Source organism: Talpa europaea (assembly GCF_964194135.1).
Source record: "Talpa europaea genome assembly, chromosome: 4".
NCBI classification, from domain to species: domain Eukaryota; kingdom Metazoa; phylum Chordata; class Mammalia; order Eulipotyphla; family Talpidae; genus Talpa; species Talpa europaea.
In genome coordinates this window covers 42148906-42293084 of record NC_140070.1, presented here as the reverse complement: position 1 = coordinate 42293084, position 144179 = coordinate 42148906, and the positions used below count along the sequence as shown (strand labels likewise).

Genomic DNA, 144179 nt, shown 5'->3' with positions numbered 1-144179 from the left:
ACACCCACATGTTTAACTGCCCATCCCTGAGGTGCCAGATCCACGTCCTCTGCTTCCCTCCCTGTCTTCTGAGTTGATGGATGTTTCTTCTGAACACTATCCCATTCTCTTGGTGTTTTCTGACCTCCCAATAGAAATCTGTAATTGTTTTTGGTAATTGTACTTAAAGAAATAATTATCAGCTTCCAAGGCTACAACCTTATTCTGTTTATTCTTTTGTCCCAAGATTCAATATATATGTACAATGACATCCCTCAATTTCAGTTGGTGAAATGAATTGTTTTAAGGTTTGAATGCTTAATATTTGAACCAGGCAAATTGAGGGAATATCCCTTCTACTCTGATAGAAATCTGAGTCATAAACTCCCCCCATAAACAACTTTCTTATCTTCAAATTGCTCTTTATAACCTCCTTCAAGTTTAATGACAAACTTCACCAAAACTTTCTTCCTCACTTTGAAGACATGAGAATAACCTCCATAAACTCATTTTGCCAATATGGTTACTGGGTATAATCACTAAATAAAGAAAACTCATCCTCCACAGATTCAAAAATTCATTTGACCCAAGATTGTATTTTTAACTTTTCGATACCCACATATTTTTAAAAAATAAGCTAAGGGATAAATTTATGCTCTCCTTTGCCACGATCAAGTTCATATACATCCATTTTCACATGAACATAATTTAAATATGCTAAGTTCCTCCATAATTTCATATTTCAAACAAGTGCCATCTCTTTAAGATGTAATGTGCAAAACTTGCAATTTGATGCTTGATGTCTCTGCTAAACCAAAATGAACTTGCTATCCAGTCTGACCCCAGTTTATTTCATTATTCTGTGGGTTCATTTTTCCTTCAATATCTTGAATGACCAACTCCTTTGTCCCTTCTTTTTCACAGATTTTGTCATAAATCCCTATGCCTATATAACACTTGGAGTTTTATCATATCAAAAGCTACACACCCAAATATTTTCCTTTTGCTCTCTAGATTGTTTTGGGGCTTAAGTTTTAACTTTTCCATTCTAAATATTAATAAAATGTCAACTATGTAAGTATTGATGAATAAATATATTGTATTTTTTAATTTTAATTTTTAAATTCCATCAAGCCACCCATGCCCATACCCCACTTACCTCCTACTCCATCCCGCCACCTTTTCCCCTATTCCCTCTCGTAGTCATTATCTTCTTTTTTGCTGAGTTCAAGTTTTATTCTTTCTATTGTTTGTGTGTAATAGTTTTTTGGGTATTTATATTCCACAGATGAGTGAAATGACTGGAAATCTTTCACTTTATTATTTTTAAAATTTATATATTTTGCATCATTGTTCATTTTTGTACAATGTTTTCTTTCTCCTCTCAGGTGTAGTTCCCATAAAATTCCCACCATCAATACACCCTTGTACCGCTCCTCCCCGGTGGCGCAGAGGTTGAGCGCTGGGTTGGAAAGCTGCCCGCGGCCTCTGCGGCGCCGGTTCAATCTCTGGCTGCTCCCCGGCTGCTCCCCGGCCACCAGAGGAGGGTCCCACATGGTGTGCAGACCTCTCCTGCCGCCCGCTGCTCCCCTCAGCAGTGTACTTCGGTCCTTCTGCCTGCTCTGCTCCCTGCTCTGGCTCTGGTGAATTCTCTCACCCTCCCACACTTCTGACTGTACCCAGTGCATGTGTAAACAAAACAAACAAATAAAAAAAAAATACCCTTGTGCCATCACTGTAGTCCCTTGTGCTCTTCCCTCTCCTATAGAATGTCTCTAATTTATAGTTGCCTGTTAACTTTATTTATTTTTTCCTGATCCCTTATTTGGTTCCCCTATATTCCTCCTGTAAGTGAAACCATCCAATATTTTTCTTTTTCTTTCTGACTTATTTCACTGAGCATGATCCCTTCCAGCTCCATCCATGTTGTTGTGAATGGCATGCGCTTATCTTTTTTGATTGCTGGATAATATTCCATTATGTATATGTACCATATCTTCTTGATCCAGTCATCTATTTTTGAGCATTTAGGTTGTTTCCAGATCTTACCTATTGTAAATAGTGCTGCTATAAACATAGGGGAGCAGGTGCCCTTTTGAATTAATGTTTTTATTTTCTTTGGGTAGATTTCCTAGGAGTAGAATTCGTGGGATCATATGGTAGCTCCATTTTTAGTAGTTTGAGGAAACTCCATACAGTTATGCATTTCTATAAGTTGTGCAGGAGAGTTTCTTTTTCTTCACATCCTTGCCAACATTTGTGGTTGCTAGTTTTTTTTTAATATGTGCCATTCTCACTGGTGTAAGGTGATACTTCATTGTGGTTTTGATGAAAAGTTTCACTTTTTAACTTGATTTCACTCAACATAATCACCTCAGAGCTCCATTGTGGTCATTTTTTCTTCACAACTGTATAATATTCCATTGAATATATGCTCCAGTTTCTCTATTCATCTGTTTAAGGGCATTTAGGCTGTTCAATGATTTGATAGTTGTAAACAGTGCTGCTGTGTACACAAGTGTAGACAGATATCTTTGTATTTGATTTTTCATGTTATTTGGAAAAATACCTAATAGCAGTATTGCTGGGTCCAAAGGAATTTCCATTTTTATTTTATTGTGACATCTCCATACATTTTCCACAGGGTTTAGACCAGCTTGCATTCCTACTAACAGTGGGTGAGAGTTCCTTTTTCACCCAACCTCACCAGCATTTGTTAATTCCATTCTTTTTCATATGGGCCATTCTCACCGGGGTTGAAAGGTATCTTGTGTGGTTTTCATTTGCATTTCTCTTCTAATAAGTGATGTTGAACATTTTTTCACATGTCTGTAGGGCCAACTGAATGTCTTCTTTAGAAGTTGTCTATTGATTTTTTTTTAAAGATTGATTTATTTATTTATACAAGCACTGGGTACAGTCAGAAGCACGGGAGGGTGAGAGAATTCACCAGAGCCAGAGCAGGGAGCAGAACAGACAGACTGACAAAATTCACTGCTGAGGGGAGCAGTGGGCGTGGCAGGAGAGGTCTGCACTCCATGTGGGACCCTCACCTAGTGGCCGGGGATTGAACCGGCGCTGCAGAGGTTGCAGGCAGCTTCGCAACCCAGTGCTCAGCCCCTGTGCCACCAGGGAGGCCTTAGAAATTTATTGAATGTCTATTTGCCCATTTTTTAAATTGAGTAATTTGTGTCTTTGTTGCTGGATTAAATATTGTACTTTGTAAATTTTGTCAGATGTATGCTATGCACATAATTTTTCCCCATTCTATAGTTTGTCTTTTTCTTTCTAGGATGGTTTCTTTTGAGGTACAAAAGCTTTTAAGTTTGCTATAGACCCAGTTGTTTATTTTTGCTTTTGTTTCCCTTAGTGTTGGGGTTGTATTCCCAAATGCATCCTTATGGTAGATATATGGTAGTGTGCCCCAAATTTTCTTTGGTTTTGGTTCTTATATACAAATCTTAATCCATTTTTAGTTAATTTTCGTGTATGGTAGGTCTTACTTTTTTTGCATGTGGCTATCCATGTTTATTAAAAAGGCTATCTTTTCTCCACACTATCACCATGTTCCCTTACCAAATATAGCTGTCCATATTTATATGGATTTATCTCTGAGCCTTCAATAATGTTTCATTGGTCTGAGTTTTCTATTTTTGTCCCAGTACCATACTGTTTTGACTACTGTTACTGTGTAACATTGCTTGAAGTCAGGAAATGTGATGCCTCCATTTTTCTTCTTTCCTCTGGAGATTGTTTGGCTATTCAAGGCATTTTGTGGTTGCATATATATTTGATAATTGTCCTTTTTTCTTAAAAGAATGCATTTTTACTTTAATAGGCATTACTTTAAATCTGTAAATTGCTTTGGGTAATATGGCCATTTTAATGATGTTAATTCTTCCTACCCATGAGCATGGGTACGGGATAGCTTTCCGTTTCTTTGTGTCTTTTATTTCCTTTAATAGAGTTTTATAGTTTTCATTGTACAGGTCCTTTACCCTCTTTGTTAAATTTATTCCCAGGTGTTTCATTCTTTTTGATGTGATTGTAAATAGAATTGTATTCCTTATTTCCCTTTCTTCTGATATGTTGCTTGCATATAGAAAGGCCACTGATTTTTGTGCATTGATTTTGTATTCTGCCACCTTACTGTATTAATTTACTTCTAGAAGGTTTTCTGTAGAATATTTTGGTGTCTCTAAGTCTATTAGCATGTCATCTGGGAACAGTGAAGCTTTCACTTCTTTTCCAATTTGGATTCCTGTTATGTCCTCCCCCCCCACCCCCCCACCAATTGCTTCAGCTAGTACTTCTAGGACTATGTTGAGTAACAGTGGTGTCTTGTTCCTGATCATCATGAAAATGCTTTTAAGCTTTTAACCATTGAGTATGGTATTGGCTATGGGTTTTGTCATATATGGCTACTCCACCCCCATTTTTTGGAGGGTTTTATCATAAATGGATGTTGGACCTTGTTGAATTTTTTTTTGGCATCTATTGAGATGATTATGTGATTTTTGTCTTCTGTTTTGATCCACTGGATGACATTGACTTATGTATAATGAAACAGGCTTGCATCCTTGGGATGTAGTCTATTTGATTGTGGTGGATGATTCTCTTGCTATATTGCTGTATTAGGTTTGCTAGGGTTTTGTTGAGAATTTTTGCATGTACATTCATCAGAGACATTGGTCTATAATTTTCTTGCTTTGATTTTGGGATCAATGTAATGTTGGCCTCATCAAATGTATTGGAGAGATTTCCTCCCTCTTTGATTTCTTTTTTGAAGGGTATGAGATGCTATCCTACAAATAAACATACTGTGTTTCACTAGCAGTTGCTATTATTTACATTTTAATTGTTGGGCAAAGCTCAATGTTGGTTACTACTTGATCATATTGTGAATAATAACAGTGCTTAAGATTCTGAGAAAGATGAGTGAATATACAACTCAATATTGTGGAAAAAACATATAATTTACATGTTTCCAATTATGAGGGAAATTTGTATTCCTCATCCAGTCAAAGCCTGGATAGCATGACTCATGACAAGAAAGAGGCTGACAGTTGGGAAATGGTGCAGAGATGCTCAGCATCAACCAATTAGGCTTATTATTATTTTTTTAACCATTGTTACTTATATTCCCTTGTGCCATTTTCCTTCCCATCTTGCTTTTGACTTCAGAGCCCTCACTGCGTTCATTAATGTCCACTAGTTTCATATTTTACTTTGTCAAACAGTCGCTATAGAAATGTCCAATATTTCCCTTTGTCATTCTTATTTGCTTTATTACACACAATTCCTTTGAACTCCCACCATTGTGCTGTAAAAGGCTGCTTTTTATCTTTCCTATGACTGAAAGTATTTCATAGTGTGGATATATATACCACATCTTTTTAATCCAATAGTCTATCCATGGGCATTTAGAATGCTTCCATGTCCTAGGTAAGGTAATTGGTCCTGCAACAAACATTGTGGAGAATATATTCTTGGGGTTGATGGTTCACATTCTTTGGACAGATGCCCAAGAATGGGGTTGCTAAACCATCTGGCATTTCTATTTTTAGTTTTTTAATATGGACCAAGATTTTTCTATAGTACCACAATCTTTGTTCTCACCAATAGTGTACGAGGGTTCTTCTCTGCATCCTCTCTGGCAGTTATTGGTAGGGGTATGTGCCATTCTTATGGGTGTGAGTTGGTATCTCATTGTGGTTTAGCCTGCTCTTATTGAAAATGATAAGGAACATTTTTTTCATATATCTATTAGCCTTCTGAATATAATATATAATAATCTTTGGTAAATTATCTGTAGCTGCTGTCCATTTATTAATTGGGTTGTTTTTCTATTGTTGAATTGTATAAGTTCTTATGTATCATATTTGAGTATATTGTGAATAATAACAGTGCTTAGGACTCAGAAAGTTGAATGAATAGACAACTCAACGTTGTGGAAAAAACATAATGTACATGATTCTGATTATATGAGGGAAACTTTCTCCATTTGGGTAGGATATCTTTTTAATATATATATGTAAAAACTTTTAAATTTGAGGCACTACCTATTTATTCTTTGATTTCTAAATGTTTATCTCTAAAAAAAATCTTTATCATGAGTCTTGGAACATATCACCAGTGTTTTCTTCTACATATTTTATTGTTGCAGGTCATCTATCGAAATCTTTAATCCATTATGAATTTATTTTTTTGTATGGTGTCAGGGAATGATCCAATTTAATTCTTTTATGTATGGTTTTCCAGGTTTCCAAATACCATTTATTGCAGATTCTCCTTTGCTTTTGTATGATCATGGCTACCTTATTACAGATTAAGTACTGATTTGTACATGGATTTAGTTCTGAGTTTTCAATTCCATTCCTTTGACTCGTGTCCATTTTTATGCCAATACTATTGGTTTTTTTTTTTTTAAATGATGTTGCTATATTGTAAAGTTTTAAGTCAGGAAACATACCTCCATTTCTCCCTTTTTTTTTTCAGAATTGCTTTTGCTCTTTGAGGTACCATAAAAATTTCAGTATTTTTGTTCTATTTCTTTGAAAATTGTTGGTATTTAATGGGGATTTTGTTAAATTTATATATTGCTTTAGGCAGGATAGTCACTTTGACTATATTGATCTCTCCATCTGTGAACATGGGGTATTCTTCCATCTTATTATGCCACTATCTAAGTCCTTTAATATTGTCTTATAGTTCTCATTGTATAGGTCCTTCAACCTCTATATTAATTCTGAGATATTTTAATCTTTTGAAGCAATTGTAAATGGAGTTTTCTTTTCCTTATCTTCTCATCATTGATATAAAAATACTACAGATTTTTGTATGTTGATTTTGTAACCTACCACTTTGCTGTATTTTTGTTTATTCATTATTCACTTCTTTAGTGGTAGTTTCACTTCTTTTCCAACTTGAAGTCTCTTTTTTTCTGCTTTATGTCTGATAACTCTGGCCAAAAACACCAAGTAAAACAGATGTGGTGAAATGGGCATCCTTGCCTTATTCCTGATATTAAAGGGAAAACTTTCAGTTTTTCACCATTAAGTATTATATACGTGTTGGCTTACAATATATGGCCTTTATTATATTGTAGTAGGTTCCTTCCATCCCCATGTTTAATTTTTTTTGTCATAAGTGGGTGCTGACGGTCTCCCCGGTGGCACAGTGGGTTGAGCGCAGCGCTTTGGGGCTGTCCGCAGGCTTTGCAGTGCGGGTTCAATTCCTGGCCAGCCAGGGAGATTCCCACATGGTGCAGCAGACCTTTCCTGTCTCGCCCGCTGCTCCCCTCAGCAGTGCTTTCGGTCTGTCTGCCTGTTCTGCTCCCCGCTCTATCTCTGGTGAATCTTCTCACCCTCCTGCACCTCTGACCTGTACCCCCACTCTTGTATAAATAAATAAATCTTTAAAAAAATAAGTGGGTGCTGAATCTTATCAAATGATTTCTCTGTATCTATTGTTGTGCTCATGATTTTACTTTTGTTGCGATATATTACACTGATTTATGCATATTAAATCAACCTTGCATTTGTTCAGGATGTATAATGCCTGTGGTACACTGTTGAATTTGAATTGCTAGCATTTTTTTAAAGGAATTACTTTATAGGTTTTTTTATGTTTATTTATACCAGCACTGGGTATAGTCAGAAGCACAGGATGGTGAGAAAATTCACCAGAGCCAGAGCGGGGAACAGAACAGGAAAACTGATGAAATACACTGCTGAGGGAAGCAGTGGGAGTGACAGGAGAGGTCTTTCGCTCCATGTGGTACCCTCGCTGGCGGCCAGGGATCTAACCAGCACTGCAGATGCTGCAGGAAGCTTCGCAACCCGGCGCTCAATTGCTGCGCCACCAGGGGAGGCCCAGAATTGCTAGTATTTTGCTGAAGATTTTTTACATAGATGATCATTAGGGACATTGGTCTGTAGTTGTGCTATCTTTATCTGGTTATGATAATTAGGGTAAGTTTGGCATCATAATATGTATGAGAAAGAATTTTTAGAAATAAATTTTAGAAATAATTTGAGCAAGATGAGCATTATCTCTTCTTTGAAGACTTTATGTGTTTCATTTGTAAAGCTGTCTGGTTTTGGCCTTTGGTTTGGGGGGAGATTTTTTTTTATTGCTGTATTTCCTGCTTGAAATCAGTTTAACTCTTCTGTTTCATCCTGGTTTAGCTTTGGCCTTTGGTTTGGGGGGAGATTTTTTTATTGCTGTATTTCCTGCTTGAAATCAGTTTAACTCTTCTGTTTCATCCTGGTTTAGCTTTAGTAAACTACATCAGTCTAGAAATTGTCCCTTTCTTCAAGGTGATCGAATGTATTGGTGTATAGTAATCTCTTATGAGATTTTCTGTGCTGATGTCTCATCTTTCATTTCTGATTTTGTTTAGGTTTTCTTTTTTTTTTTGTTAGCCTTGCTTGAGGTTTATCTATTTTATTTATCTTCTTGAAGAACCAATTCAGTTTTACTGGTTTTTGTACAGTCTTTTTGATCTCTACATTATTTCTTTTATTGTTTCCCTATATTTACTAACTTCGGATCTTGTTTGTTCCTCCTCTTCAAGTTACTTTTGGTGTGCTAAATGTCTTATTTGGGATTTTTCTTTTTAATGTGGGCCTGTGTATCAATTATCTTACCTCTTAAAACTGCTTTTGTTGCATCCCATAAACTCTTATAGTTTATATTCTCATGTTCACTAGTCTCAAGGTATTTCTTTTCTTTAGTTCTGTTTTACTCAGTAGCTGTACAGCAGAATATTGTTTCATGCCCATGTACTTAATTCTTCCTGATTTTTTTATAGTTAAAACTAGTTTTATGACATTATGGATAGAGAAAGTACTTGGTGTAACTGTGATCTTGTATTTTTATTGACAATTGACTTGTGTCCCATCATATGGTCCAATTTTGAAAATGTTTCTTGTGCACTTGAGAATAAAATATATGCAGAGATTTTTGGATGAAGTGCTCTGCAGAAGATCGTTAGGCTCTCCTTGGCCTAGCTCTTCATTTAAGGTTATTGTTTCCTTCTTTAGTCTGTCCTGTTGATCTGTCCATAATTGTAAGTGGGGTGCTATAATTCTCCTGCTACGTACCGTGGTGGCCTGTTTATCTCTCAGGGGTTATTGATGTTCTGCTGGAATTTAGTCATGAGTGTATGGAGGAGCCGATTCTGAGTCTTCATTCTGATGCCATCTTGCCAGATTCCTTTTCAAGACACTTTAGGACTGTTATGATTAGGATTACTTGAAAGAGCAACACAGATATTAAAGATGTATGAGAGGGTATAAAGTGATGCCAGGGGGCTCAGCAGTACAAGGATGCCTAGGGAGTTCTTGGGAGGATATGGGGGTGACATGGGCTGTGAATATGTTGGACTTATTTGTGGTGCTGTACAGCAGGGCCACCGTTGGAGCCAAAGGCCCACATCATGACTCCCAAAGATAAAGCATCAAGAAGTAATAGCAAGGCTACAAGTAGCGAGACTGCAATGTCACCATAAAAAGTAGCAAACACAGTATCTAAAATCATTTCTTCTAGTCCTATCTGCTACTGACTGCTGGGTAAAGTTAGGATGTGATTTATGGGGGCAAAGAGAAAATGATTGCATCCTGTCAAAATAAGCATGATGCCAGAAGCTCTCACCGTAGGCTACAACACTTAGTCATAAGGAAAGAGATACAGCCAAGCTTTTGCCTTCCCAAATCACTGGGAATAAAAGGAAACACTCCAAATTATAAGTGGTTTTGAAAGCTTAGTTCCTAGCATTTGCAATCTAGGTTGAAAAGAACTGGTAAATATAAAGTAAAAAGGGACTTTTATAGAACAGTCTAAGATTCTGCTAGTCAAGATGACATAAACCCCAGGGCTTTACTGTCCGCAGTTAAGGAACATGTAGGCCTTGCTGGAGTTCTCTGCCCACATGAAGTTCCAGGAACAGTTCATGATCCTCCAAAGATACTTGGGAGGCAGGTGGTGCCAACTGAAATATCTCTGCCACTCTGTGAGTGTAGAATACAAATTTGTATCCAAAATTATCAAAGCCTGTAACTCCTATGGAAAGAATCACCAGGGAGATGTCTACCGTCAGGAGTTTGAGAATCAAATCTATGGGCTTTAATCTGCACCTGGTAAAAGAAAGGGAGATAAAATGGTAAAAAATACAGACATTCCCTCAGGAGTTCCACTGAGGTCTAAAATGAAATTATTATTCCTAATGCCAAATGCCTGGATGCCATTCTGCTAGTTTCCAGATGACTGATATTCTTCTTCATGGTCAGAAATGCCTGCGTGGAATGAAGCAAGTGTTACATGTATTATATGAACTCAAATCCAATATTTTGCATTCATTGCCTATTCCTATTTAAAAATACTTACTAAAATGAAGTTGCCCTTTTGTTAAGAGACTTGCAAACCTTGACTAGAGTCACCTTCAAATAACATTTAGTTTATATAAATCACTGGTATGAGCACAGTTCATTTTTAAATGTTCATAATTCTATGCTATAGCTACTCATGTGATTTTTATTTCATGGAGGAAAAACAATTGAGACAGAGGCTGATTAGTCAAATTCAAAATGTATTTATTGCTCAGGAGTAAAGTGGACTTGTAGCAAAGATTATGCTTTGAACCCCTTTGCTACGCTAATAAAACAATCGGATTTTCAAGTAATTCAGTTGTATATTTAGTTTTGTTTCTTATAACAAGTATTTTATTTTATAGTAATATTATTTATAATTTTGGTTGTGAAAGTCCACCCTATAGGTCAAGATCAATTATGAATAAAGATTTAGGGTTTCTAATAAAATTCGGTGAACTCATTGCAACATAATATGAAAGGAACCTGCCCCCAGCCAACCTGGATTTAATGAATACATGACTGATTTGACAATAGAAAAAACTCATTAACTTTTATGCCAGGGTTAGAAGTGTAATATCACATAGCACAGTGATTGAGTAGTACAGCCTGTGTGATAATTATGAGACACAAAACATTAATATTTGATAAAACAGGGCCTCCCTGGTGGTGCGGGGTTAAAGTCTCAGCGCTATCAAGTTATTGCCAGCAGTGGGCTGCAGCATGAATTGGATTCCTGGCCAGTGAGCTGACCCACATGGCGCAACAGGCCTCTCCTGTCTCTCCCACTGTTCCCCTCAGCAGTGTATTTCAGTCCATTTGCTTGTTCTGTTTCCCCACTCTGTCTCTGGTGAATCCTCTCACCCCTCACACCTCTGGTCTACAGTACCTAGTTCTTCCATGCATAAATACAAATAAACAAATCTTTAAAAAAAATGATAAAACATTGTAGAAATGAAGCTACTATTTTCACATCACATACTTAGCTATTCATATTTGAATTAAGTGAAATGATTAGCAATTTAGCAAGATTTGTGAAACCTTGTCCATGATATAAAATAGAGAAAATGTGTTGTGCTTGGAATTGATTTTAAATAATTTTTAATGAGGAAAATTATCACAGTAAGCATTTGAGCCTGACAACCATTGTCTGAAATACAGATAGGCAGTTACCTTTCCTTAAGAGCTCCCTTTGTAATTCAATTGGAAGAAGTTTCATCACAATCATCAGACAAGGAATGTTCCAAATAGTGACAGAATTAATGCCTGTTCATGTAGATGATATCTCATTGAAAATCATTTCTGTCCTTGAAACTGTCATCCAGTCACACTTTTGTGATTCCAGTTGATCCTCCCAACTCTTTACTATAAGCATGTGCATATTACACTCACTTCTCCAATAACCCTTAAAATGTAATCTGTAATGCCTGTAAAATATGTTAGAGATTAAGAACACAGTCATTAAGCATCTTAAATTTCAGATGTCATTATCATTTGGGTTAAACACCAGTCAACACCGTCAGCAAGAACATTAAATAACATCAGGTGCTATCAGAACAGTCTATTATCATGAGGCCCATTTCTCTCCACCATCTCAGCTCAGGACTCAGGAATCTTCTACATTCCTTGTAGTTTTAGAACTAGAACACTTTCCACCCCAGAATTCCTTTTACTGACATAATCACTTACCCAGCCTCCTATATTTTAGCCTTTTTCCCTTATAGACTATGTCTCAGAATGAAACACAAATTACATGTTGCAGCCAGGACCTTGGACTCAGTGTGAAGTGGCAATAATCACTGCATGTGTGAAATGGATACAGCCAGCCCCTAAGATGTGGATTTGTGGTGATTTCTATGATATCAGCTCTTCTAAATTGCAGTTATTTCACCAGGAATAGCAATGACAGCACAGGCTTGGCTACCTGGGAACATAATACAGGAAAAAAAAAATCCCACTTACTGCTAAAAACTACTACACCCTTCTGGTTTTGTTAGGGGGAAAAGGATGTCCTAAAGCTAATTCCATACAGGCTTTGTGGTTTTGTGTGGAGTTCTTCCAGAAAGTTGAAAAAGAGCTGAACCAAGAAGAGGAGAACCTGTTTGCTTTGTTTGTAGGGTTCCAGAGACCTCCAAAGAAGGTGAGGAAGCTTGCCTCCATTGGCAGGACTGGACAACCCAGCCAACGAAAAAGCCCTGGTACCCTCGAGAAGAGGAAGCCCAGGTGGAGTCTGATGAGACCAACTTTGTACCTGAAGCTTACATCGACCGGATGCCAACGGTTCGCTCTGATCCTATATGGAGTATTCCAACAAAGCCAGCTAAAAAATTGCCGTTTAGTTATTCTGCCCTGTGATTTTATGCAAAAATAGGAAAAATGGTTTAAAAGTAGATTTAGTATGCAAACTTTTGCTATGCTGTTGAAAGTTTGGGATCAAGGTTGAGAAAATTTGTGTTTTACATCAGTTGAACCATTTTAAGATTTTTTTTCCTATAGTTTTGACATATTTGCTGTCTTGTTTAGGCTAATGCCTCCAGATGGTTTTTTGGTTTTTTTTTTGGCTTGAACTGATAAACTGTTTTTCCAGGAATGGAGGACTTTTGCTTTCCACAATGGACAAATACCTGGAGGGACTGGTTTTCTTTCACACTGGAACCTGGAAAAATTTTTCATCTGAGACTGCATCCCAATATCCATATATTCGATTTTCATCACCATGGAAATGGAGGCAAAAAGTGAAAGGGGGGAATTGCTAGGGGGAAAAGGATGTCCTAAAGCTAATTCCATACAGGCTTTGTGGACTCTACCCCTACCCCAGGCCAAAGTCAAAAGACACTGGAAAGGTGGCTGGGACCTGAGGGTGGGGTTAAGCAGCCAGGTTTCGTATAAAGCCAGACACGTGGGCTTTGGAGGGGATCCCCCATTTTGGCTGTCTGCCAGCTCGCTGCAACCGGCCAGCTCTGAGAATGCCTTTGGGTTTCCAGGTCGGCGGATGGGGTAGGACGCATTAAAAACTTTATTTCCCTATTTTCTCCCTGAGTTGTACATTTCCTTAATTCCTTTTCCCTTGTAAATAAACCTTTTATTAACCTTTTGTGTGTGCCTGTAGTGGAGTATTAATAAGTCCCTTTTAAGCGCGCGGGTGAGGACCAGGCAACCGTTTTATATTGGGGTTGCCCTATAACAGTTTTAGCATCTCCAAGCAGACCATTGCCAGGTTTGGAAGAGGTTCTTTCTTCTTTAGGGTCACTGGAGGCAGACAGGGTCTCAATTAGAAGCAGCAGGAAGTACTGAGGTCTGACTTGTAATGGGCTGGCAGTGGCGCTCATTGTCTTAATGGATTCTCTGCTTTCCTGAGTTCTTTGCTTAAAATGGGATTCCTTACTAATTTGGAGACCACTCAGTTGCACCATCCCTGAGCAGAAATTTGTACTTGATAAAAAAGTTCTTGATAATATTATTGAATGTGATAAAAGTAAGACTATGAAGCCACTAATGTGAAATAGAAATCACTAGTCTCCTTTGCACAACTCAGTGTCAATGAATTTTTGTTACATGATATGAAATTGTGTTGGAAAATGAAGTTGAATAATATTTACCCCAATAATGATGTGAATTCTGAACAAAATGGTACCCAAAAAAGAGACATTTAAAAATAAACAGAAGCACTACCTTTAGGTGCTTAACAGTTTCAACCATTTTTAAATATCAGAACTCAGTTCTCTTTATTCAGTTGAAGAGCATTAAATAGTAATTGAATTTGTTTTCTTATTAAATTTTATTTAATGGCACTCATTGTTTTTATAATAAATAAATATGAGCACAAAGCAAACCCTGATATTTATAATTAACAATTTCAAAATCTGTTCCTGATTCACTAATTAGTTGTAATCATGTACAAACCATACTTACACCCATCACAGACAGAAGCACTCATGTGCATGCACACTAACAGAATCAGTCACATACACTCACAGGCTTACACACACACACACACACACATATATGCATGCCTATATACCCACCCACACACTAACAGAATCAGTCACATACACTCACAGGCTTACACACACACACACACATGCATGCCCATATACCCACCCAAATCCACACATTTACCCCGAACTCGGCTACCCTTCCTTCAGCCTGACAAGCCTAACCTGCTCATATACTCACTCATGTTCCCCTGATACACTCAACAACCACAGGACTGTGTGCATTGAAACATGCTCATATGTGGAAGAACAGTGCTGCCTCCAGGCCTCAGGGTAATGGAAAGCTGGACCCTCTGCACCTTGCAGAGCCCTCACAAACCTTTTACACTCTGCAAGGACAGTGCTTACAATATGCATCATTTAATTTTTTAAATCAATGAAGTACCATTTTTTTGCATCCTTGTCAATATTTGACAATATAGAATTTCCCCCATCAGTTGTGGTTACTGTAGCTCTTTTCCACCAAAGCATCCGTAGCTCTCCTCCATAGTTCATTGTGCTTCCTCCCCATTTTGTTGTTCCCTGCTCTCTCCCCCTGTGGTAGCCTCAATTCTATAGTCAGATTTCTAGGGTTTGTTTGTGATTTGGTGTTGTCTCTGTTTTTTTTCCTCTATATTCCATATATAATTTTATATTCCAGATATTATTTATCTTTCTCCTTCTGGCTTATTTCACTTTGCATAATCCATTTCAGCTCCATCCATGTTGCCACAAATGACTTAAGAGTATCATTTTTGATTGCTGAGTTGTATTCCCCCATGTATATATCCCACATCTTGATCCACTCACCTGGCTTTGGGCATGTAGTGCTGTGAGCATTATATCATTCAGACGAGGAAATCTGGAATGTTTTGGGGAGCAGCAATGTGGGTGCCAGGTAGAGTAGGGTAAGAAAGTCCTAAAGAAAGGGAAGCATAGGAATAAGATGGGGTGCAGAAAGTGTTACAAGGCAGCCCCGATATAAAACGGGTTGCCTGACTGTGGGTCCTCACCTGCCTGCTTAAAAGGACTTATTAATACTCTCCTGCAGGCACACACAAAAGGTTAATAAAAGGTTTATTTACAAGGGAAGGGGAAATGAGGAAATGTACAACTCAGGGAGAAAAAAGGGAAATAGTCTTAAATGCGTCCTACCCTTTCCGCTGTCCTGGAATCCCAATGGCATGCTGAGAGCTGGCGGTGAGCCATGAGCCCTGAAGCCAAGAGGAGAGAACCCCCCAAAGCCCACGTGTCTGGTTTTTATATCAAACCTGGCTGCTTAACTCCACCCTCAGGTCCCAGCCACCTTCCCTTAGGTGGTGATAGGATTTGTCTTTCCCAATGTCTTGATGGCTTTGGTCTAGAGTGGGGGTGGGGTCCACAAAGCCTGTATGGGATTAACTCAGGACATCCTTTCCCCCTAACAAAAGCAGAGGATGTGGGGAGATAGAGGATAGATTGGAGAGTACAGAAGTTTAAAGGCACAGGAGTTTAAAGGTCATAGAACAAGGGACACTTCCCAATTTCCAGGGTAATGCTATTCATGCTGAGAACAAAGCCTGGGGAGCAGTTACTGTCTTCTCCTGTAAGGATGAGGACCCATAGGGATGCAGTCAGTTTACACAGGCAAAGTGACTAATCTTGATTGGATTTTGGGAATGATTATCCAGATGTCTAAGTAGGATTATTTGTGAGATTTGCAGACATTCTTCTGTATTTTCAGCTTTAAAGTCTGAGGACTGACTATGGTCCACTGAAGTCAGAGAATGGTCTATTTAAAATGGTTTACTACTATTAGGTGGTACCCTAAGCTAACCCCTACACTTTCAAGGCTCATAGCATAGTGGTCCTCCTGTGTCATCACCCCTGGCTGAGTTAATCGTTGTAGAAATCTTTAACTGTATGGAAGGTGGTATTGAGACTTTACACCAAATCTACACAAGTTCTTCTAGTGGAAAATATTTCCAGTTTACTCTGAATCCAGCATTGCTTACATTACACCAGGCAAGCATGTTACAAGGAAAACAAAGAGATGACTTCTAGCAAACTTTCAAAGATGAAATAGCTATACTTCTATTTAAATTTAACAACACATAATGACTAATTATAATATTATGGCCCAGTACATTTTACTCAGGAATACAAAATAGGTTTATTTTTTATTGCAAAGTTAGTTTAAATCAACCAGAAAAGCATAAATCATATGATAATATCAATGGATGAGAGAAATATTTTACAAAAATCTAGTATTCATTCATTAAAAGTATCTCAGTAAAGATTCCATAGTAATAAAGGGAAAATTTCTCAACCTAATAAAGGGAATATAGGCAAAATTTAGTTCAAATTATACTTTATTGGAGAATTGAGAAATTCTTTTTCACTGAGATCAGGAACAAAATAAGTATGTTTCATTCAACATTGCACTAAAGTTTCTAGTAATTGCATTCAGAGAAAAAGATGACTCAAATAATAATGAGTTTGGGAAAGAAAGAAAACAGATAACATGATCATCTACGTAAAACCTTCCAAGAGTTCTGTAAATGAGTAACTGGGTTTGATTTGTTAGTCATAAGGTCAAAAGGTCAATATGCAATATACAAAAATCAAAATATTTCTAACACTAATACTATGACACAAATCAAAATAAGTAATGTTACATACTTTAGCATTAAAATATCAAACACTTGATTGCCTAAGTGATAAAATTATCCCTTATTTGTAAGGCTAGGAGACTGCTATCTGGTTCCTTGAGTTTGAATTATAAATCAAGGGCAGAGAAGGAAGAAATAAGTCATACTAATAAACATAGAAGAAAGGGTTTCACACTGGAAAAACATCTTTAAAAATCAAGAAAAAGGAAGCACATCTTATCCCTTTGAAACATTTTGTTCCCAGGTGTGTCAAGGTGGGTAACTAAGGGAGAGGACATCAAGATGGAGGAAAAAGTATGTGGTAAACAAGTCCAAATCCACACTTGGGTTAGGTATAGGCGGGAGCCTTTGACTATATTCTTGTGTGAGTTCTCCTTAGAAAATGTCTCCTATCTTAGAAATACCCAAGCTTTAAATCATGGATTCCTGGAACCAAACATAAACTACCTAATTAGTCTTTCTTGAAGGAACCTGAAACCTGATTCATAAAAGAATCCCTGGTGATTTTTTTGGCTCAGGAGATTGTTACTTATTTTTCTACAAAGTTACAAGCTGAGCGGGGACTCATGAGAACCTCTGAGAGGGATTAATCCTTGAAGCATTCATAGAAACTTGATAGGTATGTTTGCACTGTTAATGGTGTATCAAAAATTATAATAATCTGCTATAACCTGAGAATGCTCTGGGGCAGCATATCTTTAAATCACTGAACATTTTCAGCTTTTTGTGATGTAACTGACATCACAGTTGAAGGTGTAAAACATGTTTGATACATATAGTGTGAAAGCGTTATCATAACAGCATTTGTTACCAACTCCATCACATCACATAAATACCATTTAATTTTTTGTGGTGAGAACTTTTAAAATCGATGCTTCTTGGGCCTCCCTGTTGGTGCAGGGGTTATAGTCTCAACACTCTCAAGCTATGGGCAGCCACTGTGGCAAGAGTTCGATCTGCTGCTTATCAGAGAGCTAACCCACATGGTGCAGCAGACATCTCCTGTCTTGCCCGCTGCTCCCTTCAGCAGTGTATTTCATTAGATCCACCTTCTGTCTCTGCTTCCCATTCTGTCTCTGGCAAATCCTCTCAGCCCCCGCACCTGTGGCCTATACCCCAGTTCTTGTATGCATAAATAAATATTTTAATTAAAAAAATGCTTCTTGGCAACTTTCAACAGTATGCAATAATGTTACCTTTAATCATCATGTAATATATTAGATTCTAGCCCCTACTGGTCTTATAATGGGAAATTTGTACTCTTTGATCAACATATTCCCATTTATCCCCATCCCTCCCCGACCACGACCATCCGACCCTGTTTCTATGAGTTCAATTTGTTTAAGAATGCACATATAAGTGCTATCATAGGACATTAGTGTTTCTCTGAATAATTTTATTTAATATAATGCCTTAAGGGTTCATCCACGTGATCTGAAAAGCAAGTTTTCCTTCTTTCTCTGAATAGTATCCCATTATGTATATAGACATATGTATATATACAGTGTGTGTATGTATCTGTCTCCATTTCTTCTTTATCCATGTCTTAGTCATGTGTAGGTGTTTTCATGTCTGTGTATCTACATATCTCTCCATGTATCACATCTTTTAGCCATTCATCCATTGATGCGGCACTTAAGTTGATTTTATATCTTTACTATAAATGATGATATAATGAACATGAGCATTCATATATCTTAACTTTCTTTGTATAACAAGTAGAATTGCTGGATCATTTTATCTATTTTTAATTTATTTTAGCAATCTTCATTGTTTTCCTTAGCACCCACATAAACCACTGTGCAAATGTATCCTTTCTACACATACCAAAAATTTTTTTGGGCCTGCTTTATAATGACCATTATAACAGGTTTACAGGCTATGTACGTTTCGAAGCATAGCTCCATACCTTGATACATGTATGTACGTCATCATACTCATCACCACTGTTTTGGTACCATTTACATGATCAAATTGACACCCTTTTCTGTTCCTCCCATTCCCACCATTCCCTTTCTGGAAATCACTGCTTTGCTTCAGAGTATAAAAATTATTTTGCTCAGTTTTGTTAAGTTGGTTTGCTTTGTTTCTTAATATTTCACATATGAGAAAACCTATTCAGTAATTGTGTTCCTTTTTCTGACTTAGTTTGCTTAGTATATATATATTTTTTAAAGATTTATTTATGCATACAAGAGCTGGGGTGTAGATCAAAGGTGTGTGTGTGTGGGGGGGGGTGATGAGAGGATTCACCAGAGACAGAGTGGGGAGCAGAACAGGCAGATGTAATGAAATACACTGCTGAGGGGAGCAGTGGGTGAGACAGGAGAGGTCTGCTGTGCCATGTGGGTCACCTCCCTAATCGGGGATCAAATCCGTGCTGCAGTGGCTGCAAATAGCTTCATAGTGCTGAGACTTAACCCCTTGTACCAAGGGAGGCCCTGCTTAGCATAATTACCTCAAGTTCTATCCATGTTGTTGTAAAACACAAGATTCCATCTTTATAAATAGCTGGAAAGTATTCCTTTGGGTATATTTACCACATTTTTTATCCGGTCTGTTGATGGGCATTTAGGTTGTTTCCATGTGTTGGCTATTGTGAATAGTGCTGCAATGAATATGGAGGTGCATAATTTCTTTTCAAATTAGTGTTTCTGTGTTTTTTTGGATGTCTAGAAGTGGAATTGATGGATCACAAGATAGTTATATTTTAAATATTATGAGGAATTTCCATATTTTCCATAGAGGCTGCACCAACTTACATTCCCACTAGAGGTCTTCCCCCCGCCACCCTCCCATGTTTTCACTAAACCTTGCTGGTTTTAACCTTTTTGATACAGAGCATTCTCACAGATGTAAGGTGATAGCTCATCATTGGTTTGATTTACACCTCCCCAATAACAAGTGTTTTGAGAAATTTTAATGGTCTGTTGCCCATCTGGATCTCTTCTTTGAAGAAATGTTTATTCATCTCTTCTGCTCATTATTTGATTAAGTTGTTCCTCATTTTGTCATTGGATTGTATGGGTTCTTTTTATATTTTGTAGATTAGCCCCTTGTCAAACATAAAATGTATAAAAATATCCCAACTGTAGATTGCATTTTCATTTTTGAGGTTTTCTATTGCTCTACAGAACCTTTTTTTATTTTGATGAAGTCACATCTGTCGTTTTTACTTTTGCCCTGCCAATGAAGTAGAGTCTAAGACATCTGAGGCCTATGTTATGGACTGTGTTGCTTATGTTTCTTTCCATGTGCTTTTTTTCTTGGGTTTTATGTCAGTTTAATCCATTTTCAATTAATTTTGGTGTATGGTGTTAGATAGCAATTTTTATTTTTTTGCAACTGGCCATCCAGTTTTTCCAATAGTTTGTTGAGTATCCTTGATCCATACATATGGGAGTTTATTTCTGGACTCAATTCTATTTCAATGGTCCATGTTTATTTTTATTCCAGTACCACACTGTTTTGATTAGTATTTTTTCATAGTGTAGTTTGATGTTTGGAGGCTTAATACTTCCATTTTTCTGGGTCTTTATAGTTCCTAGAAATTTAAGTATAATTTCCTCTATTTCCTTGAAAAGTGTCATTTGAATCTATTTGATGACTAGTTTAGCAATTATTCTTATAATCCATAAGCAGATACTATATCTCCATTTCTCTGTCTTCTATTTTTGTTAACAATGACTTATAGTTTTCAATATACAGATCTTTTACTTCCTTTGCTAAGTTTATTCCTAGGTATTTAATTCTTTTTGATTGTAAAGGAATTGTTTTCTTACTCTCCCAGCTTAATGTTTATACATAGAAATTCAACAAATTTTTGTGTATTGATTTTATATCCTGTCTCTTTACCAAAACTACTGGAAACAAGGAGCCAGTCCAGTCTTTAAGATATTTCCTTTGTACATAGAATATGTACGTAGGATTTCTATGGTAAATAGCAGTCGTGACAGTGAATATGTTTACATTTTTTCTAATATTAGGGGGAAAGTTTTAGTTTTCCACTACTGATTTATATATGTCATCTGTGCATTTGTCTTACATGACTTTTATTTTGCTGCTATGTTCACTGTTTCCATTTTATTGAGTTTTTTAAATAATGTGTGTTAATATGAAGTACCTTTTCTGTCTGTCTATTGATATGATTGTGTAATTAATAAGTTGATTTGCATATGTTTAACCTTCTTTGCAACCATGCAGTAAATCTCACTTGGTCATGTAAGAGTCTTTTAATGTTGTATTTGATTTGTCAAGATTTTTTAGAGGTATTTTTGGTGCTATCTATGGCTGGTTTCATAGCCAGGGTAATAGAGGCATTATAAATGTGTTTGGAAGTGTTTCTTCCTCCTTTGACTTTTTGAGGAGTTTAAGAAGTATAGATATTTCAACTTTGAAAGTTTGCTAGAAGTCATCTTGTCATGGGATTTTGCTCTTAGGGTTACTTTTGATTTTTGTACTCATGATTGGTCTGTTCCATCTTTCCTTTTGTTCCCAATTCAGTTTTGGAAAGTTTGATTTGTAAGAATTTGTCCATTATGCTATATTGTCCAACCGGTTGGCATATAAATGTTCATAGTTTTCTCTTATGATCCTTCACATTTCTGTAGTAACGTTGTAACCTTGCCTCTTATTCCTGATTCTTATTAGGATTCACTTTTTCTTAGTGAGACTAGCTAACATTTTATCTTTTCAAAGAAACAGCTGTTTCATTTTTTTATTTCTATTTTTCATTTCCACTCCAATTTTATTATTTCCTTCCTTCAAACAACTGTTGTTTCCATTCCTCCCCATTCCCACTGTTCTTTCAGATATAAGTTTACATTGATTGAAAAAAAAAATTAAGCAGTCTATTTTTTCCCCGAAGATTTATTTACGCATGCAAGAACTGGGGTACAGGCCAGAGGTGCAGAGCGGTAAGAGGATCCACCAGAGAGAGAGAGCGGGGAACAGAACAGGCAGATTGACTGAAAAATACTGCTGAGGGAAGCAGCAGGCGAGTCAGAAGAGGTCTGCTGTGCCATGTGGGTAGCCCCCTGGCCAGCCAGCTGGGGTTGCAGATCGCTTCACAGTGCTGTGCTTAACCCCTTGTGCCACCAGGGAGGCCCGAGGCAGTCCTTTATTGCTATGAATTTCCCTCTTAATACAGCTTCTGGTACATTCCATAGATTCTCATATCCTTTTTCATTTTTTGTCTTTAGGTAACTTGGTATTTTACCTTTAATTTCCTCATCACCCAGAGTTGTTAACAGACATGGCATTTTTCTCCATGTTTGACATTTTTACTTTTTTGTGGGTAATTTTTAGCTTTAAACCACTGTGATTGGAATAGAAGCTTGATATAATTTGTATCTTTATATATTTGCTCAACATTTGATGTATCCCTGAGAATGTTCCATATGCACTTATAAGTGTGTAGGCAGTTCCTTTAGAGTGGCATATTCTGCATGTCTGTTAAAAACATCTGGTTGGGCCTCCCTGGTGGTGCAGCTGGTTGAGTTCAGCACTGTGAATCTGTCCGTAGCCTCTGCAGCGCAGGTTCGATTCTGGCCGGCCAGGGAGATTCCCACATGGCGTGGCAGACCTGTCGTGCCCGCTGCTCCCCTCAGCAATGGATATTGGTCCATCTGCCTGTTCTGCTCCCCGCTCTGTCTCTCACCCTCCTGCACCTCTGACCTGTATCCCAGCTCTTGTATAAAAATAAATCTTAAAAAAAAAAAAAATGATGTAATAGACCAGATTTATTTATTTATTTAAGGCCATTCTTTCCTTGTTAATTTTCTGTCTGGGTGATCTATCCATTAATGTGGGATGTCATGGCCTTGTTTTATTTAGATGATTGTTTGGGTGCATAACTACTTAATATCATCCTGAGAGATTGACCACTCCCCGCACCCCATCACTACATATTGTCCATGGTGTTTTTGCTGGAAGTCCAATATGTCTGAGTGTAACGGCTGAATTTTTCTGTGCTGTATACTTCGTATACCTTACTGTTTAGCCTTCAACTGTAAGTTTGTCTTCAGAATTGTTTGGGTGTCTTGGAAGGATTAATAGATGGCACTTGGTTTTTTTTTAATCAATCCAGTTACTCTGTATCTTTTGATTGCTGAGTTCTGTCAGTTTGCATTCAGGAAATTATTGATATAAAAGGCTTTTTAACTGCTATTTTATGTTTTCTCCTTGCCTTTTTTTTTTTTTTTTGGTGTATTTTTTTAGTTGAGTGGTTTTCCGTGGCAATTCTCTTTCCTTCCCCTCTGTGTGTGTTGTGTGATTGTCTTAAGTATGATTTTTGGTTAGTAGACACCATGAGGATTATATCCAATGTTTCATATATTGTTTTTTTTTTTTTTTTGGTTTGCTGTATAAACTCATTAGGCCAGACAGTTTATTCTTCTCCCTGTTAATGTTTTCTTGTCTGATATTATTCCTGTTTATATTTTTTTCAAATTATTATGTGAAGAACTCCCTTCAACATTTCTTGGAGTGCAGGTCTAGTGATAGTTAACTCCATTGGCTTTTGTCAGAGAAAGCTTTTACTCAAATATAACTAAGAAGTAATTTTTTTCAGGGGAAAATGTTCTTGTTTGGCAGTTTTGTTTTTTTTTTTAAAGATTTATTTATTTATACAAGCACTGGGTACAGTCAGAAGAGCAGGAGGGTGAGAGAATTCACCAGAGCCAGAGCGGGGAGCAGAGCAGGCAGAAGGACCTAAGTACACTGCTGAGGGGAGCAACAGGCAGCAGGAGAGGTCTGCGCGCCATGTGGGACCCTCGCCAGCAGCCAGGGATCGAACCAGAGCTGCAGAGGCTGCGGGCAGCTTCGCAACCCAGCGCTCAACCGCTGTGCCACTGGGGACGCCCTTGTCTGGCAGTTCTTACCTGTTAGTGTTTTGAATGTCATCTCCCTCTCTTGTGACCCATAGAGCTTCCACTAAGAAATCTGATAAATTAATGAGGGTACCTTGTGTGTTTTCCCCACAACAGTTAATATTTTTTTCCTTGTGAAATTATCAAATGCAATCATCTGTCTTTGTGTAGGTCTTTTGCATTTAGAAGTTTGCATGGGCTGTCAGCTTTCTGGAATTCTGTAGTTAGTTCCTGCATTTGGTGTGGGAAGTTCTCAGCTATTATTTCTTTACTAAGTCTCTGTCTTCCTCCCCCGCCTCCACATTATCCTTATATTTGTTTCTCCTGGAGTCTGATATTTCTTACATTTTTCTAAAATGTTTTTCTCTCTCCTTCCATTTGGGTAATTTGGACATTACTCTGTACTGATTCTTTCCTCTGAGAAATTGTCTGTTTACTATGTTTTCCATAGTAGTCTTCATTTCACTAATTGTATATTCACATGCAGTTTCTTTGATTTTATAACTTTAATATCTTTAGTGAGGAAGCCTCTTGTCCTTCATTGCTTTCCTAATTTTGTGGATTTGCCTTTGTGTGTTTGAATACTTAAAATTCATTGAACATATTCATGACAGTTACTTTGAATTTTTGCCTTTAAGTTTGATCTATCTTTCTCTTCATTTCTATCTTGTATTCCTAAATCTTAGAGGCTATGAATTTGGGGTCATCCTTTATCCCCAGCAGGTGGCACTCTAACCTTATTTTAGGAATTCTGTTTAAAGAGCCATGGCTAGGGAAGAGGATCAGGAAGGAAACTGATATTTTCTGTCATATTCCTGAGGGTGGCAAGGCCCCCTTGTGACATGTGGCCGCTTTTCCCTCTGTGTCCAAGCCAGGATCCCTTCCATGCTCTGAGCCAATGTCATAAAAACAGCAGGGGGCAGGGAAGTGGAGCCTAGAGTGCTTTATCTACTGTTCTCCTTGCTGAGGTTCTAGTCCACCTCAGCTTCACTTTGGCCTTCACCTAGGCCAAGGGTAGTGTGGGCTTCCAGACCCTCTCTGCTCCACCCTCCCCAAGACCTTGGCAGGGCTGGCAACCATGCCATCTCCATCCACCACTGACTGCCCCCTTGTCCACATACCTCCTGTCACAGACGCTTGGGTCTTTGCTGCATCCCTTCTAACGCAGTCTTTTGGGTCCTGAGTGAAGGAGGTGCTGTAGCCTTACCCATGCTGTAAAGATCCACTCAGTGGTGTTTTTTGCCTGAGTAGTTGTTAGTCCTCTTGTGTGAAAGAGAGAAGCAAGGAATGTGATATGTTACTATTTCAATTAAATCACTTGCACTATAGTTCTACTTTTGATGAGATCACTTGGTGTGTGGTTAGATATTTCTGTCTTGATAAATGCTCATTTCCCAACTGTTAGTATATTTATTATTATACTCTGTATTCATTAATGCTGTGCATACAGGCTTCTCTGGGTGGACACTGCAATAATTAAGCAAATTGACTCCAGAAAAATATAAATTTTCTGCTTTTAGTTGTGTTTATCATAGAATAGAATAAGGCACAGATTTGCCAGCTTTGTTGCAGAAAGGGTTGTAAATAAAATATTCTGCACCCGTAATAATAGCAGTAGTGGAGGAAATTATAACTACTTCTGTAGTTGTAGTTTATTAATTTTCCCAATGGGGAACTTCAGAGTGCAATCAATAATACAATTTGTCCTAAAATACTGGAAATTTCTTTGTTAATTTGATATTAATGTTTAAGATTTTATTGGACTTGGAAAGAAAAAGAGCAATTCAAAGAGATGATTGCAATAATGTGTACATCAAGGTATCTCAATCTAACTTCATTACAAAGTATTAATGGGCAGGTGAGGGGCACCCCAGGACCTACAAGCCAACCTGGTTCAAATAGGTTCGGCCATCCACCACATAAAAACAAAATTCTAGTACATAAGACCTTCAATAGAAAAGAACTTTAATATAATTGGTATGCAAATGAGAGAAAAGAGAAAGAATCTAGGTAAAATAGTTTCCAATTAAACACCCAAAGTTTCCCATCCCCTTGTGGATAAGTGCCCAGCCAAAATAGGCTTGACCCAAAGCAGGACAGCTGAGGCCCAAAAGCTTGCCATAAGTCTAAGGCACCTTCTGGTGGGGACTCATTGGAAAGGGGCAGAAGGGACCATGCAAGTCTGGAAGGAAAAAGCCAAATCAAAACCTAAGTCAAGATAGAAAGGCTGCCATTGTCAGCTTCCCCATTGTCTCTCACCCATGTCTCTGTCTCTTTCAAGTGTTTCCTTCCGTGTCCCCAAGTCCCTGGTACAAGTCCAAGGTCAAGAAGCAAGCGCTGGAAGGGATCATGCTCAGCGAAATAAGCCAAAAAGAAAAAGAAAAATACCGGATGGTCTCACTCATAGCAGGAATCTAGAAAACTTAAATAAGGGACCAGGAAAATGAATAACTATAAGATAGTGAAAATCAAAATCAACAAAAAACTATGAACCAGAGACACTTTTAGGGGGGCGGGAGGGGAGGGATTGGGGTCAGAATGGGGGGGCTGCAATTGTATGGGGAATATAACAATAAAATTTATTTAAAAAAAAAAAAAAAAAAAAAAAAAAAAAAAAAAAAGAAGCAAGCGCAGCTTCTTCACATGTCTCTCTGCTCCGCGTACCTCTTCCAGTCTTCTTGAGCTCCCTTCCTCCTTCTCAGCTCCACCCCCCCTTAGGAGGGGCAGGGAACCTAGAACCTCCCCTTCTGTGGTTATGGCACTCTTGCAAAAGGACTCAAAAGAAAAGTAAATAATAAAGATTAGAGCAGACGTGAAAGGAACAGACTATAAAAATGGAAAAGAACAAAATTGCCCGTTATTTATCTCAAACTATTAGCTAGAATCAGAGAAAATGAGAAGACTCATTTCTTAAATGAAGAAATATTACAGTGATGCCATTGTAGTGTGGAACAATAATAGGGTGAGGCCAGAGGCACAAGGTGAAAGAATTTGCTGGAGATAGTGTGGAGAATAGAAAAAAAAAAAAAAAAGGTGGATTTATATAAATACCCTGCAAGGTAGCAGGGGACAAGATAGGAGAAATCTGCTTGCCAAGAAGGCTTAAAACTTTTCCTTCATAACCTGTTATCTGCTGAGATGTGTCCAGGCCCTGCTTCTGCATTCCTGGTCAAGGTGATGGGTCTCATGGCTTAGCATAAGGTCCATAGCAACCTTATCCATTCCATTTTTTTCAAGCCTCACAAAACTTGTCTTTTGGGCAAGGTGTGCAGACTTAGTGTTTAACCTTATTAAATATTATCCTGACACTTCTCCCTCTCCCAAGAGGACAATGACAAACCTTGGGAAATGGAGCAAAGATCTACCTTCCTCTGTAGCTGTTTCAGGCTGTTTTGGGGTATAGCACTGGCCCTACCTAGCTTATTGTCCTGTCTGGACAGTGGGAGAGGGGTGTGAAAGGGAATGAGATGGCTGCAGTGTGGACTCAGGCTGGGGTCAATTTTAGCAGCTACATGTTGTTCTGGGGGCCGCCCACACTCCCAGGTCCATGGATTCTGTAGCCATTTGGGCCCCTAGGTCTTTCTACTCCATGACCAACACACTGTGACTTGGGAGCAGCAATCTGATGCTCTGTAATTGAGATGAAACTAAACAAAAGGTTAGGGATACAAGATCTTAAAAGACCCAAGTGGGGGAATTTTGTATAAGAAGTTAGTCTCCTTCCAGTCTTTGACTTGAGGGAATGGTATGACATCCTAGGGAAGATCTGAAGAACCTTTAATGGCCGCCAAATAAGGGGTGGCAAAAGTAGTTCTCCCTGAGGTTGTAGTGACCAGATGCCTGGAAGCACTGTAGCCAGAATCGGTGAGTTTTGGAGTTGTTGTACTATTTCTATCACCTGCATTAGCAACTAAGGTGGCCAACAGTGGCTGTGGAGACTACTAATTGGAAACTAGTTTGGTCATGATGTTGCATCCTAACAGGAATGGGACGGGAAAGCAAGACCAAAAATGAATGAGCAAATGTGGGCTTGGATGTTGCGATGCTGTGCAGTGTCCAGGCTCAGATTGACCATGAAAACCAGTGAGGAGGATAGTCAACCAGGAGGTAAGTCTGGAGAATTGGAACAAGGCACAGTAGGTGGCTTCTGTATCCATCAAGAAGGTGACGTTTTTATTTGCCACATTTAGGGTCACCTGAGGTTCACCCAGAGATTGTAAATAGGGAACCCGTCTCACCTTTGGGCCCTTCAGAAAAGGTTTTCTCCCACACCAGGTTCTTCATAGTCAGAGGCAGCTGAAGATCAGCTTGTCCGCCCCTCTGGCCTGTGGTTTGGGCTAGCCCCTCCCTCTTTGAAGAGTGGGACAGTCCTCCACTGTCGTGTGCCATGGCACAGGGGGCGTGGCCCTGAGGGCAGCCTCATGGTCTATTTGTGACTGAGGTGTCCTGGTTGCTGGCAGTGGAAGTACACTGGAGGCTCTAAGAGACTGAGGTCACAAGAGGCCTTCAGTGAAGCTGAGAGGACAGGACATTGGCAATAGCAGCACCATATACCGGCCCTTCTCGTTTATCTCCCTCTGTCGTTTCAGCCTGGCTGGTCTCCCTGTTACTGTAGATCTTAGAGGCTGTGTCCAAAAGTGTATACAGAGGGGTCTGAGGCCTGTAATCCAGTCTCAGAAGCCTGTGCCTGATGTCAGGGCACAACTGGCTAATGAAGTGAGCTGCTAGAATATCTTCTCCTTCTACAGTCTCTGGGACCAGATTAGTGTATTTACTCATGATCTCAGCAAACAGGATTTTCAATGGGCTCCTGAGTCTCCTCTCTCAGGTTGTCATAGTTGACCTTAATAAGTGCCTCCTGCATGCTGTGAAGGGGGCAGGTGATCACATGGTCTCGCACATGGTCCCTACTTCTACTACCAGGGTCTCGGAGTTGGGAACTCCACTGGGGAGAAGGGTCTTACTATATTAGGATATATATATATATATGTTTTTTAAGAATGTATTAGGTTTTAATAAGTCTTATACACAATTAGAATATTCCCATTAGTGTACTTTGTGCTGGAAATGTGTAACCATTTTCCATGACAATGCTTATCAGGTTTTAACATACCTTATACATCCAGCCTCAAATAATGCAGGATTTGGTCATGCTGTCCCATCCTAATAGGAATAGGGTAGGGAAGCAAGACCAAAAATGAATGAGTAAACATGTGGCCTTGGAGTGAGCAGCGCAGCGGTCAGTAAATTATCCAATTTGTTTTCCAAAGGGAAAACAATTTTACTAGGTATCTTAGGAGTCCTTCCAAGACAAAAACGTTACTATTTTAGAATATTTGATAGCAGGGAAGTTGTCATAGGATTAACAAACTTACAAATTTTTTATAAAATGCTTAACCACCCAGAGTGACAAAGATTTTTTTATTAAAGAGCAGATCTATTTCTTTGACAACGCTCAGCAATGCTGACAGGGTAAGATTTTTTTAGTTAACCAAGCCTGGGAGTTAAAGAGCACCAACACTTTCAGATTACCTTAGCAGTCTTTAATTGGTTGTGGAAAGCTAGTAAAAGCAGTTTAAGAGTACTTTAATCCGGGCCTCCCAGGTGGCGCAGCGGTTGAGCACTGGGCTGCGAAGCTGCCAGCAGCCTCGGCAGCACCAGTTCGATCCCCGGCCACTGGTGAGGGTCCCACAGCGCCGGGTTGATCCCCGGCCGCTGCAGCGCGCCAGGTTCGCATCCCTGGCCGCTGCAGCGCGCCAGGTTCGCATCCCTGGCCGCTGCAGCGCGCCAGGTTCGCATCCCTGGCCGCTGCAGCGCGCCAGGTTCGCATCCCTGGCCGCTGCAGCGCGCCAGGTTGCCGCCACTGCAGTGCGCCAGGTTGCCGCCACTGCAGTGCCCCGGGTTCGGATCCCGGCTGCTGGTCCCTCCTGGCGCGCAGACCTCTTATGGTGCGCCCACTGCTCCCCTCAGCAGTGTATTTCATCAGTCTGCCTGTTCACCTTCCCGTGCTTCTGACTGTACCCAGTGCTTGCATAAATAAAAGAAATTAAAGTTTTGTTATTTTACATAGGTACACTGCTGATATTAAAACTTAAATATTCTCAATAGCAAGTCATTCGAGCACATAAAATTTCTTTTCCTAAGATTCCTCTCTCAGACCTTTAACATTCTTTTGCTTTCCTATTTTTTAAATATTTTCCAAGACCTTCAAAATATTCATTCCTACTACATTCCTTCCTTTCTAAGCACCCTTTACTGCAGAGTTCTGACATCCTCGTTTTTAATTTCTAGTTTGTGTAAACACATGCTTTAATTTTCTCTTTTAGGTGAAATGATATCAAAATTTTAGTTTCTTTGCAATTAGGAACACAAATAAAACCAAAAGTGTAGTAATTTTAGATAAAATGACTAACAAATTCTCATTATTAAACTTAGTAAAACCTTGGTTTTTATGAGATTTGGGCCACCATTTAAATGATAAAAGAAACAGGTTCAGATGGAGATGCCAATTGTAGCTTAAGTTTCTCTTACTCCCAGAATTACCAATTAATTATGGGAATATAAGGAAATTTATCCCAACCCCTTAGAGTTCTTCTATCTGGTAAATAAACAAGCATTAAATTAATAAAAACAAGAAAAATCACAACCTTAATATCCTATATACCTCTTGCATACATAAGAGACCCAATATTGCCACATGGCTTTAGATGACATCTTGAATTCCTTAGCTTGAACAAGGGGCAGAAAGAAGTCAGCTAGGATATTTACTGGGGGAACAAAAGTATTTCTCCTCCAAGGGGAAGAGATAAGTGGTATAAACATCAAAAGCAAATTTACTTTTGTTGAATAGATCAGGTTTAACAACTCTTTCTTGGTGAATACCAATTTTTTTTTTTTTTTTTTTTTTTTTTGTGGGACCCTTGCCGGCAGCTGGGGAATCAACCAGCGCTGCAGAGGCTGTGGGCAGCCTCGCAGCCCAGCGCTCAACTGCTGCACCACCAGGGGAGGCCCAATACCAATATTCTTTTGAAGTAAATACATTTAACCTAGAATAAAAATATTAGCAACCAACATTGTAACTTTTAGGAATGCATGCTTCAAATTAAACCGTTAAATTTTGAACTAGTTCTTGTTTGCAAAAATTCTAAATTGTGATCTCAGAATTTTTTTTCTATTAAAATAGGCACTATTTATAATTAATTTTAATATAGTAACCCTCTGGAGGCAAAAGACAATGACAAATACAGATCTTTTGATTTTCATTAAAATTTTGATCATGTGTACTAATCTTATTTTGGCAATATTTGTGAAGACAGTGAGAACTTTTATTAATTTACTTTTTACTAACACCTTCAGATAAGAAAACATTTCTTTGCATTTCTAAGAAGTGATCCTTTGACTTTAAAGCAGGTGGGACAGATGATTTGCCTTAGTTTCCTGAGAGCACATTCTCATCAGTAATTTCCTCTAGCGATTTCAGGTGGGCAGTTTTATCAGGACTGTACACATTTATAAAACAAATATAGCCTAATTCCTTAAATGACTTGAGTTCTTAAGTTCAGTTTGGTATATCCATTTAGCTAAGTTCTCTTCCAATATGACTTTGTATCAAGGAGATTTTCAATATAACATAGAAGTTAAGATCCTTGCATGGTAAGTAAATGTCTCATTTAAACCGTTACTAAAAACCTCTAAAGTCCAAGGCTAAGACCATTTTAAAAGAAAGTGATAAAAAGTCGGACTGTTACCTAAAGTCTTCGTGTGGGAACTCACTGCAACCAAGCACATTCTTTAAGACAAAGGAACACTTTATTCATGGACCATGAGGAGGACAGAAGAGAGAAAGATCTTATTTTGTGGTTTGCTTGATCCTAGCCTTATCAGAAATGAGGTTAGAAATTTAGCTTACAGAAAGTCACATTCCTTTCCTATAGTTTTCTTACCAAATTGATTAATTTTAATAAACTAAACTTTTCAGATTCAATAAGCAATTTAGAAGTTTTTTCTTAGAGAGGGCACTTACAGACTCAATTTTAAGATTAGAAAAATGTGGGTGAAATAGAATTTTCTACCCATGGAACAGACAAGAACAGTATCTGAAGGTAGACATAAGCAGAGTTCAGTTACCCCCCTCCCCCCAATAGCTGGAAGGTGGCAGAGACACACCAAGATCAGCACTGGAGCAAGGGTCCTGACAGCTGCTTGCTGAGACCAGACGCAGGCTCCACCCTCCATCAGTCAGTTGCAGTGAGTCCCAAATTTTAGTCCCCAGCATTCCACTTTTTGCTTCAGCCATGGCAAAAGAGGTCCCTCTGGAGAAGGGTGTTATAGCTGAGGATACTGTTTAAAGGCCAGGTTTTTGTATTGGGGTCAGAGTACTCAAGGAAAGACTAGGAGTTTTTTTTTTTCAGCCTCTAGGGATTGAATTTGCTCAGTTTTTAGAAATGCAGCTCAGGGGTGAGTCATGTGAAGCTGAGATAGACTATCCCACGAACCCTACAGCAACAAAGGAAAGTATGTGCAAGAACATGTCACAAAGATGAAGCCCCCACTGCTAGGTCCGAGGCCTCCCAGTGGCAGCAGCACTAAATGGACAACCCTACAGGCCAGGGGCATCCCTCGCAGGAATTTGGGTTCTGAGTAAACTGAGCTGGGATAGCCCCCCGGCCCAGGACACCCACTTACAACTTCTCAATCTGTCAATTGTCATTCACAAGCCAAACAACCTGCAGGAGTTTTCAAGGGAAAAAAGGCTGTTCTCCAACCAGTTGGGCCATGGTAACCTTTGAGGGCGCCTAGAACCTTTTATTAGCATTGGCGTGTCCCCCAACCAGATACCTTCAGTGGTTCTGAGGTTACCTTGCAGTTCACCAGAGGATGAGAAATGGAGGTAAGGAATAAGGGGATCCCATACCCAATTTCCTCTTGAACGGGTCACTAAATGTGGTGGGGAGAAATGCTGGGGTGAGGGCCAGAGGTGAAGGACATCACCAGAGACAGAATGGAGAACAGAAAGGGTGGGTTTATTGAAATACACTGCGAAGAAAAGCAGAGGGCAAGATGTCTGTGCATGGAAGAGATTTGAGGCTCTGTTTTCATGGGTTTTCTATTTTGGGGTACCAGTTTTCACCAGTTATCTGTAGGGATATCTGGTGTCAGACACTGGTATTTAACACAGAAACATGTCCTGGCCTCTGCTTCCTCATTCCTGGAGCTGGGCAGGTTTTTCTAGTCCTGTTGGTCAGTCTTATAGCTCCTCCCCAAGGCAGCCTTATCAATTCCCTTATCTATCCAAGTCTCCCAAACCTTGGGGGCTTAGTTTTTAACCTTATTAAATTGTACCCTGACACAGATAACGAAATTAAAATTTGGTTTTACATAAGGATACTACTGCTATTGAAGTTTAACTTAAAGATTCTTATAGCAGGTCATTAGGCCACATAAAATTAATTTTGGTTATCCAATTTTGACACTAAGCCCTTCCTAAAATCTTTAAAATATACATTCCCAATATATTTTATATACATTTTACATTACTTGTATTTAGAGTTGTTACATTCTAGTTTTAATTTTTAAATAGATATTATAACTGTTGTACTATCATTCTTATAGTCTGGAAGCCTTAACCATCAATACATGTCATGTCACCTAAAAGAAAATTAAAACATGAAAATTTTAGTGTCCTTACAATAAGAAGCTAACCTGAAAGCTCAGCAATTTTAGATATTCACTAAAATCTCATTCTTAAACTTAGTAAAACCTTAGTTTTTAAAGGGAACAGATTCAAGATGGAGTTACCAATTGTAGCATTAATTTCTCTTAGTGATGGAAGCTAAGAGTAGAAAACTTAAGATGGAGGCATCACACGACCAGAAATTGGAGATGGGGGGTGGAAATGATTAACACAGTCATTAAACAAGCTATAGAAATAAAAATCCTTAAGCACCAACTGCTGTAGCAAGTATCAGAGTGCTATAGACAGTTCCCCAGAAAGTATCCACCCCCCTCAGCTCTGTGCCTAGAAATTGAGGGCCACTGTTGAGAATGCCCATCCTTATAAATCAACCTAGTCACACCCTAGAAGTAATTAATATTGATAACTATATTCAACAAAGGAACAAACCCCTCCCTAAGAGAGCACTGTATCAGAGCAATTTCTGCACCGGCAAGAGGCAGCTCTAGTCCCAAGACTTCCCACCTGTCACTATGAGGTTGTTTCTTTTCTCATGCCTGTCCTGTTCAGGGGTGGTTCTTCCTGACCACATGTGTCTGCAAAAGTGTCCTTCCTTTGTTTATGTAATAAAACTGCCCTTTTGGATATAACTAAACACCTCTGCCTCTTGGGGAAACTTGCCACTGAAAGGGAACTCCGGTTAAAGTTTTCTCAGAGGTAACCCAAGGCCCTGCTCACTGAATCCAACCCTTCTCCGAATCATCATATGGCACCCTCACAGCATCCGTGAGATTTCTCCCTGTCCCTTCCTTCTATGCAGGGACATACAGCGGCCTGTACTATCTCTCCCTCTAGGAAGGGGCTAGTGACCACCTGGCTGTCCTTAGTGAAATGAGGGCCCCTGGCCAAGACTACTCTCTGGTGGCCCCCAGAGTGCAGGGAAACAGCTGCCAGTTGCCCCAAGCCCCAGTGGGTGAACACCTGGCTCCCCTCTTTCCATCTCTATCTCATTGGAAATTTCTTTGATACAAAAGTGTATCATACACAAAGTGTATGGGAGGAGAATTTGACTAAATGTGTGTATCAAACTAAAAAACCTAAAACCTAAATTATGCCAGAAATTAGGTTGTTTGAGGTACGCCTTTACACCACTTCTAAAAATGGAAAAAAATTCTCTTCTATCACTAGGAAACTAATGTAGATTCTCTGTGCACAATCTTTTTTTTTTTTTAAATAATAAATTTTATTTTTATATTCCCCCATACAATTGCAAACGCCCCATTCTGACCCCAATCCTTCCCCTCCCGCCCCCCACCCCCCAAAAAGTGTCTCTGGTTCATAGTTTTTTGTTGATTTTCTTATATTCATTTTCCTGGTCCCTTATTTAAGTTTTCTAGATTCCTGCTATGAGTGAGACCATCCGGTATTTTTCTTTTTCTTTTTGGCTTATTTCGCTGAGCATGATCCCTTCCAGCGCCATCCATGTTGCTGCAAATTGCATGTGTTTATCTTTTTTGAATGCTGAGTAATATTCCATGGTATATATGTACCACATCTTCTTGATCCAGTCATCTATTTTTGGGCATTTGGGTTGTTTCCAAAGCTTAGCTATTGTAAACAGTGCTGCTATAAACATACGGGTGCAGGTGCTCTTTGGAATTGATGTTTCTGTGTCCTTTGGGTAAATACCTAGGAGTGGAATTGCTGGATCATATGGAAGCTCTATGTTTAGTAGGTCCAGAAATCTCCACATAGCTCTCCACAGTGGTTGGACCAGTTTTGTGCACAATCTCTTTAAAGCCTAAGACTCGTTCTTAAAAATGCAAATTTGTTTTACAGGAAGGAGTTAAGAACTATTTAGAAATTAAATCAAAAAAGGGTCTCAGTGCCTTCACAAATAGTAAAATATTGAATAACTATTTCTTAAAATTAGAACACATGGCAAAAATTAAAGAGATTTGTGTTTTGCCTCTGGAGGGTTAATTATATTAGAATTATAAATGGTGCCTATTTAAATTCTAATAAAAAACCCCAAATTTTGAGATCACAATGCAGACTTTTTTGGAAACAAGAACTAGTTCAAAATCTAATGGTATACTGTACAACATGCACGCCTTTAATGTTATAATGTTGGCTATTAATACTTTTAGTCTATGTTTAACTGCTTAACTGCTTAAATAAAAATGAACTCATGGCATCCAGCAAGAAAAAAGAAACTTGCCTACTTTGTATCAACTAAGACATAAATTTGCTTTTTTATTTTTCATACCTGAACTCCTATTACATCTTTTCCAGGAAAATTAATGCACGCATCTCCTTAAAGAACTGTTTTTTTCCCCCACTAGTAAATGCTTGACTTCTTTCTTTCATTAAAAAAACAACTTATTTATGCATCCAAAAGCTGGAGTGTAGGCCAGAGGTGCAGGGGGTAAGAAGACTCACCAGAGACAGAGTGGGGAGCAGAACAAGCAGATCCACTGAAATACACTACTGAGGAGAGCAGTGGGTGAGACAGGAGAGATCTGCTGCACCACCTGGGTTAGTTCTCTGGCCAGGGATCAAACTGCAGTGGCTGCCTATAGCTTGATAGTGCTGAGACTTAACCCCTTATGCCACCAGGGAGGCCCCTTCCTGACTTTTTTTTTCTAACACATCAGTCTTCATTTTTGTACAATGTATGCTTTCTCATCTCCATTATAGTCCCCATGAAATTTCCACCACTAATTCACCTGTGTACCATCACAATAGTCCCTTTTGTACTTCCCACCCCTGTTTTGATCCTACTCCCCACACCCTTCTTGTAGACTATCTCTGGTTTATACTTGCCTGTTGATTTTGATATAATTTTTACTATAATTACTTTTTTTTATTTCCCTAATCCCTTATTTAGATCTTCCTAAAAATGAAACCATTTGGTATTTTTCTTTTTTCTTTCTGGCTTATTTCACTGAGCATGATCCCTTCCAATTCCATCCATGTTTCTGCAAATGGCATGAGTTTATCTTTTTGATTGCTGAGTAATATTCCATTGTGCATATGTACCCTGCCTGACTTCTTTCTTCCCCTTTGTCCTAGCTCAAGAATTAATGACATTTAAAGTCACATGGACAAGTTACTCAGTCATAGTGAATTCCACATATCTAAACAAGAGATAGATGCAGTATTAGCCTCTGATTTTTTTTGTACTTATCAATTTGTATAATACTCATTTGGGTTTTTTTTTTTCAGGCTGGCAAATAATCAAAGGGTACAGGGTAATCTCCTTCACACACTCAAGGTTAAATTGGAAATTCCAGCTAAGAAAAAGCTAAAGCTGCAATTGGTAACTTCACATTAAATCCATTCCTTTCATTGAGAATTTGTTAAATATCTAAAATCATTTTATCTGCAATTACTGAGCTAAGTTCTAAATTTTGACCTGCAAAAAGAACTAAAAGCATTCTAAAGCTGCCTTTCACTAACTTTTTATAACAAAAACTGTTTAGATAATCTAAATATCTTGGTGCTCTTTTACTCTTCTTTGGTTAATTAAAAAAAAAAATCTAATCCAGTTAGTATTGCTGAGCCTTGTCAGAAATGGACCTGCTCTTAAAAAATCTTTGTCACTTTAGATTATTAGGCACTTTGCAAATTTTGTACAAATTTGTTAGGCCTGTAACAAAACTAACACCAAAATTTGTAAATAGTAAAATCTGACTTAGAAGGACACTTAAAAATTGTTTTCTTCATGGAAAACAAATTGGGCCACTTTGGATGGCAGTGTTGGAAATGGTTTAGGATGAGGAAAGATGCCTCAAAGTCCATGTGGGCAATGAGAAGGCATCTGAAGGCAGCCTTGTATTTATTGGAATCAGATTATTTATTGGAATCAGGTACAAAGGTGGGGAAAGTATTCAAGGAGTGTGTAGGGGAGAAGTAGTTATTAGGGATGTAAGGTAGGGTGGAGTGACAAGGGGGGCTCCATTATTCCTGCCAGTCAAAGCATCTTATCTCTATTCTAATGTCTGCCTGCCATTTTAAGCAGATACTGGTCTCCCAGCATTTTCCTCATACCAGGTCTTTTGCCCTTGAGGAGAGGCCCCTGCATGACCCTACACCTAGCTGACAAGCAGGAATTCTGGGCACCAAGACAATATTCCCGAGAATAAGGAGGGCCATGGATCCCACAGCATGGATAAAATGGCTGCATCTTTTCAGCATCTATGTAAACTGTAAGAGTGTCCCAAGGTATGAGCCTTCTTAAAGCCTAAGATGGTCTGGTACAATATTATTTGACAATTCTGACTATTCTAAAATATCTATGTCACAAAATTAAACAGTCTTGCCTATTAATTTATATTCAGATTTTAAATACTTTTGTCTTTTGCTACTTGCAGAGGTTACTACTACTAACAGTTTAGTAATCAGAAAAATTCACAAAGAGGAACTTACAGTACTCGAAAAATACAGGTTTGTCATGGAACTGAACAAAAGATATTAATGAAAAACTGCCCCTAAAAGTTGCTAACAGGAGACGGAGACTTACTACATGGGGCTAAATACCCGGAGAGGGGCTAATAGTGAGGTAGGAGTTTAGCACAACAGCTGCAGACTCCTACTGTTACAGGGCAGCCCCAATACAAAACCAGGTGCCTGACTGTGGGTCCTCACCCGGGTGCTTAAAAGGACTTATCAGTACTCTACTGCAGGCACACGCGAAAGATTAATAAAAGGTTTATTTACAAGGGAAGGGCAAATGAGGAAATGTACAACTCAGGGAGAAAAGTGGGAGACAAAGTTTTAAATGTGTCCTACCGGATCCGCCGATCTGCAATCCCAAATGGCACTCTGAGAGCTGGCCGTGAGCCAGGAGCCGTGAAGCCAGGAGGCGAGCGAGAGAGTGAGAGACCCCAAGGCCCATGTGTCTGGTTTTTATACCAACCCTGGCTGCTTAACTCCACCCTCAGGTCCCAGCAACCTTCCCTTTGGCAGGGAAGGGATTTGTCTTTCCCAGTGTCCTGATGACTTTGGTCTGGAGTGGGGGTGGAGTCCACAAAGCCTGCATGGAATTAGCTCAGGACATCCTTTCCCCCTAACACTACCTCCCCCCCACCAGTATTTCTGAAAAACAGCTACGCACATTTAAGAACAAAGAGACTCTAGCCCTAACAGTTTGATTCTAACACATGGGCACCACTAGTTGTAAAACCATCCTAGCTGTCAGGAGGTCAGGGTCTGGTGGTTTCTTGTTAAACAAATTACCCCTACCTGTAAACTCTTGCCCCTTTTGTTAAGCAAAATATATTCAGGATCCCATCTGTAAGCTCCTGCTCCCTCAAACTAAACATTTTTATCAGCAACCCCAAGACCCAAGGTGTAATTCTCCTCTGCATTTACTCCTCAGTGTGGGCTCCTGCATGAATTGTTTCCTGTATGAAAATCAAGAATTTCAAGGTCCATCAGCACTCCCGGGCCTAAACAATATGCCTTTTAAAAATGTTAGCTTTAATATTTTGCCTTTACTTCAGAAAGCTTCGCTTTGAACTGTGCATGCTCTGCAGCAATGACAAATCTCATCTTTTTTAAGAGTAAACTAAAACATCTGCTCTTCGCTCTCACTCCAATATACAGCTTATAATAGATATTGGTAATTCCTGGCAATGTGTAGGCATAAGTCCAAGACAACTCCGTATTCCTCTACAGTAAATGGCTGAGATCTTGATTGGGAACCAGAGTGCTTTCAGGAGGCCTCAGATTTCAGAACCTTAGAAGAAAGACAGCCTGGTGCCTTGCTCGCAGGGCCTAGGTCTACCAGGAAGAGTAATGAATGTCACTCCCCTGGGAGAGCCACTGACCCTATTACATTTTGGGACCTCAAGGAGAGGAACCTACCCAAAGACACAGCTGTTTACAGGCACGGCTAATGAGCCTGTGGCATGGAGACTCCCCTGAGAGGCAGATGATCAAAGGACCCACTGCGGCTTCTTGTGAAGGTTCTAGTAAAGCTGATTTTAAAAGCATGTATTTTGTTCTTCTGCTCATGCAAAAGAACTGGCCATGTTTACTACGACTAAACTTTCCATTGGATTTTTCTATAATCATTTGGTAAAACTGAAGTGAGAATGGAGAAAAAAGTTTTCAGTAATTTTTTATAACAATTTCTGGTCCTCTCAAGTCTGCAAATTGGACTAGCACTTTTAATATCTACTTTGTATAAGTTTGCTTCTAACAGACTACAGCATCCCACAGACTTCTCTTTGCATAATTATTGATACTTCCAATTTTTCAGAAGTGTCCTCATCCTGAAGTCTGGGAAGGCACCCACTCTGTCCAACACCTCCTCTGCCTCAAAACTGGAAGGAATAAGACCCTGAGTTCATCATACTTGGGCTCAACCTTAAGATCATAGACTGCAATCTCTACTTCTAACTTTAAAGCTCACCCAACTTCTCCCAACTAAAGATCTGGTCTATCCCAACAGTGATTTTGCTCATGATACTTTCTGGCCTAACAAAATTGGGAACTAGTACTTATTTCAGGGTCACTGCTATGCACAGACAGCAAACCATGCCTGCTGCTAGGTTTGTGGGTCTAGACCTCACTCCAGCCCTTCAGAGTTCACTCAGTGGGTGCTGTCCTTGCCAAGCACAGAATTTAAAACAGCTCTTGTTCGCTGGCAGCAAATATATCACATCTGCATTCCTTTTGGTTCAACAGTTTTCCAGCCCTCGCTGGTGAAATTTATTCCCATGTCACAACACTAAAACTTAATTTTGACTGGTTTGCTGCTTATTTTGTTAGTTAACCTGGCATTCAATGGTTGGGCCTAAATGATTGTACATGTTACCCGAGCCCAAGTAGAGACTTGTGCAATAATTAAAGCTAAGTGTTGTGTATATTCCAGACCATGCTGCAATGCTCCATCTGTTAAAAGACCTGCAACTTCAGTCCCAGTCCCTGTGTGGGATTCCACTCCCCTTTTAAACAACTGGCTAAGCTCTTAGGGGAAAGATTTAGGATTTGATATAAAGTTGTTCATTGTATTATGCTTCATCCTTAAAATAGGAGGTTCTCTGTTACGGAATTACTGATTCTGTAATCTCTACACAGGAATCCCCTAGGCACATAATTTCTAAAACTGCAGTTTATGTAACTCTCTGGTCTTGCTACAGGAAATACCTCGTCAAAAGACAGCCATCCACAAAACAAGTGACTGGCAATCCAGACCCTAAACTGGGTTGCCACACCAATTCTATCTTTAATCTTAACTCTTTCCCCCTCTTCCACCAGCAGATTTCCTCCTCACAGTTATCTGCTATTACCAACTAAGGAAAGGTCTCTCCCCTGGGAAGTGGGGACATCTTCAATGGGGATCCTCCCATAGACACTTCCTTTCCTAAGGCTTAGCCACTGCCATATTTCTCTCCTCTCTGGACATTGTATATTCAATCTCACTGTCAAATATTTTTCCTCTAGCATCAAGTTCCAACTCCTCCCCCAAAAGGAACAGCTGGCCAAGATGCTACACCCTTTGGACTTCTTCTACACCTCCTTCCAGAACCAGCAGCCCTAGTTAGATCAGGGGCTAGCATTAGGGACACCATATTCCAGGCCCAGGAGGTAGGGACAGCTATATGTCCTGTTTAAGCTTGAAGCTGCTACAAAAGATGGACCCTCCCCGTCCAACTCCCCAAAGGATTTTGGGCCAGATATGGTCAGGGAGACTGACTGAGGCCAAGAGCAGAAAATTTAGGAAGGCGACATCACAATACCAGAAATCAGAGGTGTGGGTAGAAATTATTAACATAGCCATTAAACCAGCTACAAAAATGAAAACTCTTTGGGTGCCAAATGCTATAGAAAGTACCCCAAAGTGCAGATTAAGAGGTGGGGCTATGGAGATTGATGGCCATTGTAGAGGGTCCTTACAAATCAACCTAGTCACACCCTAGAAATAATTGATTGAACACTGGATGACAATTCCACAAAGGAATGAATGCCTCCCAAAGAGAACAACACTGTAGCAGGACAATTTCTGCACTGGCAAGAGGCAGCTCTAGTCTCAAAACTGCCCACCTGTGTCTATGTAGATGTTTAACAAATTTGTCCCTTTCAGAGGGCGCTCTTCTTGTCCACTTTCATCTGGACAAACATCTTTCCTTTTTTGTATAATAAACCTGCCCTTTTGGAGATCACCAAAAGTCTCTGCCTCATTGTGTCCTGCTGAAATGGGAACTCTGGTTAAAGTTTTCTCAGAGGTAACCCAGGGGCTTAATCTTTTCTCCTGTCCTCCTCATGGTCTATGAATAAAATGTTTTGCTTTGTTGCCTTAGAAACTGTCCGGAGCCATCCGGAATATGTGCCATGTTGCATATGCTTGCCATGAGTTCGCTTGCCATGAGTTCGCTTTACCGTTTCGCCTATTGGAGAACCACAGGTTTTTCCTGTTAAAGCACATAAGACTGGGAGGTACAGGGGGAGGAGCTACGAGGGTATAAGAGAGGAACCGCAAGGGACTGTGAGAGAGGACTGCGAGGAAACTGTAAGGAGATACGGCAAGGGTTACTGCGAGAGGAGCAGAGAGAAGGCCAGGGAAGTAAGAAAGTCAGGATAAAGGAAAGACATGTAAATATAGTAAAAGGATAAAGGAAAAATAAAGAAGCAAACGCTAGCGTCAAGTCGTCAAGCCCCTCATTTCAATCCTCAGCCCTTCTCTTCCCGTGCCTCTGAACCCCGCGGGTCGGGACAAGAAACGTGCTTGCCTCAGTGAGGTTGGGCAGAAACAAGGACTTTGTCTAATAATCTGACTTTCCTCTGCTTGCCTTTAAAATGTCCCTAGCCTTGGACATTAGAGGTTTTGGTAAAGGCTGAAATGAAACACTGATATCCATCTTCTACTGAAGACCTCCTGATATAAAAACATATGAAAGCAAAATTTAGCTAAATAGGTGTATCAACTGTTACAGAGGTGTATCACTGAACCCCACACCTCTCCAAAACAACATCATCTGGACTGGAATTCCAAATTAATTATAGGATTATGAATGGCATAATCCTATACATCGTTTTTTTTCTAAGCTGGCGAGTAATTGAACAAACATTAGACAGATTGATAAAAGCAGGAAAAATCAGAGAAAATTAATACCATATACCTCTTCTGTATTCAAGTGAGACCAGTTATGACTGGGAACCTGCCACATGGCTTTACATGCCATCTTGGATACCTTAATTAGGACAAGGGGAAGAAAGAAGTCAGGGTGTTTACTGGGGAAAACAAAAGTACTTTTTCCAAGGAGAAGAAATAAGTGGATTCTATTCCTGGAAAAGAACTTTATCAAGAGAGGTTTAGGTATAAACATTGAAAAGCAAATTTATCTTTGTTGACACGGACAAAGTCAATTACTCTTTCTTGCTGAATACCATGAGCTCCCTTTTTAAATTAAACACATTTAAACATAAATAAAAGTATTAATACCCATTGTAACTAAGATATGCATACTGCAAATTAAACCACTAAATTCCGAACTAATTGTTGCTTACCAAAATTCTAGATCATGCTCTCATTTTTTCTATTAGAATTTATATGCGCACCATTTATAATTAACATACTAGAGGCAAAAGACAAACACAGATGTCTAGATATTCATTTAAAATTTTGGTCATATGTACTAATTTTAGGAAATAGTTGTCTTACCAATATTTGTGAATATACTCAGTGCTTTTATAATTTAATTTCTAACTCCTTTAGCTAAGGAAATATTTAAGTTTGCATTTCTAAGAAATGAACCATTGACTTTAAACAAGACAGGGCAAAAGATTTGCATTAATTTCCCAAGGCCACATCTCTATTAAATTTCTAAAGAGATTTTGGATGGATGGGCAGTTTCACCAAAATCATGTTCATTTTTAAAACAAAGACAGCCTAATTTTTGTTTGATACACCCATTTAGCTAAATTTTGCTTTCATATGCTTTTATATCAAGGAGGTCTTCAGTAGAAGATGGATATCAGTGTTTCATTTTAGCCTTTACCAAAACCTCTAATGTCCAAGGCTAGGGACATTTTAAAGGCAAGCAGAGAAAAGTCAGATTGTTAGACAAAGTCCTTGTTTCTGCCCAACCTCACTGAGGCAAGCACATTTCCAAGGCAACAAAACAAAAGATTTTATTCATGGACCATGAGGCAGACAGGAGAAAAGATTAAGACCTTATTTTGCAGTCTGCCTATCCCTAGGTGCTTATCAGAAATCTGAGGTTTGAAATTCAGCCCATAATAGCTGCACTCCCTCTCTCTATAGTTTCATTTACCAAATTCTAATAAGAAACTCAACTTTTCACAGGTCCAATTTAGAAGTTTATTCTTAAACAGTCCAGAAATGACCTTTTTAAGACTAGGAAAATAGAGGGACACAGAATTTTCTACCCATGGAACAGAACATCTCAAGATGGACTAAAGGAAGGTCCTAAATCCCCCCACAGCTGAAAGGCACAAGACATATCAATGATCTCAGCACTGGAGCAAAAGTCCAGGCAGCTGCTTGCTGAGAACAAAGAGATAGATTCAATGACCAGATGGTTTTACTGATGAATTATACCAAACATTTAAGGGGCAATTAAAGCCTATATTTTCTAGGCTCTTCCAAAACTTTAAAGAAGGAACACTTCAAGAGGAGGACACTATAAGAAAATTGTATGCCATGCCTGAAAAACATGGACACACATATTTTCAACAAAATATTGGCAAACCAAATTCAACGGCACATTAAAAGTATCATACCATGGTCGAGTGGGTTTATTGTAATGGCTCAACATATGCAAATCAATAAGTGCACTATGCCCCATTAGAGGCATGAGAGGAGGAAAGATTAATAGATACAAAAGAATCATTTGACAAAATACAATTTCCTTTCATGATAAAGATGTTCAACAAATTAGGTGTAGAAGGAACATACTTTAAAGATCAGTAACAACACCAGGTTACCTGTTCTTGCCTCTCCTATTTAACATAGTACTGAAATCCTAGCCAGGGCACAGTGGAAAATAAACCAAAAAGGAACTTATAATAGAAAAAAAAATTATGTTTGCAAATAAACATGCTCTTATATTTAGAAATCCTGAAAAGACCATCCAGAAGCTGTTAAAAGGATTCAGTAAGTCATAGGATACAAAATTAACATACAAAAATGGGTTGTGACAATTACATGCAGTGAAATTGAAATGGCAATCAAAAACCTCCCCAAAAACAAAAGCCCAGGACCTGATGGATTTACAAATGAATTCTACCAAACATTCAGAGACGAATTAGTGCCTATCCTTCACAAACTCTTCCAAAAAATTGAGAAGGAAGGGATAATACCAAACACGTTCATGAAGCCAACATTACACTAATAACCAAAACCGAACAAGGACAACACAAAAAAAGAAAACTACAGGCCAATCTCCCTAATGAACACCAATGTAAAAATTCTCAATAAAATTTTAGCTATCAGAATCCAACAATGTATCCATAAGATAATTCACCACGACCAAGTAGGATTCATTCCAGGGACACAAGGATGGTTCAACATCTGAAAATCAATCAATGTCTTCCAACATATCAACAAAAAAATATAAAAAACGTATGATAATATCAATAGATGCTGAGAGAGCTTTCAACAAAGTACAACACCCATTCATGATAAAAAGCCCTTGAAATTCTTGGAATACAATGAACATACCTCAATATCATAAAGGTCATATATGACAAGCCAACAGCCAGTATCATTCTTAATGGCAAAAAGCTGAAAGCATTTCCATTAAGATCTGGAACAAGACAAGGATGTCCACTCTCACCACTGCTTTTCAATATAATACTGGAGTCCTAGCCAGAGCAATAAGACAAGAGAAAGACATACAAGGAATCCAAACAGGAAAAGAAGAAGTTAAACTATCACTATTTGCAGATGATATGAGAATATGGATAGAGAACCCCAAAAACTCCACAGAAAAACTAATTCAACTCATCAATCAGTTCAGTAAAGTGGCAGGATACAAAATCAACATGCAAAAATCAGTAGCCTTCCTATACACAAACAATAAATCTGAAGAAATCAAAAAACCCATCCCTTTTATTATCGAAACAAAAAAAAAAACTCAAATACTTGGGAATAAATCTAATGAAGTAAAGGACCTATACAAAGAAAACTATAAAACACTTAAAAGAAATAGAAGACACAGAGTAATGGAAAGACAGCCCCTGCTCATGGATTGAAAGAATTAACATTATCAAAATGGCCATCCTACCAAAAGCAATATACAGATTCAATGCTATTCCAATCAAAATTTCAATGACATTCTTCAAAGAAATAGAACAATTATTGATGAAATTCATATGGAATCACCAAAAACCCTGAATAGCCAAAGCTCTCCTGAAAAAAAAAAAAGAAGGGAATGGAGGCATCACACTCCCAGACTTCAAACTATACTACAAAGCCATAATCATCAAAACTGCATGGTATTGGAACAAGAACAGACACACAGACCAATGGAATCGAAAAGAAAATCCAGAAATAAACCCACAGATTTATGGTCAACTAATATTTAACAAAGGAGCAAAGAATATGCACTGGAGCAAAAAAGTTTGTTCAATAAATGGTGCTGGGAAAACTGGGTCACTACATGCAAAAGAATGAAGCTTGACTCTACCTCACACCATGCACAAAAACCAACTCAAAATGGATCAAAGAACTAGACATAAGACCTGAAACTATAAAATACATAGAAGAAAATATAGGCAAAACACTACATGACATGCACATCAAAGACATCTTTACAGACACATCACCCAAAACAGTGATAGTGAAGGCAAAGATAAACAGCTGGGACTACATCAAATTAAAGAGCTTCTGCACAGCAAAAGAGACAATAAAGAGAAACCCCACCGACTGGGAGAACATTTTTTGCACACAACACTAACGATAAAGGACTGATCACAAAAATCTACAAAGAGCTGATGAGACTCAACAAAAACAAAGAAAATAATCCAGTGGAAAAATGGGCAGAAGAGCTAAAAAGAAACTTCTCTGAAGAAGAAATGCAAATGGCCAATAGGCATATGAAAAAATGGTCAACATCACTTGTAATCAGGGAAATGCAAATCGAAACTACCATGAGATACCATCTCACACCAGTGAGAATGGCACATATTAAAAAAACTAGCAACAACAAATGTTGGTGAGGTTGTGAAGAAAAAAGAACTCTCCTGCACTGCTGGTGGGAGTGCAAACTGGTCCAACCACTATGGAGAGCTGTGTGGAGATTTCTTGACCTACTAAACATAGAGCTTCCATATGATCCAGCAATTCCACTCCTAGGTATTTACCCAAATGACACAGAAACAGTAATTCCAAAGGGCATCTGCACCCCTATGTTTATAGCAGCACTATTTACAATAGCTAAGCTATGGAAGCAACCAAATGCCCAAAAATAGATGACTGGATCAAGAAGATGTGGTACATATACACAATGGAATATTACTCAGCAATCAAAAAAGATAAACACATGCAGTTTGTGGCAACACGGATGGCGCTGGAAGGGATCATGCTCAGCGAAATAAGTCAGAAAGAAAAAGAAAAATACCAGATGGTCTCACTCATATCAGGAATTTAGAAAACCTAAATAAGAGACCAGGAAAAAGACTAATCAATACAAAGTAAAAATCAAAATCAACAAGCCACTATAAACCAGAGACACACTAGGGGGCGCGGGGAGGGAGCAGGGGGGAAAGGAAGGACTAGAGTCAAAATAAGGGGGGAAGTGCAATTGTATGGGGAATATAACCAAAATGAAAATGCATACATTGTGCAAAGATGAAAAAAGATGTAAGAATTATATAAAATAAAATATTTTAAAAAAATAGGTTGTGATTCTCTGTAATAATGAGCTATCAGAAAATGAAGAAAGTCAATTCACTGGCTAGGAAATAAATTAACAAAGAATTAGAAAGACTTTTACACTGAAAACCCTAAAATGCTGATGAAAGATGACAGTGATTGACAGCAGTGCTAGGGATATATAATGGGGAAAGGAAAATCTCTTCAGTAAACGATTCAGAAACTGCATACACACACATGGAGGACACTGGACCCTTATCTCACTTCACATAAGAAGTACAATGGCTAGAGACTGGATGAGAGGCTGAATCTTAGTTTGTTTTTTTTTTTTAAGATTTATTTATTTATGCATACAAGAGCTGGGGTATAGGACAGAGATGCGGGGGGTGAGAGGATTCACCAGAGACAGAGTGGGGAACAGAACAGGCAGACTGACTGAAATACACTGCTGAGGGGAGCAGCAGGCGAGACAGGAGAGGTCTGCCTCGCCATGTGGGTTGCTCCCTGGTTGACGGGGGATCAAACTTGCGCTGCAGAGGCTGAGGATTGCTTCATAGTGCAGTGCTTAACCCCTTGTGCCACCAGGGAGGCCCTAGAGACTGACTCTTAAGATGTGAATTTGTAAAATTTTGACATTCATACAAGCAATATATTTTTCGATATGACCCCAAAGTATAGGGCTCTTATTTTTTTAAAAAAAGTAAAAACAGAAAAATACCTTGCATCTAAGTAAAAAGCCACTGAACAGCAAATGAAACAGTCAACAGAGGGAAGAGAATACTTACAAAATAGGAAGAAATAACTGCCAAACAGATCTCTAAAATAGGACTAATCTCCAACATATTTAAAGAACCCAAACAAAGCAATAGCAAAACCACCTAATTAAATGGGCAAGAGATAAAATAGACATTTCTGAAAAGAATACAAATGGTCACCTAGTATATGAAAATTTGCTCAAAATCTTACGGAAATGCAAATTAGAATCACAGTGATAGCCCCTACCACTTGTTAAAATTGCTATTACAAAAAAGACAAAAGATAAAGTGTCCACGAGGGCCTCCCTGGTGGCACAAGGGGTTAAGAGCAGCACTATGAAGCTATCCTCAGCCTCTGCAGCACGAGTTTGATCATCTGCCCAGCCAGGGAGCAACCCACATGGCGCAGCAGACCTCTCCTGTCTCGCCCGCTGCTCCCCTCAGCAGTGTATTTCAGTCAATCCATCTGTTCTGTTCCTCTCTGTCTCTGGTGAATGCTCTCACCCCACACACCTCTGCACTGTATACCCCAGTTCTTGTATGCAAAAATAAATAGTTCTTTAAAAAGTCTCCAAGATGTGGAGAAAAGGCAGCAATGCTTGTGAACTTTTGATAGGAATGTAAATTGGTTCGGTTACTATGGAACACAGTATAGAGGGTCCTCAAAACATTAGAAAAAACTACAACATCATTTCCACTTCTGTGGTAGACATACATATATATATATATACACACACACACATATATAGACATATACACACATACACAAATATATATACACTTATTTTCATATATACACATATACATTTACATATATATAGTGGACATGGAGTCAGAATCCCCAAGAAATATCTCTTCCTTTGTATCTATTACAGCATTATTTATAATAGTTTGATGTAAAGTAAAAACAGAAAACTACCTTGCTTCTTATTATAATAGCAAAAATAAGGAAATAAGGATGGCTGTGTTCACCATAGATTATGGAAGGACTGATGTCATAAACATGATGGACAAGGGCAGCAAACAAACCTCCCTCAAGGAACAACTAGAATCAGCTATATTTCACACCCCATTCAATGGTTTACCACTTAAGAATGCCTGATTTACCCACACCGCTGTATTGATGAACCCTTAGAAACGAGTTCCAAAATTAAACGCACAGTGCCACCTACTGGAGAAAGAGGGCATGCAGAGACTCAGGAAATCTGGAAATGATGAAATTACAACAGGAAAGAGGCAGCTATCCTGCACACCTGTGACTATGCAGGTGTTTCTTTTTACAAACATGTCCTTTTGCCAACCTGTGATTATCCAGGTGCCTCTCTTTTTCTCAATTTCCTAATAAACCTATCCTTTAAAAAAAGTAACCAAAAAATTACAAAATGAAAGAATGAACAAATTCAGAAATCAATCATGGAGACACAGAGTTGGGGGGTCTGATGGACAGTAAATTTAAAATAACTGTCATGCTGAAAAATATGAAATGGTTTCTTACACAATAAAATTATTTGTGACAACATGGTTGAAACTGGAGATTATGCTCAAGTGAAGTAAATAGTAAGAGAAATACAAATACTGATGGTTTCACTTGTATGAGGAATATAGAGAAATAAAACAAGGGGTCAGCTACAACCATATAATAGCAAAGCTTAGATCTGAATATTCAAGAATTGAGGCTACCAGAGGGGAGAGGGGAAAGCAAATTAGGTTAGGGACACAATGTGTGATATAGAGGACTGTGGGTGCCTTGGTGGTGGGTGTGGTCTGGTAATCCACACGGCAGGGGTTCAGAACTGTACCTGTATATGATACAGTGTTGTAAACCAACATTACTGAATAAAAAAAAATAAAATTCTAAAAAATATCCAGGATTACACTTGCCCAGAAGGAAGAACCTGATTAGCTGCCATGATGAGCCCCCACAGTAGGTGAAATTGGAGGCAGAGGAAGGACAACTGCCATGAAACCTCAAGGAGAGGAAATAAGGGCAACAGCAGCACTTCCCAGGAAGACTCATTTGAAGGGAAGGAAGCAGAAGACAGGCTCCAAATGAGAGTCTCCTTGGAGCTCTGTCTTCCTCTTTCATTTCTAATAAAGCCATTTTTAATAAAAACTCCTGGTTTTCAAAAAAATTCTATCTATATTATGCTTACAAGAAACCCATGCAGTACTGAGGCAGTGAAGATTTCAGTATAGCAAATACGACAGTGAGGAAAGCTAGAGCAGCTATACTCATATCATAAACAGGACTTTCAGCAGAAAACGTAGTAAAAGCCAAAGATGGACACTATATAATAATCAAGTGGTCAATCCAACAGGAAGATATAACTATCATTAATATTTAGCACCCAACACAGGATCATCTAAATATATAAAATATATATAATGACAGAAGGAGATATTTATGGCCACACAATAATTGTAGTCCATCAACAACCCACTTACATGAACCAATAGACTATCAGACAGAAAATTAACAGGAAAATAATGGCCTTAACTGACATAATAGACCAGATATTTAAAAGAGATACATAGAATTTTCCATCCTAAAAGAACTACTGAATACACACTCATAAGTGTATATGGAATATTCTCAAGGATTGATCATATTTTGGGACACAAAACAAATAGCATATGATATGTGAATATCTCACACAAATTTCTGGTCACAGTGCTATGGAGCTAGAAATCATCCATAAAAAGAAAATTGAAAAAAATGTCAAACGTGCAGAAACTAGACATCATGCTTCTCAATGACTCTTGGGTCCATGTGAAAGTCATAGGAAAAATAAATTACTAGAAACAAAGAAATGAAGAGGTAAGCTATCTGAACCTATGAGATGCATCAAGAGCTGTATTAAGTGGGAAGTTCATAGAAATAAAGACCTAAAAAAAAACAATTTCTTGAAGAAACTAATCATACATCTGAAGGACCTAGAAAAGGAATGAAACCAAAAATCAGTATAAGATGAAAACAGAGTGGGAATAATAGAAATAAAATACAAGAGATCAATAAAATTAAGAGCTGTTTCTTTGAAAATATAAACAAAATTGACTTTTAGCTAGACTCATTAATCAGAGAGAAAACACTAATAAAAAAATCAGGAATGACAGAAGCAAAAGTTACCACAGAAATGCAGAGAATTGTAAGAGAAAACTATGAATACATATTTGCCAAAAATTGGACAACACAAAATGTTGGGTATCATTTAATATTAAAGGTTAAAATCTCTGTCCCTAGCTATTGCCCAGCAGGAAGGTTTGGGAGGCTTGAGTAAAGGAACTTGATAAAGTTGCCATGGGGACCAGGGGTAAGAATCATCACTTAGACTGTGACTGCAGAAGCAGGGCCAGGCCACATTCTGTGTCAAAGGTCACCACTCAAGACCAGACGTCCCAGCATTAATACTCCCCAGTTATGAAAAGCCCACAAAAACAGGTTATAAAAAATCCTTCTTTGTGTGCAGACCTCTCCTGTCTTGCCTACTGCTTCTCTTCACAGTATATTTCAGTAAATCTGCCTTTTCTATCTTTACTCTGTTTCTGGTGAATTCTTTTACCCCCGTGCCTCCAGTCTACACCCCGATTCTTCCCCACAACATTAGAAACAATGGACAAGCTTTATAATTATAAAACCTTCTAAGACTAAATCAAGAATAGATAGCTTGAATAGAACAATCACAAGTCTAGAAATTGGTATTTTAATTGATTATCTCAAAAACCCAGGAGAAGATGACTTCACTAGTAAATTCTACAAAACTTTTCATAGATCTAAATGTGGTCTTCTCAAATTCTTCCTATAGTCAGAGGAGTGACTGCTCCCAAACAAATTTTTTTTTAAGATTTTATTTTTATTTATACAAGAGCTGGGGTACAGGTCAGAGGCATGGGAGGGTGAGAGGATTCACCAGAGACAGAGTGGGGAGCAGAACAGGTAGACGGGCCGAAGACATTGCTGAGGGGAGCAGCAGGTGAGGCAGGAGAGGTCTGCAGCACCATGTGGGCATCTCCCTGGCCGGCTGGGAATTGAACCTGTGCTGCAGAGGCTGCAGATAGCTCCATAGCGTTATGCTCAACCTGTTGCGCCACCGGAGAGGCCCCTCGCAAACAAATTTTTTAATGTCAATGTTACCCTGATTCCAAAACCAGACAAAGACAGCACAACAAAAAATAAATAAAATAAGAATACTGTGGGCCTCCCTGGTGGCGTAAGGGGTTAAGACACAACCTACAAAGCTATCCACAGCCACTGCACCACGAGATTCGATCCCTGGCCAGAGAGCAACCCTCAGCAGTGTATTTCCCTCAGCAGTGTATTTCAGTACATCTGCCTGTTCTGTTCCTCACTCTGTCTCGGGTGAATCCTCTCACCCCCACACTCTGGCCTGTACCCCAGTTCTTGTATGCATAAATCTTTAAAAAAAAAAAGAATACTGTGAACTATAAACTGATACCTGTAATGAACACAGACACAGAAATCAGCAAGAATGGCTTCCCTCATTTCCTGTAGAATAGGAAAAAGATCTATTTACTTGTTAGTGTGTGTGTTAGCAGGTGAGTGGAGGCTGTGTGAACTCACTGTTTACGGGTCCTGCTCTGAGAAGCAGCAGGTATTGGCTATGTGGCGCGGGCCATGCTACTCATGCTGTCTGACAAGGTCCAGGCTTGGGGGAAATTCCTGAAAAGTTGGGAAGCTCCGCAGCTGGCTCCTGCTACTTCCTTTCATTTGTTTATGGCAGTTATTGAAACCATGGAAATTTTCTATAAGCTTCAGAATAACACAATGAGTGTTGACTTTAATGCCAGTTTCGGTAATGTACGCTTCAGTAGTTTGAGAAAAGTACTTTCTAACATGATTAATGATGAAATGATTCCCGAAAATTCTCCACGTCCACAAATTTGTAATTCAGTAACCATGAGTAACACTGAGTTCTTTAACAAGCCACGCTCCATAGAACTGATGGAACTGAGCCTGGTCAAACTAAGCCTGGTCAAAGCCCCCACGGAAGGAGACTCTGAGGCGCCCCAGAGATGAGGCGGCCCAAGAAAAACACACCCCATTCTGTTCCCATGGTACCGGGACCCTTTGGTTCTATATAGAAAATAGGAAGCTGCCCTCGATCTTACAATGCCTGCTTAATCTTTTAGCTTGACCACACAAATCATATCGTGTATAGCACCTGTTTCTATTTTCAGAAGCACATACATCACCTAGGGAAATAATGTAACCAACTTAATGTAACCAAGTGACCAAGTTAATCATGGACTGGGAAAATAAGAAAGGGCTGTGCACTGATTGATGATCAAAAATATATTCTGAAACAATGTAAAAGTAAAATCACATGATTGCATGATGTAATGATCCAATAACAATTTCTAATGTATAAAGAAGTCCCGCTGAGGCTATCAGCAGGAGATGTTTGCACCCTGATGAAGAGTCAATGTCTCCTCATTCCCTCACTATCTCATCCCCCACCCCTCCATTCCGCCGACGCTGTCTCGTACTTTGGGGACCTGTCCTGGTTGAAGCCGGACTCCGGCAGTGTGGCTGACACTGGAGCTGAATGTGCTTTAATGTATGGAAATGCAGATAAATTAAATCCTATTCAGGAATATTGGTACATATAGAAGAAAAGCAATTGGGGTTGAACAAATATTTACAAATTAATACAATACCACCCAATTACATTTAGTCTTTGTCTCACTGATACCTAAATGTTTTTGGAGTGGATATTTGAAAATTTGGATATTATAACAACTACTGGTGAATTCTGACTTTGCATATGCATATACATAGTCATACATATGCCAAATGGGCTTCAGGAACATTGCTCTCTCCTTGCAGAATGGTAAATATGAAGCAGTAGTGCTTTCTGGAAGGGCAGAAGGAAATTACCACCACCACCATTATAGAATCAGAAAAGGCAAGGATAATATGCCCCGCACTCAGCCCACACAACAGCCCCGCATGGCTGGCAAGGAAGCCTGATGAAACATGGAGGACGACTATGTGCCGGAGTCCAGCTCCGACCGGGGCATGGTCCCTGAAGGACAAGACAGCGTCGGCGGAATGGAAGGGTGAGGGGATGAGGTAGTGAGGGAATGAGGAGACACTGACTCTTCATCAGGGTGCAAACATCTCCTGCTGATAGCCTCAGCGGGACTTCTTTATATATCAGAAATTGTTACTGGATCATTACATCATGCAATCATGTGATTTTACTTTTACATTGTTTCAGAATATATTTTTGATCATCAATCAGTGCACAGCCCTTTCTTATTTTCCCAGTCCATGATTAACTTGGTCACTTGGTTATATTAAGTTGGTTACATTATTTCCCTAGGTGATGTATGTGCTTCTGAAAATAGAAACAGGTGCTATACACAATGTGATTTGTGTGGTCAAGCTGAAAGATTAAGCAGGCATTGTAAGATCGAGGGCAGCTTCCTATTTTCTATATAGAACCAAAGGGTCCCGGTACCATGGAAACAGAATGGGGTGTGTTTTTTTCTGAACCGCTTCGCCTCCCTGGGCGCCTCAGGGCCTTCTCATGTGAGGGCTTTTACCAGGCTCAGTTCCATCAGTTCTATGGAGCGTGGCTTGTTAAAGAACTCATTGTTACTCATGGTAACTGAATTACAAATTGGACATGGAGAAATATTGGGAACCGTTTCATGATCAATCATGTTGGAAGGGCCATTTCTCAAACTACTGAAGCATGCATTCCTGACACTGGCATTAATGCCAACACTCATGTGTTATTCTGAAGCTTATAGAAAATTTCCATGGTTTCAGTAACTGCCATAAACAAATGAAAGGAAGTAGCAGGAGCCAGTTGGGGAGCTTCCCGACTTTTCAGGAATTTCCCCCAAGCCCAGACCTTGTCAGACAGCATGAGTAGCATGGCCCATGCCAACTATATATCCCCAAGAGCTAAGATCACTCTGCTACTACTTGCTGCCAAGCCCAACACAGAAGCCTGCCTATATCGAACTCCAGTGCCTCCAGGGTTGTATCATGGTGTCTTTGATTTCTAATGTTTTCTCTTTAGCATCCCTTTGGATGTCTCAGCCCAGGATCAGTTTGCCTTTTCCTGGGATGGACATTCTTCCACAAGGGTATTCACAGTCCCATTATTTGCCATAATTTAGAGAACAGAATCTGAGAAGGTGGACTGGACCTCGCTCAGTGACAATCTCTCATTATGTACATAATAGATTAACCTGTGATGATGTGTGTCTATTGCTAGGAGCTACCACTAATATAAGAGTTCCCACCGCAACAAGCATGGACAGTCAGTACCAACAAGATGCAGGCACCAGGACAATCAGTAATGTACTTGGGAGTTGTCTGCGTAAAACTAAGGTCAAGCCACCTACTATGATATGAAAGAACCAGTCTTTCCCAGCATCCGCCACTGTCAAAAGACCAAAACTTTTTGTTGGTTTATTAGGATATTAGAAAGCTTTCCTTCTCCACATACTCCAGATTTTGTGTCCTCTATACCAAATGGTAAAAAGTGGGGGCAACTTGAGATAGCAAGACCAAAATAAGAAGACCTCATCCAGGTTGAACTTTAGTACAGCAGCTACAGCATTAGGCACACTAGAGGGTGACAGGGAATGTGAATTGAATGTAGGGGTCACCCTGATAGGTTTTGTCACAGCTATAAAAGGGCACTGAAATTAAATACAGTCCCATTGAGAGATAGTCAACAACTGTATATCTTGCCTTACAACAAACAAAATTTGATTGATACTTTACCCAAGAAGGTAAAGGCCTCTCTTCCTATATGAAGATGGACTAGAGACACATTTATAAGACCCAAGAGTGCCTGTGCCCAGAATAGCACACCGAAGAAATGGCAGACTTATTTGCAACAGACTTTTTAAAAAAGTCGTATTTCCAAAGAAACACATCACTTATTGGATTAACTAGATTCTGAGGGGTCTCCTTCAATCCCTGACATAATGGCTAATATACAGACTGTATTTGTGGGGGACAGGTCCCCAGTGAATGAAATCTGGTAGACAGGTAACAGCAACAGAGGACAATCACTGGCATAGAGAGCCACTGCAATGCACTTAGATTCAGACATCTGTGTAGAGAAGGGACAAGGACATAGAGCGTGGGCTAACTAAGCACAGTATGGATAGTCATGATGTATGAAAAGCTTTTGCCACAGAAAGCTGGACATTGTACCAAGGGCTTACAATGTGGATGCCACAGCAACACCACAAAATGTGGACAACACTCACTAAGGGTGTGTGGGGTCAAGAATTATGGAAGGATTTCTGAGAAAGGTCTTCCTTCTCTACTTGATGGTATGGCACTCCCAAACAAGTCAACAGCAACTGAGGCTCTTATTTTCTGGGCAGGAAATCCAGGAATAGGCTGAAGCAAACAATATTAAATGGCCTTCTAAACTGCAGCAAAACTCTACTGCTTTAGGGTAAGTGGAAAGGAAGAATGGACAATTATATGATATTTGAAGAAAACTGCACTAGACCATTCTCCTTGGAGATAGAAAATTGAATGAATTCATCAGATCTCTAAACACAGACCCAAGAGCAAGCCATATGTCAGCATTTGAAAGACTCCAGTGTCTTCTCAGGCCTACAAGACAGATCACTAAAATTCAAATTTCAATGAATGAATTGAGCCACTATTGTAGATGAGGAGCCAATGTTGAGATTGCCACAAAATTTTCCCCCAGCTGACAGCACATTATACTGGGACCTAGACTAGGTAGGGACAGAGGTGCTCATTTTTGTCAGTGAAGGTCTCCAACAAAGTATGCTAACCCTTGTCAAACATCTTCTTTCTGGAGCTCCTGTTGATTTACTAATATGAATGCATATCTACACTCCCTACTTCAACATGTCACTCATGGAAGGGAATAAGGTATGACATCCACTCTTAAGAAAGTACCAAAATTAGGAACAATGATTGCTGGGTGTGTGGGAGGGAGGGGGTAAATGAGGAGGGTGCATACAGATACAACTATCTTATTGTGGAGAAGACTTTGCTTTTCTAGTTCCCACTAGAACTTTTTGTATTCTTAGTTTGTTGAGTCTCCTTCCATTACTTTGTCACTGTCATGGGGATAGCTTCCTGGAACTGGTACAACTGAAGTATACAATAAATACAACTGATGAGTTTGTGGATTCTTCCTATATCCAGCAAGGACAGCATACCTTGGATGATGATAACATTCACTTTTTAAAAATTTTTAATTCTTACTATTTTCTTTCTGGTATTTACTGTTACTGTAACTTTGGCGGACAGTTTAGCTACTGCTATCAAGTCCTAGGGCAAGTGCAGAAGTTTGGTGTAAAGATTGTAAGGGCATAAAGACACATGGTTGTCCTGATTCCTTTCTCATAGTAGTTGACCTTATGTGTGTGGGGGGGAGTAATTCTATGCTTCTTTTTGTGCCACTGATCTATAATGTCTATTTTTATGCCCATACATGCTGTTTTGGAGAGCTTATTCAAGGACATATTAGCTGAGAACTTTCCAAACCAGGTGAAGAAGCAGAATATACAAACCCATGAGGCTAACAAAATGCCTGGTTAATTAGATAAAGAGAATTCACCAAGACTTATAACAACAAAATCATCAAGAATGCAAGGCAAAGAATGAATTGTAAAGGTCACAATATAGTGTAGAAAATTAAAAACAGGTAACTTAAAAGGTAATCCCATCAGGCTTTCCTCAGAAGAAAGTTCTGCACCACATCAAGAGGGGATGGAATGACATTCAAAACAAAAAGAAAAACTGCTATCCAGGGAAGAATACTCCTTCCCATAATACTCTTTCATATACATATGAGGGAAAAATAAAGGTCTTTTGTTTCTTGGCAAACAAAAACTGAAAGAGTTTGCCAACATCAGACCTCCTTTACAAGACATTTGAAAGGAAAGGAACTCTAGCAAAATAAGAAAAAAGAAAGTCTATGAAAAATTGAACCAGGAAAAATATCAGGAAAACCAGAAGACAGAATGGCAGCAGCAAGTCCTGAAATATCAAAAACCACCCTAAATGTAAATGGCCTGAACGTACTAATCAAAATGCATGGAGTGACTGAATGGTTAAAAAGCAAAACCCAGCTATAATGCTGCTTCAAAGAGACTCATTTATGCTACAAATACAGACTAAAATGAAAGGAATGGTTAATGGTTTCCACCCAATGGAAAATTTTAAAAAGCAGAAAGTTACAATTATATCAGATAAAATAGACTTTCAGGTAAAGAAAAAGGTAGTGATAGACAAAAATGGACATTAGATAATGATAAAAGGATCAATACAACAGGAGGACATAACGAGTATAAATGCACTCAACATAACAGGAATGAAATATATAAAGCAAATATTAGGAGACCTAACAGGAGCTATTGATGGTAACTTAATAGTTGTAAGAAACTATAAAACCCCATTTACAGCAATTGACAAATCATCTGGACAAAAACAATTAACAATGAAACAACAGCCTGACCTGAAAAATTAAATGAAGTGGACTTAATATGGTATTTACAGAGCATTCTACCCTCAAGCAACACAATACACATTCTTTTCAAGTGATCACAGAACATTCTTTTTTTTATAATTTTTTTATTTAAATATTTTATTTTATATAATTCTTACATCTTTTTTCATCTTTGCACAATGTATGCATTTTCATTTTGGTTATATTCACCATAAAATTGCACCTCCCCCCTTATTTTGACTCTAGTCCTTCCTTTTCCCGCCAGACCCTCCCCCCCTCTGTAGTGTGTCTCTGGTTTATAGTTGCTTGTTGATTTTGATTTTTACTTTGTATTGATTAGTCTTTTTCCTGGTCTCTTATTTAGGTTTTCTAAATTCCTGCTATAAGTGAGACCATCTGGTATTTTTCTTTTTCTTTGACTTATTTCGCTGAACATGATCCCTTCCAGCTCCATCCACGTTGCTGCAAACTGCATGAGTTTATCTTTTTGATTGCTGAGTAATATCATCTAATTTTTGGGCATTTAGAGTGCTTCCATAGCTTAGCTATTGTAAATAGTGCTGCTATAAACCTGGGGGTGCAGGTGCCTTTTGGAATTACTGTTTCTGATCACAGAACTTTCTTAAGAGACTATATCTGAGATACGAATTGTCTAAAGTTATCAAGAATGAAATCATATCAATCATTTGTTTGTATCATAAAGTACTCCCATCAGGCTTTCATCAGACTTCTCAGCAGAAAGTTTTACAGACCAAGAGAGAATGGAATGACATATTCGAAATATGCTATGAAACCAGAATTCAGCCACAAGAGGTAAACAGGGAAAAACCATAAATTTGTGGAAAATAAAGAAGATGGCACTGAACAACTATTGGGTCAATGAGGAAATCAAAGGTAAATTAAAAAGTACCTGACAATGAATGAAAATGAAGACACAACTTATGAGAACCTACATCAGTAGGATGAAGCAATAGCAATACTAAAAGTGATTTTTTTTTTTTTAGCAATACAGGTGTACAACTGGAAATAAGATGCATCACACAAAAATATCTAAACTTACATCTAGAGGAACTAAAAAAAGAAAAAGCAAAGGAAAAACTATTAAGAATGTGGAGAATAAAAATTAGAACGGGTTTTAACAAAATAGAGAATAAAAATATAATTAAAGATCAACAAAACCAAGAGCTGGTTCTTTGAAAAGATTGGCAAACAGACAAAATTTTATCCACACTCACAAAGAAAACAAAACAATAAAATCACAAAACAATAAAACACAAAACAATAAAATCAGAAATGAAAAAGAAGTTACAACAGATACAGCTAATTAAAAAGGATCATATGTGAGTATTGCAAACAAATGGCAACAAATTAACCAACCCAGAAGAGATGGGCAAATTCATAGACTCATATAACATTCTAAAACAGAACCAGGAAGAAACAGAAAACTATGAACACATCCATCATAACTGAGAAACCTGAAACAGTTAATTAAAATCCTTCCCCCATCCCCACCCCCACCCTGCAAAAGCCCAGCAACAGATGGCTTCACTTTCAAAGAATATCATCTATCCTTAAATTCTTTGAAAAAATTGGAAAGCACTTTCTAGGAACTTAACAGTATTCCAATTCTGAAACCAGACAAGAATATTACAAAAAAAAAATACAGATTAATAGATCTGATAAGCATACATTTAAAAGTCTCCAACAATATACTAACATACTGAATTCTATAATACAGTAAAATGAATCCTATGCTACGGTCAAGTGAGATTTATCCCAGCGATGCAAGCATGGTTCAACATATTCAAACCAAATATTACACATCACATCAAAAATCCTATGATCATCTCATTGGATACTGGAAAAAAAAAAAACACTCAACAAAATAGTTTTAGGAAGAATGTACCCAAACATAATAAAAACCATATATGACAGACCTTTAGGCAATATCATAATCACTGGTGAAAAAGCGAACACTAAGATCAGGCACAAGACAAGGATGTCCACATTCGCACTAATATTCAACACGGTGTTGGAGGTCCTAAGTAGAGCAATTAGAGAAGAAAAGCATATAAAAGGTATCCAAATCAGAAAGGAAGAAGTAAAACTATTACTATTCATAGATGACATAATATATATAGAAAGTTGCAGAGTTTCCAGTAAAAAAGCTATTAGGACTAATAACCAAATATAGTAAAGTGGCAGGCTACAAAATTAACATATGGAAATCTGTTGTGAAACAAAAAGAAACCAAAACAAACCATTGGAATCTTACTACAAAACAGAAAAAACCAGGAAGGGGAGGGGGGAGGGGGTGGTGTAGAACAACGGACTATGAGGAAGGATTTACTGGGGCTCTGGTGGTCAGTGTGGTGTGATAACATACATTTGTAAAGGTGTGCAGCTAGACCCCTAAAATAGCCAGTGTTGTTTTATGTTTTGTTAACCATTACCTCAATCAACATCATAAAAAAAAATCTTGTGTTTCTATAATAAATAATGAACAGAGACCCGAGGCGCAGGGAAGTGCCTGGCAGACGTGCCATATTTAAGACAGGGAATTCTGCGTGCGTCCAGACCTCACCAAAGCTGTTGTGTGGAACTGAGAAAGGGCTGTCCCCACAATAAGAGGTGAGCTGAAGGCGCCCACAAGCCAGGCCCTGCCTGGCAGTGACTTGGAGCCCAGAAGGGGATCCAGCAATTGGAGCGCAACAGGCAATCCAGCCACTGCCAGGGCAGTCTGTGGGACCTCAAGACCCACCTCTGGAATTAAACAAATACAGAAGGAGATTTTCAGGGACAGCGACCATTAACATATCCATAACAACACTGCCCTACTGGACTTCTGGCATAACTGTATTGGACTCTATTGGACCACTAGTTCCCGACATCCCAGAAAGAGCACTCCAAAGGGATGCTGGCCAGTACCAGCAACAGAGTGTCCCAATGCATAGGACAAATTAGAAAGCAAGCAGCAGGGAGAAGAAAAATTACAAGCAGCCAAGCAAGTCCCTAGGGAAAAGACACACCACAAAAAGACAATCAAACACCAGACTGCAACACCAGTGACTTAGAGGAACTTACGAGTCTTCCTGATAGAGAATTTAAAATTGCCATCATTAAAAAACTGAAAGAAGTTGAAAATGATATGGGAAAAATAATCAACAATCAGAAGAATGAAATTGAGTAACTAAAGAGGGACATGAAAGAAATGGAGGAGATCAAAGGATTAATGGAGGAGCTAAAGAAATCTGGGAAAAGGAATGAAAGCAGAACAGATGAAATGGAAGAACGAATAAGTACTCTCAAAGACACAGAAATAAAAAGAACCAAAATGGAAAGGGAAAGAGAAGTATAAAGGAAAAATGAAGAAAGACTACAGGAACTATCTGACTCCATGAGGAAAGGAAACATAAGAGTTACAGGAATCCCAGAAGGAGAGGAGAGAGACATAGGAACAGAGAAAATATTAAAGGAAATAATTGAAGAGAACTTCCCAAACATGAAGGAGCTGAAAATAGACATACAAGAAGAAAAACACCAAACTTCCATGATGAAAGGAAAAATACAGCAAGACACATAATAGTAAGGCTCCCAAGAATACAAGACAAGGAAAAAATAATGAAGCTGACAAGAGGGAAGAAACAGATAGCATACAAAGGAAAACCAATCAGGCTGACATCAGACTTCTCCGAAGAAAGACTATGCACAAGGAGAGAGTGGAGGGACATAGTCAACAAACTCCAAGACAACAAATGCCAACCAAGAATACTCTATCCCACAAAGTTTTCCTTCCTCTATGAAGAAAGAATAGGGACCTTCCCAGACAAACTCTGGAATTTCATTATGACTAAACCCCCAATCCAAAAAATACTACAAGGAGTCCTAAAACCAGAACCAACAGAGGGATGAATAAGAATGAAACAAGACACAAATTTTTTAAATAAATAAAACCAAAGAAAAGACAAACAAAATGGCAAATACAGATGCTAACATATCAATATTAACTCTAAATATAAATGGACTAAACTCTTCAATAAAAAGACATAGAGCTGTAGGCTGGATTAAGAAACCCAACCATTTGCTGTCTCCAGGAAACAAATTTAACTACAAAAGATAAAAGTAGAAAGTAAAAGAATGGAAAACAATCCTACAAGCAAATGGACCGAAAAAGAAGGCAGGAACTTATATCAGATAAAACAGATTTCAAACTCAAAAAGGTAAAGAGACCCAGATGGTCACTACATTAGGATCAAGGAGACAATATATCAAGAAGACATAACACTCATTAACATGTGGTCACCAAAAGAAGGAGCACCAAAATATATCAGACAACTATTATCATCTCTGAAAACAGACATCAGAGAGAATACATATGTAGTAGGAGACTTCAACACACCACTATCACCAATGGATAGATCAACAAGACTTAAAAAATAAGGACACTAAAGCTCTAAGGATCTAGACCTCATGGGCTTAACAGACATCTACAGAACAATAAACCCCCCAAAAAACAGAGTACACATTTTTCTCAAGCACACATGGATCATGCTCCAGGGTCGATCACATATTGGGACACAAGACAAACATCAACAGATACACCAAGATTGAAATCCTACCAACCATCTTCTCTGACCATGAAGGTATCAAACTAGAAATAAACCATAAAAAGAAGGCAAGGAACCCTTCTACCTCATGGAGATTGAAACCCACACTACTGAAAGACCACTGGACTAATGAGGAGATCAAAGAAGAAATTAAAAAATACTTTGAGTTCAATGACAAGGAGGACACCAATTTCCTAAATGTATGGGATACAGCAAAAGCAGCAATAAGAGAAAAATATATAGCAATACAGGCTCACATCAAGAAACAAGAGAGGACTCAAAGAAACAACCTAATCACACATCTCAAAGAACCAGAAAAAGAACAAAAAAACTTTAAAACCAGTAGAAGAAAGTAAATAATAAAACTCAAAGCAGAAATAAATGAAATCAACACTAAAAAAAAATACAAAAGACCAAGGAAACCAAAAGTTGGTTCTTTGAAAAAATAAATAAAATAGACAAACCCCTAGCCAGGCTCACAAAGGAAAAACAGGAGAAAGCACAAACAAATAGGATCACAAATGACAGAGGAGAAATCACAACAGACACAGCAGAAATCAAAAGAATAATCAGAAACTACTATGAACAGTTATATGTAAACAAGTGCAGCAATCTAGAAGAGATGGACAAATTCCTACAACTTTACAATCACCCAAAGCTAGATAAAGAAATAGAACACCTAAACAGACCAATTACAAGCAGTGAAATTGAAATGGTAATCAAAACCCTCCCCAGAAACAAAAGCGCAGGACCAGATGGATTTAAAAATGAATCTTACCAGACATTCAGAAATGAACTAGTGCCTATCTTTTATAAACTCTTTCAAAAAATTGAGAAGGGGTAATACCAAACACGTTCTATGAAACCAACATTACACTAATACCAAAACTGAGCAAGGACAACATAAAAAAAGAAAATTACAGGCCAATCTCTAATGAACACTGATGCAAAAATCCTCAATAAAATTTTAGCTATCAGAATCCAACAATGCATCCATAAGATAATTCACCATGACCAAGTAGGATTCATTCCAGGGACACAGGGATGGTTCAACATCTGAAATCAATCAATATAATACAGCACATCAACAACAACAAAAAAAATACATAAAAATCATATGATTATATCAATAGATACTGAGAAAGCTTTTGACAAAGTACAACACCCATTTATGATAAAGGCCCTTGAAATTCTCGAGATACGAGGAACATACCTCAACATTATAAAGGCCATATATGACAAGCCCATAGCTGATATCATTCTCAATAATGCAAATTTAAAAGCATTTCCATTAAGATCTGGAACAAGACAAGAATGTTCACTCTCACCACTGCTTTTCAATATAATACTGGAAGTCCTAGCCAGAGCAATAAGACAAGAGAAAGACATACAAGGAATCCAAACAGGAAAAGAAGAACTTAAACTATCACTGTTTGCAGATGATATGATAATATAGAGAACCCCAAAAACTCCACAGAAAAACTGATCAAACTAATCAGTTTAGTAAAGTAGGATACAAAATCAACACACAAAAATCAGCAGTCTTTCTATACAAATACGAAGAAGAAATCAAGAAAACCATCCTTTTTATTATTAAAACAAAAAAAAAGCAAATACTTGGGAATAAACCTAACAAAGAGGTAAAGGATCTATACAAACAAAACTACAAAACACCGTTAAAAGAAATAGAAAAAGACACAAAAAAATGGAAAGACATGCCCTGCTCATGGATTGGAAGAATTAACATTATCAAAATGGCCATCCTACCAAAAGCAATTTACAGATTCAATGCTATTCCAATAAAAAAATTTAATTCTTCAAAGAAATAGAACAAATATTGATGAAATTCATATGGAATCACCAAAAACCCCAAATAGCCAAAGCTCTCCCAAAAAAAAAAAAAAGAAAAAAAAGGGAATGGAGGTATCACACTCCCAGACTTCAAACTATACTACAAAGCCATAATTATCAAAACTGCATGGTACTGGAACAAGAACAGACACACAGACCAATGGAACCAAATCGAAACTCCAGAAATAAACCCACAGATTTATGGTTAACTAATCTTTGACAAAGGAGCAAAGAATAAGCAATGGAGCAAAGAAAGTTTGTTCAATAAATGGTGCTGGGAAAACTGGGTCACTACATGCAAAAGAATGAAGCTTGACTACTACCTCACACCATGCACAAAACCAACTCAAAATGGAATAAAGAACTAGACATAAGACCTGAAACTATAAAATATATAGAAGGAAATATAGGTGAAACACTACATGACATACACCTCAGTAACATCTTTAAAGTCACATCACCCAAAGCAGTGGTAGTGAAGACAAAGATAAACAGCTGGGACTACATCAAATTAAAGAGCTTCTGTACAGCAAAACAGACAGTAACCAAAACAAAGAGATACCCCACCGAATGGGATAAAATCTTTCCACACAACACTAATGATAAAGGACTGATCACAAAAATCTACAAAGAACTGATGAGACTCAACAAAAACAAACAATCCAGTCAAAAACTGGGCAGAAGAGCTAAAAATTCTCCAAAGAGGAAATGCAAATGGCCAACAGGAATATGAAAAAATTTTCATCATCACTTGTAATCAGGGAAATGCAAATCAAAACTACAATGAGGGCCTCCCCGGTGGCGCAGCTGTTGAGCACTGGGTTGCAAAGCTGCCCGCAGACTCTGCAGCGCCAGTTCGATCTCCGGCTGCTCCCCGGCCATCAGAGGAGGATCCCACATGGCGTGAAGACCTCTCCTGCCGCCCGCTGCCCCCCTCCCCCAGCAGTGTACTTAGGTCCTTCTGCCTGCTCTGCTCCCCGCTCTGGTGAATTCTTTCACCCTCCCGTGCTTCTGACTGTACCCAGTGCTTGTATAAATAATAAATAAATAAATAAATCTTTTTTAAAAATTAAAAAAAAAACTACAATGAGATACTATCTTATACCAGTGAGAATGGCACATATTAAAATAAAAATAGCAACAACAAATGTTGGCGAGGATGTGGAGAACAGGGAATTCTCCTGCACTGCTGGTGGGAGTGCAAGTTGGTCCAGCCACTGTGGAGAGCTGTGTAGAGATTCCTCAACCTATTAAAGATGGAGCTTCCATATGATCCAGCAATTTCACTCCTAGGTATTTACCCAAAGGACACAGAAACATTAATTCAAAAGGGCACCTGCACCCCTACCCCTATGTTTATAGCAGCACTATTTACAATAGCTAATCTATGGAAACAACCCAAATGCCCAAAGATAGATGACTGGCTCAAGAAGATGTGGTACATATACACAATGGAATATTACTCAGCAATCAAAAAGATAAAACTCATGCAGTTTGCAGCACCATGGATGGAGCTGGACGGGAACATGCTCAGCAAAATAAGCCAGAAAGAAAAAGAAAAACACCGGATGGTCTCACTCATAGCAGGAATTTAGAAAACCTAAATAAGGGGCCAGGAAAAACCCTAATTATAATAAAGTAAAAATCAAAATCAAGAAACAACTATAAACCAGAGACACACTACAGAGGGGCGAGGGTAGGAAGGAGTAGGATCAAAACAAGGGGGGTGGGAATTGTATGCGGACTATTACCAAGATGAAAATGCAAACATTGTGCAAAAATGAAAAATGATGTAAAATATGTATAAAAATACAAATAAATAATGAACAGAAAGAAAAAAATCAGGAAAAATCTCATTTATAATTGCATCAAAATTAAGTATCTTGGAATAAATTTAACCAAAATGTGAAAGACCTGTACACAGAAAGCTATAAAACATTGTTAAAAGAAACAGAAGACACCAAGAGATGAAACGATAGTCCATGCTCATGCCTGGAAGAATGAAACTTTTTTAAATGACTGCTTAAGCAACAGACCAACTCAATACAGTGAACACCCCAATGGCATTTTTCCCCCAAGGAAATAGAGCAAAACATCATAAAATTTATTTGGAACTATAGAAGACCCCAAATATTAATAGCAAAAATCTTTGAGTACAAAGAGCTCCCTTACTTCAAACAATACTACAAAGTGAAGTAATCAAAATAGCGATGTATTGGAATAAAGACACACAGATCAATAGAACAGAACTGAGATGCCAGAAAGAAAAAACATATATGGGCAACTAATTTTTTACAAAGGAGCCAAATGCATACAATGAAGTAAGTGGATTTGGGAAAACTGGATAGCCTATGAGAAAATATCATATGGTTTCACTTATAAGAGGAATATAGGGGAACCAAATAAGACATCAGGGGAAAAATAATAATACAAAACACAACAAAACAAAAACAGACAATTTATAAACCAGAGACATTTTGCAGGGGAGGGAGAGGGATCGGAGGGAGGGAGGAGCACAGGGGACTGTGGTGATGGTGCATGAGTGAAATGGTGGAGGAAATTCTATGGGGACTACACCTGGAGGAATATACACACACACATAGAAAAAAAAAAGACTGAAACTAGACCACTAACACCACACACAAAATTAAAAATGGATTAAAGACTTCGATGTAAGACCTGAAGTCATAAAATACATAGAAGGAAACAGGAGATACACTCCTTGACATTGGCCTTAAGAGATTTATTTGGTGACTCAACCCCAACAGCAAGGGAAACAAAAGCAAAAATAAACGAATGAGACTATATCCAAATAAAAAAGGTTTCTGCACATCGGGAAAAAACATGCATCAAGAAGAAAAGACAATCCACTGAATGGGAGAAGGTATTTGTACTTCCTATGTCCTGCAGGGGTTGCTACCCAAAACATATAATGGATTCATATAATGAATATATTCATACAATGAAACATATAACGAATTCATAAAACTCAACAAGAAACCACCTGATGCATTAAATCACTGAATTGTATTTCATTCATACCTTAATTGTGAATAGTTTCTAATTTGAAGCCATGATAAGCTATTCATGTATAATGCCCTGATGATCCCTTCAATTGCATAGTAAAGAATCAGAAGTAAAATTTTGAGTAATCAAATTATTTTCTTTCTGTGGGGTAGAAAAGGTGTCACCATGGAGGGGGTCATGTGGAAGCCTCAATAAGGAAATGAGTTGTGCCAACAAGCTAAATGGACTCAGAAGTGGATGCTCCCCCACAGGCTGCAGATAAGAGCCCAGGTCTACCTTGACTCTGACCTTACAGAATTCTGACATGTGAACTGCAGGTCTTTCAAGCTGGAAAACGTGTGAAATTGGTTATGTTATGGTGGTGACAGAAAACGATTGCACTAGACACAGGAACACATTGTATTTTAAAATAATAAATGTAAAGTTATAAAATATTTAAATTAAGCAAAATCCCAGTAAATGACTCCCAATCAATAGTCTGATCTCTAAGTTATATTTTTTTAACAGTTGTGTATCCTCCTTATGTGATTGCACAGTGTATATGAAATTGCATTTGAAATCATAGGACACAAACACTATTTTGTACTTTGTTCAATATTTACAAATATGCTGTCATTTTGAACTGAACATCAATCAAATTGTTTCCTTTAAGCAATGATATATGAAAGCGAAATTTTCATACTAGTAGAGACAATCTACTGATTCCCTGAAACACACCACCTTATCCACCATAATTATGAATAAACCACCTTTATTGATACACTTCCTGTTCACACATTGGCAATGGAATGTCTCCATCTCCTGCTATCACACACATCATAGAATGTGGAGCCATGATTTGCACATATGTTGAGTAGGTGACTAGTTCTGAGACCTGAGATTTTTGCACCATTATGATCGTATGTTCCTAAATAGGGTAGACAGTTGCTCAATTATCCTTGCAAACAGAAGAAAACCCTAACATACCAACTATTTTCACTGTTAAAGTAATTAAATAAGGAAGCTATTAGACTGAGGTGCAGTAATGCCTCTATAGCCTACCTAGGAAACCACAGCTTAATCCAGAGACAATGTACTTGAAACGGAGAAAAGAAAAATGAATACCAATCATGATAAATGGCAAACAGAGCTTTCCAAATATAAGACAACTGTTTAAGCTACAGTCAATCAAATACTTATCTACTCCGTGTCTTATGTGTAGAACCCTCTGCCCTGGTGCCTGCAGGTGAAGCCCCTGCCACCCTTGGTTCAGCACAGCACTATTTGAATAGATGTCTCCCCAAATTACTCCTGAAAATCAGGGTGTATCTTTTAATGCCACAGAGTTCCGCTTTGCATTGTGAACACTTTTCTCATCTAGCACCCAAATATCTCAGCAAGATGCAGTGTGACCTGAGACTGTGTGGAGACTGTCCCCAGCCCTCCCAAGTGTGCCCACTGGACACACCTCTCGCTCACTGATGAGACATCCCTCGGTAACTGCTCAGCACATCACCTGCAGACTTTCAGGGTCCCACCCAAAGCTGCCTTGCACACAGAGGACTTCTGACCCACAATGCCTCTGCCAGGACAAAACCAGCAGTCACTTGCTCCTGGCTTCACCAGCCACCAGCCTTGAACCGTACCACAACCAAGCCCACATGGCTGAGTTCAGAGTTCAGTCAAGCTGGAACCAGAACCCGAGGCACAGCCCAGTCCTCCCACCAACCAGCATTGTTATCCCCATGGGTTTTTGATACCCCCATTTAAGCCTTTTTCTTTTGCCCAAATTTTCACATACACGTGCACATGGTGAATGCAGGTGACCCTCAAGGACCTTAATCTGGCACTTTCAACAAGGCTGATGACCAGAGAGCACACTGGGGGTTGGGGACTGACCAATAATTACCCTGTCTCTAGAATGGGCCCTTTGATGCCCCTGCTGTTTTAGGCCTAACACTATGGGCACAAAACACAAATGTCCCCAAATATGAATCCAGAATATGACCCTCTGTCTAAAAGGGACTTATAATTCATGGCTGGTGGCTGGTGAACCCAGGAGTAAGTGACTGCTGGTTTTGTCCCTGGCAGAGGCATTGTGGGTCAGAATCCTCTGTGCGCATGTGCAGTTTTAGGTGGGACCCTGAAAGTCTGCAGGCTCTGTGGTGACTTGCAGTGAATTTTTAATTCAGTTTATGTCTAAATTACCTCTAATAAATTACCCCTTTTCTCCCATTCCCCAATTCCCCTATAGGGTAAGTGAATAGGTCAAGCTTTTTGTGCCATTAGCCTCTGTGGCTATCACCTGTGGCCTTGGTTGTGCTAATACAGGAGGCGCTTGGGAGCGTGGGCACAGGGCACGCGTGCCTGATTGTGGACACCTGGAGCATGCGTGTGGGCTTGTGTCTGTGTGCATACCAGAGCCCCATGTCCAGGGATATAATGACGGCTGCACAGGGAGGTCTAAGTGAGGTTGAGGGACTACAGAAGGGCCGAGCCCACAAGAGAATGCCAGAGAGCCCAAAGAAAGTGTTAAAAGTTTGCTGAGGGCTGAACCCAGGCCCCCCTGCCTTGGCAGCCTATAGGCTTGCCACAATACCCCCTTCTCCAAACACCACAGAAAAATAGAGTTCCTGACATTCTACCTCCTTTGTGCCTAGACCTGGCATACACAATTTCCTGATATTCTGACTCAGGTAAGGAGAGCAAAGTACTTAAAATTAGTGAATTTGTCTTTCTGGTTAATATCTTTCTAGTTAATATGGTGATTGCAAACTAATGTGTAGCAACACATCTTCCATTCCTTGGGGCCCACTGACAGTCCACAGATCAGAAATGAACAAAATACAAATAACTCATCAACATTCCCTTAGAATCATTAATCCACCTGTTTTCTGTCTCCCAGTCTCCCATCTATTTTTATGATCAGAAATGATGAAAGAGACAGGGAATCTCTACTCTCAATAAGGCAAGCTAAGTCCTCCTGGGGACGATGAACTGATGTGCATCCGCACACACCTGTGAGCACAAGTTGATGCTCAATAACATTGTGTTAGTGAATGAATGCATGTGTTCCCCCAAAACCTCGCTCAGACAACACTGCCTTCTCTGGTCCCTTCAGATTGTCAGTGCTGAGAACAGATTGTCATTCTTGGAGAGGCAGTAAGTCATCTTCACTGGGAATTGGAATTTATGTTGAGTTAGAATGATTGGGTTATTAGGCCTCAATTGTGCTGGGCTTGTTCTCCCTAGCTCAGTGCTGCTGGGAAAGAGGTGCCCATATTTGGGGTCACTGGGGATGACCACATTTACCTGAGAAGCTATTGCTTCCTCTTCCTCCTCCTTTTCTCTTTATTGTGCTCTGGAGCAATGTTATATATAGAAATCACAGTCTTTAGAGGCATCAGCACAAGCTCTTTCAACTATTACCACCAAATTCAGAGGCATAAGGACCATGAAATGCAGATGAGAAAGCCCACTCCTCTATCACAGGAGAAATTCACAAAATACAAGCTTTTATATGGAGACAAAAACATGATTTTCTTTCATAAATTCCCCTTCCACAGGTGTCTACAATGTCAGATAGATGTGGACTGTGGGCTGTATTGACCTGCTCCTACTGAACATGCACAAAGCCGACCCCATTACCTCCCCTGGACAGAAGCCTGCTCTCACACAAATAACCCCGAGCCCTTGTGCTTAACCCAAGTTTCACTGGAGAATCACCTGCAGCACTTATTTACAACACTGTGCTCCCACCCAGACCATCAGTGGTGGAAGACAAAAGTGAATGTAGTTCTTAAAACTATGTGAGCTGAGATCATTTAGGTAGACTGTATCTCGAGTTTGAATGTGTATATAAATCACTTAGTGTCCCAGGGCCCAATGAGTAAGTTATGATTCTATAGGCTTGGAGTGGGGGCCCTGTTTGTGCTGACATGCTCTCATAAACCCATGCTTAGCACTTCCTTCAGTTCCTGTAGTGGAGGAAACAGGCACAGTACTCCTGAGCCCCTTAGTACCAACATCTTATTTCTAATTTTTTTGTGTGTGTGTGAGACCCTCACCGGTGGCAGGGGAACGAACCAGCGCTGCAGAGGCTGTGGACAGCCTCGCAGCCCAGCGCTCAAGCACAGCGCCACCAGGGAAGGCCCCCAACATCTTATTTCAACACAACTGCTGCTGGAAACTCACAACTTGGGCTTGGATGCAGGTGGGATGGGCACAAGGCTCTCAGCTGCTGCTTTCTACAAGAGCAGCAACTCACCCTTTGGCTGAAAGTTGCCCAATTCAAGCTAGTCTTCAGTGAGTAGGACCAGCTGAGTCCTTTCTGGCTTGTCTCCCAGACTGTGGCAAAAGGCTTTGGGTCTGCACCCTATAAGGACTGGCCCTGACTCAGTGGGTCTCCCAAGATTGCTGAGCTCTGCCCTGAGCTCCCAGCACAATTCTCCCCCATAAGAAATTTATGCAGATGCCTGCCTTGTCTGAAAAGGCTCAGAATCCCCAGAAATTCTACATGCACCATATCTGGCCAAGCCCATCCAGAGCTGGATAGGCCTCAGTGTCATTTGAAATATGGGAAACTTTTGCAGATTTGTTGCAAAGGAAATCATAAAGAGACATGGCCCTGTGGGCCTCTCCTGGTGGCGCAGGTGGTTGAGCACTGAGCTGTGAAGCTGTCCGCAGCCTTTGCAGCACCGGTTTGATCCCTGCCGGCCGGCGAGGGTCCCACATGGCGCGGCAGACCTCTCCTGTCTCGCCCGCTGCTCCCCTCAGCAGTGTATTTCAGTCAGTCTGCCTGTTCAGTTCCCCGCTCTGTCTCTGGTGAATCCTCTCACCCTCCCACACATCTGGCCTGTACCCGGGTTCTTGTATATATAGATAAATCTTAAAAAAAAAAAAAAAAAAGAGACATGGCCCTGTAAACTTCATAACTGAATGCCTCATCCCGCCCCCGACCCCCACGTGAATGAACACATTCAAGTCCCTGCCGCGCCCATGCCATGCCATCAGCCTTCCATTTATGGACACCCGTTGTGCCCACAGGAACGCAACAAACGCTGGAGAACTGCAGGAAGGTAAGAGCCCCAGCCCATGGAAGCACGGATCTGCTCCTACAAGCCTGGCTCAGTCGCTTGCAGGCTGCGAGGTCTTGGGCAAACGTTCTCGCTGAGCCTCCATTTCGCTATCTGGGAAAGGGTATGCAGGTGAGCAAGGTGCGGAGAAGCAGGTAGACCACTCAGCACGTGCCTGCGCACGGTGCACCCCACGAGATAGCTTTTGCTCCGGTTACTTCGCTCCCAGGAGACGACCGCATACGGCTCGCTTCACACTTACCTCCGCTACAGCCCACCTGCTCACCGTCTCACTAGCTCATCTGCGTCTCCCGCGTCAAGCGGCAGCCGCGGCGCTGGCCCAACGGGCTGGTCGCTGGACTTGAGACACCGCAGCCACGAAGGGATGGGGTGCGGTGCGGGAGCAGGGGTTGACCCCAGCTCGCGCCTTTTGTGCAGAGCGGGGAACCCTGAGGCCACGCCCCCCAAGGATGGGCGGTGCTGATAGGCCCGCGCCTTCGAGGCCCAGCCCCGGCCCCGCCCGGTCCCGCCCGGTCCCGCCGGCCCTAGGTCCGCCCAGCCCCGCCCGCCGCGTGAGCCCCGAGACTCCCAGTCGCAATATGAGAGGTGAGGGCGGGAGCGCCGGTGTCTTAAGAAGTCGACTTAACACGAGCACCCGCTCAGATTCCTAGTAGTGGCCATGAAATAGGTTTGAATGAGTGCTTACTGTGCGCCCTGCGCGGTATCAAATCTTTCCACTAGGGGCTTGCACATTTACCGTGTTCGCATCTCTAACAACTGGAGAATGGGAATAGGGAGACGACCTCCTGGTCAGGTAGCAAATGAAGTGAAGAGCTTGCCTGAGCTCTGTTAACTGTGGCTTAGAATCCACTTGCAAATTGTATTCCCGTTATCTACACGTGGGCGGAATACGTCACTCGTGCAATACACACGCGTGCACTCACAAAATTTCCAAACTGCAGATGAAGAGACAAACAGACCCAGAGATACCAGAGGAGGGCAGTAAAACCTTCAGGTTCAGCCTGAGGACTGCGTTTATTATCCAGGAATCCAGCAATTGGAAATCATTCCACTTCACAGGCGACTGGAGGCTCCCAGAGTGCCCCAAGGCCCACAGCTAGTGAGCAGCTGCGCACATTTTGTACACAAGCATTTGACATCCTGTAAAGGCTGGACTGGGCACAGTGCAGGTTTTCTGATCCCATGCAGACCGGGTAAAGGAGTCAGAGTCCTCAGTGGTTTTTTGCAGGTCTTTTTATTGGGGTTCACCAGGCATATGGCAGGCAGGGGTGCTGGGGGGCTGGAAGGCCGGCAGTCCTCCCAGCCCCAGCAAATCCTCACTCTATCTGGGCTCTCTGGCATTCTCTGCTTCTCTCTCGGCTTCTGCTGCTTCTTTCTTGGCTTCTCTTTCAGCTTCTGCTTCGGCTTCTTCTGGCGTCCCTGTGACGCCGCCCTTAAAAAGCCCAGTTTTAGCCCAGGTGAATCCCAGCTACCTATGCCCACACCCTATTCCAGGTGTCCACCATGAGGCATGCATTCAGGACAAGGATCCATCATCTATCCTGATGGCGGAAGGGCAGAAAAGCCTGATATTTTCTTTACCCTACACATCCTTAACCTGTGCCTGAAAATACGTAGATTTAGAACCAGAAGAAAGATCTCTCAAACATATAAATCCAAGTTCCTTGTAGGCAAGTGAAGAAGCCAAGACCAGCAAGCTAAAGGACTTCCCTACTGAATCACACAGTGTGAACCTACTGTGTGCCAGTCAGGGCAGGAGTGTTGCTTATCCCTGATGAAGACACTAGCGTGCGCCAGCTGCTTATCCACTCAGTACACACATTCTTGCGAAGTAACTGAGCAGCTGCTATGCAGAGGTGAGCAGCACAGATAAGATCCCTCTGGGATCTGAGTCTGCAGTATCTAGACTAGAACCTGTTCCGGGGTTAATGAAATTGTCAGGATTTTCCGACCTCCCACCATTAGCATTAATGACAGATCCCTGGGGTCCTACATGCATGCCTGATGGCAGGCACCTGGACTAGGGTGTGGGGCATGCATAAGTGGGCACACCTGGGCTGAGAGATTGGGCTTAAAAGGGCAGTCTCATGGTGAGGCCAGTGGAAGCAGCAAAGAACAAGAGCAGAACCAGAGACCATGAGCGTATGCCAGAGAGCCCAGAAGGAGTGAAGATTTGCTGAGGCTGGGAGACATGCTAGTCTCCTGGGTCCCTGGCCCCCCTGTCTGCATGTACCTGGTTGCCACACTACAAATGATGTAAAAAGCACAATAGAAGCCTGAAAAAGCCACCGAGGGCTCCAGGACTTTCCTTTACCCGTCTGCCAGATCAGAGAGAAACTGCTTTGTGCCTTGCTTGCATTACAACCTGCCAAAGGACGTGGGGGAATTGAGGTGGAGTGCAAGTGGGGTGAGAAGAGGGCCCCTTGGTGACAGGTGGGCACATGTTGACATGGAATCAGAGAGGTAGAAACCCTTGCCCAAGATTTTGGTGTAGGTTAAATGCAAACAAAGAATAATGTAGACATCCTGTTATCTTTTTAAAAAATTTCTGTTTTTGAAACATAATTATTAGTTTAATAGTCATTTATTCAATACTTATTAAGTACCTACTAGGAGCTGGGCTCTGTTTATGCATTGGGGCATTCAGCAGTGAACAAATAAAACTTTCTGCCTCTCAGCCCCAGTTAAATCCACTTACCCCTATCAATGCACTGAGGCTAATGCTGTTACTGGCAGGAAACTGGGCAGAGTGCAATCAGCTTTCTTGAGGCCACGCAGCTCTGAGTGGAGGAACTGTTGCTTATCCCTGATGCCCTTGTCCACTCGGCTGTCACATCTTGTGTAACACTGATCCTTGGGCCTGGGGAAATGGAATAGACTGGTTCCTGTCCCAGCAGAGAAGGGAAGCTACACAGGAGCAGTTCCTCACAGGCCCAGCATTTCGAGCGGGGGTGGAAGCTAACACTGAAACTTCCACAGTTCTGCTAACTTGAACCTCCATCTTCTTGCCAACCATTTTTTTATAGAAATTCTGAAGCTTCTGGCTAGTGAAGCTCTGAAGCTTCATGCTAGCTTCTGGCATGTCCCCAAATGACTCCGGGGACACCTACCCCAGCCTGGCTTCTCCAGGAGCAGTTGCCAGAGCTGCAACTTGAGGGACCTCTCTGCAGTGTTGTCCCCAAGCCAAGTTCCCAACTCCCATCCAACCTGGTATTCACCATCTGGGCTCACTGCATACCACAGAAACTTCCAGATCCTTACCTTCTTCTTCCCTCAGTTTCTCCTTTCTCTCCTTCTGGGGTCTTCTCATCTGTTCCGTGATTCTCTTCTGTGCTGCTGAACCTCCCTGTTTGACATCTAATTGTTCCCACCACTGAGTGCTGATTTCCAGCAGGCACCTCCCTCTTGGTACTCCTTAGGCAATTCAACTCCATGCAGCTCCATGAAATCCTAGAGGAAGAGACAATTGATACAGCTCAGTCACACATCCATCTTGGCAGATGCCCAGCCATTGCTATAAGCCTGAGGCCAGGAGATGGATCCTGAGATTGGTGCCTAGGCCATGAACTCCAGTGGCTAGGGCACCAGGAGTCTTAAGTCAGAACAGGGGAGGAGCAGCTGCCCTAAGGAAGAGGGCTGGGCAGAGAGCTGGCCAAGACAGCTGTAGAAGAATGGAGAGGAGGCAGGGGTCAGGCGCTCTCTGGGAAGAGATTATTATATGCAAAACCTAGAGAGAGAAAAGCCCCTGCATCCAAGCAGGGATCACAACAGGGGGTAAGACCAGAGGGTGAGAGCCTTGAGGAAGCCTGATAAACAATGCAGACTTTTTCCCTGTGGGGGAGAGAATTGAGAACTACCACAGGCTCTGCATTTGGGCACATCATAGGGTGTCTGTGGGGAAGTGGGCTTGGGGAGAGAGCTGGAATTGATGATTTGAGGGTAGCTCCTGGCACCAAAGAGGATGTTCAGCCATAGTCCCCAGAACAGGTCCCTTCTGAGCACCAAGCTTGCAGGAATGTCAAGTTCATAATGTAGTGCCAGGAAGGGCACTGAGCTAGTTCTTCATGACCAGAGCAGACCAGAGGGGTAAAGGAGAGACCTGGAGCCCTGGGTGGCTTTCTCAGGCTTTTATTGAGCTTTTACATGTTGTGCAGCAACCACATACTCAGCAGACAGTGGGGAGGGGGGCACGCCAGGAGGCCTATAGGCCTCCAAGCCCCAGTTAAGTCTTCACTCTGGGCTTCTCTGATTCTTTCTCCTGCCTCTGCTTCTCTTGGTGAATATATCAATACTGCAGTCATGGCCCACAGAAGTAAACAATACAACTTATAACAATGTAACAACTTCAGGTGCCCCATCAGGCAGGACAATCCTAATGGCAGTAGGGCAGAAAAGCCTGAAAACCATTTACCCTACAATAGTCTACTGAGCACTTCACAGGAATCCTGCATTCCATCTTCATGCCAAAGCTGTGAGGGGGAATCTAATAGAATTCTTATTGAGAAGAAAACTGAGATTCACACATATAAACAAGTTGCTCAGGATCACACAGCAGAAGACACAGAGGTGAGAATCCAGTGGATTTCATAACCTGAACTTGTAATAATTCTCTGATGTATTAATCATTAAAAGTCTAATCCCCAGCCCCCTCCAATCTGTTCTGGTCCTGAGTTCCAGTTGTGAGCTTTTGGTTAGCAAAGGATACCCATGGAAGCAATGAGGTATTGGAAGGAGGGTATCATACTGAATTCTTTGTTATAAATTTACTAGAATATTCAGCAACTTTTTTTTTTTTTTGTCAGAACACTTGGATGAAAATGAATTTTTGGTTTTGAAGTATGAACACTTATCCTAAAACACTCATGAATACTTCCACCTCAGTCAAGGAAAGGTTTATAAAAAGTGAGGAGGATGTCAAATCCTCAACACCCAGCATGGTGTGGTTTGTGGCTGCCCTGGGATGAGAGTGCCAGCATCCTGGTTCTCATCTCAGTACTAGATTCCTCAGAGGTGTCAAGATCACTCAAGTTGCCTCCTGGTACCTTTTTCTTTTCTTTCTTAAAAGTGGAATAATCCCTGATTTCTAATTGAGCATACTGTCACTTAGCTAAAATATACTTTCCAGCCTACATTGCTGCTTCTCCTGATCACAGAAAGATGTTTTTGCCAGAGACGTGAGTGGAATCGTTGTGTGTGACTGCTATGAAGGTTCCTTAAAGGGAGAGGGAGGTGTGCCATTCTTTTTTTTTTTTTTTTCCCCTTCTTCCTGCCTGGAAAATGGGTATTGATGGCTGGAGTACAGCAGCTATCTTGGACCAGAAGATGGTCCTTTTTGGGGAACAGAAGGTATGAATAGTGGCACCTGGATCCATTACAGGGTTTTCTATCTGTCTCACTACATACATCCCACTTCTCTTACATAAAAGAGAAATAAAATTCTATTCCTAGTAGACAAGGAGGAGTAGTCTTTGTTACTCATCTTTGTTACTCATTATAGGTAGTCTGGTATATCTGTAGCTTAGAAGTAAAATAGATCCAAGGTTAGAGCAAATGAACTGTTTGTTGTTATTATTAGGTTTTTTGTTTTGTTTTTCTTTTTTTAAAAAAGATTTATTTATACATACAAGAACTGGGGTACAGGCCAGAGGCGTGGGGGGTGAGAGGATTCACCAGAAACAGAGACAGAGTGGGGAACAGAACAGGTAGACTGACTGAAGTACACTGCTGAGGGGAGTAGCGGGTGAGACAGGAGAGGTCTGCTGCGCCATGTGGTAGTGTTAGGGGGAAAAGGATGTCCTAAAGCTAATTCCACACAGGCTTTGTGGACTCCACCCCCACCCCAGGCCAAAGCCAAAGACACTGGGAACTCCAAATCCCATCACCACCAAAGGGAAGGTGGCTGGGACCTGAGGGTGGGGTTAAGCAGCCAGGTTGGTATAAAGCCAGACACGTGGGCTTTGGAGGGGTCCCCCATTTTGACTCTCCGCCAGCTCACAGCGTCCGGCCAGCTTGGAGAGTGCTTTTTGGGTTTCCAGGTCGGCGGATGGGGTAGGACGTATTAAAGACTTTATTTCCCTATTTTCTCTCCGAGTTGCACATTTTCCTTATTTCCTTTTCCCTTGTAAATAAACCTTTTATTAACCTTTTGTGTATGCCTGTAATGGAGTATTAATAAGCCCCTTGTAAGCGTGCAGGTGAGGACCCACAGCCAGGCAACCCGTTCAGTATCGGGGCTGCCCTATAACAGCAGCTCCCTGGCTGGCCGGGGATTGAACTTGTGCCGCAGAGGCTGCAGTGAGCTTCAGAGATTGCATCTTAACCCCTTATGCCACCAGGGAGGCCCAGGGTTTTTTTTTTTGTTTGTTTTGAATCATCCATTTCCTTGTAGAGGAAAAAAACAAAAGGAAGTATGATTACATCTCTGTGAAAGGGGGGAAGAGGCTTCATTTCACAATTTCATAAAAGACTTTGTGCTCACGCTGCTCTGCAGACATTGATTTAAGAATCACCCAAACCCTCCATCATGGGTTTTTGGCCACTCCTCTCTCTTCCATTGGGTATAGGTCCAGAGAGCATGATGATGCATGACTGGACATTGCTCAGGAAATTCATTTCTTATGACCTGCAGCTGGAAGCAAGTCCAGTGGAACCTGACGCAGATCTGGTGGTGCACCCCCCACTCTCCTAGCTGACCTGCAGGCAAAGGAACAAGGGAAAGTCATGGAGTTAAGGACAGGTTATTCACTTCACTGGGGCAATGGTTCCATCTTCTCTTCTTACTATAAGACACAGACATGTCTCACTCCCTCTATCTCCCCAGTCCAGCAAGGGAAGATGTTTGAGAAGCCCCTATGCCCATTTCAGGCAGGGGGAAGGAAAGACAGAAAAAAGAATTTAAGTATTGATGGCCCCTCCCTGGGATAACTTAGGGGTTAAGAGAATGGATTCAGATTATGGATTGGACAACCCAGGTTTGAATACTAGCAATTTCCTTTGGACTTGAACCTCAGTTTCCTAGACCATAAAGTGGGGCTAAGAATAGTGTAGACCCCACAGTGTTGCTGGAAGGAATAAATAAAAAAGCTCTGAGTATATAGTGTCTGGAACACTGTCAGTCGTCCCAAAAGTAATCTTGAGGTTGATATACTGGAGATATTGGAGAGGAACTCAAACTAAATCAAGAACTATGTTTAATAATGACAAGTAATGGAAATCATTAGTTAAATAAAAGTACCCCTTGGCTAGGGAAGGTTTGGAAAGAAAGTCTTCACAGTAGGAAAGGGGAGCAGAGAAGAGCACCTCAATCCTGATGGCTGAGCTTTTAATCCCTTACTTTATTTCTCTCAAATTTCTAGAGGCCTCCACTTTACTCCTTTGATGATTTAAATCATAGATAACACAACCAAGAGTTTAGGGAATACAATGCACTCAACTTCTGGACTAGGTTTGTTCTGTTTCCCAATGGTAACCAGATGTAAGTCCAAATATTTATTTTATTGATCTTTTCCTTAACCATTTATCTCATGATTGGTCTTATTTTAGGGTAAACCTCTACTTTCTACATACCTAATGAAATTTCAAGTTTTAACATATCTATAAGCAAATAGAGATAAATTGGAATTTAGACAAGTATGTAATTAATCTAAAAGAAGTAAGGAAGATGGAGGGGAAGAGTAACAAAGGATAAATAGGACTAATTGAAAACAAATAGAGGATGGTTTTAGCACAGCTATATTAACATTTATATTAAATAAAATGATCTAAACACTCCAATTAAAATGCAGAGGTTGTCAGATTGTAAAAAAAAAAAAAAAAAGTAAGGCCTAACTATGTGCTATTTGCAAGAAGAAAATTTTATTCATTTTTAAAAAAGATTTATTTTTATATATTTATTTATAAATACAAGAACTGGGGTAGAAGCCAGAGGTCCAGGAGGTGAGAGTATTCAGCAGAGACAGAGTGGGGAGCAGAACAGGTAGATCTATTGAAACACATTGCTCAGGGGAGCAGCAGGTGACACAGGAAAGGTCTGCTGTACCATGTGGGTCAGCTCACTGGCCAGGGATCAAATTCATGTTGCAGTGGCTGGCAACATCTTCACTGTGCTGAGACTTCAACCCCTGTGCCTCCTGGGAGGCCCAAGAAGCAAATTTTAGGTTCAACGGTATAGATAGGTTAAAAGTGAAGTGAGGATAAAGTACATAACGATAAACATGTTTACACAAATCAAAAGAAGCTTGAGTAGGGATATTAATATCAGACTATACTTCAGAATAAGGAATCTACCAGAAATAAAGAGAAACTTAGAATGATACAGAAATCCACTCATCAAGAATATGCAAAATTCTAAATGTGTATGTGCCTAAAAATAAGTTTTAAAATATATAAAACATTACAGAACTGAAAGGAGAAGAAGATAAATTCAAATCATAGTTGGAAATTTTAATATTCTCTCACTAATTGATAAAACAAGTAGACAGAAAATCCACAAAGTTACAGAAAGCTTAAACAAAGTTACCATCTAACCATCTTAATTAACATTTATAGAATACTCAACCGAGCCACAGTAGACTACATATTCTTTTTTAAGTACATAAAATATTCACAAGACTATAATCTGAATCAGAAAATATATCTCAACAGATGTGAAAAGAATGAAGTCTTACAAAATATGTTCACTGACCACAATGGAATTACTCTTAAAAAGAATCTCTATCTGAAAAGTATCTGAAAAATCTCTACATACTTGGAAATCAAACAATGCATTTCTAAATATCCATGGGTGAGTTAAGAAATCAAAGGGGAAAATTAAAGTATTTTAAATGAATGGAGATAAACATATCAAAAATGTGTGGGATGCACTAAAACAGCACTTAGAAATTAATACCATTAAATACTTACATTTGAAAAAAAGAGAGGTCTTAAATTGATTATCTATGTTTCTACCTTCAGAATTCAAAAAAGATGGGGATCAAATCTAGAGTAAGAAAAAGAGAAATCATAAAAAGCAGAAATTCATAAAACAGAAAAAAATTATAGAGAAAATCAATAAAAAGACTTTTTAATCTCAATAAAATTGATCCATTTTTATCCAGAATAATTAAGATGAAAAATGGTAAGACAGACCAATAGAAAGAAAGACAGAACATTATTCTATAGATCCTACAAACAGTAAAAGGTTAATAAGAACATAATGTGAAAAATTTTACACCAATAAATTTGATCACTAAGATGAGATGGATAATTCCCTTCAAAGACCAAATTGCCAAAAATCACTCAAGAAGAAATGGACAAGATTATAAGCTTCATATCTATTAAAGCAAGTTTGTAGTTAAACTCTTCCTATTTAAAAAAACTCATGACTCACTGGTAAACTCAACAAAACCTTTGTGGAAAAATCATACCAACTCTAATACTAACTCTTCTAGAAACAAGAGAAAGGAACACTTCCAAAGTTATTTATGAAGTCAGCACTACCCCAATACCAAAAAAAGATAAGGACTTTATAATAAAAAAATGCTACAGACCTATATATCCCTTATAAGGAACACAAGTGAAAATCCTTAACAAAATATTAAACCATATCCTGTTATTTAAAAAAAGAGGCCTCCCAGAACCCAGATTTTGATTCATACACCACACATTTCTTTTTAAAGATTTATTTATGCATTCAAGAATTGGGGTACAGGCCAGAGGTGTGTGTGGGGGGTGCGAGTATTAACCAGAGACAGAGTGGGAACAGAACAGGTGGATCTACTGAAATACACTGTTGAGGGGAACAGTGGGCAAGTCAGGAGAGGTCTGCTGCACCATATGGGTATCTTCCTGGCTGGGGATAGAACTCATGCTGCAGTGGCTACGGGTAGCTTCAGAGTTTGCATCTTAACACCTTGTGCTGCCATGTAGGCCCCATATACCAGCCTCCTTATTAAAGGAATCAGGGTTCCTTAGAGAAATGACTGATTCTATGGATGGGACATGAAAGCACAGAGAAACTTAGAGTGCACTATAATAGAAAGCAAGGAGTGCTAAGGGCAACAACAAGGACAGGGTTATGTCTAAAGGATAGGAGTAATCTAAAAGACTTCCAGTGACTAAAGCTGGAACAATAGGAACAAAATAATGTAGCACATAACCTAAGGAGGATATGGGAAACCTCTAATATCTGTGCACCTCTTCTGTGAAATCTAAAACATCCTAACTTAAAGAGTTTTTCGAAAAACCCATTGGGCCTCGCTGGTAGCACAGGGGTTAAAGATACAGCGCTATCAATCTATCACCAGAGTTCAATCCCTGGCCAGGGAGTAACCCACATGGCACAGCAGACCTGTCCTGTCTTGCCCACTGCTCCCCTCAGCAGTGTATTTCAGTAGATTTGCCACTCTCTCTGGTGAATCCTCTCACTCCCGCATCTCTGGTCTACACCCAGTTCTTATATGCATAAATAAATATTTTTTAAATTAAAAAACATAAGAAACCAATCAATGTAACTCATATCAACAGAGTAAAGAAGAAAAGCCATTTGATCATTTCAACAGATTCAGCATTTGACAAACCTCAATGTCCAATCATGATAAAAACCCTTAGAAGACTAGAAATAGAAGGAAATGCCTCAACATAAGGTGCTTCTAACATCATAATTAATGTTTTCTTCTGGTCCAAGTTCATGGGAAGGTCTCTTTTGGCATGGTTATCAAGTGACTTGCAAAAACAGATCTTCCCATGAGCTTGGACCAGAAGGAAACATGCCTGTTAAAATATCCATGTCTGTGAGCTTTGTCCTTATTAAGAATTGAGCTTTTATGGCTCTGGGGAGAAATAGGGAGTCCTGATTTCATTAACCACATAATTGAAAAAGGTGAATTATTAGAGGCAACATTTTGGGGACATAAAGCAAGAGAGAGTAAGAAGAGAAAATATTTCCTAGCCCAAACTAAAATTCTGAAATTTTAAGCATCCTTAAAAACAGATCATGAATTACAGAGAAGCTACTTTTTCACTCTCTCATTACTTCCTCCCATGAATTAAATTACTCCCTCTCATAAATTAAAATCACCATGGTCATATTCAGAAGACAACATTTTCAAGTACCTCATATACAGGCCTGGGACTACAGAATTGAACAAGACAGAAGTAGTCCCTGTTATTACTGTGGAGTTTAAATCTAGCCTCTAGGGCCTCCCTGGTGGCGCAGATGGTTGAGCACAGTGCTGTGAAGCTGTCTGCAGCCTCTGCAGTGCCTGTTCGATCCCCTCCGGCCTCGGAGCAACCCACATGGCAGAGCAGACCTCTCCTGTCATGCCCGCTGCTTCCCTCAGCAGTGTATTTCGTCAGTCTGCCTGTTCTGTTCCCTGCTCTGTCTCTGGTGAATCCTCTTGCCCTCCCACGCATCTGGCCTGTACCCTGGTTCTTGTATAAATAAAATAAATCTTTAAAAAAAATAAATCTAGCCTCTAGGAAGTCTCCATTGTCCAAATTTCTATAATAGTGACAAGATTTTGCATGCAAAATGCAAAATCTTTGCACTTTGAATCCACCATCTTTTCGACATAAAAGCAATGAAAGCATGAGCCTCTGTTGGAGGACTTGTGTTAGTGAACCCATGGTGAGTTGGGTAAGACAAAGTTGGGAGGATGAACTGAGGACAGAATGGGAGGTGGATGGTTTCAAGTTTAGAGATTATAAGAAGGGCAACAGCACATCACTAAAAGTGGGGGCAGGGGAATGACATAGAGGGAGGTATTTTGGTAAAATGACTTTCAGCAGAGAGAAGAATAGATTGGCACTGGGAGAGACCAGCCATGGGCCTCTGCAGGGTCATCTAGGCTGGAGTCTTCAGCTCTGTTCTTACTCATACCTAAGGCTGTTTTCTCTTTTTGTTCTACTTCTTGCCTTCTTTCTCCTACTCCTGCCAAACTTCCCTAGCCTACACTGCCCCCATTTTCCCTTCTTTCTGATTTATTCTTTTAGTTCTGTGGTAATTACTGTCTGATCCCTAAACTATACTTTTTATACAGTTTCCCAACACTAACAAAATGATACAGTATATAGGTGAACAAGGCTCCTTTCAAGTTAGACAACAGCAGGACACTTGATGGCCATGCGGCAATGGGTATACATCAAGAGGTATGACTTGGAAAGGTCAGGGGGCGGTGACTGATGTACTTTGCACCCTAAGGGCTGATCGGAGGAACGCCTTGTTAATAAGATTGGAGTCATGGGTAGGGGTCAGGAGTACATAATCAGACTCACCCTTCCTAAAGCCCAAAATCCATTATTCAGTTTGACCCACCCTTTTCTCTGTCACTGAAAAGGCCAAGATCTTGCTCTCGGCAGCATCCTACATCCTATAGCCTGCTGCAGGACTCGTTCTTTTCTTATCAGTGTGGTGTTGCTAACGCAACAATAATAGTTTATTTTAGAACAACCAAGACTTAGTTACCCAATTACCTGGAATATTTCCTGTTTTGAATTCAACATACAGATCTGTAATATAGTTAATATTTCTGTATTTTTATAAAAAGCTATTTAAGGATTCTAAAAATAATCAGTATCGCTTCAACACTTCTCTTTCACAAATTCAATAAAGATCACCAAATGCTCTTGTAATGAAAATTACAATAGCCCCAAGGTTTTGCTTTTTGTTTACAAAATGTCAGGGTTTTACAGTGCTTTATATTAAATAAATAGCATACATTCAAACATACAAGTTTCTCAAAAAATACAAACAATAATACAAGGTTCTCTGATGTTGAATCTACTCAGTGTCATGCCCTCAGGCCAGAAGATGGATAATATGGTCAAAATTCCCTACAGTCAATTTAGGGATTTTTTTCTTATTCTATTAACCAGTTGTTGTGGCTTTGTGTAAACCAGGCTAAGGACCTTTTGGTAAGTCATACTTATTTCTAGCATTCTCAGGCAACTTGTATGCAGAAATAAAACATGTTTTTCATCCATTTTCCCAAAGGCATGTGCATGGTGGTTCAATATATCTGATTCCACTATTTGGTGACAACTAAAACAAAATCAGCAACAAACAAAATTAAACAAAAACAAAACACTCTATATTCAAAATATGGGGAATTTAAACCATAAAAGTGGTTACATAGATAATGGGATCATCATGAAGATCAGAAGACAATGCGATAACTCAGAGATTAGGAAATAGAAACCTAGTCTTAAGGGTGGAAGACAGGCAGGGTTAACAGAGCCCAGGGCCAGGGTCACCCCAGGGACACTGGAACTGCAACAAGCCTCTCTGGCGGGAGCAGGATCTGTGAAGGAGAAGCTTCTACTACTGCAGATGTGACCCAAGGGAGGATGAAAGAAATTCCTTGGCTCTCCACTCTTCCCACCCTCTTATCTCCTGTGACATCTCCCATTGGTCAAACCTAGCTGGAAGCCAACACAGCCAACATTACTGTAGAGTCTAGAGTCCTGCTACCTCAGGTGCAGAGCAGAGCAGAAGGATAAGTAATGGAGAAGTAGCTAAGGGGCCGGTTCAGCACTACTGATAGATAGGTCAGGGCGTGGAATTGGAGAGAAGCCTTGCTCTCCTAGGTTTGTCCTGACATGCCCTGGACCCCTGATTTTTGTGCCTTCATCAATATTCCCATGGGATTACACAGCCCCTCCCCCTACCCCATGTGAATCTCATTAAAATTCTAGGGTACTTGCTATTTCCTGTTACCAGGTCCGACCAATGCTGTGAACTAACATATTACGTGGAATGCCCAGACAGTAAAATTCTTTGCAGACTATGACAGGAGATTGACAGAACCTTAAAATGTAATATCAGACAAAGCAAATGGCTTTTGATTGTCGTTGTTAGTTACTAAGGGAAATATCTATATATGCAGTAGAAAAGATGCCAGGAGCTGTTTTGATTTACTTGAGGCCTACATCTCCTGGCATCTGGCTACCATTTAGATCCACATGTTACAAATTAGCTACAATTGTAGTCACCACCTGATAAAGTTTACAATAATTCACAGAGATTAATTCTCATTCTCCAACATGCAGCCAGTTTTTGCACTAAACAGATATATGGACTAGAGATGCATGAGCAGTTAGCTATATATTTCAAGTCTCTGATACTGGCACCAATCTTGGGGAGGCAATATTGCTTTGGTTTGTGATTTGGGTAAGGCAGTTCCTAGAGCTTCAGTTGGCCTTAATAACTCTCACTTATGGGTCAAGGATTCAATATGGAGAGTCTGCCAAATATGCCTCCAATAACTATTGATTGAGAAAATATGGTCCCAAACCCACTATTCATTCAACAACAATTTTAAATAAATTTCCATCTTACTAATCAGTGTCATCTAGATACTTACTTAAAAAAAAATAGCTCTCCCATTTGTGGAATCATAGTGGGAGTATCATATATATATATATATATATGAGATATATATAATGTAGAATCATATATATACACATATAATGTATATATATGTGTAGAATCATATATATACACATAATGTAGAATCCTATATATACACATATATCTCACAAATTTGGTGACTTAAAAGGAACACAAATGTATTGTCTTGCATTTCTGGAGGTTAGAAGTCTAAAATAGGTATTATGGGACAATTGCAAGCTTTTTGTAGGCATGTGTTCCTTCTGGAGGTTCTAGGGGAAATTTTGCATCTTTGTCTTTTCCATCTCCTAGAAGCCTCCCTCATTCTTTGGCATTCTTATCCTTCCAACCTCTGCTTCTGTCCTGACATGTCCTCCTCTGCCTTCCACTCTCTTCTAAGGACCCTTGTGATTGCATTGGGTCTACCTGAGTAATACGGAATCGTCTCCCCATTTTAAGAGCTTACTTTAATCACACCTGCAAAGTGCCTTTTGCCAAGCAAGGTAACGTATGCCTGGGCTTTGAAGATTAGAATATGAGACTTATTTTGGGGAGGGGATATTATTCTGTCCTCCACAAGCTGACAAAGTAGAATTAAAAGAGAAAGTGGCAAAAGTGGGAGAGACATAGGAAAGACAGCACATATCACGAAGGAAGAATGAGTCAAAGACTAGAAAAATTTAAAGACAAATATAAACTTTATTTAAATGACTTATCACTTATATCACCCACGTCTATGGCTTCCTCAGCTGCTATGGGTTACTAAGAACTGGTGCTGACAGTTTTATTACAATAAAGCTGCCATTTGTGTGCATTCATCATCCCACTTAACTGAGATTTGAACCCCGGTCTACCATCCACCAGTCCCAGGTACTTACTTCCAGCTTCAATGGCCTTCCTATGAGGAAAACTAGTCTCTCTTCATACAATTTCAAGTTGCTCTCCTGTGTCACTGAACACCAGTAAGCATCTAAAAGAATCTGTTTCCAAAGCAAACAACATTTCAGCAGAAATCAATAAGAGCACTTAGGAGATTCTTGTTAAAAACAGAAGGGTCCTTTTAATTGGCTTTATGCAATCAAACCACACGATGAATTTAAGGAAAACTTTAGAGCATATGGCATTCTGATGTCTTCAAAGTATGCTTTGATGGGACTGCAGTGAACATGAAGAGGAGGTATGATTTAAAAGAAAGCTGTTGGAGTATTGTGTTGCAAATAAAATCTAAGAAGGCACTTAGCAATTCACTTTTCTGTTTCTATTTTTTTCATCGTGTTTTATTGCTGTGTTCATTTCCAAACACTACAACTGTTCCTGCCAGTTTTACATTCTAAATTCTAACTCCATCCTGTTCTCTCCAAGAATCTGACACTTGCCTCTCCTGGTGTACAAGAAAGAAGGAATGTCACAGCTGAGCTGCGGAGGGGGTGGGAGGGAGGCTGGCACTAAAGGGAAGGTATCACAGACTCTCATCTTTATCCATCATCTCTTGTGTAAATGTCCGCTTTTGGATAAAATGACCTCTAATTTCTTGCAGTCAGTCCTCTAAGTTTATGGCCCTGGCAGGATTGCGTTTAACTCTGGTTTGGAACCAACAAACTCTATCCCTGTCTGTGTCCAGTTGTTTGTTACAGTGACAGTGATATAAACTGAAAGAGAAATGGAGTGTATGTGTGGTGGTGGTAGTGGTGGAGGCTTTTAAGTTACTTATATTTAGGTTGTTGATCACTAACCAGCTAGAGCTGTCCTCGCACACCCAGGGGCAGGAATGCCTTGGTACAAGGGAGAGAGGCAGAGGGGAGAGAGGGGGCAGAAGGGACAGAGAGAGCCCCCAAGGGGAAGACAACTCCGGAGTGTTGCAGTCCTCCCTGGGGACCTCGGTTTGGAGCTACAGAGACGTTGCTTTCCAAAGTGAGGTCTGAGGACCAGCAACAAAACATCACCTAGGAGTCAGAGAATCTCACCCCTCCTAGACCTTCAAGTTCAGCTTCTGCCTATTAAAGAGACTGCCAAATAATTCACATGCACATAAAAGTTAGGCGCCTTTACTTAAGAGTGGTCACCAAGCCTACCCTGTCCCTAAGGGTCAGGCCCTGAATTAGCCAAGTGTCCGCTGTCCCATTACAGGAGGGGGTGGAAGCCCCTGGCCACTCCTTCCCACTAAATAGCCAGAGATCCGACCCGACGAGTGCACAGCCGCTTCCCCTGCAGTCCGCACCCCTTCCGTGCAGCTTTTCCCCAAGAGTTGGCGACTTCAACTCTTCCCGCCCCCAGCCCCTCACCCCCGCGCAGCAGTTTCGCTGAGCCTTAGGCTCGGGAGATAAAGCCAGACGGAACCGCCAAGCGCTCCCAGCGCTTCTCTCGCCTGGCTGCTGCGCCCCAGCGAACGCACTCCCGGCCCCGCGGCGTTGGCGCGGAGATCGGGGTCCGCACACCGGTCCCCTCCAGAGGCCATGGGGCGTCTGGCGCTCATTCTGCTCCTGCCGCAGGTGCTGGCCATGCTGGGTGGCCTCGGGGGCTCCCGGGTCGGTGAGTGGGGTACCAAGGGAAGGGATCACACAGGGTGGAGGGGCCTCAGGCCTGCTGGGGCTGCTGAGAGCTGGTGAGCTTGGGGCACTCTCGCTTCCCAGGTGACTTACCTAGAAGGGCGAGGCTGGGCCTTCTGGAGTGGCACCAGGTGCCTTTACAAAACTGCCTGTGGATGGGAGGGTAGGGGGCTCAGTGAGGAATTTGGTGCTTTCTCCCCATCTGATCCCCAAACAGGCTAGAAAGGGAGCTCTCCTCATACCTGGTGCACTCTCTCTCCTGGCCTCTATAGTACCCTACCTAGTCAGGCACCAGTAGGATTTGCTTTCTAGTCCTGGTCTCAGATGGTCTGTCCAACAGTGTTCACCAGGAAGTGAGCTGGCCTCTTGGAGGCCCAGGTGCCTCGTTCCAGACTCTCATAATAATCAAGAAGTGGAAGAGGCCTCCACTGAGGTGCAGGTTGGGAGCAACTTCTTGTTGCCCTTGTTGCTACCCTCAGGGTTAAGGAGACCCCAAGGAGGCAGGTGTGGGAGGTACCCAATGTTTGTGGAACCACCTGGTCTGCACACTTGAGGGTCTCTTCTGACAGGTGCCGCTCTCTAAGGAAGGCAGGTTTTAAATCATTTTAGCTTAGGCAGACCCTTGCTTGTTAAGTGGTTGGGAGTAGGTGTCACTTACCAACTGAATTGTCTTCCAGGAGGGATTCTAACCCTCAGGACTTGGTCTGACCTGGTGCAGCATCTCAGCTGTGACAGGAAGCACTTGCTCTGGGTGGTCTTTTCACACCACGCCAGCAACAGGAGTTAAAATTACTCTTTTTTTTTTTTTTTTTTTGGTTTGTGTTTTATTAAGTGGCGGTTTTTAGTGCCTTCTGGCACTCTTTGCAATGTCTGTTTTAGAACAGCATGTGATCCTTGTACTTTGTATATTGACAGACTGAGAGCTACCATAAATTTAATACATAAATAAATGTGCCCCATTTGCAGATACTGTGTAGGATTTGTGCTCATGTTTGACAGATTGAGATTCATCAGGGCAAAATAATTGTTGAAGGAATGTGACTTTGAGCCTTTGAGCGCTGACTGTGACCCTTATTGGGATTCTTCTAGAAGTATCTGTGGAAGAGACAGCAAGAGAGTTACCACTTTATATGCATTTATGTGGTGGGTACTGTGTCAACGGGATTTGTGCTCATTTAATCTTTGAATCCTCACTTATTTTCTAGTCTCATTTTATACAAGAAGACAGGCCCAGAGAGAGGAGGTGACTCCCAAGGTCATGTTGTTTGTTGTAAGCGGTCTAACGAAAACGCCAGCCTGTGTAGCCTGTCTGAGCCTGTGCACCATGTTAGTGGGTGCTAATATAAATGCTCTCAACTTCAAGTTAAGTGCATTTCTGGGATGGTATGTGAGTAGATTTCTGGCAAAGTTGTTATCTATTTATTCATAACCAATACTTCCTGAGTATTTTACTTATAGTGCTTATTATAAGCCAACCTTTTAAAATCAAACATCGAGTAACTATTCTAAAAATACCATCTTGGTGGGATACAAGACTAAGACGTGATCTTTACCAAAGAAGGTGTAGTCTGTGTAATGTCACCGTCAACTTCTATGACAAAGCCTTGTACATGGCTTTCCATTCCTTACACTCATGTTCTCTCTGGAAGTGGGACTTGCTGAGGCTTTACTGCATCTTGCAGAGACTCTTACTAGCACAGACCACATAGCTAATGTTTTCTAGGAGGTAAGGACTGGCCTTTTCTCTTTGAAAGTTAGGACTATGTGATAAGTTAAATGCACAATAGGCTTATTTTGGACCATTAAACATTTAAGGTTAAGGGACATATGTTCATGAGATAAGTAAAATAGATAATATAAGTTAATGTCCTGTAAGTAGCTGAAAACTTACAATTACTTGCAACCAGGCTATTAGAAGTATTTTTATAATCTATAGGATCCAAAACCCTAATCAGTTTTTAGGATGTATCTTTCTAAGTCTAAAAGTAAACTAGATTCAAGTTGTTTGAACCTAGACTTCTAACTTAAAACTCTTCATACTGAGTCTTTGAGACGGAGCCAGAACTGGAAAAGTATTCCTGCCTTTTTCACATAAGTGTGAGTCCACCCCATTTTACTAGGAAAACAGGGAAGCAAGAGCCAAGACCCCATCAACAGCTCCACAGGGCCAGAAAGAAGGGTTCCCTAGGGTCATCACTAGAGAATGCATTAGGGTGTTTAGGATACTGGATTCCCCCTTGTGTTCTCCTGGGGGTTAGGTGGGAAGGCAGGCTTTGCGAAATTACCTTTGGTTGCAGCTTATCCTGAAAAGATGTTCTCTTGAGTACCAGAGTGAGCCAAGAATTCTCATGGCTTGATTTCTTGGTCATTCCATGCAGATGAAGCAAAGTGTAACAGGACCAGGCAAGCTATGTGTGGTGAGAAATGCATCCCTGTGACCTGGCTCTGCAATGGAGAGCAAGAGTGTCCCGATGGGACTGATGAGCAGTGTGGTAAGTGAGCTCTTCTCACTACTGCATCATGCGCTATCTATACAGGATCCTTAGTGCGATGTGCGTGGCCAGCAGTGTCCGTTCTCGTGGTTGTCACCCCATTAAGGGGTATTCAGAAATATTAGGTGCTCTGGGTTTTTGCAGGATCTCAGTGGACAAGACCACGGATGCTTAAGTATAGGTAACTCTGTTAAGACAAGTGGGGCAGGCTAGTTAATATGGAAAATTCAGCAAAAGGTTGATTCCTCCCTTGAATAGGCTTAAACATCTATGTGATATCACTCAAACTTGAATAATACAGAGATTCTTTGTATGAAATCCTTGCAGACCCCAGTGCATACAACTTTCTGTATACAATAAACCAGTTCAACCTTCACAGGCTTAGAGATCTACAACTAAACTAACAGCTTTCAAGTTAAACACAGCTTTCAACTTAAGCACAAAAACCTACACAACCAGCCAACCAAAAAGTCCTATCATTCTCATAAAGACAGGTTTGCCATTTGGTACATGTCTTGTTAAACAAATCTCAAGAACTTCTGTGCTAAAAGGGCTCAGAGTCCCAGAAGAGGCCCCTGAGCACCCGCATATGTGAGCTTCTTAAACCAGATTCCGCAGGTCCTTGTGCTATGCATATGGAAAAGATATTTTCTCCTTAAAGGAGAAAAACCCCTCCTCGGTGAGTGCTGTTTGTTTACTCCACATGCACATTCTTGGGGTATCAATTACTATGACATAAATTTACACGATCCATTTGATATTAAACATGTAATATTGACAGTCACACATGTCATGTTACAGGTTAGAAAATAATTCCTTGTGCTCTGCCCCCGTGCACTTCACCAGCTTCCCATGATTGTGGCCTTCTGCTTGTAGGCATACTTAGCTGGAAATTTTAAGGTCTAATCAAAAACGAATTTCTCCCAGGTTCTTGAACATTCCCATCGTCTCAAATACCAAAAGAATTCAAGGAAGTAAACCTATGAATCTATACTGTTCTACACAGTGGCTGCTGGCCATATGTAAGGATTTAAATTTATTTAAATACCTAAAATAATAATATTCAATCCTTCTGTCATACTAGTCACATCTCAGTGTTCAAGAACCAGTGGCCACCATTTGGGATGAACAGAATTAAAATTCTTCCATTTTCACAGAAACTTTTATTGGACAACCGTGCCCTGTAAAATGGTGGACATCGTCGGAGGGTGGGAGGGGGGCCTGTGTGATGCTGTCAGGGGTCACATGACAAGAACAGGCACGTTTAGGGTGGACTCTAGAAGCAAAGCAGAATTAATTATTCCTTTGCTAATGAAAATGCTTAATATGAAACCCAAATTTAAAAGCTGTTAGATTCCTGACAAGCACCTTCCTTTTTGTATCTTCTTGAATGCCGCTGCCCCTGGCCCGCAGAGGAAGCATGCCGAGGGCACCCCCGGGCTTGGCAGTGTGACGACGGCAGGTGTATTCCTACTAGCTGGCTTTGTGACGGTGCTGGCGACTGCCTGGATGGTTCCGACGAGGTTCACTGTGGCACGTACAGCTTTTTTTTTTTTTTTTTTTTTTTTTATAGAGGCATGCTTTATTTATTTGTTTGCTGGTTTGTTTGTTTGTTTTTGTTTATACATGCACTGGGTACAGTCAGAAGCGCGTACAGCTTTTTATCTTTAGTCCTATTCTGTTAGTTAAAAGCGTTGACTCATAACCACAGTATTAAGGGAACAAGCAAGCCTTCTGCCACATAGGCTCAACCCAGGTGTTAAGTTTTCCCTGGTATTATAGATGACTTTTTTTTACCCACTAACTTATTTTTAGAAAATTACCTGAAATAGGCCTCCCCAGTGGCGCAGCCGGTTAAGCACAGTGCTGTGAAGCTGTCCCCAGCCTCTGCTGTGCAGGTTCAATTCCCAGCCGGCCACGGAGACGCCCACATGGCACAGCAGACCTCTCCTGTCTCGCCCGCTGCTCCCCTCAGCAGTGCCTTTGGTCCATCTGCCTGTCCTGCTCCAGGCTCTGTCTCTGGTGAATCCTCTCACCCTCCCATTCCTCTGGCCTGTATCCCAGTTCTTGTACAAATAAATATATCTTTTTAAAAAAAGAAAAGAAAATTACCTGAAAATAAAAAGATTATTAGCTTTATTGATTCTATTTAAAAACATTTTTAGGATGAAATTTCAATATACAAAATTGTATATTGCTCATCTCCATGGCTACTGTCTTTCTCAATTCTTGTTTTTTTATAGACAGAGCTCATGAGCAAGCCATTCATGCCAAAATAAGTCTGTAGCATAGCACTTCCACCTCACTGAGCCAATTCCTGCCTTTTAGAGGTACTGACAGCCTGTCCTGGCCAAAAAATCCAGTGTCCGGGAAGTTCTCTGTGCCGTGATGCTCGGGAGCTCTGTGATGCCCCTGAGGACTGTGAAGAGGGTTCTTACGAAGGCCGCTGTCCCCAGAGCCACTGCCTACCTGGGCAATGGCAGTGCAAGAACAGGGTGTGTGTGGCAGACGGCTGGAAGTGTGACGGCACCAACAACTGCGGGGACTCCTCCGATGAGGACGTCTGTGGTGAGTTTTGTTCCTTGTTTCCTTTTAAGGGAAAGGTGCACTGTGTGGGCTGCTTTTTGCAAGTTGCATTTTAATTCCTATGACTAAGACTGTCATCCTGTATCTAAAAACAGGATGTTTCCTCACAATAACCAAAATTTAGTCACTCATGGAAATATAGAGCAATGCTGCATAGTAGCTGCAAAGTACACACTATGCACTGCCTAGATTGTTACCACCAGTCAATTTGGCCGGTGCAGACAAAACCTGAGCATCCAGATGGGAGAAGGCCTCCTAACAGGTGCCCTTAGCCTTGTGTAGTGAATACAGAGGGGGAAGTTCCTCACTGAAGAAGGAAAACCCCCCAAAGAACTTGGTGGGTGCTCTATGCCTTTTTTTCTAGCCACATACACATGACATAATGGACCCACCAACAATCCGATTCAATATTTCTAGAGTTGAATCTACAGTATTTAATATATTCAGAGTCTAACATTTTTAAAATAAACTGGTTTCTTAAGCAAATATTTCTTTTAGGATTGTTTTGTTGACTTTAAAACCATTTCAATTAGAACTACTTAATATCAACTCACTTTAATTTGATTATTTCAATCTGATGTTCAGATGTCTTAAGGCTTGATAACAAAGATGTTAAGTTCCCAATTCTCTTAAAACTGCTTACAAAGGGCCCCCCTGGTGGCCTAGGGGCTAAGTCTCAGGGCTATCATGACTGATAAGGTCTGAGATTTATCCCCAGCCAGGGAGCTAACTCACATGTGGTGCAGCAGACCTCTCCTGTCTCCCCCGCTGCTCCCCTTAGCAGTGTATTTCAGTAAATCCGCCTGTTCTGCACCCCACTCTGACTCTGGTGAATCCTCTCACCCCCAGCACATCTGGCCTACAGTCCACTTCTTTTTTTTTTTTTTAAAGATTTATTTATTTGTTTGTTTGTTTGTTTATTTATTTATTTATACAAGCACTGGGTACAGTCAGAAGCATGGGAGAGTGAGAGAATTCACCAGAGTGGGGAATAAGACAGGCAGACTGGTGAAATACACTGCTGAGGGGAGCAGCGGGCACAGCAGGAGAGGTCTGTCGCACCATGTGGGACCCTCGCCGGTGGCCCTGGGATCAAACTGGTGCTGCAGAGGCCTCAGGAAGCTTCGTAGCCCAGTGCTCAACTGCTGCGCCACCAGGGGAGGCCCTACAGCGCAGTTCTTCTATGCAAAAATAAATAAATAAAATATTTTAAAAGATTGGGTTAAAAAAAAAAACCTGCTTACAAAGATAGAACTTGCTTCCCTACCTAGATTTACTTTGGTTTGTAGAAATATTACCAGCTCACCTGCCTGGTGTAAGAGATGTCTATTCCCACTCTCCCCACTCCCCAACACAAATATTGATGAAAAAGAATGCTTAACTTCCTCCACAGCTTTCTGTCCAGAAGGCATGGTTAGATGTGATGAAGGAAAATGCATCCTAGAATCCCTGATGTGTGATGGGAAAGCAGACTGTACAGATGGCACTGACGAACCCACTACATGTGGTAAGAAACCAGTCTCTTGGTTTAAAGCAGGAGGAGATAAAGTCTGAATAGCTCAATGAGCAAATGTCTCCATTAATCCATATGGCCAGTGCATAGGGGTCTACTCTGAGAGAATGCTAGGACCAACTCTTGTAGACAAGCAGTTATTTTTCAGTGATGGATCCCTTACATACGACAAATTGCAGTTCCTGGCATTGGTCTCCTGAGTGTGTATAAATGTTAAAGGAGCTATAAAACTTTAAGAGTTGCTCAAATGTTATAGCTTTAGAGAAATAGACTAGCTAAACAACTCAATCTATATTGTTCTAAGATTGTTGAATAAAGAACTCAAATTTTGCCACTGAGAATCGTTTGCAAAGACAAAATAGTGAAATCTCCCAGGATTTAGCAGAGAAAGGACTTGGGAAGACTTTCCTGGAGAGAAGGGAGTCTACTGAGCCAGCAGCCCCAATCCTGAATCCTGTAATTCGCACTGTAAAGATCACAGTTGGTTCCAGTTGAAACAGAGGGAGAGTAGGCATCTGTCCCCAAGTCATTTTTCATCTTGTCTTTTAACTTCCTCCCTAAATCTGATCTTTATATATGTGCTGTGAAACCCTCCAGTGCTGTTAAAGACCAAAAGAAGCTTTTCGTCAAAGGAATGCAAATAAGAAATGCTAAAAGCTAAGAAATGGTAGAAAGTATGGGTTTCTAAACTGTGTTCGTTGGATTAGTAAATTGTATCATTTTCTGAGGGGAGGGTCTAAACCATCCATAGATTCTAGAGAAAATAGTGAAGAGGTTGCTGGTTTTTCCATGACTGATAACACACCCACACCTGGAATTGTCCAGAATGTTAGCCTAAAAAGAAATGGCTTCCCCTACTCCATGATGCCAACCTTTCCTTCTAGTGCAGTCTTCCCCCAGTGCCTCATGGTCCTAGGGAAGAGGACAGTGTCAAAGGTTATGCATACCCAGACATCTGTTGCTCACTTGAATGTAGATAGTCCTGATACAATATGGTTTATAAAATGTTTGAACTTTCACCTCTTTCACCTGTACTCACCACTGCCCTGTCTCTCCCAGGTAAAAACTGCTCTAAAATTAATGGGGGCTGCACCGGGCAGTGCAGTGACACAACCTGGGGTGTCCGGTGTTCCTGTGGACCTGGTTGGCAATTACAGCTAGATGGTCAGAGCTGTGGAGGTCAGAACTTTTTGGCTTATCTTTTTAAGACATTTTTATTTTCATATAATATAATATCTTCATAATATAAAATTTGGCATTTTTAAGTGTGTAAATCAGTGGCATCAACTGCATTTGCAGTGTTGTGCAACCTTCACCACTATGCATTCCAGAGCTCTTTCATCATCTGCAACAGAAACTGTTCCCATGAAGTGATAACTTCCCATTCTCTCCTTCCTGCTAGCCTCTATTGACTTTTTGTATCTATGAATTTGTCTATTCCACTACTGCATATAAGTGGAATCCCATAGTTATTTTCCTTTTGTGTCTGGCTTTTTTCACTTAGCATGTCTTTAAGGTTCATGTTGTAACTTGTATCAGAATTTCCCTCCTTTTTAAAGGCCAAGTAATATTCCTTTGTGTATATGTATATATGCTACATCTTGTTTATCCATTTACCTGTTCAGGGACACTTAGGTTGTTTTGGCTCTCACAGGTAATGCCACTATGAACATTGGTATTTAAGTGTGTTCGATTGCCTACTTTCAGTTCTCTTGCATATATATACCACAAGTGAAATTGCTGGATCAAGGCCTGCATGGTGGCACAAGGTGTTAAGTCTCAGTACTACCAATTTATTGCCAGCCACTGCAGCATGAGTGCAATCCCCCAGCAGGGGAGCTGACCCACATGGTGCAGCAGACCTCTCCTTTCCCGCTCACTGCTCTCCTCAGCAGTGTATTTCAGTAAATCTGCCTGTTCTGCTCCCCACTCTGTCTCTGGTGAATCCTCTCAACCCCTACACCTCTGGTCTACACCCTAGCTCTTGTATGCACAAGTAAATAAATCTTTTTTTTTTTTTTAAAGAAACTGCTGGATCATATAGTAAGTTCCGTTTAAACATTTACCCAATGCTGCACCCTTTAACATTTCCACCAGCAATATGCAAGGTTCCAGTTGCTCCACATTCTTGCCAATGCTTGTCATCATCCTCTTTTATGAGCAGTGTAGGTCAATATCGACTAATGGGGAAATGAATTTAACATCTTTTATAGAATTTCAGGGTTGGAATAAATGGTCTTGGAATAAATAGTTACTTCGTGGCCACACCTAAGGTCTGTGGCATGATTGGTTGGATAGATTCTGAAATTAGAGTCCACTATACATTTGGCTAGCTGAACTTCTTTGTCATTGAATCCTCTAAGTCTTATTTCTCCCCTTTGTAAGATGGGATTATAATGCCAGAATAGCAAAAACAAATTTCATATGTCCTTCATATATATATTTTTTAAATGCAATGTCTTTTTTTTTTTTTAGATTTATTTATTTATTTATTTATACAAGCACTGGGTACAGTCAGAAGCACGGGAGGGTGAGAGAATTCACCAGAGCCAGAGCGAGGAGCAGAGCAGGCAGAAGGACCTAAGTACACTGCTGAGGGGAGCAGTGGGCCGCAGGAGAGGTCTGCGCGCCATGTGGGACCCTCCTCCGGTGGCCGGGGAGCAGCCTGGGATGGAACCGGCACTGCAGAGGCTGCAGGCAGCTTTGCAACCCAGCGCTCAACAGCTGCGCCACCGGGGAGACCCATTTCCTTCATATATTGTCTAATAATCTGAAAGTGTTATGGCTGTTACTTTGTAGTACTGACCCCCCAAATAGGGGGCATTTTAGGTTAAAATGTGGTTAGGAGAATAAAAGAATTATTGTAGATGTTTTGGCCTAAAGGGTAGATCAGCTTTGAGACAATGAGCCTGGTTAGTGACTCTTACTTAACAGTCCCTTCCTTCTCTCTTTTGTGGGTTCTGCCTGCAGCCCTACCCACTCAAATTGGAAGGATACAAGAAGAAAGGCCCTGGCTTACTAGATAGCATTATAGTTACATTCAACAATGTCTTTAATATGAGAAGTCATCAGGCCTCCCTGGTGGTGCAAGGAGTTAAGACGCAACCTATGAATCTGTCCGCAGCCACTGCAGCACAAGTTCAATCCCCAGTCAGGGAGAAACCCCCATGGTGCAGCAGATCTCTCCTGTCTCGTTCACTGCTCTCCTCAGCAGTGTATTTCAGTCAATCTGCCTGTTCTGTTTCCCACTCTGTCTCTGGTGAATCTTCACACTCCCCCACGCCTCTGGCCTGTACCCCAGTTCTTATATGAATAAATAAATAAATCTTTAAAAAAATATTAGAAGTCGTCAAGAATTGTAATGAGCTATTTTGGATAAGGCAATTAAGCTTATTATTTCATTAAAAAAATCTAAAATCAGTATCTGTTTATAACCTTTTAGGGGCCTGGCTTTAGTTTGTCCCTCCTCTTCTAGAGTCTGCTGCATCCTTCATGGTTTATGGCCCATTGTGGGGCATGTGGGCCACTAAATTTGACTTATAACCACATCCTGATATTCTCCTGGGCTGGAAAGGGAATATTCTACTTTAGAAGCCCATGGTTTAGGAGAAAGAATGGTTTTTCTGGCTGTGCCTCCAAGGAACCATATTTCTTCCTGCTTAAAAAACCAAACCAAACCAAGCCAAAATAAACTTCCTAGTCCCCATGATTCACACTTTATTTTTTACTTTTTGTTTTTCATTAAATAAATGTTTGTGTGCTACCTTGTGGCAGGTAGTATCCTGGGAAGATATTCACAACATATTAACAGAGGTTAACTCTGGGGTGCCACATTTTTTCCTTATATCATTGATATAATAACTCTCTTCCTTTAACTGTAAACACTAAAAGTGTTAGACAATTATGCTAGAGAATCTAACTTCTCCTCATATTTCTTTTTTTCTCAACTTTAACTAAATTCTTACACATAGTTTTGGCTCTTTTTTCCCAGTTCTTCTCTATTTTCATTTCTCCACCCTCTTCACTTATACCCTTTGACCTTTCCTCCTTCCCCCAGCCCAAATTAACCTCAGAAACCTCGTATCTTTTACTAGTGGCTGCTAGTTTTTATAAGTACATTGCTTTATCAAATCACCTACTATATGTGTCCAAAATTTGACTTTGTAATTGTGACTTGTTTACTAGACATAATTCTGTGAACTCCATTTTGCTGTCTGTAAATGGCAACATTTTTTCTTTCCTTATGGCTGCATGGTATTCCATGGTGTGGACATACTGCATCTTGATTCAGTCTTTTGTCACTGGGCACTTAGATTGTTTCCAAGTCCTAGCAATTGTAAATAATGCTGCTGTAAACATTGCAGAGCATATAAATTTTTGAACTAGTAGTTTCATGTTCTTTGGAAATACGCCCAAGAATGGGATTGCTAGGTTGTATGGTACTTCCATTTATAGTATTTTAAGGTAAATCTGAATCACTTCCCAAAATGGCCATACCAGTTTACATTGCCACCAGCAGTGCAGTTCCTCTTCCTCAACATCCTCTCTAGCACTTGTTATTGGGGGATGTTTTAATTTATATGTACCTTTCTCATGGGTGTGAGATGATTAATTCATTATGGTTTTTACTGGCATATTTGTTATTAAAAGTGATGATGAACTTCTTTACATGTGTCTATTGGTGAACTGTCCAATCAGCTCTGCTTTCCATTTATTAATTCTGGTGTATAGCTTTTCATTGTTAAATTTTATAAAGTTTTATGTATCTTGGATAATACCCACTCTTGGTTGTGAATATGTAAATATTTTCTCTCATTTAGTGGAATGTCTTTTAAATATAATTATATGTATTTTATGCTTTGTAAAAGCTTTTCAACTCAAATAATCCCACTTTTTTATTTTTGCTTTTATTTCCCTTAACATAGAGGTCAAAGCTACAAAAATATCTTTATCATTGGTACTGTGATACGTATGGATGTTTTCTTCTCTATATTTTATTATTGTAGGTCTTATATCTAAGTCTTTAATTCATTTTGAATTTAATTTGCGCATGGAGTTAGAGAGTAATTCAACTACATTCCTTCACTTGTGGCCATACAGGTTTCCCATTACAGTTTCTGTCATTTGTTAGAAACTCTAATTTCCCCACTGTATGGTCATAACTTCTTTATCTTTAGTTATTGATATAAATGTCAATGTTCATACTTTAAAGGATCCCTCCCAAACAACTTTGAGAAGTTACAGTGCCTTACCTAAATTCTGCAGTTATACCTGTGAGTTTTAAGCTTGTTTTATCATCTTAGATGAGAGATCATATGGCACATTCATGAACTTTAGGCCCTAATGTTTGTCATACTGAATTAGATTCTGACTGGCTTGACAAGTGACACATCCCCAGAAGGTTGCTAGGGTAATAGATCAGTATTCTGTGCCAAGCATGCATTTAGGGTCCCTCTGTTGACCTTTCTGCTAAAATAATTGATGTACATGGGAATTATGTGGAGATAGGGGTTGTATAGTTCAGGAGCTGACACAGAGATTTCCACATTACACATGTCCACTGAGTATCCAAAAAGTAGCTCAAAAGAACAAAAAGTCTCAAGAGAGTATTCCTGGGTTTTCTCTAATTTTTGATTCTCTATCTATCACCAGATGTAGATGAGTGCTCTATGGCATACAGTCCTTGTGGTCAACTATGTCATAACACACCAGGCTCATACTCCTGCGAGTGTGTTCAAGGTTACCAGCTCTACAATGGCACTGACTGTCAAGTTACAGGTAAGTTTCAGTATCTAAAGCAACGCCTAAATCCTCCTCTGTTCTTAGTAATTAAGATAAAAGTGTATAAATGATTCATTTTTAAGGTCTAATATTAGACATGATTTGCTTTATTCTTTCTTTAAACTAGGTAAAATCACATTCTTTGGCCAATCATGTCAGTTGCCATCAAGTATGATTAGTTATTCTGTAGGCCATAGAACTAGATGTTTGGGACATCTAATCAAAGCATCTTAACTTGGCCTGTGTTTCTTTAGCACTTGGACACTTAATTATTCTTGGCTACTATGTACCAGGCAAGCATCTTAACTTGGCCTGTGTTTATTTAGCACTTGGACACTTAATCATTCTTGGCTACTATGTACCAGGCTACTGTGATACTGACCCCAACTGAAGTCACAGTTTCTTGGATTCCTTGGTTATGTCTTGGTGTGAAGAAGGGCTGAATCAGAAATCAAATAAGATGGTAAAGTTCCAAAGACTAGTTTCAGTGCTCTGGAGTTCAGAGGGAAGAAATAAGCAAAATGTAAGGTAGTTACTTAGATTTCTCCTGTATGAACCTTGGTTCAGTTTTCAGGGATAAGTAGATTTTGTCATGGGAGAGGGGACAAAATCTTAAAGAGAAGGGTGTGAAAATATGTTTCAAATTAATATCACTTTTTCTACTTCTATTACAGATGATGCTGTTAAAATTCTTACAGCAGCAGATGGAGAACTTGGTGTCCTGAATCACAGAACAGGCATCTATGAGACTCTGTTACCTATAAAATCAAAGCCTACATCTATTGCATATGATCTTGAGAGAAGCATGTACTTCTGGGTGGATGAAGTTTTAAATATGTTTGTTCTTGGGAAGCTGAAATCTGTTCCCCTCTATCCAGGTATGTTTCTTGGCATTAAGAGACTTAGCATTCTAAAGCTATTTAAATGTGGGATCATAAGCATATGCATTCATTTGAGCATCATCTGTGATTCACTTGTCACGAATCCTAAGTGTTCGTAAAATCCAGATTTGAAATAAGACGATGTAGTTTTGGTCTACAGGAACTTTAGAGTATAATATGAGAATGCAACCAATATTAGGATATACTGAAAGCTTGACTATATGGGCTCAAAAACCAGGTCTCAGTCCGATCACTAAGTATGTGACTTTGAGTATATTAACTCCTCTGAGATACCTCTGGAAATCCTCTGATAGAAATTAAGAGGTAGAGTTCATAATAATTCACCTGAGGCTTCTATGATATTGACCCCAACTGAAGTCACAGTTTCTTGGATTCCTTGGTTATGCTCTGCTAATGTCTTTGTCTTTCCCTACTGTTCACTATATATTGTAAGCACATTAGCACATCTCTGATCCTTATTCCCTGTGTTCTATTTGTCTTATCATAACACTTGAAATCAGAAGATGTCCAGTTCCAAAGAAAGTTATATTGAGTCTTTTTTTTCAAGGTAAGAAATGTGTAGAAGAATATAGGGACATAATGCTGTCTCCTGTGTTCCAGAGCTTAGAGCAGTGAACAGTATCTCCTTGGACTGGTTCACAGGACAGCTGTACTGGGCTAGCAGCTTTGCAAGGGTCATCTGTGCTGGCTTAAGTGATGGCAGAGGTTATGTCAAAATCTTGGAAAAGGATCTTGTTCCACAACAGCTAATAGTGTTTCCTGCAAGGAAGTAAGTATTGTTTCTTTTGGAGTACATCCAAAAGCATTGGTTATCTTATTAAATGTTTTAGATGAGAACACATCAAACTTTTCTACCCAGGTCTCATTTACTCCAGAAAATTCTTAATTTTGAAGTCTAAATTCAGTATTATGGAGTCATGGAGACTTCCCCCCCCTCCAAAAAAAAGTCTAGGAGCATACATCTCCAGCATTCTTTGAAGTGCAATAATATAAGGTCTGCATGAGAGAGCTAAGGGAGCCTGCTGTTCAGAAAATTGTACATGTACCTGAGAGGGTTCTTTAACACCTTGTACTTTTGCTGTTCTTAGGTACTTGTACTGGGTGAATCAAGGTGAGAGGGACATGAGGACTATTGAAACTGCAGGGATGGATGGCTCTGATAGGAAGGTGCTTGCAGTTGTAACCATGGAGGAGCCGATAGGATTAAGTCTTGACCATGTGACTGACAGGCTTTACTGGATCAGCAAATATAAAAAGGTAACCTAGATACAGAGGATTATGTAGGTCCCAAGAAAAAAGGAAACCCATTGAGCAAGGGCTTGGTATGACTATAGGCAATAGTAAGTTCTTTTAAGTATTGCATTAACTCACTGAAGTATGTTCTGGCTATGAAAACAGAGAAGAGCAAGGTATAATTACACATTATCTTTAGGTTAAGCTAGATGGTATCAGCTTTCTTAAATATTCTATAGTCAAATTTAGCACTGGAATTTCCTGGTAGTATTATGTGCTATCTTGTATCCATGGTACAAAACCTTTCAAAATGGCAGACCACTTCGTTGAAAGCACAGGTACTTCCATGTCTTGTATTTACATTAGAGTTCATGTTATCTCATTTGAAATTGTTTCAAACTAAGAGACCAGTAGAAAACACTGGTTGAAAGCCTGGTTTTGGGAGTTATATTTTTATTTCTTTCTAGCTTTGATTTTGGTTTTGATACCTCTTTGAAAAGAAATAAAATACATATGTCAAAAGGCAATTTGAGAATGCAATGAAAGGATTTGGTAGAATGTTTAGATGGTGGCCAGTAATCTCTAGAAGTTACTTGGTATAACATATCACCAATTTGTCCAAGAAGTGGTCCAATTTACTAGCTTTGACATTCTTTTCTATGAATCCTAAGATGAGTTTCTCTATTCAGTTGCTATTACCTAAAAATGTTTATAATTAGCATCCCAGAAACTAAAAAGCACTAATATTGTTGCCACCTCTTCATGCTATCATGTTCTCATGAGACTTTCTACCCCTTCAGTCCATAGAGACAGTAAAGGTGGATGGCAGGGGGAGGCATACCTTCCCTGAGGTCTTCTTGGAGGATGAACATCCACTGGGACTAGTTGTATTTGAGAACTCTTTCTTCTGGGCAAATAAAATACAGCTGTTCCATACTTCACCCCGCACCCCACAAGAGAGAGTGGTGCTGCTTAATGCCTCCATATCTGCTTTCTCAGTCCTCCACAAATCCCAGCAGCCAAAGAGTAAGTAAACAGCTTGCTTTTCACATGCTTATTTATGAATCAGCCTGCATACTACATTGAAACTACCTAAATTACTACTGTAATCTCTTATTGAAACATCTCTTTTGAGATAAGGGAGGTGTTCTGGATAGCATTCCAGACCTATACGAGATTGCTAAGTAGAAAAACGGAATAAAAACATCGATTGGGACACTCATTCCAAACATGTACCTTGTGCTTGTCCAGTGTAGTGGTCACATTTTTTAACTTCTAAAATATAAAAAAATAGAAGTACTAGAATAGCTTAATTACTGACATGTCAATTGATAATAGAAGGTTGAAACAAGCCCAGAATCCTGCTTATAAAAGATAGTCAAATATTCACTGACAGGCGTTTAAACGCTTTTAGTCAGTCTGTTTGTATCTGTTAGCTCTCATAGTATTTCTTGAATGGGTTTAAGCAACTAAAAGAAACTAGACCATTATTTCTAAGGGAGTCCTTGTTTAACAAGTTAGATAGTCATTTTGCCTTGACTCTAATGGAGAAGATGTTTTTGTTCAAAGCTTTATTGGACCTACCCTACTAGAGATTTGTAATGGTCACTACCTGAGGGACAGGAGGCCACATGAGTTCAAAGACCAGGATGCCTAACCTGAAAACTAACAAGGAGTTCTCCTTCTCCTAAGACAAAAATGGCTTAATTCCCCTGGAGTAACAAGCTTTGAACTGGACTGGATAGATAAACTTGAAATTAAACTAATATATTTCTATTTTAAAATAGGCAGATACCCAGTGTGTGTTCCAGGGGCTTGTAGCCACTTGTGTCTTCTGTCTCCTGTCCGTCCCAAGGGCTACAAGTGTGTGTGTCCAGAAGGAATGTTTCTTCTGCCTTCTGGTACATGTAGTGGTAAGTACCTGAGTGAAATGGGCTTGGCTCATGGAGGCACCTTCATGGTTGGCCTGGAAATTATGTAGCTTCTATTTTTGTTCCATCACTTTTATACTGACAACCTACTTGATAACAAGTTTAATTATCAAAAGACCTTGATTAGTTTTTTTATTTTTAAAAAAACTAATATAAAAATTTATTTTTATATAATTTATAAAAATATATAAAATTTATCATATGAGCCATTTTTTATAATAAATTTTATTTTTATATTCCCCATACAATTTCAACCACCCCATTTTGACCCCAATCCCTCCCCTCCCTCCACCCACCCCCTCAAAAAAGTGTCTCTGGTTCATAGATTTTTGTTGATTTTGATTTTCACTTTCTTGTAGTTATTCATTTTCCTGGTCCCTTATTTAAGTTTTCTAGATTCCTGCTATGAGTGAGACCATCCGGTATTTTTCTTTTTCTTTCTGGCTTATTTCGCTGAGCATGATGCCTTCCAGCGCCATCCATGTTGCTGCAAATTGCATGTGTTTATCTTTTTTGAATGCTGAGTAATATTCCATGGTATATATGTACCACATCTTCTTGATCCAGTCATTTGTTTTTGGGCATTTGGGTTGTTTCCAAAGCTTAGCTATTGTAAATAGTGCTGCTATAAACATAGGGGTGCAGGTGCTCTTTGGAATGGATGTTTCTGTGTCCTTTGGGTAAATACCTAGGAGTGGAATTGCTGGATCATATGGAAGCTCTATGTTTAGTAGGTCCAGAAATCTCCACACAGCTCTCCACAGTGGTTGGACCAGTTTGCACTCCCACCAACAGTGCAGAAGAGTTCCTTTTTCTCCACACCCTCGCCAACATTTGTTGTTGCTAGTTTTTTTTAATATGTGCCATTCTCACTGGTGTGAGATGGTATCTCATGGTAGTTTTGATTTGCATTTCCCTGATTACAAGTGATGTTGAACATTTTTTCATATGCCTGTTGGCCATTTGCATTTCCTCTTCAGAGAAGTTTCTTTTTAGCTCTTCTGCCCATTTTTTGACTGGATTATTTTCTTTGTTGTTGTTGAGTCTCATCAGCTCTTTGCAGATTTTTGTGATCAATCCTTTATCATTAGTGTTGGGTGCAAAAATGTTCTCCCAGTTGGTGGGGTTTCTCTTTGTTTTTGTTATTGTCTCTTTTGCTGTGCAGAAGCTCTTTAATTTGATGTAGTCCCAGCTGTTTATCTTTGCCTTCACTATCACTGCTTTGGGTGATGTGTCTGTAAAGATGTCTTTGATGTGCAAATCACGCAGTGTTTCGCCTATATTTCCTTCTATGTATTTTATGGTTTCAGGTTTTATGTGTAGTTCTTTAATCCATTTTGAGTTGGTTTTTGTGTATGGTGTGAAGTAGTAGTCAAGCTTCATTCTTTTGCATGTAGCGGCCCAGTTTTCCCAGCACCATTTATTGAACAGACTTTCTTTGCTCCAATGCATATTCTTTGCTCCTTTGTCAAATATTAGTTGACCATAAATCTGTGGGTTTATTTCTGGATTTTCTTTTCGATTCCATTGGTCTGTGTGTCTGTTCTTGTTCCAATACCATGCAGTTTTGATGATTATGGCTTTGTAGTATAGCCTGAAATCTGGGAGTGTGATGCCTCCATTCCCTTCTTTTTTTTTCAGGAGAGCTTTGGCTATTCGGGGTTTTTGGTGATTCCATATGAATTTCATCAATAATTGTTCTATTTCTTTGAAGAATAACATTGAAATTTTTATTGGAATAGCATTGAATCGGTATATTGCTTTTGGTAGGATGGCCATTTTAATAATGTTTATTCTTCCAATCCATGAGCAGAGGATGTCTTTCCATTTCTTTGTATCTTCTTCTATTTCTTTTAACTGTGTTTTATAGTTTTCTTTGTAAAGGTCCTTTACCTCTTTTGTTAGATTTATTCCCAAGTATTTGATTTTTTTTGTTTCGATAATAAAGGGGATGGTTTTTTTCATTTCTTCTTCTTCAGATTTATTGTTAGTGTATAGGAAGGCTTCTGACTTTTGCATGTTGATTTTGTATCCTGCCACTTTGCTGAACTGATTGATGAGTTCAATTAGTTTTTCTATGGAGTTTTGGGGGTTCTCTATGTATATTATCATATCATCTGCAAATAGTGATAGTTTGACTTCTTCTTTTCCTATTTGGATTCCTTGTATGTCTTTCTCTTGTCTTATTGCTCTGGCTAGGACTTCCAGTATTATATTGAAAAGCAGTGGTGAGAGTGGACATCCTTGTCTTGTTCCAGATCTTAATGGAAATGCTTTCAGCTTTTCACCATTGAGAATGATACTGGCTGTTGGCTTGTCGTATATGGCCTTTATGATGTTGAGGTATGTTCCTTGTATCCCAAGAATTTCAAGGGCTTTTATCATGAATGGGTGTTGCACTTTGTCGAAAGCTTTCTCGGCATCTATTGATATTATCATATGGTTTTTATATTTCTTTTTGTTGATGTGTTGGATAACGTTGATTGATTTTCGGATGTTGAACCATCCTTGTGTCCCTGGAATGAATCCTACTTGGTCGTGGTGAATTACCTTATGGATACACTGTTGGATTCTGATAGCTAAAATTTTATTGAGGATTTTTGTATCAGTGTTCATTAGGGAGATTGGCCTATTGTTTTCTTTTTTTGTGTTGTCCTTGTTTGGTTTTGGTATTAGTGTAATATTGGCTTCATAGAACGTGTTAGGTATTATATCTTCCTTCTCAATTTTTTGGAAGAGTTTGTGAAGGATAGGCAACAATTCGTCTCTGAATGTTTGGTAGAATTCATTTGTAAATCCATCAGGTCCTGGGCTTTTGTTTTTGGGGAGGTTTTTTATTACCATTTCAATTTCGCTAATTGTAATTGGCCTGTTTAGGTGTTCTATTTCTTCTTTATCTAGCTTTGGGTGATTGCAGAGTTGTAGGAATTTGTCCATCTCCTCTAGATTGTTAAACTTGTTTCCATATAACTGTTCATAGTAGTTATTAATTATTCTTTTGATTTCTGCTGTGTCCGTTGTGATTTCTCCTCTTTCATTTATTATCCTATTTATTTGTGCTTTCTCCCCTTTTGCCCTTGTGAGCCTGGCTAGGGGTTTATCTATTTTATTTATTTTTTCGAAGAACCAGCTCTTGGTTTCATTGATCTTTTGGATTGTTTTTTTAGTTTCGATTTCATTTATTTCTGCTTTGGTTTTTATTATTTCTTTTCTTCTACTGGTTTTGGGGTTTTTTTTGTTGTTCTTTTTCTAGATCTTTGAGCTTCGAGATTAGGTTGTTTCTTTGCGTTCTTTCTTGTTTCTTGATGTGAGCTTCTATTGCTATATATTTTCCTCTTATTACTGCTTTTGCTGCATCCCATACATTTAGGAAATTGGTGTCCTCCTTGTCATTCAATTCAAAGAATTTTTTAATTTCTTCTTTTATCTCCTCGTTAGTCCAGTGGACTTCCAGTAGTGTGGGTTTCAATCTCCACAAGGTAGGAGAGTACCTTGCCTTCTTTTTATGGTTTATTTCTAGTTTGATGCCTTCATGGTCAGAAAAGATGGTTGGTATGATTTCAATCTTGGTGTATCTGTTGATGTTTGTCTTGTGCCCCAGTATATGATCGATCCTAGAGAATGATCCGTGTGCGCTTGAGAAAAATGTATACTCAGATTTTTTTGGGTTTAGTGTTCTATATATGTCTGTTAAGCCCAAGCACTCTAGATCCTTATTTAGAGCTTTAGTGTCTTTACTTATTTTTTGTCTTGTTGATCTATCCATTGTTGATAGTGGTGTGTTGAAATCTCCCACTATGTATGTGTTTTCTCTGATGTCTGTTTTCAGAGATGCCAATAGTTGTCTGATATATTTTGGTGCTCCTTCGTTTGGTGAATATATGTTAATGAGTGTTATTTCTTCTTGAAGTATTGTCCCCTTGATCATAATGTAATGACCACTGGGGTCTCTTTTTATCTTTTTAAGTTTGAAATCTGTTTTATCTGATATGATTATAGCTGTTCCTGCCTTCTTTTTTGGTCCATTTGCTTGTAGAATTGTTTTCCATCCTTTAACTTTGAGTCTATTTTTATCTTTTGCAGCTAAATGTGTTTCCTGGAGACAGCAAAAGGTTGGGTTTTGTTTCTTAATCCAGCCTGCAACTCTGTGTCTTTTTATTGAAGAGTTTAGTCCATTTAAATTTAGAGTTAGTATTGATATGTTAGCATCTGTATTTGCCATTGTGTTTGTCTTTCCTTTGATTTTATTTATTTATTCCTTAAATAACTTTCTTTGGCCTTCTTTTGTTGTTATTCATCCCTCTGAGGTTCTGGCATTAGGACTCCTTGTAGTATTTTTTGGAGTGGCGGTTTAGTCATAATAAAATTCCAGAGTTTCCGTTTGTCTGGGAAGGTCCTTATTCTTTCTTCAAAGAGGAAGGAGAGCTTTGCGGGATAGAGTATTCTTGGTTGGCATCTGTTTTCTTGGAGTCTGTTGACTATGTCCCTCCACTCTCTCCTTGCCCGTAGTGTTTCTTCAGAGAAGTCTGATGTCAGTCTGATTGGTTTCCCTTTGAATGTTATCTGTTTCTTCCTTCTTGTTAGTTTCATTATTTTTTCCTTGTCTTGGATTCTTGGGAGCTTTACTATTATGTGTCTTGCTGTATTTTTCCTTTCGTCATGGAAGTTTGGTGTTCTTCTTGCTTCTTGTATATCAATTTTCAGCTCCTTCTTCGCGTTTGGGAAGTTCTCTTCAGTTATATCCATGAATATTTTCTCTGTTCCTACATCTCTCTCCTCTCCTTCTGGGATTCCTATAACTCTTATATTTCCTTTCCTCATGGAGTCAGATAGTTCCCGAAGTCTTTCTTTGGTCTTTTTCCTTTGTACTTCTCCTTCCTTTTCTGTTTTAGTTCTTTTTTATTTCTGTGTCTTCAAGAGTACTTATTCGTTCTTCCATTTCATCTATTCTGCTTTCATTGCTTTTCCCAGAGTTCTTTAGCGTCTCCATTAATTCTTTGATCTCCTGCATTTCTTTTACTTCCCTCTTTAGGGACTCAATTTCATTCTTCTGGTCATTAATTATTTTCCCCTTATTGTTTTCCTTTATGACTTCTGTCAGTTTTTTAATCACAGCAATTTTAAATTCTCTATCTGGAAGGCTCAGAAGTTCTTCCAAGTTACTGTCGTTGCAATCTGGTAGATGGTTTTCTTTTTGCGGTGTGCTTTTTTGCTGAGGAGTTGCTGGGTTGCATGTGGTTTTTCTACTCCCTACTGCCTGTTTTCTAATTTGCCGTATTCCTTGTGACACTGTGTTGCTGGTACTGGCTGGCATCTTGGGCGACCTTCCCAGCTCACCACTGGCTCCTCTGGGGAACTTCTGCTGGGTTCACAAGTCTCCAGGAAAGAAAGGTCCCTGGTGCAAAATGGCGATGCAGGAATGCGCTCCCCTGCACGCCCGGTCTGCCCCAGTGGTGGGTGCTGCTCCCCTCTGGGCTGGGACTGCAGGCTAGAAGGCGCCCAGCATGGGCAAGCCTCCCAGCTTACCTCTGTCTCTTCAGTGAGCCTTCTGCTGGGTTCACACAGTCTCCAGCAAGAAAGGTCCCTGCTGCAAAATGCCGGTGCAGGGGACACGCTCCCCTGCACGCCCTCATATGAGCCATTTTTAAGGATGTAGTTCAGTGACATTAAGTGCATTCACATCTTTGTGCAACTATCACTATCTTCAATCTCCAGAACTTTCATTTTCCCAACCTGAAGTTCTATACTCACTAAATCCTCTCTTCCACCAGCCCCTGGCAACCACCGTTCTTTCTGTGTCTATGAATATTACTCCTTTAGGTTACTTGAGGTATGTCGGCTCTTGCACTGTTTTTCCTTTTGACTGGCTTATTTCACTTAGCATAATGGTGTAGAAAGTGTCAGGATTTCCTTTCTTTTTAAGCTTTCTTTTTCATTGCATAGACACTGTATTCTGTTATTTGTCTACTGTAGAACCAGTAATATTATATACATAGACTGCATTTTGTTTATCCATTCCTTCATCAATGATATGTTTGATTAATTTTAAAATAAAAAAGTGCATCACTCAGTTTTTAATAAAAAACATAACAAATATGTTGGTATAAGAAATGAATACTCTGTAGTGCTGACTCTGTGTTCTGATCTGTTTGTAGAGAGTCCACTTCAATATAGTTATGATGACTTCTTCGTGTTGCTGTTTGTTCCATATTTGAAATATTGATGTCTACATAATCCATTCACCATCTCTATCCACGTGATTTTTCTATAGAACATTGAGATTTTTAAGACTAGATGACATAAATATGTTCATGTTCTAACTACTTTAAAAAAGTCAGTAGGAGAAAGACAAATACAGGATGGTCTCACTAATATGTGGAATATAGAGAAACATTACAAAGTGTCAGTCAAAACCAAACCAACAGGGCCTCCCCTGGTGGTGCAGTGGTTGAGCGCTGGGCTGCGAAGCTGACTGCAGCCTCTCCAGCACTGGTTCGATCCCTGGGCACCGGTGAGGGTCCCACATGGGACCTCTCCTGCCACGCCCACTGCTCCCCTCAGCAGTATATTTCATCAGTCTGCCTGTTCTGATCCCCGCTCTAGCTCTGGTGAATTCTCTCACCCTCCCGCACTTCTGACTGTACCCAGTGCTTGTATAAATAAATAAATAAATCTTTAAAAAACAACAACAACAAACAAACCAATAATAAACAACCTATGACTGCAAAACTGAGGTAACCAGAGGGGGAGGGTAGATGGGTGGGAGTTGGGAGAAAAGGGGCCTAATGGAACATGGTGGAGAATTGTTGGGGCACACTTATGGGCAGGGTGTGAAGGTGTACACCTGTAGAGGTTTGAACCTATAACCCCAAGCAGACACAAAGATGTAAACCTACTTTACCTCACTGAACATAATTTTCAAGGAAAAAGAGTACAGTTTATAGAGTAGCCCTAAGGCCATCTTAATGAGTTGTTGGCCCAACTCAAGACTTCAGCTGAAATTGTTGAACATTATATATAAATACCTGAGTAACTTTTCTTTATATAGGTAAGAGGTTAAAATTCTTTACAGTAGAGACTTGTGTATTATAAGCAAGGATTCCATGACATTACTGAGTCTAATGGAAACACTCCAGTCCTAATCCTCATGATTCTGTCTTGAACTTTCAGCTGAAATTGAAGGTTTATTGCTAGGCTTTCCCAAACAAATGACTCACTTTGCTAAGGAACCTAAGACATTTATGTTGAATATATACTTCAGAAGCAAACATCATAAGATCCCTTTCCTTGTTTATCTCAGCTTGAGAGAAATTTGCTCAAGAATGGAACAGGGACTTATCTGACAAACAGATAGCTAATCTCTCTTTTTCCTTGGTAGAGTTAAAACTTGTGTTTTCTTCTGGCAAACATCTCTACTTGTTGAAAGTTGGATTTATGGGAACTGCTATAGAGAGAACTCTACTTCAGGAGCATCCTTGGAATATCTATTTATTGGATATTGACTGGAAAAGAAACACCATCTACTGGACAAATGCCCAAGGATATCTGTTCTACTCTACTAGTTATTCGGGAGAAAAGCAAAAAATTTGGACAGAGCATTCAGGTAAGTTTGAGTTCTTTTTCCTTTTGTTTTTTGACTCTAAAATGAACTAGAGTCAAAATTCCTACCTAATTCATGATCAAATCAACCTTAATATCTAATAGTGATTCTAACTAATTTAAGTGTCTCTGTCTTAACATTTTTCTTGTAACTGTTAAAAGACTACCATGTTTTATGCAAGTTGTAGTGGCAGTGATAAGGTTATTAAATTTTTGTTTTTCTGTCCTTAAGTCTGGGTAGGGTAGAAATTAACCCTAAATCCAATTTAGAATTGCAGATTTTTTTCACATTAATTCAGAAGTAATTTGCAATGCAGATTTCAGATTCAACTAGTAAGATTTTCTTACTATGATAATATATACATTTCTCCCCTCCCACACTCCACAATGCCATACCCTACCTAAAGCTTCCTGTACTCAGCCTAAATGCAAACATCTACATTATAAAAGAAACCAAGACTTGATATCTAGGGTGAGTAATTTGAATTTTTTAGTGTCTTTAACATGAGTATTGCTAAGTACTGGAAATATGCTTAACTGCAAGAAATGCTGTATTGAAATACATGTTCCTGAGCCTCCCTGGTGGCGGAGGCAGTTGAACACAGTACTGTGAAGCTGTCTGCAGCCTCTGTAGCACCAGTTTGATCCTGGCCTGCTGGGGAGATACCCACAAGGCACGGCAGACCTCTCCTGTTTCGCCCGCTGTTCTTCAGCAGTGTATTTTAGTCAGTCTGCCTGTTCTGTTCCCCACTCTGTCTCTGGTGAATCCTCTCACCCTCCTGCACATCTGGACTGTACCCTGGTTCTTGTATGCATGAATAAATAAATTTTTAAAAAAAAGAAAAGAAAAGAAATATATGTTTCTGAGTCATCCTTCAGAGAAGCAGACTCTACCCAGTGTCCTGTGGGCCCATACAGCACTTGTTATGCTGGAACTTCCTGTATCTAACCTAGAGAACTTTAAGGAAAAACTCAAATGAGCAGTGATTTCGTAATATATCAGATGACCATCTAGAAAACTCCTAATTGTGAATTTCTTCCTGTTCAACTAAATACTGTCTCTCTCAACTGGCTAATCTTTTTGCTAACTGGTTTCTGTGTTATGATTATTAGATGAAGGAGCTGTAAGACATTGACAATGCATTTGAGCTTGCTCTAGTGTTGAATATTTAGTACCTGTGATATAGGTGGTTGTGACATAATATAAAATACATGTATTTTATATTCTATATATACACACATATATATCTAAGTATGTTATGCACACACACACAAACACACACAGAGAGTGAATATTTGGGTCTTTGCTCCTAATTTCTGGCAAAAAGCTCTTAAGGTCTTTGTAGATAGAGCTCCTAAGTCCCTGGAATTCCCTGAGTAATTAGAATACATTTTGTTATAATGAGGTAACTCTTGGTGGGATCCTGGCTGTGAGCTGGTCACCAAAAGACCAAACCATGGTTAGAAACTTGGATCTTTTAGTCCCATCCCCATTCCTTGCAGAGGAGAGAGGGGCTGGACATGGAGTTAATAATCAATTATGCCTGTATGATGAAGTATCCATAAAAATCCCAAAAGTATGGAGCTGCTGAGTTGGTGAACACATCACTGTGCTGGGTGAGTAGCACACTCCAGCTCTACAACCACAGGAGTTCCTGTGTTGGGGAACCTTGGGATGTTGCCCTCTGTATCTCTTCATCTGTTTATCTGTCATCTTTACACAGGAACTAGTAAATGTATTTCCATGAGTTCTTTGAGCCATTCTAGCAAATTATCAAACCCAACGAACACCTTGTAGGAACCAGACAGTCAGATTATAGGTGACTCTAATCTGGGACTACTTGCATGGGCATCTGAAGTGGGGGACAGTCTTGGAGGACAGAGCCCTTAACATGTGGGATTTAATGCTAACTCCAGATAGACATTGTCAGAACAGAACCAAATTATAGGACACTTAGCTGGTGCCTCAGAATTCCATAGCATGGGGAAAGACCCACACATCTGGTGTTATAATATTGTGTTCTGAGTAATGGTGATACACAGGAGCATTTGCCCATACAGTGGCTACAAAGCTTGATAAAGCCAGGCAGTTCATTTATAGGTCTTACTCCACTTCACCCTGACGTCTAAACCTGTGCACAGTCTTCAGGGCATTCTTACAACCTATGAATGTGCAGCTTTCAGCTTCCCCTAACATCTCTGTATACAGGTGTCAGTGTTTTCCCTTGAGTGTGCTAATCTTGTCCTTATTGAAAATTGAGGCTGGAAATTACAGATCAATTCCTAATACATGGAAGGACTGCAAAATCCTATTTTATGATTGTTCATGTCTTTAAGAATGTGAGTGGCTCAAAGAACATTCTGTGACCTTGGCTGCTGAACTATCAGCCTGGAATCGGTACAGCACCAAAGTGAAATCTAACTCCAGAGAGCACATGGTCTCTGCAGATGGCAGAGCCCAACAAAGAAGGGAGAAGCTGAGCCAAGTATGGCCAGGCTATTCTTACCAACTTGCTAATCTGGTCACTTCTCTCCTGGACAGGAGTGATTCAAGGACTGTGAGGAGAATCAGAAGTATAATTGTATACAAGTTCCTCACATGTAAATGTGAGGAAAAGTGAAGATAAACTCCCACCCTAATGACCCGGAAGTGGGAAGCACTTGACAATTTTTGATCCCTTGTCTACTGGTTTCTCCATTCTGACACCTGTGCCCCAGTTCCAAAAAGCTGTCGGTTTGTCAACTTTCTGGCTGGTTAACATGTAGGTTACTAATATAATTCCCAGGGATGTGCTGGGATATATTTAACAGCTGACTCTCTTGGGTAGAGTGTGCATATATACATCTACATGCATTTATAATAAAGCTTGCTGCTACAAACTGTGTGTTACAATACTTTATAGGTGATAAAATATGCAGCATTTTTTATTGTAAGTTTCATATAACTAAATGATTTTCATAGATTAGCCAGAGTCCCAAGAATTCAGAATAAAAAATAATTTAGCATTGCAATTCAAGAGCAAACAAATCCAACTGAGTACATGCTTGATCCCAATCTGATTTGACAAAGCCGTTAATGACCTTATCAAGCAAGCATAATTTTAAAAATTGTATTCATTTACCATTGGCTTACAATATTATATAAATTTCAGGATTACAGCTTCATGGCTTCATACCTCTATATGTGCTTGTGTCTCAGTATACCAACCAGCAAAGTTCAGGAGCCATTCACACTATCAGATTGACCTGCTCAACCCTTTGGTTCCATACCATTCCCTTTCTCCTCTGCCCACCACCATATTTTCACAGTCTAGGCGGGATTTTTGTTGTGTTTATTTGCTTTGGTTATTTATATTCCATAGATGAGAGAAACCATCGAGTAATTGTTTTTCACTTTCTGATATATTTCACTTAGCACAATGACCTCATCCATTCACATTGTTGCAAAAGACAATATTTCAGCTTTTCAATAGTTGAATCTTAGTCCATCGAGTATATGCTTTCCCATTGAGCATATGCTTTCTTCAGTTATTGTTTGTTGGGAATTTACGTTGTTTCAATGTCTTGGTTATTGTGGCTAATGTTCCTAAGGGATGCAAATAGCTCTCAAATTAGTGGTATTTCTATTTTTAAGAAATTTCCATACCATTTTCCATAGAGGCTGTGCCAATTTATAATCAGGTACCAGAGTGCCTTTTTCTCTACACTCTTGCTAACATTTTTCCAGTTTTATTTTTTATATAGGTCATATGTGAATGTTGATATAGGTCATACGTAATCTTGATGTGAATGTTGTTTGACACTTTTGTGTCTGTAAGCAATTGAGATGAAAGAGAAGCAATGAGGACTAGTTGGGATAGCTCATCAGTGACATAAATGAGTGTTTTGGGGAATTAGATAATAGTTTTCAAACACTAGAAAATCATTTCCTCAATGTGTTTGTGGTATTAAAACAGGTAAAGGGAGTCAATTATATGTTGTTGGAAATGACCTTTGGTAGTAATTATAATGTTGCTTATACAGATGTTGAATTATAATGAGTACACTGGAAACCTATATAAAGTTACAAACCAGTGTTACTTCAATAAAAATTAAAAATAAAACCTCCCCTGGTGGCGCAACAGTTGAGCAATGGGCTGCGAAGCTGCCCGCAGCCTCTGCAGCACCAGTTCAATCCCCGGCCACCGGCAAGGGTCCCACATGGCGCGACAGACCACTTCTGCCTCCCGCTGCTCCCTGGGCAGTGTATTTCTTAGTCAGTCTGACTGTTCTGTTCCCTGCTCTGGCTCTGGTAAATTCTCTCACCCTCCCGTGCTTCTGACTGTGCCCAGTGCTTGTATAAATTAATTAATTAATTAAAAAATCAGTAATCCTTTGAAGAAAAAATAAAACAGGCTAAATACAGGGTTTTTTTTTTGTAAATTTAACCCGCAATATTGACATTTTCTAGCTTTCTTAAGTCTAGACCAGAGGTGTCAACCTCTTTCTGTAAAAGGCTACATAGTAAATTTTGAGACTTTTGTGGGGCTCTCAGCCATTGTATCTCAAAAGCAGCCATAGACAATGTGTCAGTAAATGATGGTGTTCCAATAAAACTTAGTTACAAAAACAGGCCACCAGCTGAATTTGGCCCAAGGACCATTGTTTGCCAGTCCCTGGTCTAGAAAACAAAACCCAAACCAAATCAAACATTGATCTGTAGTGTGTGCCAATTTCTGTTATTTCCAGCTATGGAGGTGACCTCACTAAACTTAGTAGATGCAATAGATGTAAATAATTAAGAGCATAATAATAGTAGCATGTCAGAAAATAATTAATGATTTGAGTATTTGTTTCAAATATAATTCACTTAAGTTTCTGTAATTTAGTTTTTATAATGGCTGTATAGAACAAGCTAACAGAATTCATGAATTTAAAAACTGGCTGCACACCTGCTCCACCATACTGTTTTCCAATAACAGACACTGTCTTAGCATTTCTTGTGTATTACCTCTAATCCTCATAACCTAGGGAAGTACTATCCCTATTGTACATTTGCAGAAAATGAGGCACAGAAATGAACACCTTATTCTGGAATAGGGTTTCCCAGAATAGTTGATCCCTAACTTAGACCCAGTTGTGTAGTTACTGTGGGTGGCAGGAAGGAACCGACATTCTCTGAATGTTAAGTTTGTACCTGACTTGGTTGTTTATGTCTAAAAACTAACACTTTTTGGCTTTTACATACTTGATCCCTACCACATCACCTACTGGATGCTTTCTATTGGGTTGTCAGAAAACTCAGGATGCATTTTTGCATAGAAAACAGAAGAAATATGTTATGACTTTTCCAATAACCTAATAGTTACAGATCTTCTCAATGCCTTTCCATTCAGTGATTCCTTTCACACCACTGTTGTGCTTTTACCTCAGCGCAATCTCAGCTTTTCTATAGTAATTTCAGTCCTAGTTACTTACATGTAGTTGATTCCTTTTCACACTTAACCTGTGAAGGAAGACTATGAATCTAAAGCGGCAGATCAACAATCAGATGCCAGCCTTGCTGCTTAGATGTTTAGCCTGTAAAATGCAGAGAACACCTGCCTGGCCAGGGGCTGTACATCCTGAACAAGCTCATATTGACAAGTGAGGTATCAAAACCAGAGTAGAGACAATGGAGGTCAACATACAAACAAGCAGCTGGGCTTATTAGGGACCCGTCTTTGCAACTCCCCAATTTTCTCCTATCCATCACTGACCTAAAACTTGACAGTGCACAACCAGAGTTGAGTGCCTTTCTAAAGGGAGTTACTTTTCCTCCTTGCAGTCTGCTCAGCAAATGTGGACATAGCAACTGGGAAATTGTACTGGCTGCCCTGTGACAGAAGCACAATTCAAAAGACAAGAATTACTGGCCCAGACACACATGTCCTCTACAGAACGAGCAGCATCATACTGTACCTTCTTCTGGATTGGCCACAGAGGGTGCTCTACTGGGTAGAAAGTGGGAAACACTTGCAAAGTATGACTCTGGATGGCAGAAAGAGACAGGAAGTCTGGAGAGGCTCCTGGTCAGCAGACACCCACATGGCCTTGGACCTCTGCTCCTCTAGCATCCTCTGGACCACTAAAGGGTCAGGTAAGTACATGCAGTGCAGCTGGAAGAAGCTTGAGAGGATGAGTGGGAATGTTTTCAGTATAACAATTATTGTCATTTTTAAAGCTCTGATTTTCATTGGGCACAAGCCACCTCAAGTGTAGTCCTCATCTGTAAATCTAAATTTATGATTTAAACAATAAAAATCTTCAGAAATAATGTTATACCTCTTGCAGCATACAGATTTAGTTTTTACTCTATATGTAGAAGTAATAGAATCAAACTTATTGCAAAAGAAGTATAGACGGTTTAGCTGAAACTTGGTAACAGGTACAACTCATACTTTTGCAGCCAAATCCAATTGTTTTCTCACCCAGAAGGCATCTCTGAGGCTTAGCAGCTCTGTGCTTATGGCAAGGGTTTAGTATATACAGAGGGCAGTAAAGTCACATCTGATGTTTTCATGTGGCAGGATTCACTTTTCTGGAGCTCTTAACATTTCCTTGGACTTTCATAAGCAGTAAAATTAAAACCTACCAAACATGACAGGAAGAATTTCCATTTATTTTCAATTTGGGCTCATTAAACCATAAATCAAATGGTACCCCTAACTCCCACTGTCACAGGTTACTAGTTCTATATCAACTTATAAGAACTTGACTCTTCCTTAGACTTGCAAAGCCTGAGTCTCCTAAGAAACAGGACATACACTTTGAACAAGACCTGGAGTGATGGGCTGATAGTGGCCCACGAGCCCTACCTCGTGACTGTAAACAGATCAGCTCTGGTGCTGTGGGACAGGAGGATGCAGGCACCCTTCTTGGTGTTGAAAGAGCCATCTATAAGGAAGGTGATCATCCTGGCAGAGAACTTGCAGGTTCCAGGTGAGTCTTCCTGCAGGTGGTTATTCTTTGAGACCCACTTTACCCCACTCTTCTTCGTATGGCTTACGAGGAAGAGATACTGCGCAGCATTGTGTTTTAACGGAAGTTGTCCCACCACACAACTCAGCAGGCTCCTCCCTAGTTTGGCCATGTCCTGGAAGAGCAAGCATCTAACACATTTCTCAGGGTTGCTAAATGGCACGAGTCCTGGCCAACACTCGCAATAGATCGCACAGCACACCTGCTGTGGGGATTCCTCTTGTACTTGAGAATATTAAAGCTCTTAGTCTGTCAGTAAAGAGATCCATTTTCATTAGCTCTAAACCAGTTTCCCTAACTGACTTTGCCAAGGAACCCCTCTTTCAGGGAAGGCATAGCAGTGCTATCTTGCTGAGGATCTTTGTAAAGCCACTCCTGGTTGCGGGCACCAGGAACAGCACCCCTCTGCTGTTGAATCTGCACCTTGGCCGTGCAAGGCTGGTTCACCTTCTTTCTTTTCATATAACCTTTTGGCGCAGAGCCAAAAATTTTGATCCTAGAATTTCGAGGCAGAAAAGGAAGGAATCCTATCACTGGATTAGGGAACTTTGTTAAGAAGCAGCTTGGAATCCCAAGGAAGGAGAGAGAAACAGAGACAGACCATTCCTCCTCCAGCATACTGACTCCAAAGAGGTCTCTCGTCTCCCTTTTCCATCTGGACTGCCTTACTTTTTTTTTTTTTTTAAGATTTATTTATTTATTTATACAAGCACTGGGTACAGTCAGAAGTGCGGGAGGGTGAGAGAATTCACCAGAGTCAGAGCGGGGAACAGAACAGGCAGACTGACGAAATACATTGCTGAAGGGAGCAGCAGGCGTGGCAGGAGAGGTCTGTCGCACCATGTGGGACCCTCGCTGGTGGCCAGGGATTGAACTGGTCCTGCAGAGGCTGAGGGCAGCTTCGGGCAGCTTCGGGCAGCTTCATAGCCCAGTGCTCAACTGCTGTGCCACCAGGGGAGGCCCCTGCCTTACTTTTTGAATCACTTGTTTGTTTAACCTGATCTTAAGAGTGAAGAAGAATTAGGCCTAGGGGCACATTTCTTAGGTGGTAATGTGTGCCAATAAACAGTTAGCTTTGTGGTTACAAATCCAATTTTAATTACTCTAACAAATCTGTTGGTGGTTCAATGGTTGCTGAAGAGTAATTTTGGTAATTTATTAACCTAATTTATAATCTCAACAAATGAGTGCCTCGTTAAGCTGGCCCCTGACCAGCAACCAAACAGAAATCCCTACCTTCAAAAACTTTTATTTTTCATACCCAGAATACAACATCAGGGAAGTGAAAAATTAGACCTGGCAGCAGGAAAAAAAATGCCCAAATCCAAAGCTATTAAATGGCAGGCCAATGTATCACACCTCACGGAAGGAATAAACTTTAGGTCCATTTTATTTTTTTCTTCCTTTGAGGTAGAAAAACGTAGCCACATAATTATGACATGGTTTTCTGGAGGAAGGGAGGGGTAGTAGAAACAGATCCCATTGATGAAGCTGATGGACTGACTTGCTAAAGGAACTGCTTATTCTAGATCCTGAAATTGAAGAAGCCACCCACTACCCTCCCACTGTCCCTCCTCCACCCCCTCTGCTTTGCTCTCACTCCTCTATCTCCTGTCGGAATGGGAAGGAATGTGTTTCTCGGGAGAAGCTCTGTGATGGGAAGCAGGACTGTCTGGATGGCTCAGATGAAAAGAACTGTTCCCAGTTCTGCAACAGACCAGGTGTGTTCACCTCACCTGTTCTCAGTCTTTCATTCCAGGTAAACTGATTCAGCACTGGATGCATGGCATGAATTGCCAGCATGTTTATTATTATCACACTTGCTTCCCATAGGTAAAAATATTATAGATAAAAGCCATAGTCTGTCAGAATCCTGATTCTGAGAGTGTCCATTTTATCACATTTATATCAGGTGTATTATCAGGCACAATTTGAGTATCGTGTGCTCCTTAAATTTAAGTGTTCCAGTAGGCTGAGCCAGGGAGTCACTAAATGGACCATTTAGGGCAGACTTGGCAGTGTTCCAATGAGTCGTTAAATTAACTGAGCAAATATGAGACCTTATTTAAATAGCCTAGTTTAGCTTGCTAACTTAATTGACCTGACTTTATTAAAGTTTGCTGATCAATTAAGTACGAGAAAGAACTGAAAGTAATAAGAAGCAGTCTATTTACCCCTCAAGCTCCTGCATGAGTGTGAATTAAGTTAATTTTGACCCTGCAGTGTGACTGAGTAGATGGCACTAACTTTTGTCCCTTTTCACGTCAGGGGTTTTCCAGTGTCTGGATGGAACCAAGTGCATTGAGGAGAAATACCACTGTGATGGGGCTCAGCAGTGCTTGGATGGGTCTGATGAGCAGGACTGCTGGAAGCCCATGGAAGATTGTTCTCTGCGCTGTGACAACAAGACCCGCTGCATCCCTAAGAGCTGGCTCTGTGATGGCAACCTGGACTGCTCTGACAAAAGAGATGAACAAGGATGCAGTAAGTTCATGAACCTTCCTCGGACAGAGAGGGTTTTCTGGGCTAGCTTCTATTTTGAAGGTCTTTTCTGGCCTAATGTTCCATGCAAGCCACTTTCCTGCCAGAAGTCCTGCTGGGGCTTAGTTTCCATGGTGATCATCAATTACCAGGAAGTCTTCAGACCTTTTATTTGCCATCAAATCATTCAAGCTGAGTGCCTACCTAAGGCTTTGTTTTTCAGTTCATGAAAAATGCAGCACATCTGAATTTAGATGTGAGAATGGCCAGTGCATCTCTTATTCTCTGCGCTGTGATGGGAACCGAGACTGCCTGGACCACTCGGATGAAGAAGGCTGTCTGCTTGCTGGGCCCCCACGGTGTCCAGCAGGGGAGGTGAAGTGCCCACGGAGTGGAGAATGTGTGTTGGCAGAGTGGATCTGTGACCATGACTTAGACTGCAAAGATGGAGCCGATGAGAAGGTAATCTGCATTTCCTTCAGAAAGATAGATTTTGAATCCCCAGCAGTAACATGTTATTTCCTGTAGATAACTTGGGAACATACAAGAACAGAGAAGCCTCCCACAATCCCTGCCCAGAAAGCCCCTTGTGACTTCATCAAGGTGCTCAAAGTGTTAAGATCAACTTTCAGGTTTTTTTATTGTAGGAGGTTTGCTAATGTTAGATCTTGATGGCCATGGCTTAAAAGTCCTACCTAGATAGAGATTATACCCTGAAATGTCACACAAATGTCACCATGGAATACTGTGAAGCCACCACCTCATGTGAGATGCAGCCTGGTTTGGATCCTTCTGCATTTAACCTTAAGAAAATAACGTAACTCCTTAGCACCATATTTCCTCAACATTAAAATTGGTATTGATATGCCTTATATGCCTTATAGTGATATGCCCTATCTAAAGACTCGGGAGTGCATTTTAATATTCTTGGGTGTGCATAAGAAATGGTGGGAAGGATTGATTCCTGAGAAGAGTTTCTAGGGAAGAAATGCTTATGTTTCTTAATGAAATTACTACCTTCTGATTGGTCAGTCTGACAACACAAGCTATTTCTTTCTACTTCCCACCCAAGTTTGTATCACCTAGAAATCTCCTTACATAAACTCCAGTGGTAAAAAGAGTTTCTCATAATTTGTGTCACCTCTGAGTTTCCAAAGGTGGTTTTCTCTAAGAAACTCCTTCTTGGACACCAAATGCAAATGTCACTCACCGAGTTACTGTCTCCCCAGGACTGTGACCCCAAGGAGCTCCAGTGTGGCTCGAGGCAGTGGTCCTGTGCCAGCAGAGACCAGTGTGTTCCTGACTCCTGGCACTGTGATGGCCAGAGGGACTGCAGGGATGGCAGTGATGAGGCTGGCTGTAAGTGGCGGCGGGGGGGGGGGGGGGCTCACTGAGAGGAGAAGACAAAGTGATTCAAAGGGGCACCTGCCGCTTGCTTCCAATGGCAGGAGAACCCCACTCGGCCAGGAAATGTTCTAGGACCTGAGATTCATTCCCTTACTGGGAATGGAGGTGTTTTGACAGGGCACAGGAAGCCTTGCTGTGGGAGGGAGGTTTGGGGAGTAGACTACAAAAGTAGAAAGTCATCCCCTCCAGGCCCCCCCTCGGAGTGCCGGCGTTCAGAGTTCCAGTGCCTCAACTCTGCCTGCCTCAACCGCAGCCTGGTATGCGACGGGACGGAGGACTGTGCCGACGGCTCCGATGAAGGTGGCGAGTGCTCGTTGTCATGCAGCCCACGACAATGTCCCCACACCTGCTACCGGTCCCCACTTGGGCCTGTGAGTCAATCTGGTCTCTCGAGTTATACTTGGTTTGGTGAAAGGGACAACTTCCTCAGTCAGGCTGCGCCCAACTATTCCTTATTCTCTAAGGTTTACATGGCAGCACTGTCCTGACTCACCCACCAATGTCCCTGGGCCTGGGCCTTTCTGGGCTCCTGTTGAGTCCTCCCTAGCACCTCCCTGTCTTGCATCTTCTGGATCCATAGCTCCAATTTCCAGAAACTTACTACCATTGTCCTTTTCACCCCAGTGGTGAGTTCTAGGTGACAAAAAGTGTGTGTGGAGTATCTCAAAAGCCAACCAACCCCCATCATGGGACACTGTAGAAATTTAGAACCTGCTCATATGGAAGTCCCTTCCACATAAGTATTTGGAGTATGACCTGCCCTTAAGTTGAGGACTGCCCCTGCATGATGAATTGGCTTAACATAGTAAACCAGATTCTGATGAATAAGTAGAAGAAAACTCTGTTCTGATGTCTATCCTAGTAACATCTGTACTGTTAGACAATCCATTCAGTTATGTCTATGGACCTTTTTTCTTACTGATTAACTGGGGATCTAGGTCGCCTGGGCTGAACGTGGCCAACTTCGTTAACTTGGGACCTTGTGGTGGCTGGAGTGAGAGTGTGTAGCATGTTGATAAGAAGGAAGAGTCAGAATATGATAGGCTTGGAACCAAAATAAAGTTGATTCTAAGAACTGTTTAAGTTGCTCAAATTGAACATATCGCCACGTGTTTTTTAAGCTAAGGTTGGTTGTACTGTCTTCAGAGAGTCTTAATGTTTCCTAACTTCCTTCAGGTATGTGCCTGTGAGCCAGGCTTTGAGCTGGAAAGCAGTGGCGTGGGCTGCAAGGACGTGGACGAGTGCCAGAAGGCGGGTGGTCAGCTGTGCAGTCAGACATGTATTAACACCAAGGGCTCCTACACCTGTACCTGTCATCCCGGCTACTTTCTGGAGCCTGATGGCCACACTTGTAAAGCAACAGGTGAACTGGAGTGGGGACTATCTCCTAAACCCTGAGAGTTTGATGTCCTAAATCAAGTCTCTTTCTCAGGACTTAAATGCTTGAGCCTGATGTTTTGTCTTTACAGCCAACCTAGCACATTCCCAAATCCATTTTTTATATCTCATATTTCAGGTTGAATTTGAGCCTGAAAGTCCACTAGTAAATCATCATTATAACAAAACCATAACTCCAGTCTCTGTACCCTACCTAAAGTCAGTGAGAATAAATGTATAAGGACTTGACAACATTTCTTTCCTTCTCAACTATTTCCAAAATATTTTGTTAGATAGTGGGGTTTTCAAGTTAAGCTAATCATCTCTTTATTCTAAGTATCTTAAAACCATGGGTATTAGCTTAGCTACACAGATACCAATTAGCTGACTTTACAGCCCTGGCAATGAAAATGTGAAGGCTACTTAGCTAGGGCTGGTATTCACAGTTCATAATCCTTAAGACCCTGCTGAAAACAATTGTTATTTGACAGGTACTGAACCAATCCTGCTTGTGGCAATTCAGTTTAACCTGCTCCTTTATGGATTGAGGAGCTTGAAAGAAGATGTTCTGGCAACCACAGACAAGAACCTAATTATTTTCTCTATTGACTATGACTTAGTGGATCAGAAAATCTTTTGGACAGATGTTGGTGCAGAAACTATTAAGTGGATAAGTATGAACACAAAGAAGAAAGGAACAGTGGTAAAAGGTATGATGGAAATGAAGTGTAGGTTTTTATATTGTGCTTACCAAATACACAGAGCATGAAAAATTAAATGCATTAACAGCCTAAACTTTGGTTTAATTATATCTCAAAAGTGACCACAGCTTGCTCATTGGTTAGAAAAGGTGAATTCTCATCTCAGTAGACACAGGAACCAGTCAGGCTGTCAGCCAGTGACTATTTGCAGCAGTCATCTTTGTCTACAAATAGTACTTTGGAGCATTTTAAGAAGATCATCCTCATGGAGATGGAAAATAAATTAATATGGCATGAAAATCTGTGAGCAGAAACCTAGTGAAGTTATAATTTAACCTAAGTATACATGTTGACTGGTTCCTTCTCAGGGATAAAATCAGACTGCCTAGTCGTTGACTGGATTGGGAGGAATCTCTACTGGATTGATGGGACAGCCGGGCAGATTTTGGCCATTGCATCAACTACTGTTTGGAGAGGAAAATCTGAGTATACAGTTGTTCTGGATAATGACTTGAACCAACCACGGTCTTTGGCTTTAGATCCTCTAAATGGGTGAGTTCATTTTTAAAGTGAAGTTCTTTAAGTTTAGTTTTCCTCCTTAGTGGTATTCACTCACCATAGAATGAATGACTAGAAACCTTATCTGACTTTACTTTAAATCTATGTATACATGGTACACTTAAAATCTTCTGAAAAAAAATTCTTTGTTTCAGTAAAGTGAGATGTAAGTCTACTCATTTACTGGGCCAGTATATTATTTTGATAACATAAACAAATATATTGCTGAGTACCTCCTACAGGAGAAAGAAAATGGAATTAAGAATCGTACTTAATTTGCAATATATATGATAGGGGGTGAGGTGCAGAAAAATTACATATTGGGATCAAGCCTGGGTTGTTCTATCCAGTTCTTTCTTTCTGCGAAGGGTTGGGACCTTAGAGGCAACATTTCCTATGTGTTATAGCCACACCCTCATTGGGATGGCCTTGTGTGCATCAAATGTAAGAGCAAGATAGAGCAAAATTCAGGAACTGAAGGTGACCCAGTTAAGTACCCCTTCTGCTTTTCTCATGTTTGAAATACCTCCCTCCAGGAACTGTTAGCACGCTCCCTAGAAAAATGGCAGGAATTTTTGACGCATCAAATGACTTGTGGCCAAAGATGAACCTGAGGCACACATCTGTCCATGCAATTAGCCTACTTTCAAGCCCAGAGAAGACTGTAGTTTTCCTGTATATTTTCCAGGCTAGGAACTAATGTATTCCCAAGTTTCTTGTACAACTACCCATGATATTTTACCCCCAATTGATGACTAAACAATCACTGTGAAATTTTCAGTGAAATATTCTTTTACTACTTCACAATCACATTTAAGAGTAGACCAAGTTTTAGTTTGAGGAAAGTATAATTGGGCAGCAAATAAAGAGTTTCAAAGAAATAATTATTGTTTTCAGCAAGGTAGTACTTCATCTTAAAGCTGATTTTTATCCACATAGGTTAATGTACTGGTCTGAAATTGGAGGTGAACCACAAATAGAACAAGCTGGAATGGATGGTAGCAACAGAAAAATACTCATCAATCAAGGTCTTGGTTGGCCAACTAGCATAGCTCTTGATCAGTTGAGTTGGAAGATATTCTGGTCTGATGACAAATTTCACTCTATTGGCTCTGCCAATCTAGATGGTACTGGTATTAGAGTAAGTGCTTTTTGGTTTTAAACTTGTCTGAAATGTTATGTGCCTTGTGTCAAACTCAGGTGAGAAACATCACCTTTGCCATTTTAGATGTTGCAGCTAACACAAATCAAGAGCCCCTTTTCAGTTGCTGTGTTTGAAGATGAAGTTTTCTGGTCGGAAGTGAAAACAAGGACAGTACAGCACATGAAGAAGTCAACAGGCAAGAACAGAGCCGTCCTCATCAAGCGTTTTGAACAGCCTTATGGAGTCAAGGTCTATAGAGTGCTCTTCAAAATATCCCCCTAGTTCTTCCTGAAATGGATACATGTATGAGAGTCTCGGGAACAAACTGTAGTGACACCCATCTGTGATGATAAAAAAGCAAGACTTACTCATTTGCTATTTTGAAGGACTCGATAATGCACAGTGACATCTAGGTTTCTTTCTTCCAGATAATGCATGAAGTGCTGCAACCCAGGTCTTTTAACCCTTGTCTGGACACTAAGTGCTCTCACTTGTGTCTTCTGAGCCCAAAATCAAAGGGAAGCTGTCATTGCCCAGTTGGACTCCTGCTTGCAGATGATGGCATCAGCTGTGCTCCACCCAAGGAGTCTGCATTTATGTTCCTTGTATTGTCCACAGTTGTCATGCAGGTACCATTCCACAGGCTTGCTCAGATCTCTCTGCTTGGGCTGAGAGCTGTATCATAAGGGCTCTTTCTCTTGGAATGTTCTTCAAATACAGTAACTCCTCACTTAACATCATTGATAGGTTCTTAGAAAGTGATTTTTAGCAAAATGATATAAAATAAAAACAGATCCTTGAATAAAGACATTTTGTTCATCATGAGCTGGGGTTGTTTTTATCTGATCAGTGTTATAACCAAATGTTATTTGATGACCTACTATACAAGTTAAATTTTAATATTCACTGTGTGCTGGAAGCTGTCATGAACAAAACAAAGTAGCAGTTAAATTAAATCGCCTAATTAAATTGCCTTAAGCAGTTATTAGTACATTAGAACACAGTGAGGTTAGGGATCTAAGATTGTGTTTAACTCTCCAGTTGTCCAAACAGCTAGCTGACCATGTAGAGTAATTCCAAATACAAGGTGCTCTTCTGGGTTCTAGTCTTTGGGGGTAAGCACATTTTGTGAAGGAACTTTCTTAAATTATAGGAAGATAAAAGGTATAATAATAGTGACCCCTATCTTATACTATCTATAGGACTTGTCCATTTTAACATTTAAAAATGACAAATTGTTGAATAAAAGACCAGCTTCAGTTTCGGATTTTAGTAGGGGAGTGTTCTAGTAGGGGAATAGATCTTCATAATACATGGATTCAAGGAATTTTAAGTGACTAAAACTCCGGGCAGGGAGAGAAATAGCTGGTATCTTCTTTTAGAAGATAGAACATATAAAAACCTTAATTTAGTATCTTAGCATTAATGTAAAATCAAAGCGAAGAGTAAGAATAACCTCAACTGTTATCATCCATCTAAGTTTTGTCATTGTTGTTTCCATAGGTCTATCTGAAAAACCTAGAAGCTGTACTCGGGCAAGAAATGTTGCCAGAACATAGGATACTTCCCTTTACCAATGTGAACCAGCTTGCATCAGTGGACTACCTTGTCCAGGAAAAGACTCTCTACCTTTCAGAGTTGGATAAAGGTGATATCAGGCTACTGAGGCTCAAAGAATCTGGAAAGCTCTCTTGGAGGAAAATCCTGTCTGTGGAGGGGGCAGTGGTCCATCTTGCTGTGGACTGGTTGAGTGGAAACATATACTGGATTGATAGTGAAAACCCTCACATCAATGTAGCTACCTCCAAAGGCCAGTATCCCATTGCCTTGCTCAGTGAAAATCTTTACCACCCAGTTGCTGTTGTGCTACACCCACCTACTGCAGTCATGTGCTTTGTGGACCTGGGTCCCCAGGGTGGTGGCAGGCTTGGCTCCAGCATTGAATGTGCCTCCATGGATGGCAGCAGGAGAAAGGTGCTGTGGCAGAAATCCCAGTTCCCTGTGGGTCTGGCCTTTTCGGATTCAGGAACCCGAATATACTGGGCTGATACTGGTAAGCAATTGTTGCTTCAGTTGGACAGAATGAAATAGTAATGTTCTGCTTTCTGGTCTTCAGTCTTAACTTCCAATGGCCTTTAGGTCTGAGTTCTATTTTCTGCACCATCTTCCAAATAGTTATTTTCCATCTTGACTAGCATAAAATAGCCCATGCTGTCATGCAGTTGCCTCTTTGTGAAGGAATAAAGCTGAGAACTTACACAAAGATTTGTTCATACATATTTGCCATCACTGTTAAAATAGGACAATGAAGATAAACTGGTCTTTTTGAGTGCATGGCAAATAGTGTCCTCCTGGAAGGGAGTGAGGGCAAGATATGAAGAGCTCCAGGGCATAGGGCAGATCTTTGGACTAAGAGAAATTAACTGATCTTCTCTTCTAGGGAGGGGACTCATAGAAAGCATCCAGCAAGATGGCTCTAGATACAGAGTAGACTGCAGAGGAATTCAAGGCCTTAACCTCTTTACATATGGCCAAGGCATGATGTTCTGGACAACAATTGATGATGGTGGGTATTAAATATATATATGATTGTCTTTGTGATCTGAATTTACTCCTGGGTGTCTGATGGAGATCTGCCCATGCTTAGCACTGATCGTTGGAAGTATCTATCTTTTGGAAGAATAGTTAGGCAACTTCCCTAATCTAACATGAATGATAACAGTGATTCTGTGACATGCAGGGAGATATTTTACCTGTTTGGTTACTCCTTATATGAATATACTTAATCCCTCTGCCTGTGGTGTCTGGCTTTCATAGCATGCTTTCTCCTCTAGAAGAAAACACCACATGGTATCAAGAAAACTGGGTCAGGAATTGGAAACAGGGGATACACCTACTGTAACACCTTACTGTAAAATGAGAACAATACCTGACTCAGTTGACTAAATATATATGAAATTATTAGGTAAATTACAGGGTATTCTATATTTGCAGTGTATTTCTGGATTCAAAAAGATTGTCCTAAGCCACAGCGCTCTACTGTATTATTTCTGGCTAGAGTCTGGACTTGGTAAAACTGGAAAAGCTATTTAAAATAAACCTTTTCTCTTTATATTTCCAAATGCTGGTCCATTGACCAGCTGGGCTGACATCAGAATTACAGAAACAAGTTGCCAGATAAACCCCAAAGATGCTAAGTTGTTAGGTATGTGATGAGAACTCTGCTATCTATTTTAAGTTCTCCTGGTGACTCTGGTTGCAGCTATGCTTTTTTCAGAAATGTTCTAAAATAGTTTTCAAAATCATTACCCCTCAATTGCATGAACTACATCTAAGAGCCACATATTCTACGTTTCTCTTTAGATGTGTGGATATGTATGAATGTGTCTGACAACCTACTTATACCTGATTTTATTTTGGAGAAAGGGATAGAATGGTTTTTATTTATCTTGAAGTTTCTTTCCAGTAGCAAGATATGAAAAAATACATGTCTCTTCTGTAATACTTCTGGTACTCAATCTGCAGTTTACCCTGATGAATAACAGTTTTCATATTGAACAATGTTCTTTTCCCAGGAAACAGTCTCAAGGTAAAATTTCACACTTGTTAATACTTGTTCAATGGCTTTTATTTCAGCCCAACTCACTAAAGTGTGGTACAGCAAGGCAGAACTTTCAGAAAAGCGGTGGTTCCAAGTAGACCAGAAGATTGTGGATTTAAAAGTTTATAGTAAACTAAATCAACAGGGTAAGCAACCATGTAATAATTATGACAGCAATGAAGTCTACTGAACTTCCCAAAGGAGGGGAGGTTTCAGCCTGTAATATCTCCTTAAAATATCTCTAGATTCTTTTTTTTTTAAGATTTATTTATTTATTTGTACAAGCACTGGGTACAATCAGAAGCACGGGAGGGTGAGAGAATTCACCAGAGCCAGAGTGAGGAACAGAACAGGCAGACTGCCGAAATACACTGCTGAGGGGAGCAGCGGGCGCGGCAGGAGAGGTCTGTCGTACCATGTGAGACCCTCACCAGTGGCCGGGGATCGAACTGGCACTGCAAAGGCAGTAGGCAGCTTCTCAGCCCAGCACTCAACTGCTGCACCACCAGGGGAGGCCCTCTAGATTCTTATTAAATAATTTCTCTGACAAATTCCTATAGATCTGCATAACTGTATTGTTTTATGCAGTTAGATATAGTCTGGTTCTGGTATATAACTGTCCTGTTATTGATTTAATCAACTTGATAGAGGTAATTATTGGACTGGGCTTTGGTAGACTTGGGTTCTAATTTAAAGTACCTATTACTGTAGACTGAATTATAACTCTTCCATAGTCAAAATTCCATTTTATCTCTAATGCAGAAACAGTCTTTGTTCTACTCATGGTCACTGGTACCAACTTGGGATGTAACTAATCCTTGAAATGTTAGATATTTCAGATGTGTTTCTCCACCTTTCTTATAGACACAATGGAGTGAATAGATGTTTGGGGGTGATGACAGACTTAACTGAAGTAGTAATTGATAAAATCTGTTGATATTAATGTCAACTACTCTGATGTATATAGGAGTATATATTTGTCTTAAGGGAACGTTGTTCTTTTGAAAATAAACTTTATAAACTTGTTAGTCGTGATTTAATTCTTGAAGTCTTGGCTTTGTGGAGAGCCCTTGTTAGAAATCTTCAGTGTGATAAAATGGTCACCCAAGTGATAATAATCTGTTGCTTAGTTATGAGAACCCGGGGACTCCTTTTTACCCCAAATGTGGGTTCTGTCTATATACGTATCTATTACATAATTCCTGGAACAAGTCAAGACATGACCTTGGAGAACTATGGTAAGTTAAAAATGGTTGACTTAATCATACTCGTGAAGGGATAATAGAGATCACAGCTTCCAAGTTTTCATTGAAATAGAATATTATTATGAGGGCCCTTTTATATCTGATCTTTAGTATTAAGTTTGAGGGAGAAGAGAACTGACCTCTATTTTCTTGAGCTCATCCCTTGTCTAAACTCTTAAGTCTTCTAAAGCTTCCTTATCCACAAACTGTAGTCAACCAGTTGGTACCTATTTGACTAAAAGGAACTAATTTAAAGAGTTGTCAACTTTGGAGAAAACATCAGTATCCTGTAACTCTGATAGATTATTTTCAGAGAGTTTGCAAAAGAACCTTCTGAGATCCAATCTAACTCAGTGTGTGTGTGTGTGTGTGTGTGTGTGTATGTGCGCACGCGCACATGACATCCACAGGTATGAACAGCTGCTCAAAAGACAATGGAGGATGCAGCCATATCTGCTTACCGAACCCTGAAGGGAAGACTTGTAAATGTCCCAGTGGGTACTACTTGGCTGACAAAAATGCTTGTATTGAAACTATCCAGTGCTCTACATTGACACGATCCTGTAAGGATGGTCAGAAATGCATTTCTGTGAAGCAAGTTTGTGATGGTCAGGCCGACTGTCTGGATGGATCTGATGAAGCGGGTTGTGAGTAACTCCTACCCAGCACCTACTGTTATCACCACAAATGACTGACTTTTATAATATCTAGTTCCACAGGTTTCCTCAAGCTTTTATCTTCTGTAACCTTGTTATCATTGTGGACACTTTCAATTGAACAATATAAAACCTCTAACTATTGGCTATAGATTATGTGAACTGCTTATGGAAAGCTAATGTGCCCTCTGATTCATTTTATGATAGCAAATATGATACTGAGTTTCAAAGGGCTAAATAGTTTGTATGTTGTTTGAAAGAGAGCTCTTTAACCTTGGTTTGATTCAGTCTGTTTAACTTGATCACACAGTAGACATAGTGAAGGAGAAGAAAGATGGGAAAACTATTTGAGCTGTCTTGTTATCCCCCTTTTAATGTGGAAATAGTCCTTTATATCTCATAAATGTGTTAAGGAATTCAAGATAATGTGCTAAAGCTGTCATTTTAGTATGTAAGATTGTCCTATTTGCACTCAAATGCTAGTTATAGAGAGCTATTCTAGAAATACTGAGCCAAATATGCCTTCACGGAAAGGTGGGTCATGTCTGTTCAGTTGAGTGATCAGATATCTGATTTTGCTCTCCTTCTGCTATAGTTCCAACAAGTCCCAGTTCCCTAAGCTATGTTATCGAAGATGCAGTAGGCTTGGTACTTACACTGGTTGTAATTAATAAGGAAAGAGATTTGGAAAAGAATCTTAGAACAAAGGGTTGTCATTGACTTTTCAATTTAAAGTTTCATCCTCCTAAACCTGACTAGCTGGAGTACCAGTTACCCTAACCACATCATCTTAAATTGGAAAGAGGACGAATTTTGATTCCCAGCATAATAAGAGTGGTGGTGTGTCAGTAACTCAAGGTGGGGGATCAATGAGTGAGAAACCTGTCACCTTCAACAACTGGTTTTAAAAGTAAACCAGAAACCACATACTTGAACTTGATCTTTCATTATTGATGGCAAAGGCTGAAGAGTTGGCTCTGCTCTGTAATAAATGTTTCATCCTGCCTTTCATGTAAAACTTTGGTAGATTGAGGAGATGGTATTGAACATATAAAGTTAGACTGGCTTCCCATGGATATACCTACCACCAAAGATCTGCACACTCCTGTAATACCAACTTACAGTGGAGGCATGGAGCAGTTTCATTGCCAATATTGCCTTTCTCCCCTAGTAATTTAGTCTTTAGTGTTCTGGTCAGGAACCAACAATTATGGAGATTATGGTGAAATACCTAAAACACAAACTGAATTGTTGAATTCTTCTTTGGTTAGAAGCACTTTGTTGCCTGCTCCCTGCCTTAGATATGCCCCGCTCACAGCCAAATCTGGTTCAATATTTGCAACTTGATGATCTTGCTAAACCAAAAATGTATGTGCACTCAAAAAATTAAAATATTCACAGATAAACATGTCTTAAAATCAGATGTAGACATAAACTTTTAGAAGTTTTCTTTTTTAGGCCAAAAGAAGTGTTGGTAATTATGATTCCATAAATTCAAATTTATCTGGGTGAATGCACTATAATGCACTAAGATTCTATATTTTCTGAGATATTTTTTAACTACATACATGTGTCTACATCCACATTCATACCTACTGTTTTTGTAGGTCCCTATTCAGACGAAACCCGTTCAACAACTATAGATCCAGCAGCTAGAAAAAAGTTGGCTCTGAAAGCTGTGCAGCCCCTCCAGGATACAGAGCCCACCAAGCCTCATCCAGGAGGGATGAATTACCCTTTCAGCAAAACATTCACCTCTCCGAGTCCTGCCAAAGAAAGCAAGGCCCCAGAAACTGAGGAGAGAGGGGAGTTCGCTCAGCCTGAGAACTCACAGAGGACAAAATATCTGCCCTGTAGCAGCAATTTCTGCAACAGGAGGGGCGTCTGTAGAATGGAGGGAGAGCTGAGGAAATGCAGCTGCATGATGGAATATGGTGGAGAGTTCTGTGAGGAGGCAGTGCATAGACCTGCCTCTGGATACCTCACCCTTGGCTTAACCATGGCCTTGTCAGTCATTCTGGTAGCTCTGTCATCATTTGTCTATCTCAGAAGAAAACATGAATTAAAAAGGTGAGCAGCTATTAATATTCCCATGAGAGAGTTTTATTCTAAAGAAGCCTCATAAAATAAGATTAAAAAAATTAATGAGTTTGGAGGCATAAAATCACTCTAGAAATTTATCTTCTGAGGAAGGATTTAGGCAATGAAGCAGCCACATAGGTCACATGATCTGAAAAATAAACTTTTGGGCCATTTCTTTGAGCAAGGCCTGGACAAGCAATAATGCATGTAGGAGGCATTTCTGCAAGTAAAAGTGCCTCAAAGGGGTCAGTGCCTCTGTTTCTTTGATTTCTTAGAAGCAGCATGGCCTCGTCAAGAAATCAGACCCACTACAAAGCAAATGACCAAGAAGAAGAAAATCTAATGAACAGTGAGACTTTTGTCAATGAAGCCTATGATGACCAGGTATGTGCTGAAGACTGATTTGGGGAAAATGCATTGTGAGACATAGTTAAAGATCCCCCTTCTGAAAATTCTATCTGGGTCAAAGGAGGCAGTGTTAACTTCAAGAACTTTTGCTTACTCGTGATTGTTGCTATCACATATATAAAACCAATACTTAGTTACTGTTTTATCCTTAGACTCTGGTTTGAACAACTAAAGACTTAACCAAGTAAAACACGCATAAATTAGTCTTTATAAATTCAGCTTTTGGTCGACATCTACAAAGGGCTCAATTTTTGTAGGGTGTAGGTGGGATGTCAGTAGGATTCACTGATGTCACCCACCCTCAAAAGTTATGTCTACCTGTGACTTCTGATTATTTTAACCACCTCTGTGATTTTTGCTGTGTTTTAATATACTATGTGTGTTCAAGTTCAATACTATGTGAACTCAAATTCAAGTTCTTTTTCCTACAGGAATTGTTGACCTCTCTCCAAACTGACTAACCTGATATAAAAGAAGCTGGAACATCTAAATAAACATTGTTTATACATTTCATTGTGTCTTATCTTTTGTAACAGCTGGTGGTAAAGGTATCTTCTTATTGACATAACTGCATTTAAGAAAGAGAAAAACCAGATGGTTTCACTTAGAGGTGGAATCTAGGAAATCAAAGAAAGGATCAAAGACAAATTGTAAGCCCAACCCTTGAAAGCAGACAGTAGAGCTGAGACACTCAGGGAAAGGGGAGGGAGCTGGAAAGGGGAAAAGTAAAAAATAGGGTAGTGGGGCACAATGGACTATGGTGGGGGACTCTGGGTGCTTTGGGTGGGAAAACCCTGGTGACCACACCTGAGGGTGAAATCCTATATTGTGAAAAAATAAACAAGGATGTTTAAAAAAAAAAAACACCACACAACACATTAGCCCACCTAATAAAATAAAATAACTGCGTTTCATATTGGAGGAGGTCACTGGCTTTTGGCGCCAAAGTTCTAAAACTGAGTATTCATAGGGAAGATCAGATTTCAGTTCAACCTCCATGTAAATTAGGTTGATTTGCTTAGAGATAATTTCTAATCCCAGAGTTCTGGGTCCAGTACTAGTCAGAAGTTCTGAATTTCAATCTTGGTTCTGACTCTAACTTTGAGCTATTCTCTTTAAACTTGTTTCCTACTTTACAAAAGGGGAAGGTCTAAAGGGAATGCTCTCTCTTGAGTATTTACCTTTTAGGGTAAAGGTCAGGTTTCTGCAGTGGCATGAATGTTCAAGTGTTATTTTCCTACCACTCCCTCTCTTGTATACACTTCACTGCAAAGTTAGCACTCACTTTTGCTGAAAATCAGTAAAAAAAAACAACAAAAAAAAACCATGTTTTTCTAACGCTTTCATTGGATTCTGAAATTAGTATAGATGACTCTATTTTACAGAAATAAAAATTCAAATTTATGCTTTGTGTAAGACTTCTAGGAAGTAAAGTAGGTGACTACTACAGATAGCAATATATAAGGTTAAAGGAATGGATCAGGGTTCATTTCAGCTAGCTCTTCTTGCCTGTTGGGAAAGCAGGTGGATGCTCCATGTATCCCAAATTCCCTTTGACTGCTAGTATCTCTGCTATCATGCCTGCATTCATACCCATGTGACAAATCAATGGTGTTGAAGCTATAATGAGACACAGGTAACAAAGCAGGTCTAAAGTCTGATAATAGTGAAACTAACTCCCCATTGATACAAATGGGACCCACAGAACCTACATCCAGCCAGTTGGGCATGAGTCTGAACATATATGTCTATTACCCTAAAAATTCAGGAGGCTACTAAAAGGTAAAGCATGTTTACTTGGGATCAAAGAATTATAATTTGGGGTATGCACATTTAGAGATAAACCTAAAATATGTCCCAAAAAGGAACAAAAGTCAGGATGAGGTGGTTAGGTGAACAGGTCATAAAGGTAAAAGATGGTAAAAGTTTACTTTTTCCAGCCCTTTTAAACAGAATATTCTCAATCTTAATAGCTTCTTGGACTGTTGGTGGCTCAGTTCAAGAATGTAACCTAGTTTAAACAGCAAAGTGGTATTTCTGTTGCAGTGGCAGCTCAGCTCCATTTTAAAATGGCTCCACTTATATCAACGTAATTTCCACAAGTTCACATTATAATAAAAATGATTTGGGAGACACTTTCTTGCTTGGGTATTTTCCAGAATAGTCACATTTAGGTTTTTTTGCAGAATGAATTTGTGGGGACTACCAATCACAAAGAGGAAATCCTTACTGCACATAGAATACACTGTGCCTTTCCATCAGCTATAGAAATTCTTAAATTGGGTCCTCCCCAGTGGCACAACAGTTGAGTGCTGGGTTGCAAAGCTGCCCACAGCCTCTGAAGCACTGGTTCGATCCCCGGCCACTGGGTGAGGGTCCCACATGGAGCACAGACCCCTCCTGCTGCCCTCTGTTCCCCTCAGCAGTGTACTTCGTTAGTCTGCTCTGCTCCCCCTCTGGCTTGGTGAATTCTCTCACCCTCCTGGGCTTCTGACTGTACGCTGTGCTTGTATAAATAAATAAATAAATCTTTAAAAAAAAAAAAAGAAATTCCTAAATAAAGGTCAACTTGACCTGAAAAACAAGGGAGGAGTTCTCCTTGGACCTGGAAGATGCATAGAGCTTAATCAACTTGCCTTGAGCTCAGCTGTATTTGAAACCATTTCAGCACCAGAGTACCCTCAGCCTCCTTCACCCACAGGGTGAATCTTAGCTTTCCCTTGCTACCTACCTTCTTTCAAAAGCCATCCTGCCAAGTCTGCCATTGGTAAGGCTCTTTTCTTGCTATAAAAAGCACATGAAAATGACAGGCTGGAAAACAAACACTAGTGTTGGCCAACAGTATTACCCACTTTCTCTGAAACCACTTCAATTGCTGCCTTGGTCTCTTTCAGACCTTAAGCCTCAACCAGACTCTAGGACATCTGTCTGGCCAGACTGGTCCAATTCCACAGGCTCTGAGCGCAAAATGATTCTCGTCCAGTCCTGTTCTTGTGCTCGCAAGCCCCACTTCCTGTTGGGGGACCCAGAAACACACCCTATTTCCTCTTTTTTTGAAAAATGAAATGCCAGGGGCCTCCCTGGTGGCACAGTGGTTGAGCGCGCGAAGCTGCCCGCAGCTTCTGCACTGCTGGTTCGATCCCCGGCTGCTCCCCGGCCACCAGAGGAGGGTCCCACATGGCGCGCAGACCTCTCCCGCCGCCCGCTGCTCCCCTCAGCAGTGTACTTCGGTCCTTCTGCCTGCTCTGCTCCCCGCTCTGGCTCTGGTGAATTCTCTCACCCTCCCGTGCTTCTGACTGTACCCAGTGCTTGTATAAATAAATAAATATATCTTTTAAAAAATGAAAAATGAAATGCCAGATCTTTGCATTTATCTATCATGTACGCAATCCTTCTGCCTGCCCCTAGCCCCTAACTTCTTTATATCTTTTTCTGCATTTGGTCTCCTATGAAGGTATACCAAAGTACTATCACACCTGAATCCAGTTTAACACATCCTGTTTTGCTTTCCCTATTCAAGAATTCACAAATCCTATCTGAATAACCTTTTCACAAGAGTCAAATTTATAAAAGGACACCTACGATTTTATATTTAAAAACTCCTAACCACACATTTTGCCTAAATTGGTTTTAATATGCCAATTTCATAACCTTCTCTATTTGAAGCAACGGCATGTTACCAACTTCTAAGAGTCTTCTTTTGAGATAATCTCTACATCATGTGTTCATTTCTTAATTTCTGTACATCTAATAGAACAGTAAACCTTAGCAGATGTAAAATTTGTGTTTCCTGTCAGAAACTCAACTTCTGTCATCTGGTAGTATGTTTGGATTTTCTTCTGGAAGAACAAGGAGTTTTAGAAAAGTTCTTTGGTTTATGCTGTAGGCTCAAACAGCCATATAGAGAGGCTAACCCTTTGTGTCTATCTCTAGCAAATAACAGTTAAATAAAGCTCTCAATTTACTAGGAAACAAGTGGGGGGGTCATGGATGATGCGAGAGAGGTACCAAGTTTCTACTATTTTAACTATCAGGAGCCTTATGAAATTCAGAGAACCCAAGTAGTAGAACATGGGGTTTGTGCTCTCAGACCCTTTACTGATTTTATAGGTCAGTCAGCTTCCCCTAGTCTTCACTGTTCAAATTACAGTTCCCTCCTCCTCAGCCCCATGTATTTCTCAACCTTTACCCTCAGAATATCAAATTTAGAAAGGTCTTCTGAGAACATCTAATCCTGTCTTTTCTTGCCATTTTTACAGATGAGGAAACTGAAGTCCACCAAGAGCAGGGCTTATGCAATTAGGAAGCATACCTCCCCACATTCTAGAAAAAACTACAATGACTTGTTCTGTTTCCCTCAGCTCTGTCATGAGTCTTTTCAAGGCACTGAAATGAATGGTAACCTGCTGTAGGAGCATTTGCCACATGCACGGAAAAGGTGTGTGTTACTTGTGAACACACCTACCCTAGTTTTCACATAATGTTTCACATAATGTTTTATAGGTGGGGCTACTCACTCCTCCCTGCTGGAGTCTGTGTGTAATTTGGCCACACAGAGTTTGGCAGAGCAGTTGCTTACATCTGTCTCTGCATATGCTACCCCGGAGAACCAACTCCCCTAATCAATACTGTCTCCACACAGTCCCTTATCTATATTTTCCTCGACTTGAACAAGTTAAAATGCATTTTCCTGTGTTCATTCCTGATTAATGGGGGTCTTGGCGAGGAGGTGACTTGACTGTGTGCAGTGAGAGAGGAATGTGAGCAGAGGTTGTTGGGATGATTGGGTGAGAATTTCATACAAGTTTGTACTTACAGTAAGGATTGAACCCTTATTTTCCTCCCTTGCATACAGGAAGAAAGACCTCATTTGTAGTGACTTGGGAATAAAGAAGGTGTCAATTGTGCTTGGCTGATCTTTACAAGCAAATTATAGCCTGATTCATGAAATTACTCCTGTGGCTCATTCCCGCCAGAGTCAGTCTGCCTCCACCTCTGCATTTCAGAGCACAAATTACTTTTTGTACACATGACAAGTATTTTGCAAGGTAAGGAAGCACTTGGCTACAGAAATGACTGTTCAAGGTAAGTTTAATCATCATTTTGCTAACAGGCGCAGAAGAGGTATTGGTATCCATCCTAGGATTATAAAAATGAACAGAATCCATCCACACCCTTACTTTCAACTTAGAGGTAAAACAAGAAAGAATATCATGAAAACCACATACTCAACATGTAAATAATATGTTCAAACATGACACCCTTCAGCTGCTGGGGATGGGACAGTTTAGGGGATATGTGTGAGAGAGGGTTATGAGGGTTAGAACAGGGGCCTTGGTAAAATATTGAATGGAATGCCAGCTATGTAAGCCAAGAAAAGAATACTAAGGAAGATCCTGAGAGTTTAAGGAGATAAAGGACAGCCCCTCATTTCAGAAGGTCAGGGTGAAAATGTGCACTGGCTGCCAGGTGGTCCTGTCTATTACTTACCTTGTCCAGCGCTCTGTGAGGCGCTGGGTGGGATCCAGCTCTGAGCTTCTAATTTCTTTCTGTCTACTGTACTATGGGGTGGACTGGACCTAGCAGAACAGAATACTCCACATTAGACCTTCATGGATCAAATTGTTTTGAAATATTTGACACTGAAAACAGTCTCTTAAACGGACTGAATGTTCCACACTGTATTCCATACTAAAGAAGCCATTCACCTGATAAAGCACAGAAAGCAAGATTTGCCCAGCCTCATTCAGCAGAACTATGAGTTTCTTCTTGTCCTCACCATCCTGATTTGGAGCGAAGTAGAAGCAACCCATGCTCGCACCCAGACTGCGGTGCAGTGTCTGTCTTCACTAGCTCTCCCTTAGCAAGAACTCAGAGTTTGTTGTTCCCTCCGCCTGGAATGGTCCCCTCTCCCTTCTTTCAGTTCTCTGCTCTGGGAGTACTTTCTGCCTGATCACCTTCTCTAAAAGATCATCTATATTTTCTACTACCTCTCTCATGCTAGAAGTATGTAAGTTCCACAGAGCGAGAAAATGGAAATGGTTTTGTTTGCATGGTATCCACAAATGTGCTGACAAATGTCAGGCGCCCCAACTTACAGGTTGAACAATCCACACAATGAAGAGGAGGGTGCTTGCCAAGCACTTTCAATGGTGCCACCCACAGCCTCTGCCAGGGACAGAGCTTGTGTGCTGAAAACCTTGTCCCTCCTGAACAAGAGCATGCATCTTATGGCAGCCAGTCAGGAGAACAAGTAGAGCAGGCACGGTTAAAGCAGTGTCTGCTCTGCTTGACTTTCACAGATTCCCTGGTCCTCCAGGCATAACTTGAGTCATCCTGAAAAGACTTCACCCACTAAATGGGGACACACTTTGTATGTAATTAGGACCATTAAACCGGAATTGTGATGGTAGATTAGAGGTGTGAAGGGCTCCAGGCTGGTGGTGTTTTCCATACTTGTTTTCACTGTGGTCTAGCTGCTTGGCTGGTTGGTATTAAGTTTAAAAAGTTCACGCCCATAACTGCCACTCCTGAGGCTCAGCCTCTTCTAGCATCTGAAGTGTTAAGCACATCCTCAGTTTGTGCTGCTGTGGCCAAAAAATGGCCCCCAGCCAAAATATCCATGCTTGAGGCAGAATCTGAATGCCTTGTGAAATACTTACGTACATATATACACATACATAAATATATATATGTGTATATATATATAGATGCATATATATATATATATATATACACTTTGAAGATGCTGTAATGTACTGTTAATGCTCTCTTACAGGCTTACCATTCATTTACAAAAGTTTCACATCTAAGTATGTGTATCTGCTTCAGCCACCGCCAAAGTTCTAGTGACTCCACACTATCAAATTGACCCCCATCGCTGTCCTTTGGAAACTGTCAAATTTTTCACAGAGGCTAAGTTATTTGTGTTGGGTTTTGCCAATTTCTTTTCTTTATATTCTACCTATGAGTGAAACCATCAGGTAACTTTCACATTCTACTTACTTCACTTGGCATAATCACCTCAAGTTCCACCCATGCTGACACAGAAGGCAAGATTACACCTTTTTCAATAGCTGAGTAGCATCATCTGGAATATTTTTATAAAAAGTTTCTTTTAAAGGGAGTTTTGGTTTTATTTCTGTTAATAGGGCAAAAATGGAGTTCTAACTCTTGGCAACAATATCACAATCAATTGTGATATAGGCAACAATATCTATCACAAGTGTTTTGAATATAAGCTACTGTTTTGAATATATTTAGGGAAAGAAGACAAGTAAAAACACAAGAAACAACAATTTTGTTTTTACCAAGGCTTCCCTAGAAATATTTGAAATTATAATGCAGGCAATATTAAATAGGTTCAGTACTTGCCAGAAACTCAGTATCTTTAGGGCCTCCCT

General features: G+C 40.1%; 1 protein-coding gene across 1 annotated transcript; it reads left to right on the top strand.

Annotated features, from left to right (window-relative positions):
- Positions 1-89988: 89988 nt before the first annotated feature.
- LOC311170212 (low-density lipoprotein receptor-related protein 2-like) lies at positions 89989-137237 on the top strand (the record flags this gene model as incomplete). Its single annotated transcript, XM_084232601.1, has 33 exons — positions 89989-90064; positions 92460-92573; positions 93987-94243; positions 94937-95134; positions 96480-96666; positions 97732-97851; positions 102325-102450; positions 103128-103331; positions 103956-104124; positions 104444-104612; positions 105389-105614; positions 106376-106501; positions 113898-114122; positions 119925-120236; positions 120866-121078; positions 122647-122838; positions 123386-123601; positions 123822-124060; positions 124828-124957; positions 125195-125376; positions 126182-126368; positions 126874-127092; positions 127452-127635; positions 128581-128782; positions 128870-129034; positions 129214-129414; positions 130289-130838; positions 131226-131351; positions 132422-132532; positions 134041-134277; positions 135894-136356; positions 136644-136752; positions 137208-137237. The coding sequence occupies 33 exons, from the start codon at positions 89989-89991 to the stop codon at positions 137235-137237; spliced, it is 6465 nt and encodes a 2154-aa protein (XP_084088727.1).
- Between the last annotated feature and the right edge of the window lie 6942 nt (positions 137238-144179).